Source organism: Mauremys mutica, chromosome 12, assembly GCF_020497125.1.
Source record: "Mauremys mutica isolate MM-2020 ecotype Southern chromosome 12, ASM2049712v1, whole genome shotgun sequence".
Taxonomy (NCBI): domain Eukaryota; kingdom Metazoa; phylum Chordata; order Testudines; family Geoemydidae; genus Mauremys; species Mauremys mutica.
In genome coordinates this window covers 77,405,435-77,549,613 of record NC_059083.1, presented here as the reverse complement: position 1 = coordinate 77,549,613, position 144,179 = coordinate 77,405,435, and the positions used below count along the sequence as shown (strand labels likewise).

Below are 144,179 nucleotides of genomic sequence, written 5' to 3'. Positions count from 1 at the left end.
GTATTACGTTCTCTTTCTCCTTTTTCCTCTATAGATTATTCGCTTCTAGCAAGCGCTGAAAAGTTTATTGTTTTCTGGTTAGATACTGTGTATATTTAAAACTGGTCCATGGAATATTTGAATGTAAGGACAGGTTATCAATTATATATGTTTTCTGTCTATTTAATATATCTTGTTTTCTATTTATCTGCCGAGCAGCAGATAGGAATGGAAATAGGAAGAGAAAGAGATCAACAGAGGAATTTGTTTTCCCATTGGTTCATAGATGTTAAATCCAGAAAGGATCATTATAGTCATCAGCTCCGGCCTCCTGCTTAGCACTGGCCATAGAACTTCACTCCTTAGTCCCAACATCAAGCTCAAGGCATCTCTTTCAGAAAGACATCTAATCTTAATTTAAAGATTTCAGGTAATGGAGAATCCGCCACATCCCTTGGTAGGTTTTTTTCTTTGTACAATGACTAGCGTGATGGGGTCCTAGTCTATGACTTGAGCCCCTACATGCGATGATAAGAGAAATAATAAATAACAACAACAGCTGGAATTAATTATATTACATTTATATCCTGATAATATAAGCTTCACAGACCATGACCTAATGCATATATTAGATCTGGCTGAAAAATGTGTCCCTTCAAAAAAATGTTAAAATTAGAAAACTTTTTACCAGCTGTATATGAATGATACAATCCTGTTCCCGTTAAGGACACTGGGAGTTTTCCACCGACTTCCATGGGAGCAGGATTGGCCTCACTGTAAGGAATACCTCTGGAATTTAGGATTTGCTATACCAGGTCAAAACATTGATCCATCCAGATAGGGTGACCAGATATCAAGGGTGAAAAATCGGGACAGGGGGTGGGGAGTAATAGGTGCCTATATAAGGAAAAGCCCCAAATATCAGGACTGTCCCTATAAAATTGGAACATCTGGTCACCCTACATCCAGATGGGTATTCTGCGTCTATCAGTAGCCAATACCATATGGTTATCTAATGGACCTAGCCATTTGTGCAATGCTGTACGTTCTTCTGCTGAACAGCTCAGGGCATGAAGCCTGAGATTTGATTACCCTTATCTTAACAATATAACATAAGACCATAAGAATGGCCATACTGGGTTAGACCAATGATCCATGCATTTTACCATGCATCATTGCACAGTTTTAGGATCTACCCTGGTCCCTATTATGTTTCATCAAAATGCTCATCCATCTTGTATATCCCTTTCCTTAGTATACTACCTACTGCACGAGGACAAATACACTGCAAGCAATAATTCTGCTGCTCTGCTAAGATTTCTCAGCAGGGTGGTATAGTTAAAATTCTAGCTCCTTGATGTTTATTAATCACAAGCATTTCTGGCCTCTTCTGGAACTGATTTCAGTCATGATACATTCCCTTGAAGAATCGGAAATGTACGTACTGACATTTCCAACCTTATGAAATACAACCCTTGGGGCCGTGGGGAGGTTGGGGAAGACAAATGAGAACAATATGGGACTTTTTCATTCCCTCGGAGAAGTTAAGGGACAGGCAAATCTATTGCACATTTGCGAACTTGAAGCCACTAGGCTGGGCTATCTAATAGACTATGACGTTGGGGTTCTCTGTGCTGGTACACAAAGGCTATGGTTGATTTTTCAGTTCAGTGGTAGTCAAAGCAACATACCCCATGGTTTTATGGACAGGCTGCTTATGGATGTGCCTTTTGGAGGCAGGAAGCAAGTTCAGCAAAATGCCCTAGGATACTTTATACCTTCCTTTGTTATCCTTGGGCTGTGCCTTTTAAAGTAAGCCAAGCATTATCTTATCTAAGTAAGAGCATTACCATGGGGTAACGTGCAACATGTTTGAGTTGTATGCCCCTTCACTAGCTGCAAAGCACACATGACAAGGAATTCAAGATTAAACACCTGTTTTATTTGTATAGCCTTCTATCTATCTATCCATCCATCCATGCCCATTTTAAACAAAACCAAAGTGTAGTAATTGTAGTGACTTGACTGAGCCAATGCAGTGCCCAGTAAAGCTGTATGGAGTCTGCATGTGGAAATTGTGGCTGATCTCTGGTACAGAGTGCCATCATTTATGTGCAACTTTGATGTATCATTCTGTAAATCCAGTCCAACCAAAATATGAGTCTTTGTCTATGTTCAGTTAGGTTTGTGTTCAGAGGCTCTTGCTGGTACTCCATGGGTTCTTCCTTGTTCAGTAGCTCGCAATGTTCTATATGATATATAGAAGCGGCCAAAGGCCACCAGTTCAGGAAAGTACCATCACTGAAGTGCAGCCATCTCGGGGGGTGAAGCATAGCCACTATTTAACAGCACACTGCAACATTTCACTGTCATTTAGGAAGTGAAGAAGGACAATGGGTCCACTTGAAACTGCAATAGGAAGCTAAATGTAATAATTACCTCTTTCCCATAAAGCATGCAAGACTCCTCTGCAATATTTATTCTCTCTCGGGTTAAATTCTCTTCTGTGGCTCCCTATGCTCACTCACTAACTCCTTCAGTGAACCTGTACACTGTAATCTAGTAGTCAGGCAAATTACGTATGAGAGCATCCCTGTGAAATCTCTCCCCCTTTCTTTTGTTTGGCAATCTGCCCTGCTTCCCCCCTGCACCTCTTGAGAGTGTGTGTTGTATTGTGCAGATTCCTACTCAGTCTGAGGGAGCACTTGAGAGATATATTTATTCAAATCAAAATTGGTCACCAATGGTAGCAAAAGCACAATGTAAGTTAAGGGTGTAAATAGCTTGTGTGACCTGGATCCTCCATATCATTGCGGGGGGAGAGTTATACATGTCCTGACTGTTCAGGCCTCATGGCTATATTTTCTCCAATATCAAAAAGCCCTGTGTTATCATGTTCTTGCCTCAAGGAGCTTACAATCTAAATATAAGACAAGAGACAACAGATGGATACACACGAGCAACAATATTGATCAGCATGATAGCCGTGGTCTTATCACACCTGCAGCCAAACCATTGTTGAGTGTTTTGTAGGCATTATGGCAAAAGAGGATTTTAAGAAGGGATTTGAAGATGGCTAATGAGTTAGTTTTGCAGATGTTTATGGGGAGTTTCCCCAGCTGTCAGGATCAGCATGGGCGAAAGCACAAAGGTGGGCAACAGAAGCTGACATCATTGGCCAATAGACAGGAATCAATCATTCGATACTGAATGAGAGATGATAGGTAGACTGGGGATAGGTTATTCATAGATTCTAGGGCTGGAAGGGACCTCAAGAGGTCATCGAGTCCAGTCCCCTGCCCTCATGGCAGGACCAAATACTGTCTAGACCATCCCTGATAGACATTTATCTAACCTACTCTTAAATATCTCCAGAGATGGAGATTCCACGACCTGCCTAGGCAGTTTATTCCAGTGTTTAACCACCCTGACAGTTAGGAACTTTTTCCTAATGTCCAACCTAAACCTCCCTTGCTGCAGTTTAAGCCCATTGCTTCTTGTTCTATCCTTAGAGGCTAAGGTGAACAAGTTTTCTCCCTCTTTCTTATGACACCCTTTTAGATACCTGAAAACTGTGATCATGTCCCCTCTCAGTCTTCTCTTTTCCAAACTAAACAAACACATTTCTTTCAGCCTTCCTTCCTAGGTCATGTTCTCTAGACTGTTAATCATTCTTGTTGCTCTTCTCTGGACCCTCTCCAATTTCTCCACATCTTTCTTGAAATGCGGTGCCCAGAACTGGACATAATACTCCAGCTGAGGCCTGACCAGCGCAGAGTAGAGCGGAAGAATGACTTCTTGCATCTTGTTCACAACACACCTGTTAATGCATCCCAGAATCACGTTTGTTTTTTTCGCAACGGCATCATACTGTTGACTCATATTTAGCTTTAGTTCAGGAAGGCCTTGAAAGTGAAAGGCCTTGAAAGCAGCTTATGTTTGATAAGCCGGGGAAGATAATATCCAGCTCATATCCAGATATTCCTAAAAGGCTCAGGATAAGGGAGAGTTTTAAGAATCTTCAGCTTCCCAGTCAAGAGTCTATTTAATAGTGTCCCTCCCACTTTTCTTAGTGGCAGTAGAAGTCTTGGATAAGAAGCCTGTGACTGAGGGGTTACAAAGGTTACAGTAGATGGGTGCATCTGAGAGACCAGTCTGTGACAATTCGCTTCCTCCGTTGCAAATAACCTTTAACTAAAATGAAAACAGTAGATCTAATTGATAGTGACCCAAGAGACCAATTCCTGTTCCCAGATGGTAGAAGCTGCCAAAGAAGTGACTGCTGCACTGGATGGGAGGTTTTAAAATGGGGTCTAACTGGTGCTACCTGTCTCCCCTGGACCTCTTTGAGCCCAGAACTGTGCAGGGGTTCACCTCACCCCACACCCAGCCTAGAGACACTAAAATCCAGGCGGTCACTCCCTTCCCCCCACCATGCGGCCTTGGGGAAAAACTGCAGAGGAGCCAGCCAGAGACTCCAGCCGGTAGGAGCAGAAGTGCCAAAGCAGGGACCTTCAAACCTTTAGAGAACTTGCCACAGTTTTGACTGAACTTTCTCTGCCCAGCACTGGTGGGCTGGTTACTCCAACACCTTTCTTCCCACTCCTTCAAAGGCTCGTCCCTTCAGCTTTACCCCATGCCTGCCCTTCAGACCCTCTTTTCCCTTGACCTGTTCCCCCTACTTCCCAGCCCTTCCTAAGGCCACCAAACCCTCCCACCCCACCAGAAATGTGGAACTAATATGATGTTTACATTGTTCATTCTGCCTGCGATCAACCCTTTGCCCCACCTGTATCCATCTGGTCTATTGAGATTGTAAACTCCTCGGGGTAGGGACCAACCACTGTCCTGTGCCTAGCACAATGGGACCCCTAGGCATTATAGTAATAAACATGATCGTTAATATTAATAATAATAATATATGACACACTCTCTCTCTGATTATAATGAGGCAAAGAACTCTCTCTCTCTCTCTCTCTCTCTCACACTCACACACACACACACACACACACACACACACTTCTTTCCCGCTTGCATGAAATGGAAATAGAACACTGCAGACAGATTCCCCCAAAGGCCCCAAGGCATTTCAGCTGGTTCTTCTCTTCCTTGTAATCTAATACTCGCCAAGCCCGTTCCTCAGACCTGCACCTTGAGAATTTCAGACTTTAAGGAGCTCTTGTTAATAAAAGCGTGCAATGCAGCTGCTTTAAAGCCAGCAGGGCTTCAGGCCTGGGCTCTTAAAGTAGCCCGTTGCTAAAAGAAAGTCACTCGATTTGTCTGCAAAAGCTGTTTGTTCTGGTGGTGTTCTTTTTAACCAGATGTGCCAGGAAAACTCACAACTTTCTTTTTTTTCATTATTTCCCTTTTGTCACGTGCAGCCCTTCCCACCCAAATTTCTCCGGGGCCCGCCCCCACTCCGCTCCAGTCACCACATAATGAAAATGTTTCTCTTCTATTAATGTTGTTACTCCGGCAAAATAAACGATTGCTTCTCAGCGTGTCATATCAAAGCCAGAAGTGGAGTGACTCAGTCATGCAGGGTTTTATTTAAACCACTTGTCCTGTGGTTAGAGTAGATTAAAGGCAGATCAGGTTACCCTCGGAGCAGTGCTGCGACAGCGAGAGTGAGAGATGTTGGCCCTTGTTTGATAAACCACATGCAGCTCGCGTGACTCTGGCTTCCACAAGGCCTTTTCTGCCTTCTGTAAAGACCTCTCTGTGCTGGGGACACCTGCACACAGCCAGTCTCAGGTTTACTGACCCAGTGACCTGCCAAGAGGCCTTTCGGAGTGTTCTGACATTTTCATATGGTGACCCAAAATTAGATCCCTCCCAAAGGGCAGGGGTTGGCTCCACTGGAGCCCATGGGAACTGAGAGAGGTCGGGGGGAGGGAGGTTGATGGAAAAACATTATGTATCATTTCATGTCTCCTTTCTATGCCAGAGAGATACAGGCTGCAGTTTTTAAATGTTTGCAGACTGCAGAGCTCATAGTTAATCCATTCAGACCTCACAGGTGGGGGGTGGAATGGGGGAGAGTCATAAATTGTAGCAAGTTAAAGGGATGTGAGAAGTGTGTGTGGAGATATGGAACCTTATAAAAGAAGGTATGAAGTAGATGTAATGAGCTGAATATTCTCCACTGAGCCACTCACCTGGATAATGTGACAATACAGCTTTCAGGCATGTTATTATTAATGAATATGATCGTTGCAGTAGAATCAGTATTGGATCAGGACCTGATTATGCCAGGCACTGTACATTCAAATTAAAAAAGGACATTCCTTGTCCCAAAGGGCCTTTAGAGAGCGGTGCCATCACATGCGAATTGCTGTAAGTGAGGAAGCCCAGAACTGAAAATATGCTGCATAGAACGGGGCAGGACCTTCTGTGGCAGTGTCTACATTTTGCAGACAATTCAAAAACAATGCCTTTGTAGCTTGAGGAGTTCTGTCTTCGGGGAGGGAGGACGAAGGGGGAAATCTGGACTAAATTAATCCAACATCCTCTAAATCAGTGTTTCTCACCATTTTTGATACCAGGGACTGGCTTTCTGCCTTCCTGAACTACGTCAGGGAGATCTCAAGGACTGGCACTGGCCCACGGACCCGTCCTTAAGAAACACTGCTCTAAATCACCCTATTTGGTCACATTTTGAATTCAGGTTTCATATATATAAATGATTCACAAAGGGTCAATGAATGATTAATAGCTGCTATATGCCTGTTACAACGTGGTTGAGAGGGTGATAAGCCAATCAGCATGAAGGTGTTAAAAGCAACCTATTGACTCACGGGACTGTGTAACAATTGATTAACCGTGTGCTAAAACAGCTATCACTCATTTATTCTCCATTGAAGTGAAATTGCACATCTTGTGCCGAACCTCTGTAACCCCATTGCAGTCCCTATGCACCCCCATTTCCAGTCTTCTCCCTTTGCCTCTCACTCCCTCTTTCCACTGTGGAGCTCCTTTTCTGATAACACCTATGCTGGGAGCTGCCTCCCACTTCCCACATGCAAAGCACTCATTCCCTCCTTCAAACCCACCTCTCTGCCGAAGCTGCCTGGTACTACCTCTTCCCCAGCAATGCCTGCACACCTCCTCCTGCTTGAGCTGATCTCTTGCATCATGTGTGTCTGCTTTCCAGGGCAGAACCCTTCCTTTTTATTGTCAGCAAAGCGCTGTATGAACGTACAGGACCATAAAAATGATAATCAATTGAAAAGGTAACCTCTGCAGTCCAATGTGTTCTCGGCCCCAGCTTTCCTAATCTCAACACACTAGAAGTGAAACATATCTCACAGGTAAAAGCGCTTATCAGGAGTAACTCTTGCAGGCAGTGAAGGTAAAAACGGATGTGAAAGGAGAATCCAGCCCTTAAATTCTTCCTCGCACACGCAGTAATTCTGAACGCCTCTTTTTCTTAAAGTAAATGACCACTGTAGCATGTCAGCTTTTGTAGTGCATTAACTGAAGAATGAACTTAAATTCTGACTTCTACACCCAGAACAAACTGGACCCTAATGTAACCCCACTAGTCACCAGACACAGAATGGAGTAAGCCTTTTGGAGTGACTAGAATGGACAGAGATGCTGAAGTCTGGGGAGATAGCCACAAAGGCTGCTTTGAGACTCAGATCAGATTCTGGTAGAGTCCATTTAACTTTCACTTGGCAGGATCTCTACTGTCTAGCTTGTTTTCACCATTAGGCGAGGGATTTTATTATTGTTTGTGTTGTGCAGTCCCTAGGAGACCTAGTCACAGACAAGTACTCCGTCACTCTAGGTGGTGTTAAAACAGAGACCGAAAGCACTGTCTCTGATTGGAAGACCTTACAGTCTAAGAAAGGCTTAGGAATTCTCAAGGCACTGGCAAAATATTAGCAGTTCTTGAATAATAATGTAACTAGACTTTTTTTAAAAATCTGTAACATATGGGTATCTGAATGTCCAAGATGTTAGGGGGATGACCAAGAAGACAGGGGGTTGGTAATGGAATATAAGGAAACAGGATACCAGAAATAAGGTATCAGAGGTTGGTAAAGAAGATGATACCGTTGGTAAACGGTTGATAATAGGCTCCTTTTTTATCACCTCTTCAAACCAAGCCAGGGTCAGTGCTTGTAATGATTAGTTAGTGCCCATTTCTGATGGCTACTTAGTGGCCTGTGTGAAATGAGTTTGGTGCTCTGAGCCCCATTCTCAGTGGGCAAACGTCCATATGATCATTCCCCCACCCAGCTGCCACTAAATTGACACACCTCTTGATAAACCACAGCATGATGGCCCAAATCTGCATGAGGCTTGAAAACAGAACTGAAGGATGCCTCTAGATCAGAATGTATTGGCTGGGAAGACTATACTGTACTTGTCCTGTGAATAGATATAACACTTCAATTTCCAAAGACATCAGTCCAGCAATTTGCACAAACACTAAATTTCAAAAAAAAAATCTGTTGAGTTCTTTGTTTAATTGCCTGGTCTTTGCAAATCAACCCCTTAAATTCAGGACTAATAGATAATGCGGTTGCAGTCTGGTATGAATTCTACTAATGTCAAATCAACTCATTACTCTAATCCTCTGAGAAACAAAGTTTGGCAGTCCTCTTCAGATTTTTATTATGGATTACAACTCTTGTGATCAGTTAATCCAAGAAATTACTCAATTCTTCCAGTTTACTGAGACTAAATATGATTGCTCTTGAAAAAATGCAAACTTGTACGTATTAATCTCTTCATCCTAGAGGTATAATGGTTTTTACTAATTTTCTACAAAAATATTGCTATGTGTGGGCCCTATAAATCTGTCTCACTCTGTTACCAGTTACTAATCCCAGCTGCTCTGAACTTTACAAAAGTTGCCTAACCAAAACCCCAGCTGCCATATGTTGTAATTTCCTCTTTGGGGGCATCTGCTATTACTGTCTCTGCAAACATTTTGCCAGCTTTCCTGAGGATTTTTTTTCTCTCTTCCCCCCCCCCTTTTAATTCTATCCCCGAAAACACTTTTGTTAGTTACTGTGTTTTGCACCTGACCTGCTAGCCTAATAATGTAGTCATACATAACCATGATCAGAACTCGGGGAAAGTGCTGGGACAAGAGAATTACATTTTGCCGGCTCTGTGGATTTTATCAAGCAAGTTTCCGGTTGTTTCTTGGGTGTCTGCCTTTTTATTTGTCTATATTGGTGTTGAATTATGGGGGAGGGAGGAGAGAAGCAGATCAAGACAGAATATAGGTCATAGCTTAAAACTTACCTTTCTGTTCCACCCACTAGTCTTAATGGCCTTATGCTCACATGTGTGGTTCTATTTACTTCAAAGAGATTACTTGCAGGGAAGGTGTTTAGGATTTGGCCTGTAAACTGATGACAAACACTGACATTCCTCTGGATGACCTCTAAGGCCAACATTTCAAAGGTTTTGCTTAAGTTGCACCCACCAAATATGCACGTAGAGGCACAAAGAGCTCCTCTCTTGTAAGACTGGTAGACCCATGCCAAAATATATAAAACAACAAGTGGAAGGCCATAAAATCTCTGCTCTCAAGAACAAGGTCTTTGAGATGGAAATGAAGTGAAACTTATACCATGAGTAATGTGTTCCAAGAAACAATGTGAAGTGGTTTCATGTGTCCTCCCCACCCCCTGCACAATTGTATTGATGTTATGGAGCTCTCTATTGCACCACATCGATGCATTAGGAATCAAGGAGAAGAGCTTTACATATGCTTGAAAAAATAGACCATGTGGCCTTATTACCACTCCAGATTTGCACCGCAATGGAAAATTGTTTTCATGGAACCATCTAGTTTCGAACAAGAAGGAAACAATGTCCCTTGGGGTTCTGCCCCTCAGCCTGCAAACAGCATTGAAGCCCTGTGTTCCATTTTAAGATGGTTTCCCGGTGGCCAGCTTCCATTGCACTTGACCCTCCAGCGCTTAAGTCAGAAAAGATTCTGTCGACCTTTAGAATGGTGTGCATGGTGTCTAATCATCTGTCACCTGCCTTGTTAGAATTATACACAGCTCAGCAGTTCTGGTTTATGGGACATTTTGCAAACATCTCCGGTGGTGCCCATCAGAGTGAAGACACCCCTATTGCTCCAGATTCACATCTGAAAGAACCTCAAAAGCTTAGAGGGCTGGATTGGATCCATTTAGCCACACTTCATATATAGGGCACAGTGCGGAATTGCACCATCTTTGGGGAGCTTGAGACGGACAGTCTCTCCCCAGAATACCTGGCAACAAGGAGAAGGCAGTGCAGCAAAACTTTCAAGAGTGCAGCTGGTTCCTTTCCTTGCACCCAGACAGCTCTGCAAGAAGATGAATGAGATCATGGGCTTGCTTTCCTTCCCATAATAGTGTTCGACAACTACATTAATTTGACTGAAAAATTATGAAACTCTAACACAACAGAAACTAGAGCATGCTGTTCATCACAACCTGCAGTGCATGTGATTCAGTCCACAGCCCCACCTTCCAAGAAGGAGAGTACCCGTTGGCCATTGCAGCCACATCCCTCACTCCCGTATAATAATCTCACACTCTCCACTTTCTTTGGGGTGACGTGCTTCAGGGGCTTATGGAGGGATGAGAAACAATCGCATTGGCTGGTGGACCTGTGGATACAGTTATGGAAGAGTGGGCAAGGTTTGGCATGTAGGCAGGAGCAACAGCCTCCTGATTAACCATCAACAGCTTCTCCGATCCAAGTGTGTTTTTATGTTCAGATGCAGTGCTGCTCAGCCTAGAATCCACCACACGCCAGAGATGAGTCATCCCTGATCTCCAAACATCGGAGTGAGACGCGTGCCCCTGGAGATGTGACACAAACAGTGGCACTCCCACAGCGCTGTGACTCTCTCTCCAGGCGTCCTCAGACACACGCACCTCACCAAATTGGCTAGGATTGCACATAGTTCACGTTAACTTGCATGTATACATAGCCCTGTCTATTTTCACAGGGGTGCCGTGGGGGCAGCAAGCTACGGTACTCTGAAGAAAATATGACACTAATCTCAACTCATTGTTTTCTCATTTTACTCTGGGTTTTGTTTCATTCTTAGGGGAGAAGTCCAATTTTCAAGTTTCTGACTAATACATAGAGTGGGAGATTGTATTTGGCAAATATTGCTCATGTCTCCCCTGGTGTTTTGAACACAGCTAAAATTATCTGAGTTGGGGGGAGGTGGTTGTTCTGTGTTGTTGTTTATTTAAACGGCTTAATTTTCAGTGGAGATCCTGTCTCATCGCTTTGCATGTGGTGGGATGGGTGTCTTCTTGGCAGATACACCGAGGACTGAACTGGTGACATCCAGAGTTAAAAGCATGAGATGGTACGTTTTGAGTAACAGCTCTGTAGTTGGAAGTTTTAACAGACTCATGACCTCTGTGGATTGGTACAGAGGGGGACCTGTAACACACACTCACCAATGGGCTACACTGGCACCATCAGTGCTGTCCGCACAGCCCCTTGGCAGAGTGAAATATGAGCATTCCACTGCCAGGGGCTGAGCATCATCCCTTCTCACTGAAGCTGGTGGTAGCATAGAAGCTGATGGTGCACGCTCAGAGGCTGACTTCCTACCATATCCTCAACAGAGCCCAGAGATTCTGAGCTAGTGTCCTAACCCAACATTTGTTGTATTACTGTTTCTGAGTTACTGAAACTCCACCATCAGCATCCAGGCAAACAATCCTGAACTTGGTCATTCCTAGGATTTCCCATTGTATCATAGATGGAGTTTGTTTGATTCCCCAGCAGTAATTACCTTAAATCTTAATGTAGGGCTTTAGAACTTGAGCCTGGAAGAGCCCTGCATTCCTATGTAAGGTCTTAGCCTCCTCCATTATTTTACATCCCCATACTGTTAATACTATGAGTGAAAGATGTTCAGGTTTCAGGAAGGACTTAGTTTTGTGTGACACCAGGTGTAGAACGAGGCAGCTACCTCCCAAATTCTAGAGCTCTCACACGGAAGTCTGGCTTCTCACCGTCTTTAATGCCGACCTCTTTCCCCCCCAAACTCTAACTGCCTATCAGGCACCACTCCACAAGGACAGTGACCAGCATAGCAGTGAATCTACTGGCCTAATTAAATCACCACCCCTCCTTGACTGCTCCCTCGCACCCCGTTTGTTTGATCCCCCACAGCAATAATGCCTACACCCCTTGAGATTCTACTCGCTGTCCTGCCTGCAAATGGACACAGAGGAACTGTTCCGTGTCCCCAGTGTATAGAGCTCTCTGCACTTTGGAGAAGGAAGCCGGATTAGGCTTTTATTTACAGACGTCTGACTTTTTCCCCTCTGCCTTGGTTTTATTTCATTGACTAATACACAGGGGCTATTGTTGTTTCTCCGTCTCCTGAATTAAGGCCTACGGGTCTGATTTCTATTGCTTCTGACATTGTTATTTAGGGCTTAGTCTGTAATTACCAGTGGATGCAATGGGAGCGGTTAGTAATCACCACGTCCCACATGACTGGCCATTCTGAATAAGCCTAGGCTTAGGACCACTGGTAGCAGTGCTCATGAAGTAATGCAACATACTGTCAGAGTCACAGCACGGCCGTTTTTCAAACATATTTTCTGGAAAACGAGCATGACATTTGAAAAGGAAATCTGCAAAGAGGGACCCTTTCTGAGTCCAGGGGACTCAGCCCCTCCCAGAATTGGACCCATAGGAAGCAATATTCCTGTAAGGATCCTTGCAATCCTTCTGTTTTAATGAGCTATTTGACTACATTATGCACAAGTAGCCGATGCAATATACTGAATCCCTGCCTATAAATTACCTGCGGTGCTGAAGTGAGGTTGCAACCAATATGTCTTCTGGAAAACGCAATGTCTTATATTAGTCTCTTTGCATGTATCCGAATACCAGCATAGAGCAATAAATAAAAATTGGAAGGGCGTTTTATACCTCTCTGGTTTATGCTGGACTTTATTTCATATTAAAAATAAGTATACAAAATACATGATGGCAGTGACAGATTTACTTAATTACACATAAATGCTCTGATTAATGAAAACAGGTAGTCACATGCTTAACTATATAAGCACCTGCAGAAGTAGTGTTGAAGTCAAAGCAAAGCACACGTTTAAGTGCTGTCCTGCATAGCGATGGACTTAGTACATGCTTTCCTGAATTGGGGCACACAAGCTGAGCCTTCTGATAGCATGAACAGTCAGCTATGAACTCCTGCAGTGAAATCCTAGTCCCATTGAAGTCAATGGCAAATTCCCATTGATTTCCATGGCACCAGGATTTCACCCCTAGATTGTCAGGAATAGAAGATCACACTATCTATCTATGTATCGCTGTCTTTAGAAACATTTCCCTATAATCCTGAAGGAAGGCCTCAGATTTAACCCATGAATTTGGTGTCACAAAATACTGATGATCTCTACATGGGTAGTATACTAGAAAACAGAAGTACAATTGTTGTATGGAATTACTAGAATTGTATCAATGTACCAAAAAAGAACTCTGAGTTGGATTAATTTCTAAAATATTCTGACTAATAACATCAACAATGGCAATAATAAATTATTTTGCAGTGACAGAATATTTTTCTCTCAATATAAGCTAAGCACATTATGAACTATATATATATATATATTAGATTTAAATAACAAGCCCATACAAAAAAGTTCTTGGGTGCCTTAACAATTAGATTCACACTCACAAATGATAACCACCCAGCAGCAAAAAATGTTTATCTTCATATCGTGAATTAACTCAGCAAGCCAATAAATCAAAGCTGTAAAATAGCCCCCTTAATTCCAACCCAGGAAAATACTCTCAAACTTCCCCTAAAACCTTGTAAAATTAGTGATAAGTATACCTGCAGCAGCAGCAATTTTCAGACTATTGGGGAGCTCATTAGAGATGGCTGAATAGATTGTCCACAAAGAAATGATAACATTCGTCCTGTTTATGGTCCATGATGTATCACTATTTAAACTTTTTCTCATCTACCTGGCCATGATGCTAACATGACACATCCTGCCTTTGCTTGGGATTGCTTGTTCTGACTAGGGATTTCGCTGAGCACCATTGGGTTCCTGTGTACACAGAAAAAAGGATTCTCCTCCTGCGGAATGTGGAGGCAACGGGAATGTGCCCAAAACCGAATAAAAAACTAGTCCAATGAAATATCAGAACTCATGATAAATCACTGCTTAACACTGCCACATCTACCAGACCAATCTGGTTGGTTGGTTGGTCTGTTTTCAAAAAAGCATGATCCAAAGATCACTGGGAAAGTCTCACAACAAAAGAGTCCCTTTCTTTGCGCACCTGGAGAGAGGTAAGAAAGAAAAGTGTGCTGTTTAGAGACTTTATCAACAGACCTTTTCATCTGTCACCGAGCTTACCATTAACTTGATAATATATGATTATTATCTATTATTAGTGTCCTGGTCTGAAATGACTGAGTATGTTGACCTATGGGACACAACTCAATGTACATCTATTTAGGCTGGCTGCTACAAGACTGGGCTATAGCGGGAAATCAGATTTGTGGGCAAGATTGGTGATCTGCATGTGGTGTAATTATGTTTATTTTTGTAATATATGGCAGGGGCTTCTAGTGTCCTGGATGGGCGCCTTTGTCTTATATTCATATAAATCTCAATCAGCAAATATATTTCTGCTCCAAGGTCTGTACACACACACACGTATGCACACACACCCAGCAGCAGGAAGCATCATCTCAGCTCTGCCTCTGATGAGCACCTAAGATGTTGCTCTTAGACTTTTCGCACCACTGTTATTCAACAATCACGAGCAACGTTTACTTGTGCTGATGCATCCCCCTCACTTCTCACCATCCATTTACATAACCACGTGTCGCCGCAGGAGACTTTGCTGGAGCGTAACTTAAGCCAACATCGAGGGTAGTATTTCAAAGGATACAGCCACTTGGCCAAGTCACTTGATGAACCTGTAGGGACTCACTGAGACAATCTTCACCTTCAGAAGTCTGAGGAGTTCACATCTGTTTGGGAGTAAAATTAATGACACTTAAGGCCTTTATTTTCTTGGGAAGAGGAGTTGCTTTGGTTTTGTAACTCAGCACTCCATGCCGTTTTGCACTATTCTTTTCAGTCTGTGCTGGCAGCATGTTTCTTGGAGATTTCTCTGTTTTATTACAGATTTATTGCTCCGTCTTTCCCGCTGACAGAAAACAGGATGCCTTGTGCTCAGGAAATGCTTACACGGTTATGGGCTAAAGGAGAAAACAAACATAGTAAAGGGGCTTGCTCTGCTTGACCTTCCCTTTGTTGCTTCCTGGAGTGTGCAGTCAGCATGGGTCACCTAAGGCTCGTGAACCTTTGACATCTCCGTCACCCACTGCTGCCTAGTGATCCCTGAGCTCCCATCCACTGGGGATGACCTGCAAGAGCAACTGGAAATCAGACATCCCAGCCACATGACAATGACAGACATGAGGATAATGAGACATTTGGAAGATCACCTAGACCTTGGATGTGTTCTCATAGAGCCTCAGGGTTGGAAGGGACCTCAGGAGATCAGCTAGTCCAACTCGCTGCTCAAAGCAGGACCAATCCCCAGACAGATTTTTGCCCCAGATCTCTAAATGGCCCCCTTGAGGGTTGAACTCACACCCCAGAGTTTAGCAGGCCAATGCTCAAACCACTGAGCTATCCCTCTCCCCTGCTGTCTTCCCTGTAACCCTGGATGCCTCTGTGCTGTGCAACTTTGGTTAGACCCTGACACCACTAGCCTGCCCACAAGCATAGGATCTCACTCCGGTTTCCACCAGCATAGTTACTCTACGCAGGGTCACACCAACAGCCCTAGTCTCCCCAAATCTGTCCTCCCCAAGTTCTTAACTACTAGAGACTCTCAGACTTTTCCCCTCTGGTTCATCATCCCTGAAGGCATGAAACTATCCCCCAGACACCAGATTACTTTGGTGCACAGACTCCGCAGTTTGCACAACCAGACCTGCTTGGGAGCCAGAACATCATCAGGAGCAGGGAAGACTGGTAGGTGCTGTGAGACCCCTGCCCAGCCAGGAAATGCAGTGGGCCAGAATGCTGCTGAGAGCAGGCAAACTAGGCACAGCCGTAAGATGACATCTGTCTGATCTCCCCTGGAATGAGAGAGACTCCAGGTAGTAAAAGTGCTGATAAATTCATGCTCCCTGGTAAAGGGTAGGAAAAGCCCAGCGCGGTGTGACACAACTGCTGGAGGAAGTGTAGGTGTCAAGATTCAAGCTCTGAGTCATTTCAGAGATAATTAAACATACTGAGCCATTGAAGAACAAAGTAGCCAGTAGCACTGCAGAAAAGCAGGGGCAGTCATGGCCAGAACTCTAGCATCAGGGAGTGGGGGCAAACACCCTAATGCAAGAACAGGGCGGTTAAACCCCAGATATAAGCAGTTAAATCAACTGATTGTGCAAATTGTTATTGTGTAATAAGACTATATCGGGTAAAGGTTTCTCATGAAAGCTTGTAATGATCTGAACTTGATGGTCATTATGAGATACATACACAGACCATGGTTATGAATGTACGTCTGTATATAGAGAGAGAGACAACCGTAACTGTGGTGCAATAGGGTGGTGAAGTAATCAGGCAGGGCAGGTGTTTTCACAAAATCAGGTTTTTACAAAAAGCCAGCTTCAAATACCCACCCCTTTGGTGGCGACTAACCAGAGAGGAAAACTGTGAGTACCTGTTAATTTAGAACTCAGGAAGGGTGGATCTGGGGGGACTCGGGACTGGAAGACTGTTGGTGTCACCCTGCATGGAGTAACTAGACTGCTGGAAACCAAGGTGAAACCTTGTGCTTGTGGGCAGGTTCCTGGCGTCAGGGGTCTGAAACAGAGCCGCACTGCATAAAGGCACCCACGGTTACAGGGCAGGCAGTGATATAACCCCTTACCAGTCTGGGGGAACCACAAAACATCCCAGTTACCACTGCAGCAACATTGGTTTGGAGTAAAAAGGGGAAGGTTTGTTCCTGACTGTAATGAGAAAGAGAGAAACAAGATGGGTGAGGTAATATCTTTCATTGGACCATCTTCCATAGGTAACATATTTTTAATTTATAATTTACTCACTAAGATGGAGACACGGGGGGGGAGTGCGTGTGTGTGTGTGCGTGTGTGTGTGTGTGTGTTCTTTTTACAATGGGTGAGTGAATGTAATGCTCTTTAAAATATGTCTGGAGCCAGGCACAGTGAAGGCATCGAGGATGGGGTAAAACTCCTACTGACTTCAATGCAAGCAGAGTCAGGCCAATGCGAAACGCTTTTGAAAATCCCATCTATAACAGAGAGATCCTCAGCTGGTGTAAATTGGCATAGCTTCCTGGAAGCCAACAGAGCTATGCCATCTTATACTAGCTGAGGATCTTGCTTATAAAAGCATAATAATTTGAATCCTGCTAATGATGACATCTAGTGGCCATGAGTTCCACAAGTTAATAATTCCTAGTTTCTTTTAAGAGCAGACAACCAGTTCAAGTTTATGTGCTGGATTTATGTCAGCTCAGCAATGAAAACTGGAAACTAGTTAGATACACAAAGTGAAATCCTGGCCCCATTGAAACCAATGGCAAAGTTTGCCCTGACTTCAATAAGGCTGGAATTTTGCCAATGGAGGGGTGGAGAAGGGGGTGCAGGACACAAATATTTTTCCTGCTTAGGGGGCGAGAGGCTGCAGAGGACCAGAAGGAGCAAAAGAGAATTAAGGAGAAATTAATGCAGGAATTAATACAAGGATGGAGTTAGGCAGAGTTTTAAAGGTGAAAATGAGGATCTTGTACTTATCACAGTGAATTTCAAAAGGCTCAAGTGATACAATAGAAAAATGCCCCAAATAACATGAGCTTGAGTGTAACTGTAATAATATCAGTTCACTTGGAAGGCATACAAAGCTGAATAATAATTCATACAAAACAATAAAAAAATAACGCTGGATGATATTTTGCATCATGAAAACCACATACTGGAATCGCTACAGTATATTTGTTCTTTCATCTGTTTTATCCTCCATAGTCTTGAATTCAGCAAACAAAAATGTGGGCTCCTTGGAAATGTTTCCCAGCTGTAAAGATTTGTGGAGGGCATGTCCTGACATGCATTGGATTATAACCGAACCTGAGTTAGCTGGCGCCACCTAGCTCAGAAATCGCTGATAAAACGAGAGAGCTCTGTAGTCCATATTTTGTTAGCAGACAGTAAGGCCACATTATGTTCTCAGTTACAAGCATGAAAATGTATTTAAGGCAATGGAGTTACACGGGCAGTTAAGTCAGGGGAGAATTTGACAACTAATGTTTCAGCAATGATGGAAGTTAAGAAAAGTAAATCCTGCTGCAAAATAGGTTTAAATGATTTTTGGGCAAAAAACGGTAATAGATCTTACACGTTTAGGGGGATTCAAAAGAATTTTACCCTCTTTACTCACTGTTTACGCAGATGATAAGGGACAATAGCACATAGGCGCGCACATACCAACCAGGTCTCTTGCCACGGAAGGCCAGCTACTTTGAGGGTGGTGTTCAGCAGCTGTCTAATGCTGCACAGCAAAAGTACATAACACTTTCAGACAGCGAGTGAAGGCAAATGCTGTATCCAATTGAAATGAGGTTTGTAATTTTTGGTAGGCAGAATGTCATTGCCAAAACTGGAATGCAGCCAGGATACTGGGGCTAAAAGTTTGATTCTTTCTAATAGTCTCGGGAAATGTCAATAGACGGCACCTTCAGCAGAAGAAGAACCCCCTTAACTCTGTTGTGGACCATTGGTTTGGTGTTAACTTGCAGGATGAGCACCACCTACTACCCCTTCTCTAGCGATGGCTCCAACTACTTCTGAAGAAGAGCTTTGTGAACGCTCAAAAGCTCGTCTCTCTCACCAACAGCAGCTGGTCCAATAAAAGATATTATCTCACCCACCATGTCTCTCTAGCATTTTTTATTATTATTTAATAGGAAGCATCCTTGACGGCTTAATAGCTATGCGTCCCCTGAGGTTATTGTTACAATATTTCTCGGATTCTATGAATCAGCACTTTATTGCCAAAGCAACATTATCTGAAATAGGATTCCAAACAACAACAGCAGTAGCCGCAAACAGAAGCTTGTGGACAGTGAACTTGCGTCATGGCCAATGGCCAAAGCTCCAGCATCAGACTCACACAGTAGCAGAGCTCTGTTCCATTCTCAAAGGAGTGGGTTGCATAGTGCAGCAGAATCAAAGCTAACAAATCTCACATTTCACATTGTTCCCTTCCATGATCAAAACTTCCATTCCCGTTGCACTGAATGGAGAAGCTGAACTCACTGGGAGAAGAGCACATATCGGCAGAAAGATTTCAGACATGCTAGTCAGTTTCCTGAAACGCCTTATGGTGGCCATGTGAGGGGTGGAAACTGGTTTCACACCAGCCTTTGCTGACAGTAAAACATAATGAAAAACATTTATGTGCAACAATGTAGACCACACGCTAATTAGCTTTTTATGTAACCGCACCGTAGTTCATAAGATTTCAATTTAGCCTAGCTAATCACAGCATCAATTGCGCTCATTTAGAGCCATGACTTTCTGCAAATTCACACTGCAAAGGAATACTGTGGCCTATTCTCTGTCATTTCAAACTCTTGGTGGAAAAATAGTCAGGGGAATCTGGACATCTGTGACCCATACAAGAAGGATCACATCAGGCACTTTAGAAAACCAATTACATTGAAGTCTAGCAATATACTGAAGACATCAGGCAACCTGAGCACCTTAAAAGTGGCATCAGCAGCTAGGGAGATTGAAGAAGTCTCCTTAGTCCTCTTTAAGAAGAAAAGGCTTCCTCAAAACTGTGGGATCTTTGGGCTTTACAAAGTTAGGTAAGGTGTGTAGTGGAGATGGGCAACCAGCCAGCACAGCAGCACAAGAAGGGGGAATTTTGGCCCAAGGATACCAAGACAAATCTCTGCTTTAACCAAAAAGGCCATAGGTTATATAGGGTGGGATTTTCAAAAGTGATCTACTGTGGGTTTGTCTACACAAACAATTAGACAACAGCGAGCGGGGCTGCGAATCTGCCCTACACAAGCCTGCCATGGTCTAACTCTCTGTGTACATCCTGCTGACGCAGATGAACAGCTCGTTAGAGCGTTTGGAGCTAGTCAATCAAAGCACCCTAACAAACTGTTCAGGCGCATCAGCTGGGTGCACATGGACAGTTAGTCCTCAGCAGGCTAGTGCAGGGTAGATTCCCATCCCAACTTGCCACTAACTGTTCGTGTAGATAAGCCTTTTGTCTAAAGTTGCTCCCGCTGAAGTCAATAAGAGTTTTAACGTTGACTTCAGTGAGAGCACAGCCAGGGCCAACACTGAGTGCTCTCGAAAAATCCCACCCTTACATTTGATAGTGAACGTTGGGTTTGGGGTTTTTTTAAGCTCTCATCTCAAAAAGCCCCATGCAATAAAAACGATTTTGCACAAGAAACACCTCGGATATTCCCTGTATTTATAACACCTCTCTTCAGAGACCCTCAAATTACTGCAGCTCTGACACTGAGTCCCAGGCTCTACTCACTAGACTGGGCTCCCCCCTCTTTCACCAAACAGCTCAAATCACTGCAGAAGTAACATAGAGCCCCACCCCCCTGGTGCTATGTTCAGTTTCCATGGATATAAAAGGAAGAAGCAGCAACGACAATGGCAAAGCTCTGGTTAATTTCCCCTTGTTGACTGGTGGCTTCACAGTAGTCTGCTTTCGGCTGCATCATATCAGTCTACGGCCTCTCCTCTTCCTCCCATCTGCTGCCAAGAAGCAGGTTTTGTTCAGCAACTGAACAACAGCAGCATCTACTGTATCCAGTAAAGAATGGTTTCGAAAGCCTGAAACATCAGGAGCTGAATGCCCCTCACACACACACCCCAAGTCCAATCCAGGATGTTCAGGCATAAAAATATAACCAACCAACTGATATAGATATATATAGATATCTATATAGATATCTATATAGATATATATAGATATCTATATCAGTGCAGAAGGGGCTGGTTTCGATCATGTTACTTACACTGTGGCTGTGCTGAAATCTTGGAAAATTATGAGCATCACTAAGAAAGTGGGTCCAAAGTAATTAAAGTATAAAAATAAATGTTCACACTATAGACCGCGAAGCTGGGATTTTACCATGTTTTCGTTTGGTTGTTGTTTTCTAGTTTGTAGGTTAAACAGGAAGTTTGCTGCTGCAGGATATGCCAGTTCTTCTGGTCATGGTAATAACTTTAACACTTCGCTTTCCTTTTCTCACACAATACACTTAATGTTTCCATTCTGGGATCTGGCTTCAGCTGCAGATTTCCGGCACCAAGTAAAAGCATGCCTTGGTTTAACCCTTCGATAGGTATGTTCCACATACCCATCAGTGAAATCTCTTTCGTATCTCATTTAGGAAGGGGTTCCAAGGTCTAGCATAGGAAACTTTGAAAAATACAGCTAGGATCCTATCAATATCCAAACAGCATCAAACTCAGGGGTATAAATCTCCTCCCCTCAAAAGAGGAGAAGATCTGTGTTGACCTCTGTCTCTGAATAAACAAAGAGCTGGTGGGATTCAGCCCAACAAATGTGAAAGTTCAAAAGGTTAAGGAAGCACTTGGCTTTCACCATAAACAAACTGGGAAATGAATCTGGGAACACATCTTTTCATAACAATTGGGCATTAATAACACCCATGGGGCAGCTGTCTTCAGGTTACATCACCCATGCCCCTGGCAGATTGGGAAACACAACCAATCAGAGTGTAGGGAATTGCATAACTGTCAATAACCACAAATGTACCCACCAATAACTATGTAGCCTCCATTCACTTTTATTGGCTTTTTGAGGCCTGTACAGATGGACTCATTTTCCTATCAGAGATGATAGATATGCAGCCATCCTTGCTCTACAGCTGGGAAGATCTGCAAAATAATACTGATAAAAAAAGACATTTTCTGTGGTTGTAAAGAAGAGGGAAATGGAGCCATACTCAAGACTCTGTTACAATCCCGTGCCCACTTAGCGGGTGAGAACTCAGGATCTTCTGTTTCATAAACACACAGAAGTTTCTTCCACTCCAGATAAAAACAAATCTCCATGAGAGTATGGCCACAAAAAAGGTCCTCACCTTGAACAAGTCTGGACGGTGGTATCTCTGGACAGGTTTGCATCAATCTTTCTGTTACGGGCTTTATTTTACCCTGAGGTGTTTTCAGATTTGTGCAACGGAAAGAATTTTCAATAACTGACTGCAGAATACTGCTGTCCCTCAGCGCATGGACAATAAGCTTTTGATGCTAGGTTTCAGGAGTCTCAAAGCCTTGAGTCTTCTCCTACTCTAATTTTGTTTCAATTAAGTTTCTTGGTGGGGGAGGGGGGACAAACAGGGGAACTTGCAACAATAGCTCAAAAACAAACTCTGGAAAGAGCGACGCACTCGCTGAGCCAGTGAGGATGTTGTTTATGTATTAGATCCTGTTTTCTTCCTTAAGCAAACAGCTTCTTTTACCAGGTGCTTCTGCCTTGGTTATCACCCCTCCTTTGAGAAAGCAGCTTCCTGCGGCCTCTGTGTGAAAACGGAACTATTAGATAGGAGGCAGGAATGAAGCATGCCTGTCAAAGTTTATCTCCCACCTGGGTCATAATGAGAGTCACTGTTGTCTGCTGAGGTCATTACTGAGTCTATGTGGCTTAGATCACATAGGCAGAGACATGTTCCTACCGTTGAAGCAGCATTCTGAGGAGAATAAACACTGATTTTGAAGGGAACCCTGGACAAATGATTAGGGGTGTCTGAAATCACAGTTAGAATAAACTTTGCCTCACTTTGGTTGGGATGAGTTCACAGTGCAAGACTTGATTTAGACAACATAAAAACTAAAGTTCCTCCTAGCCAGAATCTTCTGTGCCTCAGAGGTTTCTACAAGTTCAGAACTGGTGGTTTCATTGGACTCCCCATCTGTGCAAGCTAACCACAGCCTGTACTTCACACTGGAAGTTTCTAATCCAGCACGAGCTGCTTTCCCTAGGAACTACTGCTAGAAAACCCACATACAGATCGTTAACTGCATCCCTGAGCATAATGCAAATTTCAGAGTAGTCAGTAACCATTTGTGAATTCTAGGGTCTCACTCAGATGCAGACGAGACCTCAGCTGACATTGCATTGATTGCCAACCCATTTTTTCATGTGAAATGATGGTGACCCTAGCCTGAATTAATGACAGTGGGTTAAGGTCTAGTAATTGTGTCACTGATTCATGTTGCCTCTCTGTCTGGTATGTCCAGCCGATGGCTTCATCTACTGGGACATTTTGAAAACATCTGTTCATTAGAATGGACGTGTTATGGAGTCTGCTACAGGAACTTATGGATACTTCAAAACAGTCAAAAAAAACGGACTCTAAGGATTCTTCTGTGAGATTGTACTGCTTTCTATCTTCAGTGCTACCTGCCTACTGAGGTCTGGTTTGGAGGAAAGCAATGCAGCAGAAAGACAAAGCTCTTTAGTGTATGATGTTGCAAATCTACAAACCCCTGAAAATGGGGGTCCCACCCATTTTCCTCCTGGAAATTAAATTTACTTTAATCTCCTGGGCATAAATGTTGGGGGGAAAGCGAAGGACCACTCGGGATGGAGAAGCCTGCTAAATTCCTGCTGTTACCTTAAGGTCCTTCCACTGCTGCTGAGGAGCAGCAAAAGTGGCTCACAGAACCTTTGAAACTGTTCACCTTGCCTTTGCCTTGTTCTACCTGCTGCCTTCTCTTCTCCTGCAGCAGCCCTGGGGCAGCTGATCACAGAGGCAGTTCTGGTGGGAAGGCGGTCACACACTCTAGGAAGTAATAGACGTGAGCCGCATCCTCGTTTGCCACCAACCAGTGCAAATGAGGAAAAGACGGGAGAGCGACAGAGACTTGAGCACAGAGGGAAATCGAAGGTCAGAGTCAGCAGGGACTGGAGAGGAGTAAAGAGAGGAGCCACCCATGAGTGGAGAGGCAGGAGACTCAGGTCAGTGTGGTTTAGGCTGGACACTGTGGATGGCTAGGAATAGGTGACGAGGGGGAGTTGTTAGCTGTGGAGAGGACCTGGGATGGGGTGAATTCCCATCACCTGCTGGAGAAGGAAAAAGTACCAGTTAGTGACGTGTTCCACACCTCTGGGGTGACTCATGAATTGCCCCCTGGCCACCAGGGGCGGAGGTAGGTGATGAGTTATTAGTCACCTGGGCCTTATAAGCAGAGTGAGGGAGCTTAGGCAGGCATCTCCTCCAGGAAGGAAGCCACAGGAGCAGGAGAGAGGGAAGAGCCCTGAGGCAGGGCCTAGAGGGAGCAGGGAGATCCCTAAGGGAAGCTTCCAGAGTCCCCAGAGAGAGGAGGCACTGGGAGAAAACCCACTACACAAGAAACAACAGAGGAGGAGTCTTGCAGGAGCAGGTTAGGTCCTGTGGAGAGGGGGAAGCCCTGAACTAGGGGCAGTAACAGCACTTCAGTGGGGCCTGAGATGGGTAAAAGAGTTACTGGTTTAGAGATTTACTTGACTTTTACTTGACTTTTTGCTATCCTGGACGGGTTTTGAACTTTGTGACTTAGCTGGAGGACCAAGCCTCGGACGACCTGCAGGGGGCGCTGGAGCCAAGTGTACTATTGACATTATGCACTGATGTAAGGGGGTGCTCTAAGGGTGAATGCACCCCATCACAGGGACCAACTCTGACTTTGTGCTTAGAAGCCAATCCACATATTGCCACCTCTCTGCTCAAGTTCCCTCCCCTACCCCAAGGTAAATATTCCCCACTATGCTCCCCAACAGACACAGCGTTTTCCCACACACCTTCTACCTCTCCCATCTTAGAGAAAGAAAAAGGAACTGCCTAGGAAGCATCTCCTGGACAGCAGCCCCCTGCGGCTGAGGCGGATGGGAGCAGGAACATCTGCCAAACCGAACTATCTGCTAACGTGAGAATGTCAAACAACATTAGGAACCTCATTTAAACAAATAAATAAATAAGCTGACATCCTCTGGGTACAGGTTCATGATCATAAAAACAGAGCACGTGACTCAGAGGCGGAAAATACATCGTGTATTTTAGCATCTCTCATTTCCTCCTAGACCGTCGCAAGAATTTCCTCCAAAGACCTTTGCTTCCTCCTGACATTCTAGAGCTGCCCAGAGATCCATGTTACATTGTCCTCTTGATCCAGTGGGCCCTGATAATGAGTGATGCAGGAAGAACTGGCTGGAGGGTTACACCTCCTTGGGATGATTATTGGTTTCTTTGAAGTGCCGTGTGAAGCATAGAAACAAAGGAATAGAAGGTGTAAGGGGTAAGTGTCTTCCACTGCCTGTAATTTTTCCCTTATGCACTCCCACAACCATCCTGGGGAATTGTTCAGATGAGATATGACCCATGGATCTTGAGATGTAATCCCTATTCGTTTCCAGAGATGAGGGCAAACCACTCTTCCCCCCAAAATGACCTCCCAAAGTGCCATGAGAGACAGACTGCACCCAAAGCTCGACAGTCAGATTAATCCAGTGCATGTGAGCCAGAATCACTCTAGTTACGTACATAGGACCTGCTCCAGAGCCCATCGAATGCAATCTGACTCTTTTCATTGACTTCAGTGGACTCTGGAGTAGGCCTATAGGGCCTGGTAAAGGAATTGAGATAAAACCAGAATCAACCTGGGTTTTTACCTAAGCCTCAAGGTGAACTCATTAAAATAAAATATTAAAGAACAAACATTGTGTCTCAACCCGGTGGTGTTAGCTTGAAGCATATCCACATTCAGGCTATTGCTGTGCTGTTTTCAATTCATCCAGCACCTTAAAGTCTCAGGAAAGTGCCTATTTTGGCACAATATGCAGCCAAATTCCCAAAGCCGAGAGGTTCAGATGACAATAATGACATGAGCTCCTCAGCTGAAAGGTGTTATGCAAGTGCAAAGCTCTTTGTGAACATTAATTAAGCCTGAGAACCCCCATTTGAGTAATTAACTCATTTTGAAGATGGGTAAATTGAGGCATAGACGAGGCAACTGACTTCTTCACGGTCACTCCATGAGGCAGGGATAGAGCTGGTAACAGAACCCAGGAATCCTGATCAAAGTTTTCAGTTATGGGGTGTCCAAAGCAAGTCACCTAAAAGCTCAGCATCTCAAGGGTAGAAATTTTGGGCCTTGCCTCACAGTCTCTCCCTGTAACCATTAGCACCTGAACTCCGGGGATACTTATCTAACTCAAAGTGTTTCTGACTTTTGAGAGACCGTTAGCACCAATCTGAACATTCTCTTCTGGACCCTCAGCATTTGCTACGCCACGGTCGTGTTTATTTCATTGTGTTCGGTTGTAAATGAGTTTGAAAAACTGACCTTCAAGTCTAAAATTGCAATAGACAGAATCTGATTGAAACCCCACAGTAATATCGCTGGGGGGAGAGGGAGAGGCATAAAGTCACCTTGGGAAGAGAATGCCTCCAATTTTTTTCTTTTTTCTTGGTCTCTCAGAGGTGTCAAAGGAAGCAATCTGACGTCCAAGGGCCGGAAAATAACAGCTTTTTGGCTGATGTTTATGTAAAGCAAGGTCACTTAGAAAGATATCAGTGACTTAAAAATACATTAAATTTAAAGGCTGCCTTTAAATAATATCCTGTATCCACTGGGCACAAGCAGGAAGACACTGGAATGGCCTGCACACTCCCCCTCCTTTTGTTCATGCTCCTGGTGGTAGATCACTGAAATCTTCGGCATTCAAATGATTGCCTGAACTTCAGAAAAGTTAGGCTAGGCTGTTGCCATCATGCCAGCTTAGGAGGTGCAATGCCATCCTTCCCCAGCCAAGGTGGCCTGCTACTGTGCCATGTTACGTGATGAGGTTTAACAGAGCTTTGTAAAGTGTCTGCATGAAAGACATTACAGAAATGCACTGTGTATTAATTATTATTATTATTATTGCTTGAGCCAGTAAGTAGCTTCTCACTCTGCCATGGACCAAATTTGAGTGCACATGCATTTGAAAACAATGCCCACCAGGTCATTCCAATGCCAGCCGCTGTAACCAGTCTCCAATAGCTTCCTGTCTAGCAGAAATTCCCCCACCTTCTCTTCAGGACCTGTCATCCTCATTTCTGATCATATCCCTTTCTGTTCGCTAGGCCAGAGGTTCTGAGCTGGGAGTGCAGGGACCTCTGCCAGTCTGTGGTGCACTTGTTGATATGTGAAAAGCTGTCTGGTCACATGGTGCAGGTTCTCCTGGTTCCTGCTGCTAAAATACATTAAAAGGCAGCTAAGAATATAAATACTTTCCTAATATTACTTTGCTGTGTGAGCAAGTGCTGCAGTTGCCCCAAGGATGTCAGGGAAGAGCACATGAAAGGAGAAGTGGTCAGCAGTGTGGCTTAGTGGGTAGTTCATTGCACTAGCACTCAGGAGACATGGGTTTGATTCCTGGCTCTGTCACCAGTTGGGGGTGAGGGATAGCTCAGTGGTTTGGGCATTAGCCTCCTAAACCCAGGATTGTGAGTTCAGTCCTTGAGGGGGCCATTTAGGGATCTGGAGACTAAATCTGTCTGGGAATTGATGCTGCTTTGAGCAGGGGGTTGGATTAGATGATCTCCTGAGGTCCCTTCCAACCTTGGTATTCTGTGATTCTACCTATCATGAAAAGGCATGATCAGAAATGGAGCAGGAGGTGGCCTACCTGACATCCCAAGAGATGTGAACCATGCTATGAAAATACCTGAGCATCTATGCTGCATTCCAGACCTTATTTCCCTCAATTACTAGACTTTGGGTATGGCTACACTTGCAACTTTGAAGTGCTGCCGCGGGAGCGCTTTGAAGTGCGAGTGTGGTCGTGGCGCCAGCGCTGGGAGAGAGCTCTCCCAGCGCTTCAGGTACTCCACCTCCCCGTGGGGATTAGCTTACAGCGCTGGGAGCCGCGGTCCCGGCACTGTCTACACTGGCGCTTTGCAGCGCTGTAACTTGCTGCGCTCGGGGGGTGTTTTTTCACACCCCTGAGCGAGAAAGTTGCAGCGCTGTAAAGCGCCAGTGTAGCCAAGGCCTAAATCTCTCTTCCTACCTCCCTACAGTGGGCGCTGAGTCCTTTAACCCTCATCTTCAGAAACAAACTCCCTTTGAACAGGTTTTGATGCAGGAGTTACTGGGTAAGGTTTCACTGACCTGTGTTATGTAAAGGGTCAGATCAGATGATCAAAATGGTCTTAAAATCTTTGAATCTATGCCTAACACATTCCTTGGCTCGCTACTCAGACTCCATCTCCCTTTGCTGGTAACATCGGGCATAGTTCTCCTTTAACACATACTGGTTTTACACTGATCTAACTCCTGTGGTTTCTGTTCTTTTACAAGAGATTCTACAAGCCCCCACCAAGATTAGGGCCCTGCTGGCCGAGGTGCTGCACACATATACACAGTATGAAAATCTGTGGCCCAAGCTTCCCCTAATTTACCCAACTGCAAGAAAAGAAGGAGAGCCAGAAGCTGCCATTTCTAACACATCATCCAGCCAGACGTTGTGTCAATCTCAGTATTCACTATATGAAGTGGCCCAACACATTGTAATGTTGTTGGGAGTTGTAATGTTTAGGGTGACATGTATTGAGTGCTATGTGCCAGATTCTGCGCTCATATACATAGTTTTACACCTTAGTAATCCACTGACCAGAGTGGAGGTAGTCAGGGCGAGTGAGATCAGAAGCAGATGGCAAGAATTTTGACATTTCAGACAATCCTGAAATGGAAAAAGTTGATGTTTGCACATAGAGTTCTCCAGTTGGGCTTGCACTGGTCTTAACGTATTATCTTTCCAGCACATTTGCCTTCTTTGGAAACATCTCAAAGGGTTCAGGCTGTAATTGCTCTGCATTGGCTAACTGGCTAACACTTGAACAGAATGATTGATAGTAGCAGAGAAAGGGAGTAGTAATAAAGCTTGGAAAGGTCAGGATAACACACCATATGTTTCTACATTTTTTTTCTGCTGCTATTGATACATCCAGGGTTTTTTTTATCTGTTGAGAAATTGACTTGCAACATAGCTAGAGACTGCAGAAACAGAGGTTGGTTGGTTTTTTCTCCACCAGGAATCAATCACTGTGCATAAGGAGCAGGAAAGCAACATAGGCAAGGCCCCTTCATTCAAAGTATAACACTTAAAATGGTGTGCATGCAATTTAGCCGATAGAAAGTCGAGAGGAAGTGGTTCCTGCCAAAACACAGTAGTAAAACTTTCCATGGGCCAAAGTACCAGACAGCACTAAATTAAAGACAAGGGGAACAAGTCTTGTAAAGTCAACAGGCGTGCAGACGAGTAACTGAAGGCAGAATCTGGGCCGTGCTTGGATATGGAACTGCAAGCCCAGTTTCTATCCAGCCCAGGTCGGTAGTGTATTGGGCCGGTTGCCCCACTCCAGGAAAAGGAAGGGTTAAAGCAGGCCAGAGGGAGCCTGCACAGAACCCTTCAGTTAGAAGAGGGCTCACTAAGTGAGCCAACTGGGAGGTGGCTTGTTGCAGCAGCCAATCAGGGCCAGCAGGGGCCATATATAAAGGACTGTTCAATAGAGCAGAGTGGTCTCTCCCTGGCTTGCTAGGGAGAAGGACTGGCTGCCTAGGAGCACCATGGCTGGACTATAGACTGCCAGTTCCACCAAGAGGCGGGGAGACAGCAGAGCAGGGCGCCACTGGAAGGCTGTACCTGGAAGCGGAGGTCACGGTCCGGGGAGCAACACGGGTCTCAGAGTGGTGGAGACAGCAAAGAGGGAGTAACTGCGAGCGAGACACCACCAGAGGAGGGCGCCCTACAGAAGGACTTGAGCTAATTCCAGAACGGCCAGCAGGGGGTGCCAGGGTGGTGAGTCTAGCACCGCTACGGTAGCAAGTGACCAAAAGTCATCCCCATGTGAAGTTTGTTTGGTGGTCAGTGTGACCCATTCCACTGACTAGTGGGCAGGTGTCCACACCATCAAAACAGCTATTGTAATTTGAACTTATTAACTTCTTTATTGGCCATCTCAGAAGATGCCACCATTTCAGTGAGTTATGTGTCATCGTCCTCCCACCTGTGCTAGAGTTGAGGTGCATTGAAAGGATTAGCCTGTATTGCACTTGTTTTGTAGCTAGGAGGTAGATGTATCATCCAGTTGTTAGGGATCTAGCCAGGGACTTAGGAACTTCAGGTTCAAGTCTTTGCTCCTGTGTGGCCTTGGGCAGGTCACTTCAGTCTCTCTGGGTATGTCTACACTGCAGCTGGGAGGTGTGGTTCCCAGTGCAGGTAGATGGACTTCTGTCAGCTCAGCTCGAACTAGCGTGTTGAAAATAGTCTACATGTTGTGGCACAGACAACACCATGGGCTCGGGACACAAATTCAGACCCCTGCTAACTTGAGCAGAGCTAGCGCGAGTCTGTCTACCCACACTGGGAATCACCCCTCGCAGGTGCTGTGTAGACAAACCCTCTCTACCTCAGGTGCCCCTCTGTAAAATATGATGAGAGCTCTTCCCTGCCTCAGAGGGATGATCTGAGAATAAATAACAAATGGTGAGGTGCTTAGAAACCATGGTAACGGGGGCCGAACAGGTAATTGCACCTTGCAGGACTCTCAGGATGGCCCTCTTTGACCAGAATAATTTTGAAAAGAAGAAACTTTTCCTAAAACTATTATTTTTGTAAAAAAATTAATTAATTAATTAATTTTAAAAAGGCATGTCAATATCTGACAAGTGAAAAATTCCACCAGGGCTGAATGCGACATACACCATCCAGTGCCCGCTCACAACAGGAAGGTCTTGCAACTCCGTGGCTGCGACTGCGTGGTAATGATGGCAGGTTGGCACGTGGCTTTACCTGGAGAGCCAGGCTGAAGCGAAGTGCTGAAAGCCCTTCCTGTCCCAGGGCACTGTAGCTCTGACTTTTCTATAGCCCATAAGTGAGCTCTGTTCTTTGGTGAGTTAATGTTACATACAGATTTCTCTCTCTCGTTCCCCTTCAGCATAGTGAATCTTTTCTTCTCTAAATGTTGGCGGGTGTGTTATAAAAATAAATAAATAACGGCTGAAAAATTGTAGACAGACAATCCGTTTATACATGACATCCTTTCCCGAGAAACTTTACGGCAGTGGGAAGAATTGACACCCAAGCAGAAAGAGAGATTGAGAGGAAGAGTACTTGTATCTAATAAGCTTAAAGGATCAAAAGCTAGAGTGATGTAAAATGTCACTTCTTCACATTCAAGCCTTAGCCTTTCATGTCAGCAGGAAGGAAGGACGATGCTGTGAACTTTCTTAGCTTTATAGAAGTCAGACCTTATTTCCAGCTCCCAGATCAAGAGGTGGTGAGGAGAAAAAACCACAACAACACTGGGAGATAAAAGCTAAAAATATCTTTCTATTTTTTGGGTGTAGCAAGCTAGACATCGATGCCAGAAGATAGCAACAAGGCAAGGATGTGCGTAGAGGCCAATCTGCGTCATCCTGAACAGGTGTCCCCAGCACCGTTTATTGACAATAGGGCGAGTGAGACCTGGAAGCAGGTGCTCAAAGAAACCCGGGCGGAACAGAAAGAGAAGTATAAACAAGACGGGGTCTCGGTCAAACTTTTTTTCACAACATGCTGCATGTGAGCTCACAAGTATGTGAGAGGGTTAAACATTCCCTCTCCAGGTGCCAAATAGCACAGGGGCCTTGACAACTTCTTTTTATGCTTTGGCAGCTTCAAAATAGACACGGGGCATATGTTGTGAGTCAGCTTTGCTTTTAGTTCTAGGGGATTTTGTGGGTAGGGGAGTGATTTCCCAGCGTGGTTCAAATTGAGAGTGTCTTTCAATTGTAGCGGAAGGGGAGGGGCAAATCACTTCAAAAGTGTCTATTTCTGATCCAGGCAGGCCCGTGCTTAGGGCCATTCTGGGGCTTGTTTTGTACAAAATGTGTCAGAAATCATATAAAAATGGAATAGATCCTTAACACGGCGTAGCCTGTAAGCACTTACGGGCAGCGATTGCAAACTACTAGGTGTTTTGCCGGTGCCTAGCCCAATGGGGCCCCACTCTTAGCCGGCCCTTAGGCCCTACTGCAATCAACATGATTAATAATAATAAAAATCACATTGCAGCCTTCATCCCTCAGAAGTATTTTCCCCTTGCTCTGCCTGGAGAGGCATTCCCAAGAGGGATTTATTGTGCAACAATGTGAAGCAGTTGCAAAAAAAGAAAGGCTAATATCATTCTGGGGTGTATTAACTGGAATGTCATATGTAAAACATGGGAGGTGATTCTCCCACTCTGATAGGCTCTGGTGAAGCCACAGCTGGAGTCCTGTGTCCAGTTGTGGGAGCCACACATTAGACAAGATGGGGACAAATCGGAGAGAGTCCAAACGAAAGCAACAAAAATGGTCAAAGGTTGAGAAAAACCTGACTCAGGAGGAAAGGTTAATTAAAAAAAAAGGCATGTCTAATCTCGCCAAAAGAAGACTGATAATAGTCTTTAAATGTGTTAAGGGTTGTTTTAAAGAGGACAGTCGTCAATTGTTCTCTATATCCATTGAAGGTGGGACAAGAATTAATGGTTTAATCTGCAGCAGAGAGATTTAGGTTAGATATTAGAGAAAACTTTCTAACATTAAGGGTAAGTAAGCTCTGGAGTAGGCTTCCAAGGGAAGTTGTGGAATCCCCATCATTGGAGGTTTTAAAGAACAGGTTGGAACAGGTCAGGGATGGTCTAGAATTACCTGGTCCAGCCTCAGTGCTGATGGCTGGACCTGATGACTTCTCTAGGTGCTTTCCAGCCCTATATTTCCATGGTTCTATAAGTCAATGCATCTTCTGACAACTTTCCTGGAAAGAGGAAGTCCTCCAGGGAATGTCTCTTTAGACAAACCATCTTTTTGTTCTGTTTGTGTACAGACCCTAGCACAGTCCTTGGGCATGACTAGGGCTCCTAAGTGCTACAGTAATAAAAATAATAAATAATAATAAGATGCTTCTGGGGAAAATGCTTCTGCAGATTGCCCCCATCCCCGTCTCCTTAGCTCCCAAAGCAAGGCTTGTACAACTGTAAGCAGAGCCAAAGCAGCTTGCAGATGAACTAAAACTATTGCTCCACACTAAATGAATCCAGCAGGATCCCATAGAAAACTACAAGCAGCTGCTCTCTCAGTTCCTCTGGCTCATAGGCAGCTCCTGAACCATGAAAAATGTATGGAGCACAGTTTCATTTAAAGGATAAATACTGACTCCTTGGAAAGTGGGAGAGAATTGCAGTTGTGGGTAGAGTATTAGGGGTAGGATTGTGCTCGATGACATGGATACTGCATACTTGGAGCAGAAAGAGACACTGCGAGGGCATAGAAAGGAGAAGCTGTCTTAGTGGGAACTATACAAGCATCCAAGCGGGTGGTGACTAATGAAAGCGTCACTGTCCATTCCAGGAGATGCTAAAAGTTCATCTCGTCTGCAGGGTGGGGTGACAGGGCGGGACATCTGTGTGGGGGTGACCCTGACTGAGGCAAGTCACTCACTTCATCTGGCACTTCTGTAATTACTCTGTTCACCAAACTCAAGACTCCCTGATAGGCAAGACTGTATGAAAATTGGGGACTGAAGAAGCCTATGCCATTCAATTGTCCTTGTAGCAGCCTGAGCCACTTACATGAGCTGCTTATGAAATACAGATCCCTGCACACACCCCTTCATCCTGAGGGATCTCAAAGTGCTTTGCAACGTATTGACGGACAGGGCCATTGTAATTCAGCTGCTTCTCTGGTGAAGGATGCAACCAGTCAGTGCATATCCCACTGGACCACCATGTGGGAGCAAATCTAGCTAAGGCACTAGTGCAAACCCCCTATTCTTACCAAAAATGCCATGGGATCTTTAACACCCCCACAGTGCAGGCTAGTTTTTTCAGCTATTTCACAAAAGACACACACTGAGTACTGCATGGTGCTCAGACCTTTTGCATCAGAAAGATTTATGGACTTAAGGCTGCATCAACCTACTAGGATTTATATCTGTAGTTAAAGGGATCGGTTTTTCCACTATAAAGCTACCTCTTTCCAGCTATATGCCAGGCACAACAGAGGTATTGCTTTTTGCACAGTATGTGTGGGGCATTCATCCAGGATTTCTCCTGTTTCTGTCTTATTCTCATCCTTCACTTCAGGGTGATCCAGGCCGTCAGCTGAGAGAGGTCGGATCCAGTAGCCACATTGTTACAGTTGTATGTTTCAATTCTGACAGTGCACTTTTCTAAATTCCCTGTGGTCTCTCACATCAAATTCAGTGGGACACGTTTCCATGTGGGCGTGCGTGCGTGTGTGTGTTTGTACTATCTCACTATGGAATATTTACCTTCATGTATAATTTGCTACCAGTTCCCTTCAAATAATAACATAGGTCGAAGAGGACACTGTCCAAGGCCAATGAGAGCCCTAAATTAAGACTTACCAGCTGTGATTGGTATGAGAGATATTGTGGGGAAGGTATTTCTAGGCTGCAGGTAATTGGCAGACATATTTCATCATGTATAGCTGGAGCTGAGTGAATAATACAAAACATTTTCCGTAGTTATTCATTCAGACCTTTAACCGAACTCGCTACCTCCGTGTTCATGCTCCTTTTGTGTTCGGTTTTGGCAGCACATCTTTTCTAGAGAAAAAAAAAAGACTTTTAATTTCATGACAACAAACATTTTTGATGGGTGCTTGCACATTCATCCATTCAGGAAACAGAAGAAAAAAATACCATGGAACTTATCTGACCAATCACTCTTAAGATCCCCTGCCTGACATTTTGAATAGTTGCAATCAGTCGATAGAGTTAAAACAATGTATTTGTCAAACAATCCAGAAAATTCAAAGAAAGTGTGATCTGCTCCTGAATAATCTGCAGATAGAAAAGGGGCTAGCAGGCCAGCTCATTAATGGTGTGAATCTGTATCGCTCCACAGAAGTCAAAGTAGCTGTAACAGCTTACATGAGCTGAGCATTTGACTTTAAGGCCCTTGTGAGTCATTTGGTTAGTTCTGCTTATATGGGTGATATATTCTCTCTGATTCTATGAGGGACAAACACATGTTTGTATGTGTATGCAAACCACCATGGTTTAAAAAAATCATCTACACACTAGCTCTGAAGCCCGTTGAAATCATCCTAGTGGAGTAAAAGCTTGCGGGATTGGGCCCTAACTTTATAAACTGATTCCTGTTAAGATTTGAAAAGAGCAACTTCCAAGCTTAACGCAGTTTCCACTGTGAGAACAGGATGGAGCCCTCATTAGATCTGCTGCCTGGAACCATGGAGGACCTGCTTGGACTCCCAGCTGCAGACAATGCACAGAATGCAAGTAATGCCCAAGCATTGGACAGGAGACTCTGCTGTCTGAGCAAGCGTAGCGTGTGACTGCCAGGTGGCAGGAACAGCAGCTCCCTGTAGTTTAACAGACGGCTTTCTACTGTCAATTGATCTGTGTAACATGCCAGGGTGCAATCCAGACCGGGGAGGGGCTGTGTCACCCCTGCCCTGTAACCTTGGGTGCTGTACAACACCTTGCTGGTAATAACTCCCTCTGGGCTGCTCACAAGCAGCCTTCTGGCATGCAACTCACACCCCGAGTGTCCGTGTGTAACTGCAGCCTGCCAGCCACACTTGTGTTACACTCTGGCTCTCACCAGCCTTGGCTGTACTGCAGGGTGACCCCAAAACACCCCCAGTCTCAGATTTTCTCCCAGAAATGTATGTCCTGCACTGCCCAGCCCGCTCCTGGACATTAACTCTGTTATTCCTTAAAGGAAACAAAACACACTAGCTCACCACTTTAAATGGAGTTACCCAGACACTTTAACTTAAACACACTGGATTGGATACAAAAATAAAACAAGTTTATTAACTACAAAGAGATTGATTTTTAAGTGAGTCCTAGCAATGAGGCATACGGGTCAGAAATGGTTACAAGAAAAATAAAGAGAAACCGCTTTCCAATGCCTACTTTAACAAACTATATTAGATTTAAAGCAAAGTTTCTCACCACATGCTTCCAACAGAATTGCTGACCAAACTCTTCAGATCAGGACCCCTCCCCCAAAGTCCAGCAGCTGCTTCTTTTGTCTTCTCAGGTGCAAAGAGTAAGATGGGTAGGGAGAGACAGGAGGGGTGGGGTGTCTTGCAGGGGTTGCTCTTCCTTTTTATAGTTTCAGTCCCTGTTTGAAAAGTATTTCCAGCTAAGAACCCAGAGACACGGGTTCTGATGGAGGAAGGAGACCTCATGCTGTTCCTTTGCTAAGATACTGATCTCTTTGTCCCTGCCCCGCTTTCTTGCCAAAGGTGATAGGTGATGGCCCATCAGCTTTGTTGACACCTGGCTGGGGCATCAGTTTACCCTTTTTAATTTGAGTAACTGATTTAGACACTCCCTGGATTTATCTGGGAAACACACTTCAGACATGATTTTCCTTTATGTTCGTAACTTTACACATAATGTTGCCCCATGCATTCTACCATGATATTACTGATCAACGAGTTATGAGTTTTCAAATGACACCTCACCTGGCATGCCTTGTACAAAGATTATTGCAACAGTGTGTACGGTGTGAATACAGGGGTGCATTCCATCACAATCTGGCAACTATTATACTGCCTGTCACATCCTTTTTAAACCAGCCGCAAACATTTCCCCAGAGCGAGCAATCTGAGTGAAGGCTTTCACGCTATTATTCCTCCTGGAATTCTCCTTTTCCATGTTTTTAGCTTTAATCCTTCTGCTGGGGATACTGGGTTGCAAAAGCCCAAACTATTTCTTGCTGTGGAGCACCTTACTTTTTTTTTATCCTTCTTGAAGATCATTCCAAGCCGGGGAGATCAGTATTGGTTACAAACCTTTTCAGACAGTGTTTTAAGTTATGTCGTTTTTAATAACTCACAGCTAAGAAGCTGACTAGATCAGTTTTGTTTTGCTGGCATGAACTCTGCCGATTCGCCACCTACAAGGGCTTACATGTTTGCTTAGAGCTGATTGCCTGTGTTTTCTGAAAGAATTCCTTCATGCCAGCTTGAATTATTCTGGACAATGGAAAATCTACTCAGCATATTCCATTGTATTCCATTCAAGTTGCCTGGCAGGAGCTAGACAGAAACAGAGATGTTTTAAATCTCCACCTATAGCATATATATACATAGACACTACAGACCCCGGAAAATATGCTTTAAAGATTGTAGCAGCGTCTAGAGTCCCCGGGCAACCTTGGTGCCCCATTGTGCTAGGTGCTGTGTGAACACACAGTAAAAGACAGCCCTTACTCTAAAGAGATTATCGTCTAATTAGACACGACAGTCCTGGAGATCATCATGAGCCCATTTTACAGATGGGGTGACTTGCCAAAGTTCACTGGGAGCTCACGGCAAAGCAGGAAATTGAACCCAGCTCTGTTGAGTCACAGGCCAGTGCTTGAGCCACAGGACTACTGTCACCGAGTGTGGGGAAGTCAGGGCCCTGCACTCCCCACTTCCTGCAATTCACCGTGACTCTCAGCCAGCCAGTAAAACAGAGGTTTATTAGACGACAGGAACACAGTCCAAAACAGAGCTTGTAGGTACAGGCAACAGGACCCCCTCAGTCAGGTCCATCTTAGGGGGCGGGGAGCTTAGACTCCAGCACTGGGGCTCCATTTCCCCAGCCAGTTCCAAACTGAAACTCTCCAGCCCCTCCTCTGGCCTTGGTCTCTTTCCCAGACCAGGAAGTCACCTGATCTCTTTGTTCTCCAACACCTTCAGTTGGCACCTTTGCAGGGGAGGGGCCCAGGCCATCAGTTGCCAGGAGACAGGGTGTCGGCCATTCTCTGTGCAGACAGCATCACACTGGCCCTCTCGGGCTCTGCAACAATCACACCCCCTTATCCCACCACCTAGATACTTGAGAAAGGCATAGAGGAAGCTGAGGCACCCACACAGTATTCAGAGAAAACATTAAGAACATTCCCACTTCGTCACACCATCCTTCCTGTCGTGATGATTTGGGTGCTATTTGGAAGTTTCTATGAAATCTAGAAATCTGGAGAAAATTAAAATGTCTGATTATGGTAAGAACAAAAATGGGGATGTTCTGAGCTACAGATTTAGACCTGTGTAGAGCTCAGAGGTTGTTCCTTTAAAACAACATCAACCCCCAACAGCACATAAGGGCATCTGGTTAAACGGACATCCCCTGGCTATAGGAAGTCTCTCCCCGAAGAGACAATGGCTAGTGAAGCAATGTCTCCAGGAACAAGCAGTCATTGGAGCTGGGACTGTCATGTTGCACGAAGGAGAACGTGCTCCTCTCTTGTGCAGCACATACAAACGTTCCCATCATTGACTCTGGCATTCTCTGAAACCTGGGATGCACTCCTGTGCTACCAGCCCTGACATTCCTTGCTCTAGGCAGGACTGTTAAAAGGGGAGGTAATAATGTGGGGGTAATGACATTTCCTCCCTCTCAGGAGTGTTGCGATGCTTGCAAGGCACCTTTCCAATAAGGCCAAGATTTTCAAAAGTGACTGGTGATTTGGGGTACCTCACTTCCTGCCCTCATGGAAATGGCTATCGAATTTAATTTGCACGAATCCTGTACGCCTCTATACAAATGTCATAGGTTTCTATAGGAATGACTCTAAAATACCTATGGAATCTATTAAAGGATGAGATCCTCTCTATGTTTTGTTTTGTTTTTTTAATATCCCTCTGGAATGCTATGGCTGGGATATAATTCTCGATTTGGATTGTAAATTCTTTGGGATAGAGACTGTCTTTTATTTTTTATTACATGTCTGTGCAGTGCCAAGTAAACTGAGGCCCTGATGCCAGACTGGGGCCTCCGGACACTACTGTGATGGTAAATTATTAATGATTATTAAATTCCATAGGAGCATTAAACAATTCTATAAAACAATTATGATTTTTTCTTTTGTTTCAGACACGGCACTTTTTGCTGGCGGAAAGAAAGCGCACTGAACTTTCAGTCATCTGTACCGATATTCAGCGAGGTATTAACGCACAGCATTTCCCAAATAGTTTTGCCTCAAGGGCTCTTTAGAGTATATTTGGGAGCATTGTGCCGCATTGCTACCTAAGCCTCCATTATTCAAGCCTTTAATCTGAATGATTCTAAATCTCAGGTTAAAGGGAAAATATTCTAGAGGAGCCAAGAAGCCAGAATGATTTTAATCTTGGGTGCTTATCTCATCCTTGGTTAGAAAATTGAATGCTTCCTGCTGGGACAGGGGGAACCTAGAAATCAGGTGTCATAAAAGCTCTTCCATAAATAGTCTAACAAATCTTTGTAAATACTCCTAGGAAAGCCTGGGTTTCATGAAACTTGGGGCAGGCGCGGTATAGACTGGACTCGAATGCTGTAAGGTTAGTTGTCTTAGCATTAGCACCAGCAAGTCTATTGTTGCGTAAAACTGAACGTGTGCCATTGAATTATGAAACCTGCACTTCAGAAAGCCTCTCGGAGGCAGATGCCTTTAAGGTTAGATGTCCCCATAGAGCTTAGTTAGTTGAAGGAGGCCTATTTAGTCACCACAGCTTTGCCTGGGGTTGCTAAAGACAGGTTTGAGTTTGGCGCAAAGGAGTTTCTCACCGAATGAGCTTGTCCCTGATTTTTATCTCCCTTCCACCTTCCAGAATTGGGTAGAAAGGCCCAGTGGGTGCAGCTGGAGGTCAGGTGATTAGAAGGGCATTCACAGAGTTGTAGCTGCAGGGAGATGGATTCACAAGTCCCTGTTGCGTTTCTTCCTTACAACCGGGCTAGTTAGCAAAGACAAGCAGACAGCAGATTACTGAGCATTATGTTCCTTAGCCTGTCTTGAGGAGGTGAGGAAGCCATCAGTGCTCCACTGAAGAGACTCCACTGCCCGTCCAAACTGTCTTTGTCCTCTCCCTAGTTTCCTTTTATCTCCTCGTGTTTCCGGAGGAGAGGGGAAGGGTGGTTTTGAATGATGAGGAGGTACTAATTTGGTGTAACTCTAATCAGCCTCTTGATTAGCCTCTTGATCCACTGAGCACCCAACCTACCCTTTTTCCAAGTGTTGGGAGGCTCATGTTGCTTTACGTCCTAAGGGGCTTTGATGGGACATGTCTATGCCTATAAAGTTCTCTTTAAAAGAATCCTTTTGTCTAGTTACCTTGCAGCACATGCTGCGGACATATGTCTATGCTGCCCCCATGTGGGCACTTGAAAATCATGACTTTTTGGCACCATTCCTTCTGTTCTATTCCTTTAGCCTGGTTTTCAGTAGCACTTTGCAAAGGTCAGTTGACAACCTTTCTGGAAGCAAAACTCTGAGCTACTGCCACCAGCGCCCATGTGCAGGCCAACAGTCCCCAGGCGGAATGCATTTTGTAACATCAAACTATCGGTAGTTTCACGCGTTAGGTCAGAGCATTCCTGTTTGAGCCGAAATTCAGAGAAGGGGAAAAAATGTAAAATCCTCACCCATGAAAAACAACAGGATTTTCATCCTCTTGCAGACTGGGATCGGTTGCAGTGATGAGGCATGGACCTGTGAACTCTGGAGACCCGTGAAGAATTGGGATTTTGGGAGAGCCATGGATTTTGGGGGACCCAACTTGTCCCTCTGTCTAGCCGCATGGCTAGTTGGTGGCTAGGTTGCCATTTGTTTCCATGGATGCACAATAGGTCTTCCTCTGAAGTGGGAGAAAGAGGAGTTGAAACAAGATGCTAGATGTCTTTAGCACTGTTCTGGGATTTCCATTGGAAACATTGGGCAAAATCTTGGAAGCCATTGGGAGTTTTGCCATTATTTCATCCTTTGCAGGGGCCAGGATTTCACTCTTTGTGAGCTTCTTAGAGGAACATGCTATCTGCAGCCAGGGAGCCCAAACTTCATCACCCCACAGATCCCCTAATACATATTGTTTATCCATAGGCAGTGCCACAACCCTGGGGACAGGATAGAGTGTGCCACATCGCTACTCCATCTTTCTCCTGAGCTCCCCGTCCATGTTCATGTTCCCCTCCACACTGTGTAGTGGAGGAAAACAATAGGTTCCTTGGCTGCATGCTTTAAAAAACTCACACTTGGTTGACTGAAGATAAGATCCTTCCCTAGTGGATGTAATGTTAGATTTAGTGTAGTCGTTGGATTGCCCTTTACTGGACTACAAAAAGGGCACTGAAGGTTTGGAAAAGGGACAGAAAAGAGTAGACCCGAGATGAGAAAGGGCTGAAGGTTTATAATTATATGGAAATTTAAACAAAGGGACAAGGGGCTATAGCTACAAGGGTTATATGCAAGGCTGAAGAATTACAACAATATAGGAGGTGTGGCATGAAATGGGCTTTCAAAGGCAGCAATAGACCCTGCTACTCTGAGTATATTTTGAAAAAGAGTTAGCGCACAAGAAAACAACAACCTAAGGCATGGCTATTAGAAAGGTGGATGAGCCTAGATGGACCATATTGCCATCCAGTGCTGGAATTTCACTGTTAGAACTGTTGGGATCTTCCCTTTCTGAGGTGAAATTCTGTCCCTATTGAAGTCAGTGGGAGCTTTACCCTTATGGTGAGCATGTTTGAATGGGTTTTTTGATCCCTATGACCATCCGAGTGTGCAGCTCCCACTGACATCAATGGGAGTTCAGCACATGGCAGAGGATAGAGCCCTATGTGAATCCCTTGAAAAATAATTCATCGTCTCTGCCACCATAGTGTAAATGCACCAGAGTTTTTATAAAGGGTGGGGGGAACGCAGAAGAACCCAACCTCATATCCTTTACTTTGTAGCCCCTGTGTTGAGGTAATGAGAATACTCTTAGTATGGAACTCCAGGACTGTATGGGCCTGGGGCAAAAACTCATTCCCTGGAACATGAGTGTGACTGAAAGGCAAGGGGCTTTGTCAACTTATGATTCACAAGCTACAGACAAACATGTTTCTGTATCTACATTACTACTAACACTCTAGAGGATTCTGAGAAAAATGTTACTAAATTAAGCATTTCAATTGTATACAGTGGATGTAACGCTGTGGGCTTCTTGTTCCCTACAGATGTTCAAGGGGTAGACTACCACGGGCTACTGATTCCATACAGATGTTTCATAAATGCAGTGTGATGAGCTTTTGCTTGCATTGAGATGTCCTGTTTGTGCAATGATGCATGATGGTTTTCGTTCCAAACAACTGATCAGTATGTTTAACAATATGGGCTTTTGCCTCTCAACTGCATATGGCTCCTCCTAGGACATGATCCGCTTACCAAAAGATGAAGAGGAAAACCAGTAACAATGTAGCGAAGGGCTTTGCTATGGGTTGCAGGTACACTGCTTCTCAGGACCAAGCCCTTTGTTCTTTGTTTTAACACCAGGTGCTGTAATTTCAGCGAGACTATTCATGTGCTTAAAGTTAGGTGTGTACATACGTACTTTGCTGAATCTGGGCCTGTATGCCCCAGCTGCTGGGACAACATTGGAAAAAAGTAATGTGATCCCCTTGTACTAACCTCATTAAGGGAGAAGACGTCTGTTCCATGGTGTTTTTCCGTAGCAAGAATAGACACAATTCACATAGCCAAAAAATGACTCTATTACACTTCCGGCTATTTATTTGCTTTGCAATAATGCAAAATTGGAAAATGGGGGTCCAAAGGTTATCTGGAGCTGTCCATTCAGCACCGGAACATCACCTCTGACAGAGCCATAAAAGGATGTATGGGAAAATGTGACTTGACTGAGTAAACGTAGGCTAACAGCCGGGCCATCAGGAAGTTCAGAATTTCCATGATCCACGTAGCTTCCATGATCCAATAACTAAAAGCCATTGCCTTTCATCAACTGGTGACAGTAGCCATCACCAATAGTGGCTATGTTTAAACTGGGCCATATTTGACCTGGTGTCATGCAATACAAAGGCTTCTTATGCTGTTGCCAATCTATGGAGACAATGAGTGACTCATGTCCCACTTTTTCCCATTAGCTAATCAGATAGTGGAGGGGCAAGATGTCCCATTCACTCAAATCTTCTTCCTGCAGCTTGCGTGTGCTTTAAGGGAAAGCAATACCCGTTATTCCCAGGGCAGCATTCTGGGAGCTCCTACAGTGAAAGGAATTCTGAACTGTAATTGCTTTTCGCACTGGACTCACTCACTGGTTCTATAATAAAAGATGCCTTTTTTCTCCCCAGCCAGGATAGCTGTTGCCACCAGGAGGCCCAGGAATGTCCATTATACTTAAAGGCTTTGACTGGGCCACTGAGGGTGCGTCTACACTGCAACTGGCAGCGTCTCTCTCAACGTGGGCAGACATACGTGATAGCTCTGCTTGAGCTAGCAGGCTACAAATAGCTAATGGCAGGTCAGCGGCTCAGGCTAGCCACCCGAGTCCAAACCTGCCCAATACCCTGGGGCCGAGCTCAAGTGGTGAGCCCATTCCGCAACGTTACAGAGCCTGATCTAGCCACCACAGCACACGCCTTCCTTGCCTTGGATGGAGCTTTCTGTTGAAGTCTATGGAGAGTCCAGACAGACAGACTACATGAGGGCAATATCCACTGAAAACGCCTGTGTATATAATTTGTCCATTTTCTCTCTTGCTTTTTCTAGAATCTAAAAGAAAGGGGGAAACAAAATGAAAGGCATCACAAAACCACAGCCTCCCCTCCCACTGAGAAAATAAATATGGATGTTACAGGCTCATGTGTCCTATATGTCTCCAAATTTTTCCATCTGCTTCTGAAATTTCCATTAGGAGCTGCCAAAAAGTCTTACAGAATTGTTAACACAATGGTAAATTTAGATTCTTTGGATGGAGAGACTTTTCCCCACCAGCTTAAATGTTTGGTATCAATTTAGTCTGTCCTTGATAAGACAAAGGTATTGACACTCTGTGTGTCATCACAAGTAACAGCACACAAAATTGGGATTAAATGTGGACCATACCCAGTCATATTGCTCTCTCCAGTGCCCCTGCGCAGGCGTCACTTTTCCTTGTGATGGTAAATATTTTTCTTCGTAGCCACCCATCCTGCAACCTTCAGTCTTTGCTCTGCTTCTCTTCTCATTAGCTCTCTCACACCTTGGCAATCACAGTGGAGACTGGGTACGGACATGGAGCTGATGCAGTGCATTATAATTCTGTTCTCTTTTTATCCATCCAAGAGGTGCAGTACAGTCAAGTGAGAACTTCTCCACTCTCAAATCAATGTCCTCCATCTATGAGCCAGTAGGACTATGTCTAGGGGCGAGAGGGTAATTAATTCTCCATGCCACTTCTTCCTGGGCCTTTCTGCTGCGACTGCCCAAAATATGGTTTGAATTTCTGCTAGCTGCAGTGGTGACTTTTTTGTAGGCTAAGCGTATCAATTACCTATCTGATAACAGCTTTAAGCCACTTTCAATCCAGGTTTTATTTGAACCTGCAGTCTAAAGATGAATGGCTTCAAATCTAGATGTCTTTTCCTCTGCACAGCATCTATGTAAACTAGGGGTGGGAAAACTATGGCCCGTGGGCCACATCCGGCCCATGGGATCATCCTGCCCGGCCCTCTAGCTCTTGGTCTGGGAGGCTCACCCCGGCCCCTCCCCTGCTGTCCCCTCTCCCCCTGCAGCCTCAGCTTGCTGGCTCCATTGCTGGCGCAATGCTCTGGGCGGTGGGGCTGTGAGCTCCTGGGGCAGCGCAGCTGCAGAGCCTGGCCTGACCCGGTGCTTCATGCTGCGTGGTGGCGGCGGCGGCAGCTGTAGCACCGCCAGCCACCGGTGCTCCAGGCAGCGCAGTAAGGGGTCAGGGAGCAGGGGGGGTTGGATAGAGGGCAGGGAGTTCGGGGGGGTGGTCAGGGGGCAGGGGTGTGGATGGTGGTTGGGGGGGAAACGGAGTTGAATAGGGGCAGGGGCAGTCAGGGAACAGGGAGAAGGGGTGGTTGGATGGGGCAAGGATCCCAGGGGGGCCGTCAGAAATGAGAGGAGGGGTTGGATAGGGGATCGGGGGTCTGAGGGCAGTCAGGGGACAGGGAGCAGGCGGGGGTGGATGGGGCAGGAGTCCCAGAGGGGCCATCAGGGAACAAGGGGGGTTGGATGAGGCAGGAGTCCGGGGGAGGGTCAGATAGGAGGTGGGGGCTGGGCCACAACCCTCTCCCCTAACCGGCCCTCCATACAATTTATGAAACCCGATGCAGCCCTCAGGCCAAAAAGTTTGCCCGCCCCTGATGTACCTCTGAGCCAGGGACTTTCATTATATGTGTACAGCTCCTAGTACAATAGTTTCCCAATATCTGATTGGGGCCTTTTAGGCACTCCTGCAATACACATAATAAAGATACTAAGAGCTGTTTTGCACCTTGCCTCTTAACACAGAAACCTCAATTCTCAGTTATAACCCAGGCTCCTTTCATTGCTGAACAATGCTAAAATGTGACTCTTATGCCATTATTAAGGGTCTTCTGTTTGTAAAGGAAAGAAAGAATAGAACAGTGACAGGGTCTCCCAGGTCACCTCTGAATTGACACCCCTGAAAATCTGTTTGTGTCAGGCTACCAAAGAGATTTAGTCCTCCAGAGGCCTAGAAGGGCCAGGAAGTGACACTGACCAATAGAGAGCCAGCAGGCCATTTAAGAAGGCTTGCCTGTGGCCTCTGGAGACAGTGCTGGGTGAGGTTCAGGGTGGAGAGGTACTCCTTGTTACTAGCCCAGAACTATAGGGCCAGATGAGGACTTTTGCTTAAACAGTGCCATTAAGCAGTTACTGTTTGGGGTTTTTAGTTAGTTTAAAGGCGCAGACAGAGAGCTTTTGAGTTTAGGCATTGTCAGCCATTTAGAGACTGACACCAAGCACATCGCATGGGCTATTTAGCCCCAGGTGGGGTGTTGCAGGAAATAATTTGACTTCTTTCAGTGGAGAAAGAACCCATGATAGTTGCTGAAAGAACTTTTAACTCTATTGAGATGCTTCTTTATCTTATCTCCAAAAGTATGCATCTTGACAATATACACACCTGCTAGGGAATGCAGAGAGAGTTTAGTTTTTTAAATGAATGTATAAATGAAAATAAATATTATATACTCATATATTACACATTCACTGCTTGATGGCATTATGCATGGCTATGAATGAGGAATGTGGGGCTATAAAGGGCATTCCTATCATAGGGGCTCCATGAAAAATGTACAGAGAGGGGAAAGAGCTAAGGAAATCAGTGGTGTTGTGGAATATAGATAGAGGCATGCAGCACAGTAGGAGAAAGATCTGCAGTAGAAGTGTAGCGTGCTAAGTGCGCAGGAGCTCCAGTTTGCAGAAGGAAGTGGACAGGTGTCAATCAGGAATAATTTAGGCAGGTTTTTTTTGTTCGTTTAACACACAAGCGCTAACAAGACAGACGAGTTAGAGAATTGTGTTATTCATATAACACCTATTCAGCAAAATTCTGACTCATACAAGATTGCTACGGATTACATAAGTCAAATTCAGTGGAAATTAGGAACATGACTATATTTATATTTGAAATGACACACTCAGTAAGAAATAGAGGGCCAGCAGCAGCCCTGGTGCAACTCCTTTGATTCAGATGTAGTCACATTGGGAATCTATTTAGTGGAGGATGCTTAAACCAAAATATAGGCATACTTGTAGTCTGGGGGTACATTGCTGCTAGTTGAAGTTTACATAGAGTTGTTGAGTTGGTGTCACAGTTCAGGGCAACTGCATCTGTATTTCCCCTCTATGGTCCAGCAAGGGCACCCACTCTCAGGCTTGCAGTACCCCAGCTGTCATCTCTCTGGGGTGGAACCACGTCTCTCTCTCCCTCCTGACGAGGGTATTTTCAGGCGGCACAGCTCCCTGCCTACACTGTGAATTTGGTCCGGGGCAATTACAGGAAATTGCCATCTCTGTCAGTATTGCTTTTTACACACTCTCTGCTTTGTTAACTAACAGTGACGTCATTTGCATTGTCAGGGATCAACTTCTATTAGAATAATTGAGCTGCAGCATGGTGAGGGCTCTGTAGAACTATTTTAAAGCAATCACTCCATGTGCTCACACAACAATTGTCTTCACTGGTTTTATTTTAAGTGGAGGCTCTTTCCAATCGATGCACTTACTAGAGATTAAAAATACTGAGCTATTGAAAACGCTGGAGAACAATATTTGTTTTCTTAGCCCGTAGTTAAGGAACTGCTGAGTCAAGGGTGGCTCAACGTTTAAAACAATCCATTATTTGCATCTAGCTAAATGCAGTATGTGGCTTAAATAAGCCAGCCCAATGTTATGTGGTCTAGTTAATGCTTAGCTGTAATGTCAGTGGCATAAGCCCACTGCCGAAGCTGAGGGCACTCCCCTGGAAATGCTGCCTACCCATCAATCTATGCTACCTCTCTTTTTGCCCCTTCATTTTTAGGGAGAAGACTGGCTCTGTCAATCTGCCTCTTCTAGCTATCATTTGACTCCAACATTAAACATATTCTACTAATGCCAATTAGCAAAACCTAGAAATCGGCACCTCATACAGCTCCTCTTGCTCCTACTCTTTGTGAGGTTTGATGTAATCCTTAGCAATTATAAAGTTTTCCCTCTTTCAAGCACCTCAAACATATTAACTAAATTGACCCTCAGACTTAACTCTGGTTAATGCTCTAGTTTCGTTTTTAAGTCCTGGGGAGGGCTACTGTGGTGGCTGTGTTCTTGATGGGAACAGACTGTCACTCCAGGATCAGCATGACACACATGTGGCACAGGAATATTGTAGATAAGAATTAAAGATGCATCATCTCATCATATTTGTTCCAAGATGGTCCCCAATGTGCCCCTTAGCAGCATACAGTTATGTGCAACGTTTTCTCCCCAAAGAGATGACAGCTTTGGGTTGCTGTCCACATATAACTGCACATTTCATGAAGGCCAGCCATTGTGAAATGACTGAGAGGATGTAGAAGTCTCCCAGCAGGTGCCTTTAGAACTGGAAGCTTGGAACTTATGAGAGCTGCTCAAATGAGAACACCCCCCTTTTGGTCACCTTTTGAAATATTCCCTGCACTGATGCTCAAAATGCTTCCAAGTCTGATGTGTTATTCTTCCAGGCCAACATTCTCCTGTCTGATCCCCACAGAGAAGGTTGAGTAGATGACTTGATGTTCTCACAGGAGAACACAAATTACCATTAGCTGTAGCCCTCCTCAGAAAAGTCACACAGATCATAAGAGACTATACTGTTAAGGAGACACTATCTTGCAGGCTGTGGACCTTACCCTGCAAATGTTTACTCCAACAATCAATGCATTTCTCATGTGAGTGAGATCTACTCATGCAAATGTTGGCAGTTTCAGGCCCAAAAGGTATAATCTCCATAAATGGGTGTAGCAAGCTGTGATTTTAGATGCTTTTTAGGAAGAAAGGGTTCCACATAGGAAGATTGACTAATGAATGCTCTTTGCTATTCCATCAATTGAATACTCTACTATTATGAAGAATTTTAGAAATTGTCCTTTGTCCAGCAGACAGCTGAAGAGAGTTAGGTGCCATCGTGAGGCACAAAAGTGCTTCACCTGGTCAAAACTAATCAGTTATTAAATAGTAGAGTTGGTTGAAATTTTTCAAATTTCAAAATTCGGGGGAAAAACAGGGAAAAGTTTTGATGAATTTTTTTCAGCGTTTTTTGACCAATACTATATTTTGAATTTTTTTATAAAGGGGAGAATTATTTTATATGGAAAAATCTCCCCCTTTGTTTCAACCAGCTCTAGTCAATATATTTACAAATGCTTTATATAATACCTCTATTTCAGAAACATGTTCACACATGAACATGGGACAAGTATGCATAGTTAAATAGGATAAGCACAGACGTCACACATATTTTAAGCAGTGTTGTATGAAATTGCTAATTTTTCATAAAATTTCATTTAAAATATTAGTAAATTTCATACTGGCCCATGCTATAACCAATTTTGGTGTGTGTGTGTGTTTTACAATTATTTTGTGAAATGTCAGATTTCTCATCAAAAGATGCAAAAATTATTCTTCCTATATTGATCTTTGACTGAAGAAAATTTTAAATTTGTGAAGGTGGAGGTTTTCACAAAAAATTATGACTGTTTCACTCAGAAGTGTTCCCATTTTCAAACAACCAGGAAATTTCATAGGTAGTGGGTAGGTTTTTTTGGTTTTTTTTGGGGGGGGGAGGTGTGCCAAAATCTGACCATGTTCCCAAATTCAAAATAAAATGCAAAACTTTCCAATTTCATGGTTACAAATGTTAATTTGGAATATTTCCTGGTACCTTCAATGTGAGATTTGGCCAAAGTTGTATATTATTTTAGAAGTATATCTTTGCGTTTTGTTTGAACTCACAAGGATTTTGTAGGAGGTTAGTTTAACAAAAATAGCAATTCGTTTTTAAAAATAAAACCTACTTAGGTATTTTTCACAGATTTTAATATACTTTAGATTATTTATATAGCACCAAACCACAGCTCTGCATTGCACTGTACAAACACGCAGGAGAACCAAGTCCGTGATCTGAGGAATTTTCAATCTAGCACCATTTTTCACATCACTGTTGTTTATATTAATCTTGCAGATTCCAAAAATTAAATCTGCATTAGCTTATTTCTTCCATAGCAACAACACGCTGTTATTGTAGTTTTTCATGCAGCACCATTAATGTTGTTTGTTATTAAAGAGCATTATTGAAACAATTTGTTAAAGTTATAAACAAAATGCTACATTAATAGAACCATCCTAAAATATTATCAGTGGGGAAGTAGTAAGTGCAATGTTAAGCCAACAACTCTGGGAAGTTTTTTGAAAGTAAAAATCATGTATTTACCTGGAGTAGCATTGTGGGTGTTAAAAAGAGCTTGCAAAAGTAAAACAAGGCAATCGTTAATGACACGTCACTGTTGCACAAAACTTGGGCCTTATGAGAATAATCCTGTTTGCAGAACATATTCTGCTTGTGTGTTCAAATTGACAGTGTTGTCTTTATATACTCACTAATGCAGTCTAGCCTCCAGCTATCTTCCCTTCTACTTGCTAGCACCAGGCAACATGCACTAGGAAACCTTCAGTGCACACCAGCAGGGTCTAAACAGGCCAGTTAGCATGCAGCACATTGATGGGCATTAGAAATCCCACCCTTCTAATGCGTCTTGCTGCACAGTGTAGACAAGGCCACAGTGTCCAAATACACTGGTTGCGGATATCCCATTGTGCACTCTGGGGACTGGATGGCCCATGAGGAGATAGTACGATACAGAGCTTCTAGGCCACTAATTCTGAGTCACCTTTGCTCTGTGTTGAGCTTGATGATATTATGACAACGTGAAAGAGGTTTTGGCAGACTATGTTAGAAGTAGCAGCTTAGAGGTGACTCCTCCAGGTCGGTCAGGCTGGGATACATTGGCAAAGGAGCGTGGTGGAAGCCTGCCTTTCAGTTTTCTATGCTGTATGTTACCCAAGAATAATAACACTAAGACCTAGCTCTGATACGGCACACTTCATCAGCAGAGCTCAAAGCACTTTACAAAGGAGGTTGATGTCATTATCCCCACCTTACAGATGGAGAAAGTGATAAGTAGTATCCCTTGGGTTGTCAGTACACCCCCTTTGTGTGGCACTAATTTCATTGTCCAATAGTTATATATTTTTATTAGGCTTATTTCTTCTAGGCAGACCCTCACTGTTCTCTGCAATACGTGGAAACCTTAGAAATCCATGTATGATGATACCTACGTAATTTACACATCACATGTTTCTCCTAAGCACTCATTTGGCTCTCCCCTGGGAAAAGGCCAGTGTTTGACGGGTGAAATAGCAGGGGATAGGAAATCATTTTCATCGCCGATCCCCTGGTGATCTCAGGTGGCTATTTTATTGTTTGTCTTTGGAGATTTATTTCCATCCAAGCTGACTGGATGATGTGTGCTTTCTGAGACCACGCAGTTCACATGGCAGTGGATCCACTTACCGGAAGATGAAAGCCAAAATAATCAAATGCACAATTTCAAAATACACTGCGTGTTCTTGTTGGCTGTGCCTAAGTTTTTCCCTGCAGAGAAGTTGTCGACAATGACTTGATAGCAGTCCAGTAACATTCCCTGGTCTCTAATAATAAGTTGCGCTCTAGTAGAGCTTTTCATCTGAGACTCAAAGAGCATTTTGCAACTGTTCATTACCGAAGTTTCACAAAGGAAGAGAGAAGGATTTGTATCCCCGTTTTACAGATGGGCACACTGAGGCAGAGAGAGCTAAAATGACCTGACTAGGCTTCCAGAGTGAGTCAGTGGCAGCAGAGCTGTGACTAGAACCTGAGCATCCTGCTCAGATTATGATATCATACTTATCATTACTACACATACACATACCACATCTTATCTCTTGCAGGGTAACATGGGTGGAAGAGATGAGTTTGGAAAGGGAAGTGAGGACATCTTAAAAGGCAAGAGTCAGGTAATGTTCATGTAAAGACGGAATCTGGGCAGGCTGAACAAATGTATATATGACAAAGAGAATACAATCTGAGAGGTAGAATAAGTAAGGAAAAATGAGGGAGAAAGAACTAAAATGAGGATGGAAGGGGAAAAAATAAGATGATAATGGCTGTGCCAAAAAAAACAAAAAAAAAAACAGACAGGCTAAACCTGTGAGTTTTATTTTCATGCCTGATTTCAACTGAGGTTATAAAATTAAAGGTCAGGACAATAAAAGATCAACCCTTTAGATGTGCCTGTGAGCATGTTTAAAGGGTGTGGCTTTAAATATAAAATGCCAGTCACAAGCCTTACCCTTGTGTTTCTAAATTGCTCATCTCTCTGGAACTAAAGTGTAAAGAGAGAGAAAATACCAGAATCAACATTAGGGTCCACACCTCCCCACGAGCCAAGAAGGGAAGACAATAAAGTTGAGTTTGGTATGTGAAAAGTCCAGATTGGATGGCGCTGGGTCAAAGCACTCATGATCTTGAGCCGATGAAAAGCCCTGACTCGCTCTGAATTTGCAGACTTTCTTGGACAGCCATCACTCGAAAATGGGCTGAGCTTTTGGAAGGGCAGACTGTACTTGAGCTTCCATAGGCAGAGATACAGCATGTCTGCCTGATGGCAACGTTTTCAGCCAGTTTAAAAAAAGCCAAACCCTGCAGAGACATAGATGTACTAGTAAACACTCCCCCCGGCTTAACCACACTCAACAGAGGCCAAGCAGGCGGTTGTCCCTAAGCAGGTAGGTCCATTAAGAGGAGTTTAGGGACCTAATTTTAGCCTATAGTAATACTGTGGCTATTCTTCTCACCCAGGGCCTCTGGCTTGTTAATACTGATCACCTGTCTGATATTGCAAACCCAAGTCTCTAACATCACACACTCATGACCAGGAGAAACATAGCCCAGCTAGATGGCCTAGTAGTTCAATTTATAAAACAGCCAAATGGAAGCCAAAAGACTTGGGTTTAATCCTTCCAGTTAAGTCATCTAGATTCCTTCTCACCACAAGCCATCTGATCTTAATCAAGGAATCTTGGCTTTCATCTCATAACCTTAGCTGAGAATCAGAATGATGAAGTCTGAAGTAATCTGTATACGAAATGCTTTAGTAATGATTCCTTCAAGAGGGATTTTTTTTCTGAGTTCACGATAACACTTTGATGTGTATAGCACTTGATAACACTTTGATGTATTTAAACAATCAGCAAGCTCTCTTGAAACTGCTTCCTGTTAATAATTTGTTAACACGTGGTAATTTTATAAGGCTTATTTTGTTTTGATTTTTGAAAAAAAGTTGCAAGTATCAGAAGCATATTAAAAGTAATAATTTGTGTTTAAAACAACCTGTAGCCATGCATGATCTTTTATGAAAGAAATTAGAGTCCGTCTAGTCTCCTAACACTCGTGGGAATTTTGCATGCATATCAAACCAAAACCAGATCTCTGTAGTTCGTGAAATGAACAAATACAATCTATAGAGACTGCAACGTGTTCCTATGAAACATAGCACTTAGAGCTGCATAACTTAGAATGAGAGCAACGAATATCAAAAATTAGCAAGCATGAATTTAACCCAAAAGTGTGGAGAATTTGTTTTAAAAAAATAACAGTTTCAGCTTTATTACTGAAAATGTTAGAGGTAATTGTAGGGAGCAGAAACAACTGGAGCCAAATTTGAGAGGATCTTTTTTTGGCAATGTAGGGAGTAACATGCAAATGAATCAATATAAATTAGTTCACAAATTCAAGTTGTCATTGCTAAATTTTCCAAAGGACACTGCAGGATTGTTGGAAGAAGCAAAGTTAGCCTGCAGCACATCCTGTGGCAGGGTGCAGTGAAACAGGAATTGTTGGATGTTTGATTTGGAATGTTTGCATTTTGAAGGAAAATATTACTCTCATCCCATGATTAGTAAACCTAAATGGGAAAAGAAAAGAAAAACTGCTAAGAGGGATTAGAAGCTCCTGGAGCTGGGGCTAACTGTGGTATGATTTTGCTTGAGAAGTCGTTGGAGGGAAGAATACATGAGGACTCCAAGAAAGAAGTGTGGTCCTGTTACCCCATATTATAAATCCATAGAACCAGATCCTCATCTTATGTAAACGGCCAGGGCTCCATTCATGGAGGAAATATAGTTAAAATTATATAGAGAGTTAAAAAGATGAATGCAATCCCCATTTAAATATGGAAAATACATGGTGCCATGCAGTGGTAAGATGGAACTGGAGAGGCGTCGGTCCCCCCCCCACCCCTTATGCCCTCGGTTCGGAGCATGAGGAGACCTGAGCATGCGTGGACCAACGGACATTATTTGCCAGATATCTCTGAACTCAGGTGCATGGTGTGGGTGCATAGCCACTTGTGGAATACACATAAGGGCCAGCATTCAAAGATGAATGGAAGTTACGAATTCCTGCTATGAATTCTGCAACAGCGGGGGACCTCTTTGTGATATGGGCAATGGAAAATACCATTCATCAAAGAGTGGTGTCCTTTGGAATATTGGAATTTGAAGAAGTTTTCTAGTTTTGTGAGACAGTACTTGGTAATCTAGTGAAAAAAACATTCCCAGTAAATCTCTCCATTCATTTTAATAACTTCTACTCGTTGCCAATGTGTTTGTTTCTTGACTCCTTTGCAACGGAGAGGCCTTTTATTACTGTTATGACATCACCTCATTCAGGCCTCATCAGTCTCCAAACAGCCTGTGACAGCTTGACCCACCTCACAATAGGAAGGACATTTTGGATCCTGAAAGTTCTCGGCAACAGATCACGAGGGTGTGGAGCAAAGTAATTTAAATGACTCTTGGTGACCCTGTGTAATACACACACGCCAGCTAGAAGTCCCACTCTCCAGCCTTTTCTAGAGGGAGTGCATTGCAGACACTGGGGGCTTGGTTACACTTGCGAGTTACAGCACAATAAAGGAGACCCAGGCACCCTAGCTCACTCCCCATCCACACTGGCAAGGCACGTAGAGCGCTCTGTCTCCGCGGCTACAGCGCTGCTGGTACTCCACCTCGGTGAGAGGAATAATGTTTGCTGCGCCTTGGCTACAACGCATGGGTGTCAGAGTGGACGAGGTGTTGCATTACTGTGCTCTGATCTGCCTCCGGAAATGTCCCATAATCCCCTTAAGTCAAGTGACCACTCTTGTCAATGTTTTGAACTCCTGTAGGAATGCGGAAATGCCCTTTCAAAGCTCCGTTTCTGACAGCCAGCATGCAAGCCATTACTGTGGAATGCTGTGTGTGAAAGAGAGAAGCGGCGGTGCGGGGGTCTGCTGCTGTCTGAACTTACAAGACAGAATGCTGATGTGCTCTCAGCCTCCCAAAAACCCACTCTCTCTCCCACCCACATACACACAACACACTCCCTGTCACATTCCACCCCCCACCCCATTTGAAAAGCATGTTGCAGTTACTTGCATGCTGGGATAGCTGCCCATAATGCACCACTCCCAGTGCTGCTGCAAGTGCCACAAATGTGGCCACGCTAGTGCGCAAGCAGCTGTCAGTGTGGACAGACTGCAGCGCTTTCCCTACTGCGCTCTCCGAAGGCTGGTTTAACTCACAACACTCTACATCTGCAAGTGTAGCCATGCCCTGTGATAACTACAACTACTAATAGTAAATATAAGTGTAGTAGCACCTACAAGCTCCAGTCATGAACCAATGCCCCACAGTGCTAGGTGCAGTATAGACACTTAACAAAAAGAGTCCCTGTCCCAAATAACTTACAAAATCCCATGCCTCTAGGAAGCAGCTGTTTACTAGGAAATTCAATGGTGCTATGCAGCTGCGTTGGGAGTGGGATTTACAAAGCACTAAGTATTGGCCTAATTCTGTTCCCGCTTAACTTTGTGGCCATTGATGTTCACGGGAGGAGAGTTAATGCAGCACCTAGCACTTTAAACCCCCCCGTCCCTAGCAATCTAACCAGTGTTTGGCCATTCTACTTATGTGCAGTGGGAGGGAGTTGATTTCAGCCCATACTCAGGAAAGCAGGACTGTTGCCTGGGCACATAATTTAAGTCGGGCACATGTTTAAATGCTGTTCTCTTGAGCAAGGATGGATTTCAGCACGTGCTTCAGTGATTTCCTGAGTCCCAGCTTTTGCTAGTAGGTATTTTAGCTTTTGCCATCCTTTATTTTATTTAAAACTGCAGTCTTAGCTGTTATAGTGTAGGGAGTTGTTGTGCATACAATTCCCCCCTCCCGATGAAATACTCTATTATATAGATGATGAGACAGAGAGAACGACTGCCACTTTGCCAACTAAAATAATTATCTTAAAAAAACCCAGTGTGACTTGTATTATTGTCCCTTGTCTATATTCCAATGCTATCCTGAAGGTGGATATGTATCTAGTCTTTCAAAGAGTTAGCAGCTAGTCTGTACTCTTACTCTTTGCTATTTATTTATTTTCCATCTTGGAGCTTTTAAAATTGATAGGAAGCACACAGCAAGAACTGATGTATTGTAACTGATGACAAAGAGGCTCTGTAAACTTGCTTTTGGCACCTCGGGCGTGTTCTAGCTACATCTTATAAAGTATTGGGGCACTTCAGTGATAAAAATGGGTTTATGTTAGAAACTGATTACATGAGATAAAGCTCAAATAAAAAGAAATGCACTGATGTGTAAATGATCTTATTATACTTAGTACAGCTAGAGTTGATCAAATCTTAGAATAAATGTCTCCCTTTAAATAGATATACATATACACACACCGAACACAACAGATATAGAAACAGCAGCTGTTGTGCTTAGGAGTCCCACAAACAACTGTATATATCTTACATCTCCTTTCCCAGACATCTATAGTGGGATCTGGATATCATAACATTCTTGTTGCAATCTGAAAATGTTCATTCCTTGCCCATTGCATCTTTTTCCATGCTATGAATGTTGATTCCTTTCCTGTCTACAGGTTGGTAAATGAACCTGGCTATTTTTGTTGAGTTCTTTCTTTAAAGCATCAGCAGCAGAGCTCTGGAGTCAGTGCTTGTTAGTTAACGGTGACTGCAGAGTCAGCTGCTGGCGTTTGTATATCATTTTCTGTGAGTGTAACATGAATAGAAAGGGTTCTTTTATTTTCACACGGACGGGTGCTATTGCATGTTTCTTTAGGATCCAACCCTGCACTCCTTATTCAAGCAAAATGCTGCTTGACATATTCTAAGAAAATAGAAATGAAAATTGGCTTTGACAAAAATTTGGGATTTACAGTTTAAAATCAGAAACACAAAAAATAATAATTAACACTTAACAAAATCTGCCTAGTTTGAGCCAGCGCTATCACAAGAGCTCAGTAATACTAGATTGGTAATATGCCCATTGCATTTCCATTACTGCAAATGCCACTGTTAAATAGACCTTTAGGATGCCTATTTTTGTTTTCATTTTGAAGCCTTGTGGCCCAGATCCTCAAAAGAATGTAGGGAATGTCTACAGTGCCCTGTAAACCCAGGTCTGTGGCACCTGGATTTGTGGACTCGCTGTTTCCAAGCCTGTGCCTGAGCATCCACACTGAATTGGAAACCTGGGTTTACAAGTGCTGGACCTGGATGTCTCAGTCATAAAAACAGCCACACTGGGTCAGAGCAAAGGTCCATCTAGCCCAGTATCCTGTCTTCCAACAGTGGCCAATGCCAGGTGCCCCAGAGGGAATGAACAGGTTATCATCAAGTGATCCATCCCGTCGCCCATTCCCAGCTTGTGGCAAAGAGAGGCTAGGGACACCATCCCTGCCCATCCTGGCTAATAGCCATTGATGGACCTGTTCTCCCTGAATTTATGTAGTTCTTTTTTGAACCCTGTTATAGTCTTGGCCGTCACAACATCAGCTGTGTTAACACATCCATACAGCACTACACAGACCATCTGACTCATGTATGAGGCTTGACCTGTGTCCACACTGCAAAATGACAGGGGTTGGACCCAACTCTCAGTGGGATTTGGGCCTTGACCCATCCTCTGCAGCGGAATCCTAGGACCCGGGTCCTGAGTGCTTGTTGAGTTGAGTCAGACTGATTTGTTTGTGGACAGAAGCATGGCTTGGGTTCCAACCTGAATCAGAGAAGTCTGGGCTTGATGCATAATATAGACATACCCCAAGGCCCTTAACTCCCAGTGAAATCAAGCTCACTCAGGTTACAATGTCATGTAGTTTAGGCACCAAATTTAGGGGGGTTTCGTTTGTTAGGCAAACAGAAGCTCAGAGAAGTGAAGTGACTTGCTCAAGGTCACCCTGAGAATCACTGGTGGAGCCATGAATGGAACCCAAGTGTGAAATTCTGACCCCCAGTGAAGGGAATGACAACACTCCCATTAATGTCAAAGAGGCCGGTTTTTTTACTACAGGTCTCCTGACTGCTAATCCAGTGCCCCCGTCTGCTAACCCCAAAGCCTCTCACTTAAACATTGCAACGGTGGGGTAGCGTGCGAGAGTCGGAAAGTGGGGCTGACTGCAAACAACCTTGAATCGGAAGGGAATCTGAGTTGTCCCTTTCCTTTCTGAACTTCACTCAGCTTGAACAGTGAAAACAAACAGCAGAATCAGTGAAAACATATATTAGAGCTTTAACATTCTTCTGGGGGATTTAATAATCGATAATACATTATTAGGAGTAAATTGTAATATGATTTTTGACTCAAGTGGATCCTTTCACAATCTGACAAAAGCAATACTGAAAATGTCCAGAGTAGCTACTGTAAGTATCCCCTACAGATATTTCCCCCGATTAATACATAGAGACAGCACCTTTTAAAAATTTCCTTTATTCTTTTGTACATTTTCTGAACTCGACTGACATACCATTGTTAGAAAGAAGCCCAGCTTTTTGAATATTTAATCCCATACCACCAGTTCACATGTGGTTATGAAAAGTCTCAGCAAAGAGGTTCTTGTTGTTTTTGTTTTTTCCTTCCAAGCAGTTGTCTGAATCATTTGATGGTTGAACACGACATTGAGCTGTACACACACACCGTGCCAAGTTTAACAAACACATGTCTGGAAAATGGTTACAGTGGTTGAAGTTTCAAAAAGGTATTATTCCCCTCTTCTCTCAGCAGCAGTGTTAAACCTATGAATATCCTGAGAAATAAGACCAGAGTGTAGTAGAGTTCCTCTCCTGTTAGCAGTTTTTTTCAAGTAAAAATATATTCTCCCATTTTAATTTATTGAAGTGTTGGGGATAGGGATGGCGGGGGTGGAGGGGAGGGAGGACAGACAGTAGTGATTTAAAGAACAACTGTTCCAATGTTTCACCCATGTCCTCAATCCAACAGAACGCTGATCCATAAATTGTTTAATAAAAAACCCCAACAATATTAAATTAAAGCACACATACAGTCACACAGCTGGTTCTAATGTCAGCTTCTGACTGTTGATCATCTTTCTAATTCTAGAAACCCCACAGTTTGGGATGAAACAAACATGCACGCGCTAGGAGGACTTTTACTTTAAAATACTCTTAATGCAGAAGTTTGGAGGAATCTTTATAACGGTGAATTCGCATTAACAGGCATATGGCCCAAATCTGGCAGCATTTTTTTTTTGCAAACCATATCCCTAACACTTGTTCACAGTAACTGGCTGTGGCAGATCACACACCGAAGAGAAATACAATACGGCATGAAGATGTACAGATTGCCTGGAAAACACTTGAACGCTTGCAATATCTCAGCCTAATCCAACTCCCACAAAAGACAACAGGAATTGGAGCGGGGCCTACATTATGGTTTGGGTTGTTTTGTTTTTCAGTAGGGAAGAGCTACCTAACCAATGCAAGGAAGTGAAAATTAAGCTTTCTAGCCAAATTGCCCGGCCTCTCAATATATTTCTATGTCCTTTTCAACCATTTTCATCTATCTTGACATAAGAGCTTTGGATCAGCCACGGATTTTATATATTCATCATATAGCCTATGTTACCAGCTCATGTATTCTTATAAGGGCATCTAAGGTTAGGAGCTGGTAAGCAGCAGTGGGAAAACACACCGCAGGGGAAACAGGCAGGCAAAGACTCAGTAAATAAAACAAACAAAGAGCAATGAAAAGATGGATGAAAATGCAGTTTGATGTACTTTCAACGATAAATAAATATTTTACATTTTTTAAAATCTCTCGTACTGTTTTAAAATCTCCTAAATTGCAGATATAATGTCCCCCGCACCTCCCCACACACACTCTCTCTTCTGGCTTAGTACAGCTATTGTATTCACTTTAAGACAGGTTACTTGTACATTTTGAAGCAGAAAGACACAAAGTTTATTACCTGACTTGATAACTCCATTTTCTCCCAAACGGTATTGGAAAAGCAGAAATTAAACCGGGGCCAGACGTTTGCTTAAAGTTCACTTCAGATGCATGAAAACGTTTATACCCACGTCCTTCTGAGATCCTTACTTCTAAGGAGTTCCATATTCTGCAACCCACTTCCCAGCATTTGTTCACAGAAAAACCAACGCAAGAAATTAAAAGAGAGACGCAGAGACTTCTCTTGGCAGAAAGGCCAGTGAGGTTTTCATACCAGCAAAGGAGAAAGGCACCTTTACAAATGGCAGGAGGGAAATATAAAGAACAAGATTTGCACCGACTTCACAGGGAATTTTGTTGAAGAGCAGGAATGAGCACTCAATTAGTTACTCTACCGTTCCATCATCCAAAGACTGCACACCAGTTCTGTCCTCTATATAACACATGAGGAATGCAAGCGGGTGCATGTTTCACCCTACCAGGCCACAGGGCTTACTGATTTAATAGCTGCTGATTGCAGTGGGTCTACTCTTGGCATGGCTTGCAGAATCAAGCCCTAAGAAGTCACCCACTATCTCTCAATTCAGAATAGGATTAACTACCAGAGCCTAATTCTGGCAGCCGATCCTTGCCATGGAATATCCCAAGGACACGGTGCAAGGTGTTTGGTGGCTATATCCTGCCTTTGGAATGTGTGCGCTATGTCTGCTGACATCAATGAAGATGTATCACGCAGGCAGAATTTGGCCCTCCGAGTCCCTGGGTGGCCTATGACCTCATAACACAATAATCATAACGTTTGATTGACATCGAGTGACTGTCTCATTGGCCAAGAGTTAAAAAGAAAGATTGAAATGCTCCGTGCAAATTTGACATGTAAAGGCATGGAGCAACCAAGTCAAGCAAAGACTTAGACAACCAAACATCTTTAATCCATGGCAAATCAGTGATTTTATTTTTCAGGTGGAGAATTACAGGCATTTAAAAAAAATTAAAAAGGTCTTTCCTTGCAATTGCCAGTGGCCCTTTTGGTGAATCACACTGTGATGATACTCACAGAATTTACTGATTCCATGAGCCTTAAACTCAGACACTCTGTTTCTGAAGTCACTGTTACACCCAAATTGGAACTCTCTCTCATCTAGTGTTACTATTGTTTTTATTTTGGCTGCAAGATCTATTTAGAAACTTCCAGGACCTTCCATTAAAAGGTGTAAACAAAAAGATTCTTATTCCCACATCTAATTGCAGGGCAGAACAAGTTAAATTTCAAATTGTAACAAATATAATTTATAATACTAATTAGCCAGCAATAGATATTTGCCATTTCAACAGTCAGAGGCTAACAAAGAAAGACATAGGTAAGCATTTTGGGGCAGGGACGATGGCTTTCTTTAGTACATTTTGGGTGCTACCACAAACGAATAAATAATAACAAGAGAGAGTAGTTTCCACCCGACTTCTATCTGATTCTAGAAATTTCATCACAAAACTTCCCACAACCCCAGGAAAGAGCAGATTGTAATGCCAGAAAATTTGAAATTTCATTTGTTTCGATGCAAAAAAAAAAATCAATCTTGGCCAATTTTTTTAAACCACTTGATTTCAAAGTTTCAGTCACTTCTAGATTTTTTTTCCCCCTTGGCAAGGGTTCATGTTTATTCCTAATGTGCAAGAAACAAAATTTAGCACCTTTTTTTCAAAGTTAATTTAATTTCACCAAAGGGAAGCGAAATGCAAAGTTTCAAGATTTTCAAGATGTTGCTGTGAATATTTCAGCCAACCTTGATCAGTAAAATGGCAGTTGTCACTGAAAACACCATTCACATGATTCACAGCTTCAGAGATAATGAAAGGGTGACATAGCTTTGAAAATTCATTTGCTATGTAAGATATATCTACAACAATTAGAGCCAAATTCTACTGCCATTGACATTAATGTCCTCTGATAGAATTAGGGTCTAAATCTGGAGTGAGTGCTCTGTGTTGGATGAAAAGTTCTGCATTTACACCAGAGTACATGAAAGCAGAATTAGAAACTGATTGAATAGCTGAGATTCTGACTGCTGTTTATTTCAAAGTTTACCCCATGAGCAGCAGGTAACCTTTTAACTCTCCTGCTGCCCTCTGCCAGCTCATAGTAGATCCTTAATATACCTTTCACATCTAGTACTTCCTATCTTTTCACAGTATTCTTCTGAAACAAAATACATGACTGGACTGAGAAGGACTAAAAACTTTAAGAGACTGTTTCTGCAAATTCAGGGATGGCTGAATGTTCTTCTAGTTGAAAAAAAAATACCACTCTTAACTGAGGAAAGAAACGTAATGTTCCCATCCTTTGGTATTTACAGTACTTCAAAATCCACCTGACAGTGTAACAGAAAAATGTGTAAGTGAAAGGCTGGACTGGCTAAGTTAGGGAAAATGCATTCTACCAGCACAAAAACCAAACAACAGTCCAGTGCCCAGATCTTCAGCTGACCTCAGTCATTGTAGCTTCACTGAAATCAACAGAGCAATGGTGATGTATATCAGCCGAGGTTCTGAGCCTTAGAATTTCAGAACAGCGGGCAGATGGGTTGTCGTCTGTTTCAAACCCTCTTCCCTTCAGTTAGGACTAATTCCTCCCCCTCTTTCCTCACAAATAAATCTGTACGTACAACAATCTGAATCTGTAGCAGCTTATCCTTCATTAATACTCTGTGCGATACAAGGGACGGGCCAAGTGTTAGTTATATGGCACATCTGTACTTCAAAAGTGCAGTCAATGCTCCTGTTCCTCTCTCGGTCATCAGAAGAAGCGAAGCACCCGACAGAAACTTGGGCTTTTCCTCATGGTTTCTGTATGAAGAGATCATCTCTATTTCCAGTGGGATGGCACAAGCCATTTCATCCTGAGGCTGTAGGGCCTAGTTGCTCATAGATCACTAGGCCAGAAGGGACCACTGTGATCATTTAGTCTGACCACCTGCATAGGACAAGTCAAAGAACTTCCCAACCTAATTCTAAGATGGCTGCTCTCACCACCACATTGTGGCCACAAGATGTACTCTGGTCCTTATCTCATGTTGTCTTCTGGCACAAATTGGTGTGTGTCATTTCCGCGTACATGCGAGCAGAGAATACACCTGGACAGTCATATCACAGAATCTAGCACTGAGATTGAACTATATCAGGGGCCACCCAGTTTCAAAAGGATTGAATGCCCAAATCACACTTATATTAAAGCGCCTTTACACTGTTCTGGCACAGTGAAGGCACCTTAGTGTAAATGAGACTCAAGGCCACTATCACCTTCTAAAAGTGAACAATTAGGGAGGAGATATAATCAGAACTGGCCTGAATCCTTCCTATGGTGCTCACCAAAAAGACATTTTTCAAAAAAACTTGGTTCACTTTTTCCCCCCTTCTATTTAAAAATTGCACAATTCTGTCCTTACTGGGTTTGGCTGGGGCCAGAAGTGGAAGTAACATATCAAAATATAATCAGAGAAGCTATAAGAAGGTTTTTCTGCTCCAGCCAAACCCACGATGTATTGGAAATCTTCAAATGACGTCTGATCTTGTGAGATTTCCATCACTACTTCCAGAGGACTTAAGAAGCTTCTGAGCTTCTGCCTGCTTATCCTCATGGAACCACTCAACCCCTGGAGTTTTGCCACATTGTTTTAGGGAACCCGTAAATCCTTCTGGGACGTAAACACAGTCCACATTGCAGTGTGGCTGTGGATGAGACAGATTCAGATCTCCGTTCTGTTGGTGTAAATCCAGACTCGCTCCATTTCTAGAAAGGATTTTATTGAGCTACATTCTGATAGCAATAAGCCAAGCCGGGGCATGCATTAGTGGGCCACAGGCATACCTCTCGGCTATTAGTAGACTCCCATCGGAGGTGTGCACCCATGGATGATTTAAGCTTTGCAGAACTTCCCTTTACGCTCGTCTTTGTACTGCTGCCAAAGTCATGACCCAGAAACACACTGACAAACGTGGCTAGGGAGCAGATATGCACAGGGACGTGGATTAGCTGGTACGGATAAATTAGCTGGCAGAGTTTTCCCTCTGGATTTTATTTGGGGTTCTGCTGCTCTCTGCTCTCAGGCCTGCACCGGGACTGTCTTGGGGCGATGAGAGGGGGGTACAGTAGGAATCGGTATTTGCAACATCAAAATGTTTTTGTATCAAAGGGAGGACTTGTGTAGTTGGGCCACGTGCCCCGGACCCGGGAAAGGAGTTATCTTCCCTCCCGGGCTGCTTAGTGGCTGAAGCAGCCTATGGTACATGGGATGAACCCCACGGGCATACTCAGGGAGCTCTTATGCTCTGTTTTCCACCAGGAGCAGAAGGGAAATAGGAGGTTCAGCACTGTGGCCAGTTCCTTGGTACTTCCTCTGCCTGCTGGCATGCAGGAACTGTGCTCCTCCCCACACATCCTCCACTGTCGATTACATTCCATTTATGCAGCACAGAAGGCAGAGGTCCAAGGGAAATCTACTAAAGAACCATCCTTTGCTGAACATCTTCGCTGCTGCTCACATGTCGCAACACCACTTTGTCTCTCCTCGACGATGTTCAAGGAAAGCATCAACGTCAGCATTTGAGATGGGCAAAGGGAAGGCATCAGGACCACAACTGAGCTCTCGCTCCTCAGACTGCCAGTGCTGAAGGTCATTCTGCCGCTTGGCTTTCCGGGAAGGTTTCTTTCGGTACCACTACTGGAAACATTTTTTTACTAGAGAGGGTTTGTGCGACCAGGCATTGCACAGCAGCCGTCTGCCCATAGTTCCAATACAACGGTGTCCTGGCCATGTCCACAATAAAAACTCAGTCAACAACTGGCAAAGGCAACAGTTTTGGGAATCAAAAGAACCTCACTGGGAAAGGGGCAGACATTCTCCTAAGTGAAATCAACTGGCTTTATTGCGTGGCATTGCAGGGGTTGGTAAGTGCTCTTTCAACTAGAGAAACACATCTGTCTACTGGGGCGACCTCAACGGCAGCCGTTTCTTCCCCTCGTGGTGTGGGGGAGCCAGTCCGACTGCATCCGTTCTTCCGCAGAGCGCTGGCCTGCCGGAACTCCTCAAATTCCCTATTATCCACCTGCTCCACTAAAAGCTGAGCTGAAATATTAACTGGGAGATCTAATCTTTTTTTCACAAGAAACAATCTGGATTTCTTAGCAGAGCAAAAGGCCAACTGTGCAGACAAAGCTCTGTAACCGCTCCTTTGCTGCTAGTTAACAGCTTTCAAGGAAACAATCAAGTAGGGGAGGAAGGTACGGACTATAAAACATGTGGACATCAGGTCAGTTATGTCTCTTTTATATGCACTTCTCACCCCAGCCCTCCCACTATATAAATATATATGCACAACAGGGAGACAAGATTCCTTAGACATAAACAGCCATAACACGGCAATAAAGATTAATGAGTGGAACTTGCTACTTTACGTGACTCCAGGGGAGATTTCCACCCATTAATCTTTATTATTGTAGAACAGCTGTTTATACAAAGGGGGCCAGAGTCTCAACTGGAGTAAATCAGCGTCACTCCAGCTAAATCAAGGGAGTGACGCCAATTTATGCCAGCTGAGAATCTATAGCCCAGTCTCCTTCCCATTTTTAGGGACAGGAGATTTTACTCCATTAATAGCAGTAAATATTCTGCAATATTCCCCCCATGCAGACCAGTGTTTGTCTTGAGCCCGCTCCCAGTAACAAAACTGAATATAACTCACTGCCTGGTAACTGGAAGATGTCAATAAATTGGAGGAAATTCAATGAAAAGCAAAAATATGTAAGAGGCTGGAAGGGGGTGATTTTTTGGCAGGTTTAGGGGCACGCTAACCTAGGAGGGATGTGATGATCTCCATCTGCAAGCACCAAGGATGGTTCACAGGAGATGGACATCAATGAGATGGAAGAGGGGCCAAGGAGCATTTTGACGTGTTTTTTGCAGCAGGGACAAGAAGTGGTTCTGCTTGAGACTTTTACAACTACACTGGACCAAACACTAGTGAATGGGCTGCAAGGATCCATGCTGCATTGGTAGGGGAATGGATAAGATGGCCTAGCAGGTCTTTCCCATTGATAATTTCTATGAAAGGTTTGAGGCAGACTCTTCTACTGAAGCAAACAGCAAGAAATACTGGCCATGTTTCATAGAATATCAGGGTTGGAAGGTCATCTAGTCCAACCCCCTACTCAAAGCAGGACTAATCCCCAGACAGATTTTTACCCCAGTTCCCTAAATGGCCCTCTCAAGGATTGAACTCACAACTGTGGGTTTAGCAGGCCAATGTTCAAACCACTGAGCTATCCCTCCCCTCTTGTGTGTGTAAATGCCTTTGTGCTCCCTCTGCACTACATCCCTCCCGCTCCACCCACTGCCTCTTTCTGCTGGAATCTATAGTGTAGACACAATCCTCATTTCACACCACATATCATCTGGTGCTGAAGGGAACAAGGGTGGTGTTGGCATGACGCCTTTGTATTCGCACAAGGGCCTCCTTGGCTTGCTCCTGCGGCAAAGAGCCCTGGGCCATATTCTGGCTGCCCCTCGGTGGCTGTGCGAGGTGGGCAGGGAAAGGGGTGCAGGGAGCTCCTTCGTTATCAGTGCCCACATGCAGAAGGCTGCCAGCTAGCTGAGCCAGGGCTTCTTGAGCAAAAGGTGTAGGGCAGCAGCACTGTACACCCCACAGAGAGCACGACTCGGAGGACTGGCATGGCTACACCCCACTCTCTCACCTGCCGACGTGCCACGGGGCACGTGGGGGAGCGCATGCTTCCCTAGTTAAAGTGCCACTTCTGAGCAATGCCCTCTCTAGCGCCCCCTGCCTCCACACCATGTGGGCAGGCTGCATCCAGACACTGCCACTCCACCACCACAAACCCAGCCCCGGTGGGCGTGAGTTAGGAACGACTCCAACAGCCAGCAAACGCGGTAAAAGGAAGGACAAACACCATGCGGATCTCTGTGTAAAGTCTCGTGTGCTGCCTAGGAAAATCTTCTCCAGAACCAATGGCGATTTGTCCTCAGCTCCAACAAAATCCTACCATACAAACAACAGCAATCAACGCACCCCAGCCCCAGCCGAGTGTGTGTGATGGAGTGAGGGACCTCTTGTGATATCCAGAAATAGAGTCTTGGGAAGCTGCTGACAGAAACCTAGGGGGGGGAGGGATAGCTCGGTGGTTTGAGCATTGGCCTGCTAAACCCAGGGTTGTGAGTTCAATCCTTGAGAGGACCACTGAGGGATCTGGGGCAAAATCAGTGAAGGCAGGGGGCTGGACTTGATGACCTTTCAAGGTCCCTTCCAGTTCTAGGAGATTGGTATATCTCCAGTTATTACCTTCACTGCATGAGCCACACAATTAACCCTCAACACACTCATCTTGGCAGGTGGAGTTATCTCTATTTTTACAGATGGGGAAACCACAGCAGAGATTACACACCTGCCCACTACCACAGTGTTAGTAAAAGAGCCACCACAATGGTAATCTAAGCACTTAAGGAATCCTGGCTCCCAGACTTGTGCTCACACCACTAGGTCATGCTTCCTCCAAGGCTACCTGTGGTACAGTACTTATAGCAGGTGTCAAATGATCCCCAGATGTTACAAGTTTTGTTTTGATAGTTGCCCAAGATGGATGTGGAGATACAGAGCAAATCAGATTTCTCCACTGACCCGCACCTAGCACGGTCATTTATACTGGGCAAAATGGGTGCGTAATGCTGCTCAACCAGAATTTCCCAGTCACACCACCCGTAGCAATTTACACTTACTCTGCAATGATTCAAGTGAATCACCTACCCAAGGTGAAAGGCAGCAGAGACTCAGGCTTTTGAACATTAGATAGAGGAATGGGGTGACTGTTTCTTTTCAATATTCCTTCTTTCTTGTTTTAATGTCATTAAACTAAGAAGAGTTTGGATGAACCAAACATCACAAGAGTAAAAAGCATAAAAGAAAACACTCGACCTGTAGTGTTGAGCCATGCACGATTCAGTTTATAGGGTTGCTAACTGCATACAACACTGACATTAGTTTTCTGTTGGAAAATGCTGAGGATATTAGTATCTGCTGTTAATACTGATCTTTGACGGTATCACATAAATTCAACCCGTCAGTTACCATGGCACTGGAATAAAGGTGCTTGAGGTCAAGGGAATGTGGTATCCAAATGAGACTTATATCCAAGAGAAACGAGGCAAAACCGATCTTTAACGAAAGCATCAGATCCATATGCAGGAAAACAAAGGCTGGTTTTAAATGTCATGTTTTTCAAGTGAGAACTGACGCTGGAACCAGCTCTATAAGCTGGCTGGCTGGACTTTCGCTGCAGCTGAAGACAATCAATCAAAACAGCTTGGAGTCTATGCGAAAGTGAGAGAGAGAAAAGACACGCACACAAAGCTGAAAACCAGGGTGCAGATTATGAGCCCCCTGTGGCCTTTAAAACGACACTGAAATGTAAACGAACCCTGTGTTTCATCTGCAACAAAACATCTCCTTGGAAGTTCCCCCTGGAATCATGCGAGAGGGAGATTATACTTACAAAAGGGTGCTTGGGCTGGAAAGCAAGGAACCTCTTCACACAAAGGGTATTGAGATACTGTACTCACGGGGCACGTCTGCAGCTCGAGCAGACAGACCCAAGCTAGCTCTAATTTAGCTAGCATAGCTCCTAGAACAGGGAAACCGAGGCAGCATGACTTTCAGAGCAGGCTGTGCAAACCTGCCTGGAACCCTGGTTAATTATTCATTGAGCTAGCCCAATCTGCAGCTCACACTGCTGCAGCTTCACATCTCCGGGACCCAAGCGCAAATGGCAGCCCCGCCCTGCGATTATAGCACAGACATACCCAAAGTCTTTGCAACCAATTTAATTCTTCAGGACACTGCGCCCCCCCGGGGAACTATCCCGCAATCCAGCTTCTGAACCCTCCAGAGCCTCCTCAAACGACGGACGTAGCAAGTACGTGGCGCAGAATGACGGGATCCTGATGAACGAGACGGTAGAACTCCCATAAACAGAGCAGTGCTGTCTCCAATGACTAATGACCCCCCCCCGGACAGATGCAATGCAAGTTACCATCCTCCCTCTCTGACCTTGCAAAGGAACACGGCAGCCTTGGGGAGTGGGATCACTTCACAAAGGGACGCTTTGGGCTCGTCCACCGAGTTACGCCCATTTACACATCTGGTGGAGAGGGTGAAACGAGGCAGAACTTGGCCCTGAGTCTTGTGCCGCAGCGAGATTACTCTTCGTGCAGTTCCTTTCTGGGCCTGAATGGATTTCGAGGGATTTCAGCTAGGGCTGCTGTGGGTTTTCATATGACTTTCCCTCTCCCAACCCTAGCTCTGCCTGAATGGATCTTCCTTCCCCTAATACGGGCGAGAAAGGGAAACGAATGCAGGGGAGGCCTATGACTGGGTCACAGCGGGAGCTTTCTGTTTCCCATGATGCAATAGAAAAGGCTGCCTTCGGCACATAAGCTGGGGGAGAGGAGCTCTCCTGACTGGCATAGCACCAATTTTCCCGGCTGTTCCGGAGCAACATGGGATTCAGCTTCCAAATCGGCAAATCTGGAGCTTCTGTCTGTGACCCTCCCAGCAGAGAGGCATAGCGCTGCGATGGGAGGCTTTTAAAAGACAGAGCGGGGAGACATCTCACACACACACGCATTCTGCCTAGCTGGGAGGGTGAGAGGGAAGAGATCAAGGGAGACAAGGCACAGAGACCGGACTGCAGTGAAAGAGCCAAGCCAGGAAAGCTGCTCAGGCCATGTTCTGCTCAGTGACACCAGTGTGAATCCGGAGTCAGTGGAGTCACGGAGAGCAGAACTAGGATCCATCTGCTCACCCTACAGAGCACCTGTTACCGGGTTAACACGAGAGTGCTGTCTTCCCCTCCCATCCTGACATCTCCGATGCTCTTCCCCCTTGGCTAGCCGTTTTCTTTGCGGACCACGTCCGACGGCAACAAGCTTCTGGTATCGGTGTAGCTGTGGTTTCCTTGCGGGTTTTCCCAGACTGAAACCCTGCTAGGGGCACCTGTAGCGTGTGCTATAGCCCAACATGCACAGCTGCATCCATCATCCTGACCAGCCCTGGATGAGGATCAAACCGCACTCCAGCAGGAGTTCCTGCGGAGCTCGCTAGCGTTTCAAATGACTGTGGGTAAATTCAGGGGATTTCTGTCTATGTAGTGCTAGGAACTTTGGAAACCCACCCTGGGACGTAATCCTCTGTCTTTGCTTCCCCCTCTTTGCAGATATCCAGCCATCCATAATGTTCCTTTCTGTTCAGGGAGGACAGGAAAACTCCCTTCTAAGGCCAAAACCACCACAAAACCTGAACTCTAAAGTCAGCACAAGGTTCTCTATGGAACACTCCCAAATTCATAGCCAAGCGAGGGATCAGCAAATGCCTCTTCACATTGCCACGCACTTTAAAACAAATCTTTCCTCCCTGCATTAGTTCCAGTCACTACGCTTCTGCCTCAGGACATCGCTGTCTTTCAGACACTTGTATAAATAGCTGGAACCCGAGGATTTAGCAACGCAGTGCGCTGGGAATGCACCACAAACTCCATGAGAACCATGTGAGATCCTATCAATCCCCTCAGCATGTTTTCCGAGGTAGCCCCGGCATTTGACCCAAGATCCTTGTTAAAAATTCTTTAACAATGCACATTAAATAGTTTTCCACAACATACAGGCTTCTTTTTTTTTCTTTCCTTTTCTCCTTTTAACCCTTTTCACAGCAAAGCCCTATAAATATTGCTTGCCGTGGCCTCATTTTCATCATTATCATCACACGTTCATTCTCATATAAAACAGAAATCTATTCAATCAAGCACTTAACATAAATATTAAAATAATGGAAGGGACAAAATATAAATCTACATACAACTTCATGACTACCATAGCACCTATTACCATGACAAAAGCAATTTGACAGAAACAAGGGAAGGAGGTTGAGGAGAAAGTTGGGGCGGGAGGAATCTTGACTGTCATTAAATATTTCAATCACCCTTGTTAAAAATTATTTCATTTGTTTGAAGGGTGCCAACCTTATTAAAATTCATTTCACTAACCAGTTCTCTCTATGTCACTATGGATACCAAAGAACCCTTTAAAACATTGGAGAGGCGGGGATTTTAATTTTTTTTTAAAAAGGCGACTTTCTATTGGTGCTTTCGTGACCAAGACCCGCCGCACACCTCTTCCCCTAAACCCACCAGTCCACAGAAGGGCAAATCATGTACAAGTCCATTTCTCAGTCTCCCAGGATGTGTTTTACAAAAGAAGCCACGTCTGTTTCTTTGGATTCGTGCTGGGTGAAGAAAGGGTGTTGCTGGGAAAGAAAAGAAAAGAGAACGTATTAAAATGTACTATTCAAATCAAAACACCGAGCTGATACCCTCAATGTCAGCCTGGCAAAATTCTACTCTTGGGGAAAAGTCTTCCTAGTTAAACAACATTGCTTCCCCTACTAGCACCACAATGGTGTCATTCAGGTGGGTAAGTAGATATCATGCCTGGGCTGGAAAATGCAGTTTTCTCTGGCTCTCTAGCTCCTGTCTACTGACCCTCAGTCCTGGCAGAGATTAGCAGTATTGGAATGGAGAGAGAGAGAGAGAGAGAGAGAGAGAGAGAGTGTGTGTAAAATAGAACGGATCCCCCTCTTGCACCAGATGAAAAAACTAATAATTATAACACTTTGTCAGCACCTTTCATCTAAGAATTACAAAGTGACCATCAGGGCACGTGAACCCCATGTGGGTAGGAATAGATGGAAACGTCCTGACAAGCCGACAACAAAGGGAACAAAATGGTGCAATGTGTGAACAACATGGCACAATAGAAGATCACAGGAGATACAGGTTTAGAAGGATGCTTTGGGCCCAAGGAAAAACAAGGAAGGTCAGAAAAATGCTGGGCCCATTAGCCTTGAATTTGTCTCTTTCAAATAACGGACTATATTATACATCAACGGCACTGGATCACTGAACGGTTTGAAAAAGAAAAAGAAAGAAAGAAAGAAAGAAAGAAAGAAAGATGTTATCCCTTATTTTAGCAGACCCAGACATCTCTCAGTTGAATTCACACTCCCATTGTCAGGGAAGATATTCATGCGTTCGCTAGGGGTATGCATTCGAAGAGCATGCTCCCGCTGAATTCACAGAAACGGGACTAACAGCATGAGTACAGTTCCACAAATGTGTAAATGTTCGCAGGGAAAAGCCTATCAGGCAGACTGCGTCTGCAGTGAATATTTACCAAGCTTCCAATTTTATTTATTTATTCTTTTCCCTCTGCTCAGTTCTGGGTCTTATTCCTTCCCATCGGCAACTGTTAAGTCTCCCAGCAGGAGAAGGCTACTTCATTCTTAACCACTCAGCAAAGAGGAAAGCCACGCTGGCTGGAAAATGATAAACAGCTATCTGTTTAAACACTTAATTGTAACTAACATATTAAGGCATCCTGCCGGAGGCTCTGTCTACAATTCTGTCAATGGAAAAATATGTGCAAAAAGCAAAACACGAAACAAAACAATCCCAAACCCTACTTTGACCAGAAACTAATGTTTGCTACTGAGGGCTGCATCTCAGTGGGTGAGATCAATTCACTGAAGCCAGAAATCACCAAGGCTTTGGGCAACGCAGCAGCACCATCACTGCAATTTGCCAGAAGCTGGATGAGGCTTATCTAACGACCAGTTATTATTTATTTGCACTGAACGGAGAGCCTATGCGCCCAGTCAGGGCCCAGGACCACACTGTGCATAGAATCCAAAAGACAATCCTTGCACCAAAGAGCTTATAGTCCAAACACAAATGTGCATAAAATCAAGCAGACTGCCATTGCATGGGGGTGCTGGATTCAATGCTCGATTCTGACAAAGTCTGGCTTGGGCCAATCTCTCTGTGTCTCAACTCCTTGGATGTAATGTGGAGATCATATAACTCCCCAACCTCACAGGGGTGTTGGGAAGATAAACTGGGGTGCTCAGACACTACTCTGATGGAAACCAAGTAAGTACCCCTCACAGACAGGTCAATATGGGTGCATGACCCAGGTTCCAGCTGGCAATCTCCACCTTAAGATAGAAGGTGTGACCCATGGAGACCAAAAATCCCGGCATGCAATACTCCACCATGACTTGTGTTGGTTCACCCTGCACAGACCTAAAAACACAGATGTCCATTGCCTACTCTTGCCTGTACGCCACAGCAATATTGAGAATGAGAGGGACTGCACACCAGGGTCCCATAGACTACACTGCAGGTATCTCTAACGTACATCCAGGTTGGTTTACTATTGGTTCATCAGAACATAAGAATGGCCACACTGGGTCAGACCAAAGGTCCATCTAGCCCAGTATCCTGTCTGCCGACAGCGGCCAATGCCAGGTGCCCCAGAGGGAACAAACAGAACATGACAATCATCAAGTGATCCAGCCCCTGTTGTCCAGTCCCAGCATTTGGCAGTCCAGTGGGAAACAGCCAGATTTTTAAAGACTATGGACAGAGGTCCACGTGCATAATGGCCACACACTTGTGTCACTCTTTGTGCCAGTAATTTGCACATGAAATTGCTGCAGTGAAGCCAGGTGAGTTCACATACATGTGGCTAGTTAGGCACCCAGTTGTGCGCCCGTCCAAATGCAGGGGCACAGCAGGGACTATAGCTAATAAATCTGGCTCAAGGTGCGATGTATTAGACTTGCTAGTGCAAGGAGCAATAAAATCTCTGACACCTCAGCAGATCTGAGAGACCAGGGCTGCAATGAGGCTTCATATTTCTAAGTTTTCATCCATTTTAGAATGTTTTCCTGGACATTTTGCTGTGTTATAATACCCACCTTCCACTCTTCCCTCTATCTCCTGTTCCCCTCCTCCCCTCCCCTCTCCCGCCTTCATAATGAATGAGCAAAGGCTATTTTGGCAGGCAGTGACTTTTTCACAAGCCCTGTTTGCTCATTTAATCACTGCAGGCTACATGCTGTCCTGCATTACACCCATTCCAGTGGGTGTCAGTTTCGGAGCAAGTAGCCACGATTCCCTGTGCTCAGTGACCTGCGCTGAACTTTCCAGTCCCCGGCACGTGTTACCAAGTTTTTGCTGAATATTCCTTGCTGTTGCATGCAGGTAGTGACACCCCCACATCTGTGTGTAGTGGGAGTTATATGGAACCGCAATAGGCAAAGCCAGCACGGGAGAGATATGCCACTGCACAGATCCCTCAGTCCCCCTACACAAAACAGCAGGGCATGGCAATCACTGCTTGAGTTCGGGGGGAGGAGATCTGGCCCTTACCCATCTCCCCAGTGCTTATCTGAGCTACTGGCACTGGATGCTAGGCTGAGGATTTGGAAGAATCTACTTTTCAGATCATTTCCTTCACCCTTACTCTGCAAAAATAAAAGCTTCTTACAGCACCCTGACAGAAATGCCAGGATCATACCCACTCACTCTGTGTAAACAATCCTCCAAAACTCCTGCTGGGCAATCTTAGCTGCTAATTGCAATCCAAGAACCCCGCACCCCACCCCCAAATCTGAATTTGTCTGGCATTTAAAGACTTTGTCAAAATCCTTCAAAACGTCTCGCTGATGATATGGGAACAATTCAACTGGAGTTGGCTACATTGACGCTTCCTGGCACAGGGGTCCCTGCTATTCCCTTCAGCTTCTGATGCACGCGACAGCGAGCTGTTGGGTGGGGAAGTCCCTCCCCACACTCGCTTGAGACTCAGCCTGGGTGTGGTTTTGCTTTTTGTTTCTCTGCGCTTGCTGCAGAAATGCCCTGCCAAGCCATGGGGGAAACAGCAGATGTGTCAAAATGTGCAGCTCGCCTCTTGGAGAGAAAAAGGCTCTTTGCTTGGCTGGCTTTACAACACGAACGTTCGGCTCATAAAAGGGAGGGGCAAAGAGCACGGAGCGCAGCCTGACTACATGACAATGTCTAAAGTGTACCCAGCTCCGCCAAAGAACCGTAATCCTGACCTGCAACACCTGCTGTAACCCCAGGCCCCTGCCCGACTCTGCCAGTCCAACCCTGCCACACCCATACTCCAGTTCAGGGCTTCGTTGCAGCTCTCCGGATGCCCCTCCACCCAGCCCTGCAACACCCTCTACTCCAGTTCAGGTTCCAAGTACCGTCCTGTCATTGCGTCTCAATCCAGATCCGAAAGCACTGCTGCTAATCTAGTTTGTATTTGTTTTATTTGACTTTGCTGTCTTGCATCTGTCAGTAAAGTCCCTTTGTCAATACGCTTACAACCTAAATCAGACAATGGATGGACAATGCACGTGAGGATGCCGTGGGAGCTGTGATTGTTTAGGCTTGGCACCTGCATTATAAGATTTGTTTGCTAATGCAGATCAAAATTATTTTTTAGTCTACTGCATTGACCGAGTGGAGACAGGAGAGGATGGTTGGAAGAGGGAAGAAGTGAGCTGTCTTAGGGTGGATTTGAAAGAGGAGAGTGATGTAGCTTGATGCACTAGAGGCTACTCCGAGCATAGGGAGCAGCATGTAAAAAGGTTCAGAGACATAACTGTAAGGAGGAGGAGGAACATTTGAGAGAGGCGTAGATTTTAAGCAGAGAACAGGGCTCACGCAGGCATGAGACAGGAGATAAGAGCCCGGAGATCGTTTCTGCTGATCAGCGATAGTCACTTGACTCAAACTGTGCCATTATATGAGCAGGGGCTAGGGAGAGATGCACCAAGTGACCTAGTCACTTTTCACAAGTGCCCCGTGAACAATTCTTGCAACAGTTCCCATGATGGTTTTGGTCACATGCTGATCCCTGCAGGATCTCAACCTCAGCCACTGGCTGGAAGAGAACGGTGCCCAAAGCTAATGGCCCGAAGCCACCTCCACGTGACCTAGGATGTATTTGAGAGCCTGCAAGCCGCGGGAGGGGGATTCCTTTCATTGTTTCATGCTCCATTTCACCTGGGGAAGCAGGTTTGAAAATAGAATTAAGCACAGACCCTCAGTATCTGTTTTCCCGCTGCTCAAGTCAGAGAACACAGAGTCACATTTTCCATGAGAAACCTCAATTCCACAGGAAAGCAAAGAGCAGTCTTGTTCTAAAAAGACAAATCCATTCCAGTACCGCAACTCGTAATGCCATAAGAGAACAGGAGAGAAAAAAAACACCCCCAAACCACAGGACCTCACAACATTAACGTCTGCCGTAAAATACCACAGTGTTGAGATATGTTGGAAAGGTGATCCAAGAGCCTAATTCAATAGACATGAGCGCAGCTGCCAATGGGCTTTATGCTGCAACAGAAAAATCTACTCCGGTGAACCTTTTTGATAAAAGGCCATTTGGCAAAGGTCTGAGATTTGCTCTCTCTCTACATATCTATTTATTCAATCATAAAAAATAAAAACATTTGGTCCTCCCTTTGTCTGAAAGTCGGTGTGCAAGCAAAGCTGCATGTAAAGTCGATCTCTATATAAAGAGCCCAGCAAAAATGCCCCAGGAATTACTCCCTGCTTACGATTAATTTTTAAAAGGCGCCTGACCTTCCAGCACAGCTAACACCTATCGAGAGTTAGGAACCTCAGAGCTCTCTTACAGCGGGTATCGCAAAGACCCGTAAAGTGAGCCGGAGGAAGTGATGGGTGAGGATACTTTCATTTCTGAATAACTTCCTTCCCGCGTCCCAGCAAATGGAAGAGGTGCTGGAAATGGCAGGGAGGGAGTGGGACATGCACCTGGGGATGGACAAAGCACTCGGCTAAAATAGAAACCAAGCAGAATGTCTAGGGGAGAGAGAGATGTTAACTTCACAAGCAGCTATTCAGCTCTGTTATTTCTCGTGTTTTCATCGGGTCTCAGAAATTCCAGATTCTAACCAGAAATAGGAGCAGAAGTAGCTCCAGAAGATCAGGAGAGAGGTTCTGACCAAACTCCAGTCTGGAGGTCCAGGACACCTCACTGCAAAGCCTGTTCTTGCCAAATCAGTTCCTACAGCTCTGGCTGAGTTTAGAGCAGTGTCCTAACCGCTGGGAGTTCATCTGCAGCTAAGCACACTTGACCTCTGAGCCTCTTTCAGCACTGCACACCAATTACCTTGCATTGCCCTCCCGTCATTCATCTTTTCCCACAGTTGCTTCCCCCAGCCCTGCCCAAAGCAAATATATTCTAAGCAGCAGAAGAAATTCAGTAAGTGAATTATTGTTTTGGTCACATGCTGATCCCGGCCAATAACATCTGGAAATCATTCAGTTCAAAGGCCTCCTCTCCAAGTTGCCATGGCAATGAATCTCTGCTGCACGTTCTGCTCCTGCTGCCCAAGTGGAACAGCAATGAAAACTCTGCTCAGGATGGGCGTAGAAAGACATCATGCAGATCCTAGCGGAGAGTTTTGCCTTTTGCCAACCCATCCTCAGCCATCCTAGTAGTACTCCCCATAAACTCTTGGTCCATTACGCCTTTAGGGAAACATATTGCTCTTAGTTATACACGTACATTTTCCTTTGATCTGAATGGGAAATGCACCTAAGTAATAAAGAACCGAATTTGGTACTAAGGCCAAGATTTCCTAGAACAAGTAGTGATTTGGGAGTGCCTCACATTTTGGGTGCTCAACTCCAGACACACGAAAGGGGCCTGGATCCCTGGAAAATGCTGAGCATCTGCTCTCTGACGATCAGGCCCCTTCAAGGTTTTTTCAAAAGTTGGGCATCCAGAATCACTAGTCACTTTTGAAAACCTAAGCTTTAAGCTCTGGTTATCATGCACCTTTAGCCTTGCCACACTCACCATAAGCTCTGGGTACGTTGGCCGTTCTTTGGAATTCTTCTTCAAGCTTTAAGAAAGAAAAGGAAAGAAAAAGAGAATTATACCTTGTATGTAATTTAAGCAAAGCCATAAAAATACACCACTCAAATACCCAAAGATTTAAGTCCTGCATCCATATTCTTGATCAACAGCCCTCAGATGTCAGGACCTTCCAGTGACTGGAATATGAACACTCTATATTTCCTAGCAGTTAGCGTGTTTTGTGTCACTGTCACCCTGGCCTTTACAGGACTCTGAACAGCTGACGCCATTTTCTGAAGACCATGTTCCACTGCACATCTCTGAAGCATTGAGATCCTTCCTCTGATTCATTCAGTCTCATCAGGAACCAAATAATGAGCTGGCCTACAGCTCTTTGAAGTCAGAGTCTTTCTATTGACTGCAAATGGGCTTTGGATCAGACCTCCCAGGCAGTCTTATTTTCCCCATTTATGTTCTCACTTCACAACTCCAGGTTTATTCAAAACTCCGTCTAGAAAAAGACATGCTACAAATTTAGGGCCGTGCTCTGTTCGCAGTCCCACCGACATCCTGGGAGAAATCTGGCAGCCTGTGCCTTCTAGCGATCACATCTCACCCATCAGATCCCTTGCATTTTAAAACTTTCATGATGACATCCGTCTGCAGCCATGGGCCTCTCTGAATTATCCCCCTCTGCTACTTCCTTTTCGATGATCTATTCGTTATTTGTGGCTCCGTTTGCCAAGCTTCATTCCCCAAGTGGCCAGCCCCAGAGCCCCGAGAACTTGCAGACTCAGTACGCTCAGTTCATGACCCAACGACAGCCCAGTGGCCTGTACCCTCACTGTGCCACTATGCTTGGTTTCTCAGTCCCTCGGCCAGCAGCAGCTCAGCTCCAGGGCAAGAACTGCATGGCGGTAGGGGAAATTACTGCACTTTGTGTTTCAATAAAATCCCCTCGAGCTAGATATGGACTCTGATGGTCAACATACATACAGATAACGGTGACAAGCTGCACCACTCACTTGTGGTCCATGGAGCCACTGACTAATGCCAGGGCCATCAACTGCAAAAACAAACAGTTGCCCCAGCTCTAGTGGTGGCAACAGGACGATTATCTCCTGGAAGGCCAATCATGAAGAGAGAGTGACACACACACCGTCATGATAATAATTAGTCTATCTACAGCACTGTTCATATGAGCTCATTGCAGCAGGCATTCTCCAATTAACCTTCCCATAACCCCTGAAAGGTACGTTAAGTACCAGACGCAGAGCAGTGAAGAGATTTACCCAAAGTCAAACTGCAAGTCAGTGGCAGAAAAGGAACCCAGGAGCTCTGACTCCTACAGGTACATCCCTAGAAAGTATACACGCTAGCCAACACATTGCTCATCTGGTGAGCTCTGAAGGGACCCTCTGAATATATTCAGGGCTAAAATCAGGGCTTGCAGAAGTTCACAACTCCTCAGTGCTCCAGCAAGGGAGTGGAGAACTGAATGGCTTGGAAACCCAGGCCTGGCTATTATTTATCTCAGTTATGGCACGGGGACAGTTACACGGAACATCCTTTAGTCTCCTCCACTACAGCAGATGGCTCGGGAGGCTGGTGGCCGAGAGGTTATTTTTGTTTCCCTCCAGCAGAAAATAGCTTCTAATCACAGGACGTAATCGCTACTCACTTCCTGATGGTGTATTTATGGGAAGAAGCTTGGAGTGATTTTAAAAGATCTTGACACGTCCATGGGGAAAGGTGTCACACTGAGCAAAACAAAAGTGTGATCCTCAGCTATGAAAAGCCACTCCACTGTGGGATTTGCCGGGCCCAAGGGAAGTGATGGATGCCCGCTGAGTTGATATTTCCTGTCTCTTGCTGCACATGGTTAGCTCATGTTTACTGTAACCGTGGTGCACTGTATGATGCATGTCAAAACGGCTAATTGTGTCCAGTGGCTGGGAAGAGATGCATCATATCCTTCAAGCCTAGAGATGAGGTACCTTCAAGCTGAGATACAAAGGTGAACTTCAAAGCTTGGGTGTGTTTTCATCCAGGATTTGGTCTGTGCTCTTGTTAACTTAGACTTCATGGAAAAGACTCGTTTTTGGATTACCAATCTCACGGCATACAGTGGCAGGTTATCACTGAAGGAATTTAATGTTAATCTTTAATAAGCCTTTCAAAACCTACTACTGATCATCACTGACCATAGAGTTCACAGCAATATGGAATCTCTGGTTCTGCCAAATTCTCTTTTCAGTTCCCTGAGCTGCTTTAACACCTCCTATATTTCTTGTTTAAGATCAGTGTCCTAACACCCCCAGATTTGATCCTGGCCAGAAATTAAGGGTCCAAATCTTCTTCCATTGAGTTCAGTGATGTTGAAACAGGCCAAAGACACTAAGAGCCTGGTTTTCAGAGGTGCTGAGCATCAGCAGCTCCCACAGAAGTCAAGTGAGATTGTGGATGCTAAATCAGGCCCTCTGAGATGCACACGTAGTCGCTTGCAAGTCCTAAACGATAAGATATTATCATTATAACCAAACAATCTGGATTTCCTGTTCTTAAACCTGCTGGTGAAGTCCATGTGACCTGCAACAAGAAACGGGGCTTGCAAAAGCAAATAGCTCAGCATTCTTTGGAAAACAACAAGCTGTCCAGCTCGCAATAACAAAGCAGCAAGCAGGCGAGATGGAGGAAAGGAAGTTTGTCTAGAAAGGAGAATGTCAGTGTTTAGCTTCCAAAAGGGGTAGGTGTCACTGCCCCCTACTGGGTGTGTGTGTGTGTGGGTGGGTGAGTGTGGGGGCAGAGGTGAGGAAAACGGGATTGATTCTGCATAGTAAGAGGAGGAAATAAATTCCAGGAAACTTGAACATGTGGCCGGTGTAAACAGGGCCCCAAAGCAGAATCCAAAGTGCTGTTTCTTAAGGTCTACTGGGCTGGTTTGATAAACCCCTTCCTGGGGCACCAGCAGAGGAGATCAGGAACAGTCTCACATTTCTGCATTTGTCAGCCTGTAGCACTTCCCTGGCGACCATGCAAACAGCCATCCACCTGCCAACTTGGCAAGGAGCATGTGGCATTGCAGTGTCTGGAAAAAAGAAAGGGGGGGGCTCCATTGTAGTTTCCAGGGAGGGTGAAGGGAGGAGCATTCAAATGCTATGGGGCTGTTGCCAGAAGCTACTAAACAGTGCACCACAGGACAAGGACAAATGCCAGTCTATTTTAGGGGGCAGGAAGGATCCGGTCTTTTATGCAGCCTTCTGAACCTGCTGACAGTGCTAGTCTTCCTGAGTCTGTAACACAGATCCTGGACCTCTCTCCGTGCTCACCTCCTGGCCCACCCTGCCCCACTGAAATCAACGCAGATGCCCTGCTGTAAGCCAGAGCAGAGCCTGCCCCCTGCACTGATCGAAAGGACGATGTGACCGATCTCTGAGTAAACTCTGAACTTCCACTGTCCTCAGCTAGACTCTCTGTGGCACAGCTTCCCAGGGGCTCCGGGGGAGGGGTGTGGGGGGGTCATTCAGGGTCAGCGCTACATTTCCTAAAAGCCACAGGAAACAGCCATTCTCAGGCCCAAACACGTTCCGCCCTGGATGCCTTACGGAAGGTTCACTCAGGCTCACGTGTCCGTGAACAGGAAAACAGTGCGAGCTGCTGATGTGCAGGGCCTGGGGTACGTGCATTTCTGAATCTTCTCTTGCAGGGAGCCACCTGTTGTGGAAAGAGCGGAGCCAATTCCAGGGCCCGGGTCACGGCTCCCCGTCGACAGCGGCACCGGGAGTGACTTGGCTTGTTTAATTATTCAGTGGCTTGAAAAACTCTCTTCCTCCATCTCCTCTCTGGGGAAACATCCCCCAGGTCAGCACAACTGCTTCAGAGGGGTTCCAGTTTGGGACCCAGACTTAGCTAGTGTCCCCTTTAAAGATGAAATGATTTGCCATAGTTTTCTCTCGCATTTCTCCCTTATGTCTATAGACAGTGCGTGTTATATGAATACCAGAGTCTTAGGCTAAAAAGCCTGGCTCGCTAGCTGGGGCTGTGACTTGTAAAGAGACATTCTGGAGGTGCCCAGTTCAATCCCTCGTGCTGGCCAAGATGGGAGCCATCACACACACTCAGTGGGGAGTTTATACCAGCACGCTCGGCTTAAGATTGGCTCTGATAGCACAATATCCTTCCACACCCGACCAGTGACAGACAATTCTGGTTCCAGGCCTGGGGCAGGAGGCTTCCGTTTTACTTTGTTCTAGGTGACAGAGCCAGCATTAGAGCCTCTTTACTGAACGCAAGGAAAATATGTCAGAGCTACAGACTCCATGCAGACAGGGCTCGGCCTTGGACTGAGCTTCCTGCAAGTGTGGGGGGTGCCTGGCCAGAGCCCAGGAGGGACCCGCTTACCACTGTGAGGTAAAATCAACAAACTCTGCTGAGAACTTGTCCGCCGGAAGCTGCGGCGACGGCTCCTCCACCACCTGTTTGAGCTGCTGGAACGGCGTCCCCCAGGAGTCATACGGAAACCGCAGGATCGCCAGCTCGATCTGGGGGGAGAGAGAGGGGCAGGCGTCGGCACGTCAGCAGGGAAGGCTTCCCCCCTGCAGCTTCTTGGCTTTAAAGCCCCATGAAGAGCTCGAGTGACACCTGCAGTAATGAAGGGTGGGACTGGGGTGGGGTTCGATCACTGGCTCTGTCGATTTCCAAAGTGTGCACACAGTGCACATTCCTTCCCTCAGCACTGCTCTCTGGGGGGGCTGGGGACGGGAGAGATCAGGATGTACCCCATTACTTAGGCTTAATTCCTCCCCTGCCAGAACAGAACATAGGAGCGGGTTCTTGCTTTGCAAGGGACACTAGTGGGACCGGTATTAAAATACAGTCAAGGGGGAACACTGATTTTCCTTTTCCCATAACAGATACATCAGTGAATGACTTTTTTCCCCCTCTCTTCATCTCATGCTTCCAGGACTCAATCCCCACTGCCCTACCCCTATGCCAGGGATCGGCAACCTTTGGCACACGGCTTGCCAGGGAAAGCCCCTGGCGGGTCAGGCCAGTTTGTTTACCTGCCCCGTCCGCGGGTTCGGCCGATCGCGGCTCTCACTGGCCGCAGTTCGCCGCTCCAGGCAGATGGGAGCTGCGGGAAGGGCGCGGGCCGAGGGAGGTGCTGGCCACCGCTTCCCACCGCCCCCATTGGCCTGGAGCGGCGAACTGTGGCCACTGGGAGCTGCAGTCGGACGAACCTGCAGACATGGCAGGTAAACAAACCGGCCTGGCCTGGCCTGCCAGGGTGCTTACTCTGGCGAGCTGCGTGCCAAAGGTTGCCGATCCCTGCCCTATGCTGTCATTCACACCCATGCAAAGCGAGTGTGTATCACCACCACCAGGAAGAAGGGAGTGGTGGATTCTGACTCACGGTGTCTGTACTGCATTCACGCTGTCAGCTCATAGCTTAACTATTCTTTGTCTTCTTTGTACCACGGTGCTAGGTATTGTACATACTGATCAGAAAGTTCAGTTCTGTGCTACAAAGATCTTACAATCTAAGTACAATGATAATTTCCTAATTTTCTCTTCATATGTAATATTCAGTGTGAAAGACCCACTCAAACTACAGGGGAAACTGACGATGTAGCAAATAAGTTAAATGCAAATAGTGAACAAATCTCAGATAAAACCTTTTCCCTCTCTTATCTCTCTCCATTACCCTACTCTCAGGTGTTAACTTGTCACAGCAGCGGTCAAAGACTGATTTTTAAGTTGGCAATGTCCCTTTAACTCCAGTTTTCCTGGCTCTCAGGACAGAACTTCCAATTCTGAGTTTAAAAACAGATTTTGCTAGTTAATCAGCACCGAGTTTATTTTTATCTTTGAAATCAAAGACGATCCGAAACGACAGAATCTCTGAGTAGGGATGGACGCTGCGTGATCAGCATTTCAGGCCCTTTGCTAGCGTTGGCTTGTACTGCCATCAGCTGGCCAGCTGAAGTTACAGTAGAGTTGCTTTTCAGTTTTAAGCAGTACAGTCGAACCCTAAAGCAATTTACTTTAGGAACGCTGGGCTCAGTTGTGTCTTTAAGGCACCAACCAGGAGAGTCCCAGGACTCTCTGTGCCTCAGGGGAAGTGCAGGGTGCAGCAGAAGGGGCCAGTTCTGCTGGTTTGTGCTGAGCTAGGCAGGGCGATGGCCCCCCCCAGGGGAGTGCAGTGCCAACACAAGAACTAGACTGTGCACGCCCTGAGCTCACAAGTTATCCAAGGACAGGGCTGCAGCAACCTAGGGTCACATCCTACACTCACTGCCCCACCGGCAGCGCATGGGTGGAATTATCCTGCTAGGTCAGTGAGTTCCCCCCAGTTCACATCGCTCCAGCCAGCTATTCTTGGGGAAAGCCAACACACAGGGCACATCTATGCCACAGCTGGAGGTGGACATACTAGCTCTGATCAAGCCTGTGTGCTAAAAATAGCTGCAACAGCGCATGCGGTGGCATGGCCTAATCGAGTACATTCCTAGGACTTTGGAGGGGATTGTATTGGACAGCCAGCCCAAGCCGCTGTCTATCCCACTCCCTAGCTAAGGTGCTCATTACCTTCATGGCTGAGCACCTCACAATCATTACTGTATTATTCCTTACAGCACCCCTGGGAGGTACAGCAGTGCTATTAACTTCATTGTACAGATGGGAAACGGAGGCACGGGGGCTAAGGGTAAATTTTTCAAAAATCTCTACATGACTTCAGCTCCTAAGTCCCATTTTTGGAAGTGATTTAGGAGCTTCACTCTCACGGCCTAAAACATTTCAGCACTTCTGAAAATGTCCCCTCGTGACTTACCTCAGGTCACACAGAGCAGGAGGATTGAACTTGTGTCTCTCAAGCTCACACCCTAATCACCAGGCCCTCCTGCCTCTCTAGAGAGGATGATGAAGGCACACAGTGCGACTGCAGGGATCCAAAAGACAGGAATTGGCTGAGGGAGGTTCCACAGACAGTTCTTGCCCTTTAAAATTCCGCCCACCCTGCCCGGAAGGCGTGTCAGTGGTTTTTCACTGGATTCAATGGAATTCACCTTGCAGTTCAGGAGATAATTAGAGACGGGCTGCCCTTGCTCTAGAGCAGGGTTTCTAAACCCGTGGGTCAGGACCCAAAACTGGGTCACTAGAACGTTTCAAAGGGTCGCAAGGCAGCTCCTGCGGCTCCTGTCCCATGTCGCTGGCTGGGCTCGCCTCCCCGCTCCAGACACTGCAGCCTCCGGGGTCCCTGCACCAGTCGGGTTGGGCCCTTCCATCATGATGATGGGACTCTGGGTAGGCCAGAGCTGAGTGAGTGGAACTGCAACCGCACAAGCCAGGGCACAATTCCACTCATGCAGATTTGATAAGTGAGGGGGACCGAGGCCAAACCTGAGTAGTGTAGCAACCACTGGAGCAGAGAGCCAGGCCCAGCCATCCCCACAGCACAGGAGCCACCACGATGGGGTAAGTGCCGGGCAGGACCCAACCCCTATGGAGGGCAGGATCCGACCTAAACCACCCCAGGGCCTCCACCCCCAGACTATTTACTGGGTCGTGACAGGCCACAAACATTTACCAATGGGTCCTGAGCCCAAAAAGGGTGAGAACCACTGGTCTAGAGAAGGGTCACTTTTGAAAACCATTTGGCACCGGAAAAGAAAGTGAAATTACATGGAGGTAATTTCTCTTACCTGATCCTTCCCCTCACCACATCTACCCAAAAATTAAGGAAGAAAATACTGGGGGTGGGGGGGCAGCCTTAGATGTTGATCTTTGGGCTGAGAACTACCACATTCATGGCAGGAGTGAAAGCCACTGGGTTTTTATTTGAGGGTCCCAGTGGGTCTTTTCCTCCATGTGGATGACTTGCATGGCCCAAGGATGCACCAGGCATGAACAAGTCGATGTTCTTTTCTTTACTGGCGGCCAACCCCCTTCCTCCTATTTTTTTTCCTGCACAGTGAAAGACAACCCTCCTGTTAACCTGGACGGGAGAATCTCAGGCGCTCAGTGTGAGAATACAACACTGTCCCTTTAAAGGATAAAAGCATTCTGGGTTGACTGCTGTAGCTATAAGGCCTGAGGTCTCTAAGTACATCACTTGGATGTGGGCAGCTGAGTTGCAGGGGTGTTCAGAGGGGACACTGAAGGAGATCTTTGGATGTTAGAGAAATCGGGGTCCTTTCCTGCTTACTGGTTCGCTTGGTACACATTGTCTTGGGCGTTCAGAGGAGTCCACTCTTGGTTTCTGTTCAATGACGTGCGAGTTGGACTCAGGAGTCTGCCTGTGTGCTGGGTCTGCTATGACTGACTGTTTTGCAGCAGTGTTTGTTGCTGTAGTTTCTAGGTGCTGACTGCCCAGTATGATTAGTGACAATCACTAGGATCTCAGATCACCTGGCTTAGTGAATTAGCACTAGGCTCCTTCTCCTTTAAACTGCAAGATGTTATGGGCTCCTGGTGCAGGGAGAGGTGAATATCCCCCGGCTCTGGAACTGTGTCAGGGATCTGAGGGAGAGGTCCAAAAGGAAACAGAACCAGAGAGCACTTCCAGCCCTGCTGAGTGTTCCCTTAAACCCCAATCACTTTCACAGATGCCCTTTCAGGGCTCCATACTCTACCATGGTGATTCCCAGACTCCAGATATCCGATTTGACGCTGTATCCCTTCTGGTTTAGCTCGGGGTTGATTCTTTCAGGCTGGAAAGAGAGACGAGGACAGTTTGAAATAGACATACAGGCTCAATCCCTACATCGCTCCGCCCCTCTCCATCCCCTTGGAGTGCCTGCTAACACTGATGTGAGCTCCCCAAACTGAGCAACTATCCCCTATGCTTCAGCAAATGTCCCCAGAGCAAGTCTGCCCCATCACCAGGGTGGAACACCTTCCAGCAGGCAGTCCCCGCTGCAGCACTAACCATGCTGAATGCACAGGACCAACCCCCAACCCCCAGGGGAGTCTTTGAGAGGAAACCCATTTCTTTATTCAAACTCCACTCCCCTATTACCTCTTGGCTGCATCCAGCCTAGGGTCTCTGTTAGTCTCCCCGCAGGGACAGGCAACAAGACTGGGGACCGGAAGTGGATGGCATTTGCATTCTGAGGTCTAGATAGTAGACGCTGAATTCCTGTTTCCCCAGTTCCCAATTCGAAACATGGTCTGGCCCGGATTTATCCAGGAGACTGGAGGCCACAATTCACTAGTGCCTAAAGCCTCATGTAGGTATTTGCCCCTCGGCAAAGTAAAATGCTCCACCAGGGGTTGTGGGCAAAGGATTCCCCCGCCCCCCGCCCGGGTAGGGTTTTACACCCACTCTCACACAGGCATAGAAAAGTGCAAGGCAGGGGAGATCCATCCTGACTTAGAAGCTATAAACAAAGCTGCTGCTACACAGACAGATCAAACATGGGGGGAACCATGGGCCAAAAGGCGGCACTGGCAGCACCCGCGAATAGTGTAGCATCGTGAACCCTCTCCCCCCGGGCAATGGCGCTGAAAGGGTTAATGCAAACCATCTCTTTAAAGAGCCAAAAGAGGCTGTGTGAATTGGCTGCTAAGTGAATCCGAAACAGCAGCTGTCCCGGGGCCCCCAGAATACCAAACCTCATGGGCCCTAAGGTACCTGACTCTTCTAAATTGACCCCTCCGTGGTGCCCACGGGTGCCTCTTGCTGACTTTTCAAGGAGGAGCCTGGATGTTGCTAAAAGTGTTAATGTCCCCACTTTGCAAACTGGGAAATTAAAGCAAAGTGAGGTTACCGGGGCTTCCTTACAATCACACAGTGAGTCAGTATCAGCTGGGAACAGACCCCAAGAGTCCTGATTCCCAGCCTTGAGCTTTAGCGGTGAGAGCCTCGTCTTTATGTTTACAAATAGAACCATAGAATACAAGGGTTGAAAGGGACCTCAGGAGGGATCTAGTCCAACCCCCTGCTCAAAGCAGGACCAATCCCCAACTAAATACCATCCCTGACCGATTTTTGCCCCAGATCCCTGGGTGGCCCCCTCAAGGATTAAACTTACAATCCTGGGTTTAGCAGGCCAATGCACAAACCACTGAGCTATCCCTAGACACTGAATAACTACAGAGGCATGTTTCACTAAGCAAGCCATTGAGACACATGCTGGAAGTTGCTCTGTTTTAAGATCACCTATTGCCACATTCCTCTCCACAGTAAGGCAGTCAATCTCCCACACATCTTCTCAACTTACAGCCATGTAGGGCTTGCATCCTGCATCCATGGTTTTAGCAACAGAGTCAACGAGGTAACCGCTAATTCCAAAATCGCACATTTTCACCTGCCCCAGTGTATTGATCAACACATTAGAGGGCTTTACATCTGCAAGAAGGAACACACACCATCGTCACTCTCACAACTGGGCCTTGCCCCATCATTTTAAAGCATCCCTGGGAGCGAACAGGGCGGGTTAGCTTCCTACCACCAGCGGGCACCAAAACAATATCGACTGCGTCCATCCACGGGGCACGTCATCCGCGGGGCTTTTTAGCCACTGCAGGAAGATTGGAAGCCGTTGCAAATGCAGAGCCCCTCCCACGTCTTACAAGCATTGCTCCCGGGGAAACTAACAGATTTCCCTGTTATTGTTACTTTGGGTAGGGCGCAGCATCATGATGTCACAGACAAGAGCGATATCACCGAGCAGCATCCTAAAGCCACCCCTGGAGCACACCATCGGCAGCACAGATACCAAAAATCTCCCCAGTGAAAATCCATCACGGAATGGGGGTGGTGAGGATGCGTTAACGGAAGATGCTTTCACAGCAGCAGGAAGGAAAACCCCAGAGATAAGATAAGAAAGGGACAGGAGCCAGGGAAGAAGGGTGGGACTCTGGAAAGACTGGAGGCGAGAGAAGAGGTGGGAGAAGGAGGGAAGGGAGCTGGGGAAAGGAGATACAGAGGCCAAAGTTTTCAAGAGTGGCATCTAGTTTTGGTGTCCAACTTGAATCACCTTGGGCCAGAATCAGAGATGCACCCAGGGGTGCTGGAACAATTTGTGTAGCAGAAGCGCTGAGAGGAATTGAACCAAACTGTAAAATCTATGATGGAAACCACTTCAAGCCAGCACCCATGGGTGCACCTGCAGCTCCTACGGACTTCAGCTGGAGTTGGGAGCACCCAGCCTTCCTGGAAATGAGGCCCAAGGTGTCAGAAATTCTATTGTTCTATCATACTTATCTAGCCTCCAGCACCATAGTATGTGAGCACTCCACACTCATGAATGTGTGAGGCCGGCCAGTGCTATTAACCCCATTATTCAGATAGTGTCTCTGTGCCTCAGTTTCCTAGGAGATTTGCCCAAGGTCACACAAAGGAGCCTTTGGCAGAGCAGGGATTTGAACCCAGGTTGTTTATATCCTTGGGTAGTGCCCTCCCCTAACCATGGGCTCATCCCTCACGCTGGGGGCACCCACCCTTACTTCTGAACCATTTGCTCTAAATACACATATTATAGACGAATACAAAGCTGTAAGGGCATCTGAGGGTTGCTAATGGTGCCACCATCCCCTTGAGCCTGCTAATCAGAACCTGGAGGTTCATGGTATTTAGCATCTTGTCTCTAATCAGGGCTTTGCAATGAAAGCCTCTGGCATCTGAGCTCTTCCCACCTCATTTATTATGTCGGAACAAGGACATTTCAATTGAAATCAATCACACAAACAAAAATCCAGAAGCGAAATGGCATTTCCCACCCACCATAAAATATCCAGAAGGCAGGAGCTCAACCTCAAGCGCACACATTACGTACAAGACACAATCCCCCGTTATGTCTGAACGCCTGTCATTTCAAACAGCTCTATCCCCAGCAGCCACGCTGCAGATATGGGCTTTTTTTTTTTTCGTGACAACAAATGGAAAACAATCCTTTACATAAACGCGCCAACTGGTAAAACAGCAAGTTAGCCAGTTTCCTGTCATGTAGGTTCTCGGCATCCGCCTGAATGCAGGTTGTTGCTTTAAAGGGGACATTGTCAGTTTAAACCCCAAATTTAGGTTCTGCTAAAAACAAAACAAACAAACAAACCCTCCCAAATCACACCCCTTCAGCTTTTGCAACTCAAATCCTGCTGTGCTGCATGAGCGCATTAGAGTCTGATCCTGAAACTGATCTGACACTAAAATGGAGTGCAAAAAACCCAAAACAAATGGGGAAATGAATTATTGCTATTGTAAGCAGCTGTAGCACCTGAGAGCCCCAGTTAGGAACCAAACCCCACTGTGCAAGGTGCTGTACAAACACACAACAAACATTTTTTCAGCTTTAATAATTTTGGATTCCGAACACTGGTCAGGAAATTTGGGGGGCTTGAAACACACCCTGTAAGAGATTTACCCTGCCAGTGTCTCTCATATTGCCAAACACTGCAGGTTTGATCACAGATCTGGAGGTCAAATGTGGATGCCAGAAAGGAAAATATGGTAGGCCCCAATTTTTATTTTTTAGTACCTATGTCAGGCTTATGAAAGCTTAAGTCATCTATAAATGAATGTTCATGCCTCTCCCACAGGCCAAGCTGTTGATCTGGCCTGCATGAGAGGGTGAACAATCTGAGACTTCCTACCTGCCTTCGTGTAAATGCCACCAAACGGCGGTTCTGCCCCATTCTGCACCAGGAGAGGAGTTTGCAGATGCAGAACCTGATCCCAAGCCCATCCCAGCCAATGGGAGTCTTTCCGTGGACTTCAAAGAGCTCTGAGTCAGGTCCATAATTAGCTATGTGTGCCCTTCCCAGAATGCAATGGGGAAGCAGAAGCAGAGGAGGAATCCAGTGAAGCAAGCAGGCAAATGATCCATTTCTTCTGCTAGCCAAGTGAAGGTGGAGGCTGTTTTCTGTGTCCAGCTTCAGGGGAGACGTGTTGGCAAGTCATATGCAGTTTTAAGAGCAGCTCAACAACCCATCACTCATCCTGAGCAGGCTTTGGGTTATCCTGGGTTGCTGGACCTCAGGATTTCCCCTGCCGCCCCAACCTCAATTATTTGGGTTATCTTTAGTGCACCAGGCCAGGCTCTGAGTATAAGCCTTGCTGGACTCAGAGCACAGCACAGGAGTCAGTGAGAAACAAGCAGTGCCAGAGGCTGCGCGGGTCACACTTACCTCTGTGAATTACGGAGAGCTTACTATGTAGATGTTCTAGTGCTTTTACAATCTGAAACACAACAAATCTACAGTGAACCACAGCTGGCAGCAGCATGACGTGGCTGATCAAACCTTGCTAGCTCGCCTCTCCTGCCTCGACAGCGACTGCCCCACGCTCGCCCCCATCGGCCCCGCTTGGGGGGACAATCTTGGTTTGTCAATTTGGCAGCACACAGCTCTGTGTGCTAGGGAGGCAGCATGCTCGGCGGCAGGTGTGGGCTAGCGACTCCTAGTGGACAGCTGAGAATGCAGCTCACTCAGGCGAGCCACCTTCAGCTTTTCTTGCTACACAGATCTTTAACGAAGGAATTCCTGGGGGCTGCTGCCCTCCTCCAGCCCTGGATCTACTCTTCATGGCAATGGTTGTGAGGTATGTGACATGCAAAATGTGTTCACCTCCCTGATTTCCACTTGACTCTCTCGCTAGCTTTCCTCCCTCCCTGGCAGGCTGGTCTCCTCCCCGCAACCACCAGCTAACCTCCCTCTGATCCATGCCGCTCTAAGGGAAAGTGCATGCTCAGAGATCTCCTGGGAATGACATTGATGCAAAGGAAAAGCAGCTGCTGTGCCCTCTCCACATCAATCGTTTTTTCTGCTTCCTAACTGAAAAGCAGATCGGCAGATTTGAGAGTATTTATGGCTCAGAGATGCAGACACGTAATCGTGGACCAAATACTGGAAGCCAAATAAGAATTCGCATGTGGGCTGGGTTGTGGGCCAAGTTCATCCCAGGGCTCAGATGGCAGAGACGCTAGATCCTCACAGAAACATCACCCCCGCCTGTACTCACAGAGACGGCTATTTTCCCTAGGATGTCTTCAGGAATCGTCAGGCCTTTGTCAATGACATGTTTGTAGAATTTGTCCAATGAGGTATCCATCAGCTCCATGCAAATCCACACGTCTCCCTGGGGGGACAGAGAAAGCAAACGTCTGCCCAGTCTCTCCTACAGCACTCGCCCTTGGCTTGCTTTTGCTGGCTTTTTTAACGTCTCGTAGAAGATTGCACTGGGCTTTCCATTCTCCTCCAAGCACACAATGCGTCTGATTTATATATGGTGCTGCAAGGGTTTAAAAATCAAATACTGGGTACAATTTTCCAAAGCACCTAAAAGACTTAGGAGCCTAAGCCACACTGAAAGTCAATGGGATTTAAGCTCCTAAGTGCCTAAGGCCCCAAGATTTTCACAAGTGACTAGAGATTCTGGATGGGATTTCTCAAAGGGGGCAGATTTCCAGAGGATGGGTGCTCAGCACTTTCTAACAATCAGGCCCCTCTAAGGTGTCCCAGGTTCAGCACCCAGAAGCTGAGATACCCAAAATCACTAGTCACTTTGGCCTAAATCACTTCTGAAAATAGGGCTGAGGTGCTTTTGAAAAATCCCCCGGTGGTGATTTTCTTCTCTAGTTCCCTGGCTCAGTTCAAGTCTAGATCAGTATTTACCATGGGAGAGATGTTTCGGAGAACCGTGTGTTAGGGGTGTCTGGGTAAGATTTACTGGCTGTGATAAATGGGAGGTCGGATGAGAGAACCAAATGGTCTTTCTGGCTTTAAACTCTATGCACCTCAATGTGCCATGAGCTGATGTTCTCAGCACACAACTGTCCGGGTCTAAACAAACGCCATCGAAAATAGTAGCGCCATAGAGACAGCTTTAGCCACCTCACCCAGGATCCATGGGGGTTTTGTCTCCTCTGATCAAGGAAGCCTTTGTGAATCAGACTGTAAGTTCCTCAAGGGAGGGATCAGGTCTTTATACCTATCTGCATAGCAGAGTGCACACCGATGGTGGTGTATTAAAACAGACATCCCAGGCAGGGACACAGCCTAAGTGTCTAGATGGCTGGGAGAAAAGCCTCACAATATAGTCTAATCTTCTATCTTCTGTTATTTTTTTTTTTTAACAGATGGCCCATCACATCACAAGCCAAGTAAGTGTAAGTGCCAAGTAGGGGAAAGACATAGGCAGGAATCCAGAATGCTGTACCTCTCGAAAGAGCGCACCATAGAAAGTGACTGTGAAGTGGCAGTCTACCGTCCTCATGGAGATGTCCAAGTCCATCAGTAACCTCTTCTGCTCCTGGCTATTCACTGTGGCTCGGATCCGCTGGAAGAGAGAGCGTTTTAGCACTGGCTGAGAGTCTCCCAGCTGCATGCCGTGTTTCACTCACATACGTGCGCTCACAGCAGCTACATGAGGGGAAAACTCCACACAACACAACACACTAAAGTCCCGGCATTTACTCCGGATTCGAAATCATTTCCCCATTTCCTGGCTCTTTTTACAGCTGAGAGGCACTGTGGTCATATGGAGAGCAGGGAACTGGGAGGCCAAATTCTAGGCTGGAGTAAACTGCCACCACTCCAGAGCTGCAGGAATTTACGCCAGCAGAGAATTTGGTCCAGGGCTCAGATCAGAGTGTATTGCGATTACTGCCTCAGTCAGAGGGACTACAACAAAGATCTATCTGCCCCCCCAAAATGTCATGTTAAATCGGAGCTGGAGCGGTGCACACAGACACTCCTTGCATCTTTTTGTTCTGTTCGCAGTAAGAGACATTCATCTCCTTCTAAAGCTCTAATGCAGAAGGGAGGCAGAGGCCAAAGGAACAGTCCTTACACTTAATAGGGAGGTACAGCCTGTGGAGAATCCATCTCTTCGTATGCTGCGGTGCTTCTTCATCCACCCACAAGTCTTCTGGGATCTCCACGGTCTGCACATGCCTATTAAAAGTGGGTGCTCTTAACTATATGTGACCCTTAGGCTCCTGTTAAGTGGCCTGCAGTGCAAAACATGGATCCTCCTGACTTAATGGGACAAATTCACACCTGCTGTAGTTGGTTTTCCAACTAAGCCGGAGTGTGTATCTCCACTAAGAAAAGAAGTGTACTTTCAAAACACGAGAGCTAAGGCATTTTAAAGTCCTAGGTGTGCAGATGAATAACTTGCCCTGTCTACACTAGGATTTTTAAACACGTCAGCTGTCACATTTGAAAAACACACCTTTTTTCCCAGTGTAGATCTGGGCTTGAATTAGGCTTAATGGCCTGTCCGTCTCAGCACCTGAGTTGTTCCATATGGAAAGAGTAAGTCCCTTGTCAGACTGAGCCTACTCGAGTGAAGGTAAGAGTGGAAGCGTATGTTGAGGACAGCCTGAAGGGCCAGCACATACAGAAAACACCTTAGGAGTCTCACTCTACCTTCACCGCCATGATCTGTGCGCTAGGCATGTGCCGCATCTTCTCCACCACCCCGTACGCACCTCGGCCCAGTTCAGAGATCGGCTCCAGGTCATCGGCCTTCACTTCAAAGTTCTGTGGAAGGAAAAGAGCCACAGTGAAAAAGGCCAAAGGCAACAGAACAGGTGCAACAGTTTTCCTCACCGAAGCAGCATGGTCAGTGCGATAACGGAAGTCAGGAACTCCTAAGATTTAGGCCTTGCTTGAACACCAGTTCCCACTGGTGGGGCGGCCCCGGAAGAGGTATATCACTACAGTGGTGCAGCACTTACCTGTGTGACTACCAGCACCTCACATGGAGCTGAAAGAGCTTTAAGAACGGACTTTCCAACCTTTTCAGTTATATTTCCTAAATCTTAGGCAAGGAAAATCAAGCCAGTTCCCATTTCATTTAGTCAGTTTCACTTTCAGGTTCTCGGTGCTGCAACCGTCGTTGAAAACGCTGCCGAAAACTGCTGAAACAACTCTTCCCACGGGAATGTCTTTAAAAAAATAACCCAAGGAAGTATTTCCAAATGGTCTTAGGGTTTGAAAAGCTTGTGTCTACAAACCTGTATTGGGGCCAGATCGGAGCTGAGAGTGCCACTTTAAACCTTGGTAGATTTATTTCGTCTAGCGTTACAGATTGCTTTCTCTTGGCTTTGCCTAAAGGACGACTTTGTTTCGAGCTCTGCGGTCTACCCTGCCCCTTCTTCTTTTCGACGCAATATTGTGCACGGGCTGTATTTTTGCTTCTTATTATTTTTGGATTTTGCAATATGTCTTTGCTACTCCATCCGGCTGAACGCCCCACCGCAGAAGTCAATCATCCTGCTGAAAGCGACTGGTTATAATGAACTGATTCACAGCACATAATCCCACACCGCTTTCTGCCTGAGCAGCAGAAAAACTGCCGCCTGAAAAGTGCTGTCTGGAGAGGATTCCGAGAGCTTGGGCGCACACACTGCGTTACTGTACAGCTTGGACGCGGGCTGTTTGGTCACAATTATATTTACTGTAAAAATAGCCCTCACTAGCTTTTTTTGTGTTAACATGGATCCAGGCATCTTTTTCTGTCCAACACTGTGCCCGCTGTTTAATGCAAACTCTTCTGAAACAAGCACTTCGCCTCTTTTTCGGGTAGCGTTCTTAAATTTAGCAGCAACGTTAAAGAGAAAGGAACAAGTAGCCTACTCTAGGGAACACAACACAGCCTGTGGAAGCAGAGCATGATGAAATCATGTCCTAAAGGAACCTTGCAGGACAAATGCATTCTGGGAGAGAGACAGCTAACTTCTACCAGGGTACTGAACGCTAGCCAATCCATGGAAAGCCATATTAAAAAAAAAAGCTTGAGCTCTGTATTGTATGAGGGCATGCCTCTTTGCACCTTCCAGCACAGTCTTGCTGCCTCCATGCAGAGATCCTTTTGGAATTCTCTCCCTCTTTCTTGGGATTGTGGGTGTGAACTGCTTTTCTTGGAACAAGGGATCACTTTAGCAGCAGGTATTTCTTCGACTTGATGCTGGGCCATTGAGCTGCAGATCCCTCACCCCCGTTCCATCTCCCAGCCCCAGCGCTATGCCAGGGAAAATAAACATTCAAACTTAAAAAGAAAAGAAAGACAAACGCCCAATGACAGATATCGTAAAATGCTAATGAACTAATACATCACCTAATAAATTCACTGGCTGATGTTCAGTGGCAAGAGATAGTCCTAACCGATTTACTGCCTGGATTTATTAATGCTTCTGGGACATTCACACTAATAAAAATAGCTGTTGCGTGTTCTTGTTTTCCTGGAAAAATTTACAATGTCAAATGAAAATGGACTCTATGCCTGCTTTCCTCAGAATCTGATTTTGGGACAGGCTGACCTGTGCTGCTCAGAATCTTGGATGTATAAATTCATGGTAGCAGCACAGATGAAGTAAAGCCTCCAATGTAAGAAAGGAGTCAAAGACTTTAGGAGGCAGGTTAAGTCAGCAGTAGATCAGACTGATTCTGATCTGCTGCTGGTAGAGGTACACCCACCCAGCGTACTTTTAATGCAATATTTCAGCCATCCCATGTTCTGACAGCAAAAAAAAAAAGATTTTGGATCCTCCTCACGGCCAGGGTTGACAATCCATGGTATAGCCCTGCAAGCTGTCGGGGATGACTGTGTTGGCTTTGATTATATTTCAGGAGGGGAGAGTGGGCTCTCTCCCCACTCATCCATTAGTTCTCCCAGTCAAGTGTCTTCAGAGTGAAAGCCAGAAGAGGTGTTCCTCACTGAAATGCCAAGGCTGAGCGCTTGGGGAAGCTGTTTAATAGCGTCTGGGAAGAGGGAAGGAACTAGGCTTTGAAGTTAACAGTCCAGCAACAAACAGTGGAAGTTCACACCTCAGCTGGAGCTAGGGACATTGTTCCTGGGGAATGAGTCAGTATCCAAGGGAAGGCAGGAAAAACGGGAAAGAAAACAAGCCCTATTTTCTGCTCCAGCTGGGGCTAGGAGAAAACGGCCATTTGCAAGGTGATCAGGTCAAGTTGTGACCCAGCTCAGTTTTGAGGTCTTCATGGTGCGTGCACACGTACATACCCGATCACTGCTCCCCTATGTCCCACCTTGTGGGTCAATGGTATCTAGGGCTGTTTTGAGGCGATTACACTTTACAGAGGAGCAATCAGCTTCTGGCCACTGAAGAAGCAAGAGCCCATTTGGTTCTCACTGGTTTGATGCAGGGAGGGCTGCCTTGACGATGAGAGTAGGTAAGAGAAATGGGAGCATCCTCGGAATCCAATGCCAATATGGAGGAACCCCTCCCGCCCCCAAACGAAAGGCTAATGAACAGGCCAGTCACACTTAATAGGCACATGGAGATTCCTAGCAGCGAATCTAGTTCTTTGCCAGCATTCTAAGCAGAGTCCCTCCAGGAGGTCTGCATAATGCCCTCACTCAGTATCCCACATCAGGACCAGCAGGCGATCCTAGCCAATTAGTGTCATTGACTCCAGTCACAAGGAGATTGTCAGGGAATTCTCTGGAGTCTTTGGGATCACCAGAGTTAAGATCATGCATTACTGCTAGCGGCTGGAGCTCTAGAAAACTCATCCAGCGCCCTTCTGGGAAACTCTCAGCCTGCATCCAATTCAAGAGAATTTTAAAACCCTGCCTCAACTCCACGTCCGTCTCTGGATGAGCTGGGCAGCACCCTGTGTGCTAAGTCCAGCAGCTGAGGATACAAGTGTTAACTCTGCAACTGAAGGAGGGCTTTGCTTTCGTAGCAAGGACGCCAAACAATGGTGCAAGGCCAGGCAGGTGGGTGTGATTAAACCAGGGCAGATACTCCAGTTATTAGAAGTGGTCACCACAGCTCACACAGACCATTTAAAAAGTAAACTTCTAAGGCTGCATCCTCTTTGCTTGTATTGATCCTGGTGGTGGGAGAATGAAGTAGAAGTAAACTACTAACATTACCCAGGGTTTAGCAATCAGCACCTTGCCCCTGACTACGTTACTATTAATCCCGTTAAGCGTGTGGTGTCGGGGGCAAGGGTTAAAGGGTGTTGCAAAGGGAAATGAGGCCACGCTCATTAAGCTGGGTAATTCGCTGGAAGACCAAATGGAAGTCACCTCTGAGGCCTTCTCCACCGAAGGATCTGCTCCTATGGATGGCCTCTTGCTCGGCCATTCCCCTGGGCTGGCTTTGCAGAGCTGCTTTGCTCACAGGAGGAGCCAGACAGCCTCATATGTGAGCTCTGAGCCTGGCTGCTTTTTAAACAGATGTGCTGACACAAAAGACCCCTCACACACTCCTTGATCTCACTTTCGGATTAGGCGAATAAAGACCGAGGCAGGTTCGATGAGCTGCGGCTAATGCCTCTCTAAATGATACGTAAACGTTTCAGCTGAGAGGCTGACACTGGCCACGGGGCGTAGGCTGGGTTCTGATTGGTGAGAATCTGGTAGAACAGCACTGGGTCAAGAAGACTCACTAGCTAGTTTAGCTCTATCTGCACTGGGACCAAGCGCCTGCTGGCTACAACCTGGCTAAAGCAGCCAAGCTATGAGCATGATATCACACTTCTCATCCCTGTGCATCCATGGGGCAGGGCTGCTTCATCAAAACCTACCAGGCGGGGCGGGGAGGGGAATACTCTTAGATAAGAACTAAAACCAGCTGAGAGGCTGCAGTGCTAAAGGGGACACCAATCGTACAGGTGCCTGGGGGTGCTTGGCTTATGGACTCCTGCTTCAGAAACTCTAGACGCATGCTGATACCCACTGTAACTGCACACCCTGGTTTGTATAATAACAACAACTATAATGATTTGCGTTGTGAATTTGTGATAATGCCTAGGAGCCCAAGTCATGAATCAGGACCCCATTGTGCAAGGCGCTGTACAAAACACAGAACAAAGAGACTGTCCCTGACACAAAGTCTTTACAATTTTACTCTTGTTTTGCCAAACACGTACCTGTAAGGAAACCATTATGAACCTACCTCCATCTTCTAAACCAGAGTGATATATAATGAAAGTTTAGATTCTTTAGAAAATTTTACAGCCCCCAGAAAACATGTATCCCCCTTCACACACACGCATATAATCCCTGGTGCTACACTTTCAATACACTGAATGGTCTGAGCTATTTTCTGTCACACACGTAGAAACAAGTATATAACATGCATTTCTACCTATTTCTCCAATTAACAATTTTACTGGAGATATGGCACTAGAGAGTATGTAATCCATGAACGTTCAGTCTGAATGGATAAACAATACTTTCTGGATATTGCTTTTAAAATGTGTAATGATCCCATTCCTATGCACTGAACATAAACTTTTAATATAGTGGCACAGTGAAGATAAGATAATAAAGGTCTTATGCGCCAGAACAGTCTCTCTTTTTTTGGAGGGGGAGGGGAATTAGCTGCTAAAGCACAAAAGATTCTAGGAAATGGAGAAACACGCGGCTTAGGGAGCACTGACAGAAAACATCAGTGGTTTTATGCTTTAAAATGGCCAGGAAGCCCTGCCCTAAACCTGATTTCTGATTTCTTCTTCACGTTCGGATCGCAGCATCCCTCCCACACAAGAGCCAGGAATTATTTTTCTAAACATGCTCCCGTAACTTAGTTCCTGACCCTGTGTACGCAAACACATATGAACTCTTTGGTTGCCATAGCTTGTAACTGTACCTTCTCGCCAATAGAGATGCAGGCTTTGGAGTCTAAATCTCTAGGGGGCCTGTGGAAGAGAAAGAAAAAAATAGTAGGCAGAAAGCATCAGTCACAGAGATGTTACACAGATAATATTCCAAAGAGACAAAGCCTTTCCGAGCCCCTAGTGCAGGGGCTATTGCCCTGTGGATATGGGACTCTTAGTAATGGCAGGTCTGGGTATAAGTTCCCCTCAAACTGACGGGACAGCAGCCCCATGCAGCGAATGCGGCAGTGTCACCCTGAGTAGCCGAGCTGGTTTCCTAGCCTTTCAGTGCTATTAGATGTTGCCAGGGTTCCCAAAGTCACCCCAAAAGGCGCCAGGAGGGAAGCTGCTGGAGTTGGAATTTCAAAGAGAGACTCCCTTTGAGAGGCTGGGACTGGAACCAATTCCTGGGAAACCCAAGAGAGGCAGAGAGCAGCAAATCCGCCTTCGCCAGTTTACAGGACAGACTGAACAGGCAGAGAGGAAAAACGCAAGCCCAGTTTCACTTCTGTCTCGGAAGCAGCATTTGGCCCCGAATGCACCTGGGGCTAAAAGAGGTTGGGGACCCTATGCTTTGGTTCAGGCCTGTCTCCATTTAGAAAGGGAAAATAGTTTTCAATAGGACATGGCTGATTTTTATTGGTACGTTGTTTTCTTCCTCCCCTCCCCCTGATGAAGGAACATCCCCAGCAGAGCTTTTAAACAAAAACCAGAAGAAAGCGTCAAACCCTAATGCACCGAACTGTGAAATACCCCTGGCCTCGGAGTTGGTGATCACTGTGGGTACGTCTAACCTGCAAAAAACACCCACCGGCAGTGAGTGTCAGAAGCTGGGTCAACTGACTCAGGGTCACGGGGCTAAAAATAGCAGTGTAGACGCTGCTGCTCGGGCTGGAGCCTGGGATCTGAGACCAACCCCCTGTCTGGCTTCAGAGACCAGGATCCAGCCCATGTGGGAACCGTCTACACCGTGAATTTTAGCCCCGTGCAGCAAGTCCCATGAGCCTGAGTCAGCTGCCCCGGGCTCTGAGACTTGCTGCAACAAGGGGTTTTTTTTGGAGTGTAGACGTACTCTGTGTCCTAAAGCTTAAGGATTGATAGCCCATCTAACTGCTTATTACCTGACTCCAGGAAAAAAGGTTACATCTTGTTACCCCCTTGACATCTTTATTTAGCGTTCACATCCAACGCTGTACAAAGCAGCAGTCCACTAATGCCAAGACCCCATGCACGTCAATTAGCACGGTCCCACTCCCCCTAAAATGATCATTACGCAAAGCAACATCACCCAGCAGTCCTGCTAAGGGAAACCTGCTCCATCTCTGATTCTACAAGGCAGCGAGAATACAAATAAAGGCATCTAGAACGGGAATCCCAGCTCTGATTCCTCCACAGTCTCTGCAGTCACAGCTACCCCATCCAATTTACAGAGACCCTGAAGCTGCCTTCGTTTATCTTACACTAACCCTTTCCAGGAATAGTTACGACAAGGTGGGGGCGGTTCTCCTTCTCAGAAAATGCTCCTCCTCCAAAGGAATCAGGTATAGCTGACCAGAGAGAGATTTCTCAGATTTCTCCTTTCTGATGCTGCCTAATGGATTTAATGTATTAAAACCACTGCTAGCACACTAGGCTTCCTGCTTGTACACAAGCTTGGGGAACCCATGTAGAATTGCCCTGGAAAATCAAGGCCTTCATGCCATCTCTTTACATTGTGGCCTCCGTGACCTGCTAATTGGCTGCATAGGCTAATTGGCTGCATTGTGGCCTCCTGGGGATACCGGGCTGCTCCTTTGATCAGGCAGTTGAATTAAGCTCTTAATAAAAAGCCAGTTGGTTTTTTTGTTTTTTTTAACTAATTTGTTTCTGGAATCTCACCAATGTCAAATTCCCATACGAGGGCACATAGTCACAGTATCTGATGTCTAAGGAGTTGACTGGGGATTTGGCTACACGAGAAAAGCTTTGCCACTATAGCTATACCAGTCTAGATGTACACTAGCCAACCTCTTCTAGTGCACACACAGCTTATACACCTCAACCTCGATGTAATGCCACCAGATATAACACGAATTCGGATATAACGCGGTAAAGCAGCGCTCCGGGGGGGCGGGGCTGCGCACTCCGGTGGATCAAAGCAAGTTCAATATAACGCGGTTTCACCTATAACGCGGTGAGATTTTTTGGCTCCCGAGGACAGCGTTGTATCGAGGTAGAGGTGTACCAGTAAAAGAGTACTTTTGCTGGGCTATCTTTTACCCGTTCCCCAAACAAAATAAACTATCCCACACACATATTTCTAAGCAACATTACTATACCAGCAAATGTATCAAATATAAGCCATCCAGGGAAGAGCTCCAGGGATATTATAGTAGCAACTGTTCCAAGCAAGTAGAAAATACAGGGTCTCTTAAGAGAAACTTAAACCTAAATTACTCTCCCAATGACCACGAGAGCATCAGCCTCAATTTTCATATTCCTGGGGGAGACGTGACATCCCTTCAGCTCAGGGCGACCAGAAAGCAGGGGGTGCGGGGGTTATAGGAGCCTGTATAAGAAAAAGACCCCAAAATCGGGACTGTCCCAATAAAATCGAGACATCTGGTCACCCTACTTCGACTGTTAGCCACTTTATAGCCCAGAGCTCTCTCCCCCATGCAGCCAGCAGTTTCCCAAACATTTGTGTCTCTGACTTGTCAAAAAGCAAGGGGCTCCCCCTTCAGGGGATCAGCAGAATGGGCATGAGGAAGGGGCTGATGGATGGGATCAGATCACCTAGTGTGTTTCCGTTTATGCCTATCAGCTGAGCAGACCTGCCAATGCAAACAGATACCCAAGTCATACAGGATGGCAGGTGCTGCTGCTTTAATAATCAATGTTAACCTTCAAAGAGGCTGATAAAGCCAAGCAACCCTGAGCTGCAGAGCTTGCCCTGTGCAGCAAATGGCACCCTATTAATACCGGGCTCTCTCTTCTGAGTGTGTTATTTGGGGGGTTATTTTCAAAGCTTGTTCTTAACTATCTCAGGGAAGTTCTCTGACTCATGTTACGCAGCAGGACACAATGGTCCCTTCTGAATCTATTTACTCATTCACGCAAAAGAAGTGACACCATCAGCTAAAATAAGACCCCCTTTGGTGCTTTTGACTGAGACACGCGACAAAGCAGTACATGAAAGAGCAAATTAAATGGGGGGGAGCTATAATCCCTATGTTTTTTGAGACTTACGTAGAGCTTGTCTGTGGTTGTTCAAACGCTTCTTTAGGAATTTTCAGCCCAGGGTTTCTTTTCTTGCCTGTGAAACAAGAAAGAGGCAGAAGTAAAGACAGTTTGCTATTGGGGGGGGGGGGGGAGGTGTTAACCTCTGTGGTTATAATTGTAAAACAGGGCTTGTCTACCATGGTTGACCTTATTTAACAGAAACACCAGCTCAGTCTGGTGGTGCAGATTCAGGGCACAGAGTTGAAAATAGAAAGTTCCTTTGTTCGGCAAGCTGTGATCAGGCCTGCAGTTCGAGCTCCCACACTGGCACAGAATGCAGGCAACAGCTCAGGCAACGGAAAAGGCATCTCACCTTTTTAAGCCTTATCTACACTGGCTCCCATGTCTCCTGAACTGATTCAATTCAGACTGAAACCAATTCCAATATACTGGGTATAAATACCTATTTACCCTGTGCAAGCAGGGATAGAATCTTTTTAAACAGAGTTTGACAACATAGGGCCAGATTCTGATCTTATAGGCCCAGATCCTTGAAATCAATGGGACTTAGGCGCCTAAATACCTTTGAGGGTCTGGGCCATTTACACTAGTGTCAACCAGGATTAAGCACTGAAGTCAATGTAGCTATGTAAAATCAGCACAAATGAGAGTAGAATTAGGCTCCAAATATACAACAGTATTTGTTCACATTGGCCAGCTAAACCTTCCTTAAAGTGAGTTAACATGAACAGGATTAAAACCAAGTTCTAAAGCAATTTAAACAATCCTAGGGCCCAAGAGTAATTGGGTTCCAAACCAGAGGGTGACAGAGTCGGATGGACTAGGGAAATATAAGAACCTTTTTATTGCTAAACATATAGTCACATTTCAGAGCGAGGTTCTGAATCCAGCGACAAAATAACCTGAGAACATAAGTCATGTCACCAAACCCCCAGGATAAACATACAGCTGCAGTTTGGGTGTGTTATAAAATACTTGGACCCAAAAAAGCACAGCCACCTAATTTAGACTTTTTTAACCTAACAATTTACATCAATTACTGTCTTTCTTCAAACCTCTGTTTCTCTCCCTGTTTGCGACACTCTCCTTCAACCTTTTACATATAAGTGTTTCGGTTTATTTTCCTATGACGCATTCTGCCATCATGCTCCGACACGCAGGCCTATAAATACCTGTGAATTCCAGGGCTGCAGGGGCCACTGGGTTAAGATGCATGCTCACAGAACGGAAAATGACCCTTTTAAAGCAACTAGTCAACTTTTTAACTGTAGATCTTTTTCGTCTCAGCTCTAAAACACAAAATCAAGCCTGCTCAGTTTGCCACAGGCCATTCCAGCATGTAGCAGATGGTTGCAATGCAGCTTCATGGATAAAACATTTATTTGGAAACTACTGCACATATCTTTCTTTATATTATTAATTCTGATTATTTATTATAAACAATACTACAAACTTGCATTTGAAAAAGACATGTTCTCTGCTCCACAGAGCTTCCAGTCTAAATATGAAAAGGCAAACAGAAGATAAGACCCAGCAGAATAGCGTAAGAGAGAGAGATTATTGAGAATAATGATTAATAGTTTTCAAACGTTTCCCAAGAGACATCAGTTGGTCTATAAGGAAGATGGAAAATGGTAAAAACAAATGCAGAAGCTTCTGTAATTAGATTAGCAGAGTACCCCTAGCCATTACATCTCTGGTCTTCTTACTATTCTTAGTAGTATTATAATAGCAGCTAGAGGGTCCATCTAAGATTGGGGCCGTGCTAGGTACATATTGTTGCCACGACAGCCTGTGTGGTTTGCCAAAATCCAGGCTCTTGCAGGGTTGTTTCCATTAGGCTGATGAATCAATAATAGGAGTCAGGTATACTCTTGGTGTAATCTTGTTTATTTACAAAAAATATATATACAGTCCTGTTTCCTTGAACACAGTAGATACAAACAGCAATCAGCAGTTTCCTTCCTCAGAAATCTCCAAGCCTGCCACTCCAGCAAGCTCAGTGCCCAAAAAGCCCTGTCTCTCTGCTTTCTCTTAGGTCATCCTCACAATTCCTCTCACTGGCTTTTTGACACAGCCTGCAACCTCTATCCTAGCTCCTGAGCATGTAATCAGGGAAACCCCATGAGTCCTGCCATGTGACTTCATGCCTGGGGCTTGGAACACCCATTGACTTTGATGGGTCTGTGAATGCCTATGGTCTCCATTTAGATTGGAAGCTCTTTGGGGCAGGGATTCCCTCTTAAAATTGTTGTTGTGAAAGGTGCTAATGGTGGGGGAAGGGGAAGCTTGGTTCCAAAGACAGAGTGTAAGAATCCCAGCTTCCCAGCCCCGTATTACAGATAGGGAACTGAAACGAGAAGATTTGCCCCAGGTGATAGGAGTCTATGGGACAGTAAGGAATTGGACCCAGCATTCCACAGTCACATCTCAGCCTCTTAACCACAAGCAGGGCCCTACCAAATTCATGGCCATGAAAAACGCATCACGGACCATGAAATCTGATCTCTCCCTATGAAATCTGGTCTTGTGTGTGCTTTACCCAATACTATACAGATTTCACAGGGGAGACCAGCGTTTCTCAAATTGGGAGTCCTGCCCAAAAGGGAGTTGCAGGAGGGTCATAAGGTTATTTTAGGGGGGTTGCGGTATTGCCACTCTCGCTTCTGCACTCGGCGGCCGGAGGGTGGCGACTGCTGGCCGGGCGCCCGGCTCTGAAGGCAGCACCTTGCCAGCAGCAGCGCAGAAGTAAGGGTGGCAATACCATACCATGGCACCCTTACTTCTGTGCTGCTACTGCCGCTCTCCAGCTGCCCAGCTCTGTCAGGACCTCTATAATTACACCACCATGAAATTTCAGATTTAAATAGCTGAAATAATGAAATTTACTAGTTTTTAAATCCGATGACCATGAAATTGACCGTGAATTTGGTAGGATCCTAACCATAAAACCATCTGCCCTCTTCTGGTTTGCTTCTTCGTCTTCATCTTGATCGTCTACCCCAGGGTTTCTCAACCGTTTTGATACCAGGGACCGGCTTGCTGCCTTCCTGAACTGCATCAAGGAGATCTCAGGGACTGGCACCAGTTCACAGACAGGCCATAGAGAAACACTCTATCCTATCCTCTGCTGCTGCAAAAACACTCACAAATGGTCTACTTAAAAGTGAAAACAAGCACAGATTCTTACCCATTTTTGGTTTGTTTCCTGCATTAATTTACTTGCAGAATCACACAAGTTGAACCAATATCTCAGCACAGTAGATGTCAAGCAGTTCTGAGAGGATGGAAATTAACCCAATGGAAATTAGCCTAATTTGAGCATGAACCATAACAGACTGTACAGAATTTAACCTTATCTTGGTTCACAAGTGGTGTCAAAGGAAGAACAAAGTAGCAAAATACCAAACCCAAATAAATATGAAAAGCCTTTCCGCCTTCTGCTGAAATATATTCTGCATGTTTTGAGTTTATTTTCTTTGTCTTTCTTAAGAGAATACAACATTTTGAAACTCTGCCATTTTTTGAAGCACAATCTGTTCCCTTAACAAAGCTGCCAAGATGTGGACCTAGTTTAACGTTAAAGCGTCAACAATGATCAAAAGAAAATATGGATCTCACGGTGGCATTGGGAGAGGTGGAACTGCAGGGTGGAATTAAACCAGCAGCAATTCACCCTCATAGCACCAAATTCCCCGCAGTATTAGTATGTGAAACAAAACAACAACAAATACATCACGCACCACATTTCACCTCATGGGTATTTAATGAAAGTCCCTGGCTGTAATCCGGCAATTTTATGCCTCTCAGCTGAATCAGACAGTTTCTTCGCTCCTTTTGTTACAACATGCAAAGTGCTTGATCTCTGGAGCATTCTGGAGCGCTGTGCCCGCAACAGGGTGTCTAGAGTGCAGCATGAGCAATCTGCCTTCCAGCCTTTGGAAACACTCACTTGAATCAGATGACGTTTCATTCTGACGCACCCAGGAGTCATTATTTTTATATGGATACGAAGTGTCATGTTTGATCTATCGCAGTAGCTACCACCAAACAAGACGGTACAGCAATGCAGGGAGAGACTGGATAGCACAGAGATTACTAACAAGGAGCCTGATCCGATGCCCAGGAAAGTCAGTGGAAAACCATCCACTGATTTTTTTTATTAACTGTATTATAGAAGCATCTAAGGCCATCAGCCAAGATTGACTTGAGCACTGTACAGACACATAGCAAGAGACAGTCCCTGTCCAACGAGCTTGTAATCTAAATATACCAAGGGTGGGAAGGAAAACTGAAGGATGAAGAGATTTGCCCGAAATCCAACAGCAGATGAGTGGTACTGGGAATATAAACTAGGTTTCCTGGGGCCCAGTCTACAAGACCATGTTGTTTTCGTTATGTTGAAGGGGTTTTAGATCAGACCCAGGATAAAAGGCCTTTAGGTCACGGGTTTGAATCTAGCCCAGGTTATCAATCAGCCACCAATCGTTGTTTCCACCAACTGTGTGGGAGGAGTTGGGTGGCTCTCAGCCCAGTCCCTCCTGGACAGAACCCACCTTACATTAGCTGGCATCTTTTTATCAGTCTCAAGAGAGCGGTTACGAAGTGCGTGAGTCAGGGAAACGGACTGACTAACCCCCTGAGGCGCTTTCTTCAGCGAGCAGGAAGAGGTACCTTGCCCACACCCACACCCACACACACACACACACCCACACCCAGTGATAAAAACCACAATGTCCTTTTCCCAGCACTAAATGCACTTTAGATGAAAAGAAGTAAAAGACGCAAAGCTACAGAGTTAGTGGCCGGTGTCCGTTCCGCTTGAGTGCAATTCACTAACGCTGTGCTTGCGATCACCTCTCTCTGTTAGCTGATCACAGCAAGGATGAGACTCCTGCTTACAGACAGCTAAAAGAGCAACTCGACAGGAAAGATGTATTCTACTGTACTTACAGTCTGAAGGGAAGAGAAATATGTACAGGAGATAAAGACCTGGGGCTATCTGGCTTTCAGGCAATTTTAAAAACATGAAGTTTGATGCAGCCTGGTACACACCAAAAGAAAAAGAATTGTTCTGCAGCATACTCCTATGAACTAATATTATTTACATACAGTAGTAACTAGAATCAGGGACTGGAGTGCATTGTGGGAGCACTGTACAAAGATGGAGTGCAGACGTGGTCCCTGCCCCAAACTGCTTGCATCCTTGGTTAAGGGCAAGAGTATTGTCAACTCCAAGCAGCCAAAAGGCATAAAATTGGCTTTAAAATAATCAGATTTCAAACAAATAAATCAATAAATAAGAAAGGGCGTGTGTCCTTTTCTTTCCCTTCTGGTTTCTGAGCATTCAGGCTGCACTTAGGTCACATTTTTCTCTGCAATCATGAGAGCTAGAATCTTATTTCATTTTTACAAATGACTACTGAGATTCTGACATGATCACCTAACCCCAGGAGCCTGGGCTTTAAGAACAGCATTGGTGATAAGAGAATGAAACAGGCTGGTTCTGAAGTACCAAGAAAGGAACCAGGATGGCCTGCTTTTCTTAAGGGCTGCAGGGAGGGGGAGACAGGACACGGGCACCAGCCAGTTTTGTTGGATTATCAGAGCCAGCTGAGGAAGGGTGGGGGTCAGGTGACTGCTATAAAGGGTTGAGAGAGCCCAGTTGGAAGAGAGCTACAAGCATGAAGTTGGCTGCTGTTGGTCATCCTGGAGTGGTAAGGAATGAGAGGCTTTTGGGTCTCGGCAATTGCTTTGCTCAGAATAAGAGGGTTGTTTGGGTGTTGAGTTTTGTACTGCAGACTGGCTTGTGTCTTGAAGGAAGGGCCTGAACAGAATATTTTTCAGGGTTTTGTGTTAGCCCTGCCAAGGCTGGGAAGCCAATGGGATAAAGAGAACTGAGGCTTTTACTTAACAATGTACTTCAGGACATGCTTAACTTATCTTCATCCTATAATGCACTTCAGCTAGTGCTTAAGTACTTTGAAGTGGGTGGAGCCTGGAGGCAGAGAAATCACTGCCTTAAAAATGTGGTGTTTTACCAGAGAGATCCAGGTATGTGGACAGTAATAGGCCAAGATGCCGCAAAGTTGTTGGAGCTATGAGTGTATAACCCACTAGTGCTTCTTCTTTGGGCTTTTGTCTTTCTTTTAAATCAGGGGCATTGAGTAAACCACAAACTGGGGGGTGGGAATGAAGTAAGGGTTAAAACCAAAATTATCAGTATTTTTCCTCTAGGATTTAAAAAACTAAATAGATTGAACGCTTCCCTTTGAAAATCTTAAGCATCTTTCCCGGGGGAAAGAAAAATACAACCTCGTTCATTCAATAGTCTTGGTGATCTGGTTCCAGAGTCCAGCAATTTGCAGTAGGCTCACTGGTGGAGATGACTGCTGCTTGCCCTTTCAAGCGGTGGGGTTTGTTTGTTTTTTAATATTTACCTATCTTTACTGTTTCACAGAAAAATAAAGGAAACCTAACAGAGAATAATATAGTTGTGTAGAATGGAAAGACAGAGGAGTTTGTTACCCACAGACACTGGGACAGAAAATAAACAGTTGCTCCGAAAGAGAAATCCTGTACGCCAGCCTCCAGGCATTTCATTGTGACCAAAAGCTCTTTTTGATCTAATCCAAAGTAAATGTTTTTTTGCTCCAAAATGCTCCTGTTTCTTTCAGAGGATATTAGCCAGTTCTGTCTCTGCCACAATTTATTATTAAAGCCAAATTCAATAGGCATGTGACAATGTTCTGCTATTTAGCATAAGGGTCACTGGTAAAACCTCACAGGAAGAGGAAGGTCTGTTTTCACTCCTCCCTCTCTATTAGGATTGGAGGGAGGGTTATCTAATAACTAGGAGCAAAGAGACCTGCTGGTTTCTATATCTGGCTCTGCTTCTGATTTTATTCCAAGTACTCAGGGACAAATTCTTTTCCCGTGATCAATAGTACCTTCCTGTGCAAAGAGTTCTGCTGACATCAGGCCAATGGCAAACTTCAGATAGAAGAATAAATACTTGGCACTGGTCTGGGGTCTTCAACCCAAGGCTCTGAAAGCACTTCACCAGCATTGCTTATGTAGGGCTCCTAGGAGGCAGGGATGCATTATTGTCCTTCTCTCACAGAAGGCGAACCGGTATGGAAGAGGGAGTATCCCATCTCCGTGTGAGCTGGGGGAGTGGCAGAGCTAAGAACAGACCCAAGAAGACCTTCGTTATTAATTGTATTACAATAGAGTAGAGGCTCCTGAACGTCTTACTGTGCCCTCCCTTCTCCATGGGAGTAACAAAGCAGCCTCCCCACAAACTCCCACCCATCAGGGGCAGAAAGTGACTCACTAGAGCGGGGGGAGGGGTAGCTTAGTGGTTTGAGCATTGGCCTGCAAAACCCAGGGCTGTGAGTTCAATCCTTGAGGGGGCCACTTAGGGATCTGGGGCAAAAATCAGTACTTGGTCCTGCTAGTGAAGGCAGGTGCTGGACTCAGTGACATTTCAAGGTCCCTTCCAGTTCTAGGAGATAAAATTTTTTCTTTTTTTTTAAGAGAGTGAGTAAGATGCCCAGGGGCAGCAGCAGGCTCCTGCAAGCTCTAGAGGGTTTAACATATGCAGGGCTGTGGCTGACCTGGCGTCTGCGCCAGTGCAGGGCAGCACCCAGGAGCACGCATCGGAAATCCCCAGTGGCCAGGCTGCTGCTGGGATGGGGCTGGGCAGCGGGGGACTCCCTGCTGCTACCCTGCTTTGACCTGGCCAGCCACAACCCTACACCCTACCGGGTGCCCCGATAAGCTCATCACACCCCACTGTTGGAAAACCAATGCAGCACAGCCAGGAGGCCCCAGCTGAGATCTGGGCCCCTTTGCGTTGAGTGCTGTATAAACCCCCAGTCAGAGGCTGTCCCTGCCGCAAAGAGCTTACAGCCTAAACAGGCAGGACAGACAGAGAGCAAGAAGGGAAACAGAGGTGCAGCGACTTGCCCATGGTCTCAGAGCAAGACAGTGGCAAAGCCAGGAACAGAACCAGGTCTCCTTCCTCCCAACCCTATGCCCTGCAGGATTGATCCTGCACCAATCAAGTCCATGGGAGTGTTTCCACTGACTTAAAAGGGAGCAGGATCTAGCTGTGGCAGGGAAGAGAGCTGCATAGACACAGATTAATCTAACGACAACAGACCCAACTGGGTGTCTGAACAGCTTGGAGGCGGAAGCAGGAGGTGGATTGCTAATTTTGAGTTAAGCAACTGAATGGGGCATGTCTTCACGTAATGAAAATCATTCATTCCCTTCGGTATTTGAATTGAGTGTGCTGTACGTCGCCTGTTTCACTGGACCCATTTCAGAAAACCACGTAGTAAAGGCTTCCTGGGGAGGAGGCGAGTGAGTTTGCTGGGTCGGCTCCCACCATAGACATACCCCCCAAAAACCCAGCAAGCTGGCAGCTAATCTAGACACCTGGTGCCTGAGTGCACACCCAGAGAGGCTTTTAATAACCAGCTCACATGTCTCCAGTACCTCTTCAACCCTGAATACTTTGCAAACAAGCCTGACCCAGCATCACCTACAGGAGCTGAGCAGATCGCAGTGCAATGCCCTGTTTAATTCTATCTGACAGCATCAGAGCAACCGTGTCCAGCCAAGGCTGCAAACCATGCACTTTCAGAGGCCTGTTCCCGCAGTCCTTACACAGGCAAAGCTCCCATTAACAAAAGCAGCTTTATCGAGGCCAAAACCTAGACTCCCACCTCTCTTTAGATCGTGGCTGTATATGTGGCCCGCGCTGAACTGGTGAGCAGGCAGAAATCCTGCTCTCCCGGCACTTCCCAGATTAGGAGACTTGCATATTTTGGTAGCACTGCCCATTATGCTGAGCAGGAGAGCAGTGGCACAGCGGCAAAGAACCATCGCTCCCTAGCTGTGCTCTCGGGTCACCTAACACAGAAGCATATGTTGCATTATTAATATCCTGGTTGTCCTTTCAGAATGGTCCAGGAAGCAATGAGTATCACTTTTAATTAAGGAAAATGATGATTACAGATCATCTGGCAGGTTAACCTGCAATCATTTGTTTGCATCAGTGGTAAACACACACAAGGTAACAGACAACAGCTTCTTTATGCACATACAAGAATTCAGCTGTTATTTGGCAGGTGCTGTACTTGTCTGTTCTGTACATCCACATACATTTAACTCAAGCAGCTGCGCATCAGTCACTTGTCAACTATCAGGATGAAAAGCATTTAATTCATCCCGTGTCTCTCTCCCCCAGGAATTCCCCCCAACTGAGGACATTCCATCCAAGTCTAAGAGGAGTGGGAAGGCATATTATGTTGCCTGAATTCAAACTTTTACCACCCTTAGACTAAACAGTCACTGAGTAAAGACCCTTTCTGCTTCCCAGCCAAGTCTTTGGATTTAAAGATTTAAACTAAGCAAAGTACATATTAAATGCACCTTCTCAGAGAGGAATGTCACTGCCTGGGCTCCTGATGGCTTGGCTCCTCCATGTGAATTTTCACAAGCTGGCTGCATTTCGGCTGAAATGCAAGCTATGCCCCCAATCAAAAAGAACAGAGATGGAGGCAAACTACTGACTTCTGGTCACTTCACTAGCACAGATCTAGTTTCCAGGCTGTGATTTCCCCCTGCCGTTTGTTCAGGTCTTTCTGGCGTGGCTACAGGGCAGCATCATACCGCCAGTGCCTTCTCTCCCGCCTCTGCCCTGCCTTCTCATGCATCAGCATTTCCTTCTTCTCCAGCTCTCCTTCACTCAGACTTTGGCTGGGTGATAATCTCTGGCCTGTCTTACACAGAAGGCCAGACTAGGTGGTTCCTTCTGGCTTTAAAATTTCAGCTGCTGTAAATTTGTAGCTCCGATTACTTCAAGTGAACAACCACCATTTAGACAAGTTGATGATCAGGGCCTTGTAGATCTAGGAGAACCATTTTTCAAGCACCACTGACCTCTAAGCCCTTGAGGGCTAGAACTATTGTGATTTTGTGTTTTCAATAGCACCCGACAAACAGCAGCTACACGGTGTGCGTTTCAGTGGTATAGCTGTAGCGGCACAGCTGTGTCACTAAAACGTACATAGTGTAGCCACAGCCTCCGTAAGATACAGGCGAAGCAGTCAGAATGCAAGAACTTTCTAAGCACAATTAAAGCTTCAGCCAAAAGCCAAGGGACGAGCCAAAGAGAGCTAGATTTTATTTGCATCACTGAAATATAGCTAAGAAGCTCTCTCCTTAGTCATGTCAATAAATACAAGCTGCCAAGTGTTAGTACCTGGCTGTCTCTGTATTAGACTTGGAATGAAAAACACTCCAGTTGGCTAATGGTGAGCCAGAAAGCTCATTACTGAACCCCAGGTTGGGATAAAGACAGGAGGGCTCCATAACAGCATTAGAAGTCTTTTGCAACCTTGAAGTGAACAAACTGACATGGGCTCAATCACCTAAGAGCTTAAGTGCATACTGGCACCTCTGCCAGAACGGGTAACTTCCTAACTTCACCTAGGAGTGAGCGGACCCTGTTTGACTCATGCAGATGAACTACTGTGCAGCTAGGAAAGGTCTGTCCCCTAAACCTGGTCTACAGAGTCTCTTACGTTGCTATGGCTATGGCTGGAGGAGGGGCAAGGTTAACTGACAGTTATACCAGTACTACCCCTAGTGTGGATGCAGCTATGCTGTTATAAAGCCATCTTACACTGGTATAGCTTATTCCCTTTCCTGTGCAGGAATAAACTACCAGTAGAAGCGTTTTATACCAGTATAGCTGCACCCATGGGAGGGAAGCTGTACTGCAGCAATCAGCAACCTTTGGCACACGGCCCGCTGTCCCCGGTTTGTTTACCTGCCGCGTCCGCGGGTTCGGCCAACAAACCGGGGACGGCAGGCCGTGTGCCAAAAGTTGCCAATCCCTGCTGTACTGCATCAATTATACCCATGTAGTTAGAGACAACTTTTGTGATTAGACACGTCCCCAGGGCCTGCAGAGTATCTTCATGATTGTACAGACACTCCTTGACTTACACAATCGTTCCATTCCGGAAAGCTTTGCATAACCTGACTTTTATGTAAGTCGGAAACGTATATTGTGCAAGCATAAAAAACTGACATTTTCTGCTCTAAATCAATTTTCTTTCACTTACGAACTGGTCCTGCACTCTTGCTATCACTTGGTTGCTTTCAAGGCATGATTTGGATGAAATAATAGGGTGAAATAACAGAAATACAGTATCACTGAAATAAGATCAGACTGAGAGGCTGTGAGTGCACAAAGCCTTCCCTTGTAGGAGATGCTACTGCTGTATTCCTCCGCACACTGCACTACAGTACTGTACTCTGCGTTTGCGTATGCTATGCAATGTTTTTCCGCAACTCAAAAATTTTATGTATATATGCCTTATGGAACTTTTTGTGTAAGATCGAATTTGCATATGTCAGGTCTTGCGTAATCCAGGGAGCATCTTTATAGTGCAAAAGACAACCCACCTCCTTGGGGGTAACAGCAAGTGACACAGCCCTTCACTGCCTGGAGGATTTTACAAGGGAAAAAGCCCAAGATGGATCAGAGGGAGGTGCTCAGATAATAGTGATGAACCTACACAGAATAGACTGTGGGATTCACAGGATTTCCTGCTGCTGCTTTTTATTAATGTCTCTCCTCACTGTCGGCAATAACACCTTGGAAGCTGCAAACTGAAATCGGTTTCCCTAACAACTCACTCATCGTTGCAGGGCTGCTCAGAGGAGTAGGGAACATTGCACTTAGTGTTATTGCAGGGCTACTCGCAAATGCTGGGCTTCCTCGTACTAGTTTCCTTTGTTATCACAGGGTTGCTGGCCTGCGCACATTGGCTTATCGGAGGGCAGCTGGCATGTGCTTGCCTGCACAAGCTGGTTCTATTGTAGGGTTGCTCTTGCATGCTGGACTGCATGCACTGGCTTAGAATTGTAGCTTTGCTCTTGAGTGCTGGGTTACATACACCAGCTTATCGTCTCTTATTTTCCTTACAGGAAACAGCATTAAAACACTTGAGTGGCGGGAAGCAGGGGAGGGGAGAGTGCTTTAAGAATGTCATAGACTTTGCCAATATATAAGAAATCAAAGGGGTGGTGACATGCCAGGCCTTGGTGCTCAGAAATGTCTAGGGAACAGCTGCATTTGCTCTATTTCTAGTCCTCATCTGGTGTGTGTTCGTGTAGCTCAAGTGACTACAATGGAGCTCCACAGACTTTACCAGAGATGCTTTACACCAGCTCAGGATCTGTCCCTTATGCATCCCTCTCTAACATCAGGCTGTGAAATCCTGGCCATGCTGAATTCAATGAGGCCAGGGTCTCACTCTCAAATACTTAGTGAGAAAAAAGTGGCATCAGATCCAGCGTTCAGAAGATTTTTATTTTCCACTTGGCCTTAAGTCCCGATAGAGGGCTCTCTACATGGGGACCTTCACACCAGGGAAAACAGCAAAGCAGTGGTACATCATGTGGATGAACTAAGGACATGTCCACGTTACAAATTAAGTCGACCTAATTTACGTCGGCATACATCTGCTGTAGTAATTACTTCACTTATGCATGTCTACACCTTGCTGCTTCAGCCAGCGGTGCACATCCTCGCTAGGAGCGCTTGTGTCGATTGTACTGTCAATGTGGGGCATTGTGGGCCGACTCCTGAAAGCCAATAACTGTTGAGATAAGCAACGTAGTGTCTACACTGAGTTGACCTGACTACATTGACCTTGACTCAACTCCACTTCCACAAGCAGTGTAGAGTCGGCATAGCAAGGCAGTTACGCCGGCAGGAGTGAAATTTAAGTGTAGACGCTTACGTAGTTAGTTGACGCAAGGCCACTTACGTTGACCTAACTTTAGTATAGACCCAGGCCTATGTTTCATTCTGCTGTTACTCGAATTCAGCAAGCTCCTCACCTCGGTAGTCAAGGTAAGGCAGAGTCAATTGGTCTGGGAGTGATTCTTTCAGGGACTGTATGAGAATAGTTCCCAAACTGTTTGGTGACACAGTTAGTAACTACACTGTAACGCCAAAGGTTGAGCAAACGTGTTGCTGCTTACTCCAGTACCTGTCGATCTCACCGTGCTGCAAGCCACCTCTTAGGGGTTTAATTGTCACAATGTTCTACCCCTTCCCTGACTCAATCCTGCAACCTGTAATAAACTCTGCACAGGAGGAGAGCCCCCAAACTAAAATAACAGGGGTGTTGCAAAAGGAGGATTGAAGTGCACTGGATGAACGGTGGGGACGCTCATGCGGTCTCTGCTCTGATCAAGCCAGTTCCACGTGGACTGCATTCCTCAGAGGGCCTGACTGCTGAGCCTCCTGGCAAGTTAGCTGGCCCACAGTCAAACATACAAACAAGATAAAATGATCAGATCCCCTTAACTTCGAGTTATGTCAAATGAAGTCATTCAATACAAAACATAAGCCAGCTCTAATAAACCAACCAGCAACCCAGTAAATAAAGACAGGATGTAATAAAACAAGCAGACAGGCCAGCTCTATGGGCTACATTGTGGGGATACTCGTATATACAAAGGTCTATGCAGCAGGTCAGCTACTCTGAGACTGCCAGGCGGTGTAGGCCCCCAAATGTCAGGCTATGTCATCCTCCGTGGCAGTGTTTCCCAACCTTGGGACACAGCTTGCGTAGAGAGAGCCCCTGGTGGGCAAGGCCGGTTTGTTTACCTGCAGCTTCCACAGGTCCGGCCGATCGCGGCTCCCACTGGCCGCGGTTCGCTGCTCCAGGCCAATGGGAGCTGCTGAAAGCGGTGGCCAGTTCGTTCCTCGGCCAACAAGTTACATTAACTAATTACCTATCTTGTTTCTAATTATTTCCTGTTCCTTCCAATTTAACATGAGCAGGGTGAGCCTAGAAATCTTGTTCTCATTGCTGTCGTCAGGTCACTGATCCTTACAGGAGTATAAAAAGCTGCAGGAAAGCACAGGCAACCTGAGCCTGATGACCTTTGTCAGTGTAGACAAACTTCATGTGCGTGTGTTGTAAACATTTACATTACTCCCAACATCATTGGACCTACTCTCCTTTAGAGCCATGTAAATCCAGAGTCACACCATTTACTTTGAACGAATGACTCTGGATTTACACTGGTGTAGCTGGGAGGAGAAAAGGGGCCTGAATATGCTATTACAACATTAGTAATGCAGTTACACATTTCTTAATGAAATTCCATCGTTAAGACAGATAATGGATGAATTATCTTTAGAGCAGTGCACTGTATAGGTTTATTGGCAGTGAACTCAGGAAATGCTCCGGTATCTAATACAAAACCCCCCTTCCCTGTACAATGCTGCACAAATAGGGGAATTTTCTGCCTTCTTCAGAAGCATCAAGCACAAAAAACACCCGTAAGCTAATGGCTCTCTTAGCATGCTTAGCAGTGAGTGAAGCACACTGAAATGTCCCTACACCGTGCAAAGACCAGCATGCATTTACCGGTCCTTTCAATAGACTCGAGATGCTGGTAATTCAATTTTTAAGTCAATTTCCTGATTCAGTCAGGTCTCACATTGGTTGTCAAATCTGTCCTTAAACCTATATTCCAGCAGATCCAGGCTCCAGTATCCAAGGTTCCACTCATCTACTCTGAAACAGGACTCTGGATTTCCTTTTTGTCTTCACCCTATACTTCTTATTGTGGGTTCAGCTTTAAAAAACATAACATAAATGCAAAGCGTTCTGCGAGTCTGTCACTCTGCTATGACTGCTCCTTGGAATGTACAGGTAGCTAATAAAAGCTGGAAACATCTGGGTGTTAAACTGAATAGAGATTTAAAGGGGACAGAGGATAGAGGTGAGATTCTGTGCAGCTGTGCCCCGAAGAGGTGCAGCATAGAACTGGCAGCTCAGGACGGGGGGGTGCTAAAGTGGGTTAAGATGCCTTTCTGCGGCCCACAGCATATTTTAGATGCTCTGGGGCCTACATTACGGCAGCCTCCTGGGGCTGGCCCTATGAGGTACAGTGCAGATCTGAATCTTAGTGGCCTAGAATCTTCCCTCCTACTCCAGCCACACACCTGATCCACTCCCTACACCAGAGCTTATGGCTGTCGTCCTGGTGCCTGCACCAGGGGAATCCTACCCCAGCCAGCGTATGCTGCTCAGACCTACTTATTCAACATCAAGGGGCCAGAGCACAGCTGGGGATCTCACCCCAGGTCCCTGCTTGAGCCCTCTCCCTTTCTTTCCAAACTGCGACCACCCCTGTGCATTTGCCATCTGCAAGGCTTGCCAGCACCGCTGATTTTATTGGCTGTTTGTTTGTCTGACTTCATGCCATGACTAACAGTTAGCTGGGTAAAAACTGAGTAAGTAGCTCTGGCTCTAGGAGGTCTGTGTATATTTTTCCCTCCTGTTTCAGTCTGCACAGCTATGTGCCTACTCACTGGATTGTCCTAGGAGCATGCAGGAGAGGATACAGGACAATGACCAGGAAAAGAAACTCTGCCTTCCACATACTGCCCTCTAATTTACCGCAGTCCTGAGGAAATCGGTGCCTTGTTCAGCTCTTCCCCCTTTCCTGGCCCAGAAGACGCTGCCTATCTGAACAGTACCCAGAGGAGCAAGAAGTGCAACAAGAAAATGCCAAAGCAACAGAATTCTAAGCAGATAGCTCAGATCTGGAAAAGTGCTGCGGGGGGTGGGAGAGAGAGAGACGCCTGCTGTTCAGTTGTGCTGGTGCCAGGAATGGGCTGATATTTGCAGCCAAGATGCAGCAGCGCTGTCAGTTTCTGTGGCCAGGGGAAAATCCTGCGACCTTTACTCAGCCTCTCATCAGCAAAAGTCCTTATTTAGCCAGTGACTTGCACAAAGGGGCCCTGACCTTGCTGTGCACCGGTAGATGATACAACATAAAGGTGAAATAATGACAAGAGTTGTGCCTGCATAAAGACTGCAGGATTGGAATCATAGAAGACTAGGGTTGAAAAGAGACCTCAGGAGGTCATCTAGTCCAACCCCCTGCTCAAAGCAGGACCAACCCCAACTAAATCATCCCAGCCAGGGCTTTGTCAAGCCGGGCCTTCAAAACCTCTAAGGATGGAGATTGGACCTTAATAACTTCCATTATGTGCTAGTGTCTTAACTTGTTTTCATAACACTTATCACCTTTTTGCCACCATTTTAATTGTGCAGCTACTCAAGCACCTCAACAGGCTGGGGACATGAATGGCTTTATCACTATCCCGCATCATGCTTGTCTTCCAAAGGAAGCGGTGTGGCCTATCAGAGTACAGGACTGGACCTCAGGAGACCTGGGTTCTAGTCCCAGCTCTGCCAGTGGCCTAATGAGTGACCCTGGGCTAGTCACTTCATCTCCCTACCTTGGTTTCTCTCTCTCTGTAAAATGGGGCTGATGATGCTTATCTAGCATATCAGTGGAGATATTATCTATTACTTTCATTGGATAGGTAGTAATGCAAGTGCTCCAACTGTTCTGTATCGGTTCCTATATCCCACTCAGCACTATAATATCTGAGCACCTTCCAGTAATACATTAAGGAATCTGACTAACATCTGTCCTGTGTTTCTACTCTCCTTGTTGCCCCGGGGGAGAAGTGTGTGCAGTGGAATGGTTTCTTCTGGATATTTATACATACACAATGTACATCTGCATAAAGACACACACACACACACTGCTAGAGGCTTGCTAGGGAAGGCAAGAACTGGGCCTCGCACTTAGAGCGGAAGATGGTGAGATCGGCTCCTGTGGGTGAACTGACGGTACAAATATTGGCTTGGATCCTGCATGTTCATCCCCACAGGCAGACCCTGGCACCTGAATGGAGCCCCACTGATTTCAAAGACTTGCGCGTGGCGCCAGCTGGGGATTTGTGCCACAAACTGCCACTGACTTCAATGGCACTCTGACAACTTCTACCAGCTGAGGATCTGTCAAAGGGATGATGCTCTTTAAACTGAAGTCCCTGCTTTGAAATACATCAAATAAGGAAGATGAGTATGTTCCAGTCCCAGCTCTACCACTGACTCCCTACATGACCTTGGGCAAGTTACTTAACCTCTCGGTGTCCCTCATTTATATATGTGCCTAGCTCAAAGGTGTGCCGTGACCCTGGCATAAGACAAAAATACACCTGCTTTTTCAAACCAGACAGGGACAGCTGTCTGTGCTGAAGGATATGTTGTGCTAAGACGTGCTGGACCGCATGCCAAGGTTTGTGGAAGCTTGTGAAGCTCCTAGTTAGCAGCATTAAAAAAACATGAAATTCAAATTTCTGTGACTTAAATAAACGTGCCACACGTTCTGCCAGCTGATAGAAATACTGTCTGGGAAAAGCAGGAAGATCAGCTTGAGGACTGCGACACTCACGTGTCTTGTTCCTCTTTCCAAACATTTTCCTTTCCTTACATGGTTATTTTTACTCATTAGTTTAACAGGCATTTTTTTCAGCGCTCAGCCTTTCATCCCAGCCTCGCTGTACAGGTGCAATAAGGTGTCTGTGCAAGCAACTTGGGCTTTTCTCTTTATGCAGAAACAAAACTGGCTTCAAATCTATTGCTTATATCCACAAGTCCCCCTCACATCTAGCTAATGTTCAGTATAATAGATCTAGCTTATGATCTATTATAGTGTAAGAGCCAAGTTCATCCCTGCAGTTACTTTGTTGCCTAGACTGAAATTACGCCAGAGATCAATTAGGGCCTAACAGGGTCATTTTCACTTGTAAGCTTTTCCCCAAAAGCAAAATAACCTGCTTTTCACAACTAGCTCTTAACCCACTTGGCTCTTCACAGCTTGTTCAGAGCCAGACTGGTGCCGCTGGCTGGCAGAACCTTGTCCCTGTTGGACACATCCAGATGAGCGAGGGGAAGCTAACGTGGCATGGAGTTTGGAAGTGCAATAGCAAACACCCTTTAGCTGCCGCCTCAGGTCTCTGCAGCAAGGACTGAGGTGCTCCAAGAGCTAAAATGATGTAATTGACTGCCCCGAATGGCATTCCCTAAGACAAAGTCGCTCAAGACATGCATCTGCTGCCCCCACGCTGACATTAGTACACACAGACCAGGGTGAGGAGAGAGGTGACAAAGGGTGAGAAGAGAGATTTCTTCCTTCAAAATCATTAGTGCCATTGCAGGCAGAGAGATTTCCAGAAGACTCTCAGGCGTGCAAATGGAGGCTACAGATTACTCCTTTCTTTTTTTCCTGAGCTAATAGCTCTTCCAATGATCTGCTGGGTGTAACTCTGTGCAAGTCACTTCATCTATCCCTGCCTCAGTTTCCCCTCTGTCACTTTGCCTGGTCTGAACAGTGAGCTCTTCACAGCAGGGACTCTCTCACTATGTTTGTATAGCACTCAGCCCTGATCTCAACTGGGCCCTCCAGGTGCTGCTGTAAAACAAATAGACTAGTTATAAGCAAGATGGGGTGATGGCTTATTCCATTAGCTTGTCCGTGTCTGGACATAATCAGTCAAGTCCAACCAAGACAAGTTTCGTTGTCTCCATCTGCGTTCACAAACTCACCACCAGAATGATGTGCATGACCACCCGCCTCTACTCATGAGGGGTCCAGCACTGAAGAAGATTGAGATGAACTGGCAGAGCATGGGCAGCAGGGGATTCAGTTGGCAGAGACCCTGCCCCTCCAAGTAAGTGATCCGAATCACTCACAGGCATGGCACCTACTTCACCATATGTATCACCAAAAAAAAATAAATCTATATTTCAAGAAGTTTGAGGCATCTGGTCACGTAACAGTTTTGCAAGCCCCCACAGCCTCTCATCATCCCACTTATCTCTGGAAGTAACAGCACTAATAAAAATCCAGTGACCTGAGTGGCGGGGGGGGCAGAGTATCACTGCTGAGTCCCCAGTGAAACATCAATCACATTTGTATTGTCATTCTGCCAAGGACCACTGGCTGCTCAAGCAAAGGCAATCCAGATTGTTAGAATACTGCCTGTTACGTTCCTGACACGTCTGCAGGTTATAAGAGGCTTTTTAGCACTGGGGGGGAAGGAGGGAGGAATCTAGGCCATCGATGTTCATCAGGTTTAGCTGATGGCATGAATATTTCAATCCTAGCACCTTCTATTTCTCTGTTCAAAACTACAGTATTTCCATAAAACTATTTTCAAATCACCACCTCTGTCCCGCTTTTCTCTGCTTACAACCTCAGTCCTTCAGGAGTTATTCAAAGTCTTCGTTTTCAAAATGAAGTCTGCCTTTAGGCCCTGATTCAGAAAAGCATTCCCCTATTCAGCAAGGCACTTAATCACACACTGCACTCTACGGATATATTCAAGGGCTGCAGTGAACAGGGGTGGACCTCTGCAAAGCACTCTAGCAAGTGCTTAATTGCAGCCTTCCTGCCTGGAATGTCTGTGGAGCAGGGGTCGGCAACCTTTCAGAAATGATGTGCCGAGTCTTCATTTATTCACTCTAATTTAAAGGTTTCACGTGTCGGTAATACATTTTTAGAAGGTCTCTTTCTATAAGTCTATAATATATAACTAAACTGTTGTATGTAAAGTAAATATGTTTTTTTAAATGTTTAAGAAGTTTCATTTAAAATTAAATTAAAATGCAGAGCCCCCCGGACCGGTGGCCAGGACCCAGGCAGTGTGAGTGCCACTGAAAATCAGCTTGTGTGCCACTTTTGGCACACATGCCATAGGTTGCCTACCCCTGCTGTGGGGAGAGCGTACAGTCTGCATCTCTTGCTCAGGCTTCAATCCTGAAACGAGTTATTTTACACCCAGGAGAAGCCCCACCAAATTTAATGGGACTCATTGAGCATGTGCAGAAATCTTTGCAGAATCATGGCTTAAAAACCACAATAGAGAAAAGCAGTTTTGAGTTTATCTTCCCTATAATTTTCAATCCACCCAAGTGATGTTAAATTGGTACATCGCACCCCAGTAAAGAAACAGTATCACTGAATAAAATTTCACCAAGTAATTATCACTTGTGGCATCACCACTCTTTCAGTAGGATAAAACATGAGTGGTATTGCACAGCTAATCAGAGCTACAGTTTCATTTGTTACCATGGGCCTTACCTACCCAGCCACAGGCATCTCCTTTTACCAAGAATAGATTTAACTGGTTCCGCATGTTACAGATGTTGTAGTATCAGCAGTTTATACCATGTTTACAACCATCTTTCACTAATGAAATATTACATATAAACCCCAAACATTTACACTTCCTTAGTACTCTTATAACCCATATTTAAAGTTCTATGAGAAAAATTTAAGTCCTAAATGCCATCAAGAGACCATTATTATTTTTTTTATTTTTGTTAGTGGCTATAATTAGAATGTTTGTTTAACTTTTATTTTGGAATAAGAATATTTTTTGTAGTGATACTTGGAAAAAGAAAAGAAAAAGTAACTTCACTTGCAGAGGTTTCACTGTAAGCAGAATCGCAATGTGCAGACTATAGTACATTTTAGCATGGGACTTTAATTTTCTTTCCCTACAGGTTAATATCACCACAGCCTGCCAAAGCCTTAAGTGGTTCTTTAGGGACCCCTCCTACTGTCATTTAGCTGAATTTGGCAGTTAGTCCCTCTTTTCTTTTAGCGACAGTCAGAGTAATTGAACTTTCTTTTCCTGTGTTTCAAACAGCACTTGTGAGTTATAAGGACCTAATTTACTTTGTGACATTTATACTATTTACATTGTGCACTTCACTCCCAGGGGACACCCCTAATCAATTTCACTTTCAGGGTCTTCATATATTAGCATAACACTGCAAGGGAATATTTGTTTTAACAACATTCTGGTTTAGTTTCAAGCAGACATTTCTATTAGTCTTGGGGTCTGTAAAAGCTTTTATTTATTTTTTTTAAAGACTAAATTACCCTGGTGCTGTCCCTTTAAGCATCCCTCCATTGCCTTTGATAAGGCCTGTTTTGGGGTTTTTTGTTTTCTTTTAGTATTAGCATCATTGATCTCAAACTGCTCAGGGTGCACACATTGAGAGCTAACTCTTACGCCCTCTGCTGGCAATGTAGCAGAACAAAATACATGTATAGGTCCTACCTACACAGGTAGGTATCTTAATGTCTCCCTGGCAGGCTGATGAATTTAAATTCAAAACACCTGAAAGCCAGAAGACAATCCTCCTCAGATTTCCAAAACTTGGGTATCAACTACTGAACCCTCTAGCTGACATATTAGAACTTAGAGAAGGAAAAGGAAGATGCTAAAAGAATAATGGCTCTTCCATTTTTGCAATCTTAACATTTTTAGCAAAACCAACAGCTGTTTAAAAACAAGGAACAGAGATTAGCAGCAAGTAAAAGCTCATAGGTATTAGAGGGAAGCCCTTTTTAGGGCAATGAATTTCTCATGCAACAACTGTAGGCCTGATTCTGCAAACACTTAAATATATGCATAGCTTTACACATGCAGGTAGTCCCAGAAAGCATAAGTTTATATGTTTGCAGGACTGGATTCACAGAATAAGATTTCCTGAGCCTTCCAATTGATCCCATATCCACTGATAATTAGAGTGAATCTTGGCCAAAAGAGAAACCCTCTTCAACCAAATTGGAGCAACAGGCGTAAATTTCTAGCTATCATTTTAGACATCTGCTAAGTGGGTTTGTATCTCATGACAAAGTACACAGTGTACAAAACAGAAACATCTGTTTACCCAGAGTGCAGCTTTATCTTCAATTTGGGAAGCAGGCAGGATGAGCGTCCTACAGCATAGCAATAACACACGAGACTATAGTGCGTTTTTTTGTTTTCAATACTGTGCCCACACTCATGTCTGCCTGAGTACCTCAGTTCTATTCTCCTTATGACCCTTCCAGGCCAAGTGAGACCAGGTGCAACAAATGCCCCCTGGGAAAGTTCCAGCCCTTGAATTAGGAATAGGCTTTCTCATTCAGGAGCTTCAAGTGTACCCCCCACATCACAGTATTCCTGCCGCACTCTCTCTGGAGCTCCCTGTGCAAGATTGGTATTTTGAGACCATGGGGGGTATAAATAAAAAAAAAATCACTTAAGTTGCTAGAACCAACAGCATATGCAGACAGTATTTGACAGAAAAACAAGTACGGCCAGGCACGCACATAGCGTTTACACACTGCAGCCCATCCTATGACTGCTAAGTGGAGCAGTTAAGAAAAGATTTATCCCTAACACTGCAAATGCTTAACTTGAAGATCCACTCACATGCTTATTGTTAAACACATAAGAATTTGTAAAATCAGAACCTCAAAGATCAATACCCACCATTATGCCTCTTATAAAGAAAATGATTCCCAGAACCCACAAAATCTGGGTGGTTCCCCCTCCCCCCCATGACTGAGTTATGAGGTTAGTTAAATTTCCCAGGATGCCCTGTGGTTAGAGCTCTGCCAATCAGCTATCAAGTGGTCTCTTTAAAACAAGCTGCTCTGAAAGGAAACCTGCCTTAGAGGAAGAAAAAAAGCTGATAGTGAAGCAAGTGTCTTAACAATGGGCCCAAACTGGTGAGTATCTTCACAAATATGCACACAGCATAAATACTTTTCTAAAGCTGAGAAGAAATAGCCTTGTTTTAAAATGCACATGGGGGTAGCAGGGTTCTCCTAATGCAGAAAGCTCTTCTAGCTCTTGCCTTCTTGGGAAGGGCAGTCTGAATGGGTGTTAGAGAGATCCCATTCTAGCTTACAAAGGATGCAGCCTAATAACAGGACTAAAACTCCATTCACACTATAAGGAAGAAAGGTATGCTGGTATTAGCAGGAGTAAACGCATTTGTATCACAAAGGGTATGTGCCCTGCCTCCGTTCAAAGGGCTGCAGGTTCAGAACAGTTTTTTCTATCTGTCCTGGCTAAAAGATACCAGCTATGTTTTTAGTCTCTGGGTATGGCTACACTTGCGAGTTGCAGCGCTGGTGGAGGCTTTCCAGCGTTGCAGTTAGTAAGTGTCCACACCTGCAGGGCACATCCAGCGCTGCAACTCCCTGGCTGCAGCGCTGGCCGTACACCTGGCTCAGCATGGGGAATAAAGATTGCAGCGCTGGTCATCAAGTGTGGCCACACACCAGCGCTGTTATTGGCCTCCAGGGTATTAGCAGATATCCCAGAATGCTTTTATAAATTACTCTTTGTTTTGTTATGCAGCCTCTCTTTGTTTTGTTGTGAACTCGGAGCTCCGTAGCTCCGTAGATCCTGGAGCTGCTTATCTACAAACACAGCTCCTGTTTGCTGTGATCAATCTGTGAACAATCAAATGAGATAATGAGGCAGGCAGGGAGTGAGTGTTTGCTTGACAGAAACGGGGCAGAGGGGAGAGAGGGAGTCTGTTGGCTGCAGGCTGTTTGCAGTTAAGAGTTAAGGGTAAGGGATCGGGAACATGTTCTGATTTTTCAAGGCAGGAAGGTAACACACAGTGTTGGCTCCAAAAATCCACTCTCCCTCTCTCGCCCGCTCCCTGTCACACTACGCCCCACCCCACCCCCCTCTTTTGAAAAGCACGTTGCTGCCACTTGAACGCTGGGATAGCTGCCCATAATGCATCACTCCCAACAGCGCTGCAAATGTGGCCACACACCAGCGCTGGTAGCTGTGAGTGTGGCCACACACCAGCGCTGGCCCTGCACAGCTGGACGACCAGCGCTGCAACTACCAGCGCTGCAGATTTGTAAGTGTAGCCATACCCTCTGTCTTGTCACAAAAACAAGACAGTGGGATCTGATCTAGCTGTATGTACCCATAACCCCAGGCTTAATCCTACAGACCTCGGTAGTGTCTCTTTCTGTGTCTTCATTCAGCTGAAATGTTATTTGTAAATTGTAAAAGTGTGAGGTCACTTTGTTCCATGTCTTGTGCCTGATAGTCTGTTCTCTAGTGCATTTATCAACCTGGACTCGGCAATAACTCAAGTCGTCAGTAGAAATCGTGTGTGTATGTTTTGGGCATGTTACTAATGTCTGATGTATGGTCCTTCAGAACAGCAAGGAGGTCAGTCTGCTCTGATTCTCCTTACTCCTTCCAGGAAGAAATATCTTAAAGGCCAACTCTGTAACACCTGGGTTAGCTCTATTTCCACAGTTCCAGTGTGTATAACTGCTCATATTAGCTTTCTTTATAGCTGTCTGAGTAAATCAGAGACTCGTGTGTTGAGATTTATCAGGTAGTAATTGATCCCAAATCTTAGCTTCCAAACCCCTGGTGCAGACAGTAACAGGTTAGGTATTAGGGGATTACAAACACTTGGAAAATCTCATGCTGATAAATGGGAGGAAAATGTTCTGAACCACTGGTTTGCATTTAATTTCTTTACAATTAATGTGCTACTCTGTCAACCTTTATGCGTTTTAGATAACAGAGGGAAATATGTGGTGGTGTGGGGGAGGGGGTGGAGTTGTCAGTACAAAGAAAATTCTATATTATCCTGCAAAGGCGGGAAGGAGGGACGAAAGGGAGTGCATAGACCTGTGAAGAATCTGGGGGGCAAACCAAGGTTTGCAGGGGGCAGCTAGCCCCCTTGCCACACAACAAATGACACCCCTGTTGCAGGTATGCTGTGAGGGTCAGTCTTCTGGGCTTTGAAAACATGAATTGGTATGGCTAAGCATTAAGGTCTGTTTGGAATTCTAATTCCAGTGCATGGATCAGTGTGGTGCTAGTCTGAAAAGTGACTCTGCCCTGTGGGGTGTTTAAACTTCTCTCTGTCTTCAACATCGTGTGCTCAATTTTACTATCAAACTGGGGGGGGCGTCCCTCTTCCCAGCTGCCAGCCCTAAAAACTCAGCCTGGGTTGTGTAAGTCTGACTAGGTTTTTTTCCTACATGCGCAGTCCACCAGTAGCAGAGGTTCATGCAGACCAGATCTTGTCCTCACTCGGGACCTGTGGAATCCATCACTTTCAAATTATGCCTCTGGAGGCAGTGGGATTGCTCAGGTGCCACTGACTGAATTTTAGGAAGTGATCTTGATGCTGCAGAAGAAGAACCGGAATCCAAGCTCACGCTAGCTCTTTCCTGCTGCAGGGCTAACAGGACCAAAGAGCAATAAAAACGTGTCACCATAGTCGGTGATTTATGACTTTGCATATAAACACGGGGAGGATTTGTGGAACAGGAGACTTTATTAAAAAAAAAAAAAAAAAACCACCAAACACTCCTTGGAGGAGAACTGTATTTTAAATCTATATTCTAAGATATAGCTGTTGCCAGTAGCTATCTTTACTAATGAAGGTGCGATTGTGGCTGCTCCTCTCAGAATATAAATTCTCTTTTATGATACACTCGCAGGAGATTTCCAGATCTGCGAACTTTAATGGCTTCATTCCAGCTTCCTGCATAACCCTACAATTTAAAACACTGTTTGCTTTCTTACATGGTGTATTTGGGGGTTTTAATCTTTACTCAGCAGGGTTTGTAAAGTCCCTTCTCCCCCCACCCCCCTCTGCGCCAGTTTCAAAGGAGATGGATTACACTAAACCCCTCCCCCTTTAGAGAGGAAGAAGCCTGTAATGTCACCTGGTTATAAAATCAATCTCAGCCCTTCCAAAGCTCAAACTCTGCTTATTTCTCATTGATATTCTTTTTCAGGATGGGAGATCCCACAGCTGTCAGCCAATAAAAAGAACCACCAAGAACAGAGGCTGCATTCAAATGGAAGAACTTTGCCTCGCTCAAAAGAGAAAACCGGTCCTTTACTCCTCTCTAGTTAGCAGCAGCAGCAATTATTTATTATTATTAATAATTAATTAATTAAGATCCCCCAATCATGGTCCAGGACCCTAATATGCTAGGTGTACAAACACAAAACAGAGTCCCAGCCTCACCGCTTACAGTCTAAAAAAAAGCCACAGAAAACTGATCTGAAAGGGGACACTTCAACAAAATCTGTGGAGGGTGATGTTTTTTCTCAGATATTCTCGTTGCCTGGTGCCAAGATCTCACTAACCCCTGGATCTGGGATGGCTCTTACAGTGGTTTTAACCTTCTAAGGCTTGATTTCCCTGCTTAACATGCCTCCTTCCAAGGTAGCTCGGGCTGCGTTGAAGGCATACAAGGAACTGAGCCCACACCCTGACTGTCAGGTGCCTTGAAGCTCATTCTGTTGCTGTTTTAACATTATCTAAAGGCTGATCCTCTTTGGCTGTGAATTCCAGACTGTTCCTTTTGTACAGGATGTGTTGCATGTATCAGTATTGGTCCTATCAGCAACTGGCCTGCTAAACATTAGAGCAGTCAACTGCCACCCTATGGTGGCCATTTGGAATGCAGCTGACCAACTCTGTGGACAACAGAGGAGCCAATTTCTGTCAGGGTGGTTTTTAGGCCTCTATTAATCCTACAGCAGCTTCCTCAAACAATGTATTCGTGGAGCACAGCATTGCTACCCTCATCTGCTAGTGGACTAAAGAAAGGCTTGAGACAATGGACTGATGACTATAGGTGTTGGCAGATGATGCAGACAATGCGCCAGCCCTATGTTGGACAATGGGAACTGGCTGCCCAATGACAATAGCCAGCAGGGCACCAGGCATCAAGGAGGATCGCATGTTAACTCACAATAAGGATTAAATGAAGATGCGAAAGGTGTGTGTTTGCAGGAAAAGATGCCTAGTAAAATGTCGAAGCATTCTTATTTGGGCATGCAGGGCTGTATTATAAGGCATGGGGAACATAGATGCAGGCCACCAGAGATGGCTATCCAGTCCCTTAGGGAAAAGGTAATTTGCCTACACCCTTTTGCTAAAAGCTTCGCTAAGGATCTCGGCCTGAACAGATGTTGAGCAACAGCCTCAGTCGCTTGTCTTCCTGAGGATACAATTAAAACAGCAAGGAGTCGGGTGGCACCTTAAAGATTAACAGATTTATTTGGGAAGACGCTTTCACTCCTCGTTGTTGTGGCTACAGACTAACACAGCTACTCCTCTGATACCTGAGGATACCACTGACTTTCTCTCTTAACCCACTTCCCGCCCTGTCTGTCCCCCCGCTGTTAAGATTTTCTTAATAATTTGAGTCCAGTTCCTGAACTCTGGGTGAGATTTAGATTTATTATTCCCTCGGAGGGGACACAAGAGAACTCGCTCTCTTGTTTGGAGGGCTGGAAAGCATTCATAGGATGGTATGGCCAGCTCTCTTTCGGTGCTTGTGCCACAGAGACTTGTTGATTCTGATTTTCTTGGAATTTGTGGAACATTTAGTAACTCTATTATGCTGTCATCTGCCTTGTGCATTGGGAATTAGGAGATGCTTGCTAGTGTTAAGTCACGTGATCAAATAATCAAGACCCTCTAGAGAGAGAATAAATGAGTGGACCGTTTAGGGAAATGTGACTTAATAATCACTTCTGGACTATTCTGACCTGCTAAAAAATAAAGTCTCTTCCTTTTGTAAGGATGTGACAATTCATATATAAAACCTCCCCCTTTCACAAATCCCTTATGGGCTGGGGAACTGCTCTTTTCTGCAGGGTAACTTTTTTTTAATTCATTTATTTTAATCAAACTTTAGATTTGTCAATAAAGGATCAAAGTCCCCTCCTACAATAACTGGTCTTGATCTTCTAAATCTATTGTTCTCTAGAGAAGCATTTAAGAGGGGCGATTCAGATTGAGGTAACTAATCACAGATTTAATTTATAGTCTGATAAAGAAGTCATTGCTTTAGCATCTGATCAGGCAAATAGTAACTCCTGCATGTACTCCCACTGAGACTATTTGAGAGAGTGAGCGTGTGCATGGAAAGAACTACTTTCAGGGTTGGGTCTTTACTCTCCAAGACACAATTAATTTGATTCTGCACCTCTGACTTTTAAGTGCATCTTCCACCTTCAAATATTGTTTGTAATTAACACAGAGGAGCTAAGCCAATTGTGATGCTCATGATACTCTGAGGTCACACACAACTAATGAATGTTCTGCTTGTGTTTCTTTTACTGTAGTTACATTTTTATACTGAGACGCCACCTGCAAATTGAGTTATAAAATCTAAATGTATGGTGCCTTCATAAACTGTACCTACTTTCAGTAACCGTACAAAGTATGGATTCCTGTAGCCAGTATTTGCTATAGTTTGTTTTATTTTTGGCTCCTTCTCTGCATCTCTTGATTTATTTATTTTTTTTTCCTTTGTTTGCCCCATACAAGCAAGTTAAGAGCTGACAGCACCCTGGGGTTTTAATGGAAGAAACAAATTCCTACATTTCTCATTATGTTCTGATAAATGCCCGCTTTGAGTGTAAATATGTAAACTAAACAGACCAACAAAACAGTGACTGCATGGAAGGGACGTGTGGCTAAGCAATAAATTGTGTCTATTAGCTCTGGTCAGATGAGCTTCTTCCCCGCCCCCAAGTGAAGAAAATGTTTTTCCCTTCGTGACATCTTGCCTACAACTACACAACGTAATCTGATTTTAAAAGCTTGCAATTCCCTCTAGCTGTCCACGTGCCACTTCTCAAGCTCTATTTTCAGACATTCCGCTTCCGAGGCCAGAAGGGACCATTGTGATCAACTAGTCTGACCTCCTGTGGCGCACAGGCCAGAGAACATCCTCAAAAATAATTCCTAGAGCAGGTGTTAAATCAAGATGGGATTTTTGTTTTTAAAAATCCGTGATGGAGAACCCACCCTAACCCGTGCTGCGTTGTCCCAATGGTTAATTACTCTTGCTGTTTAAATTTACACCTTATTTCCAGGCTGAACGTGTCTAGCTTCAACTTCCAGCCATTGGATTGTCTTCTACCTGAAGAGCCCACTATAAATCTTTGTTCCACAGGCAGATACTTATAGACTGTGATCAAGTCACCCCTTAACCGTCTCTTTGTTCAACTAAATAGATTCTAGGAGCTCTATCACTGTAAGGCAGGTTTTCTAATCCTTTAATTGTTCTTGTGGCGCTTCACCTGACCCGTCCCCAATTTATCAGCATCCCTCTTGAACTGTGGACACCAGGACTGCCGTAGCTGGCACACTAGTGCCAAAGACCGAGGTCAAATACCTCGACGACGACTACGACGTGAGACTCTGATGTTGATGCAGCCAAGGATTGCATCAGCCCCTGTGGCCACAGGGTCACACTGGGAGCTCATGTTCAGCTTGATCCCCAAATCTTTTTCACTGCTTCCCAGGATAGCGTCCCCCCTCCTGTAAGTGTGGCCTTGAGGATTTGCTCCTAGATGTTTGTTTACATTTTGCCATACCAAAACACATGTTGTTTGCTTGTATCTGGATGGCTCTGTATCAGTGACCTATCCTCTTAATTATTTCCCACTCTCCCAACTTCTCACCTGTAAGCACTATCTGGCTTTTTTGTTGGTGGTGGTTTGGTTTTTTGCCCTCCACTTCCTACATAAATAGTATAGGGTAAGAATGGATCCCTGTGGAAACCCACAAGAAACAAATCCAGTCAATGACGACTGCCTGTTTTACAATTACATTTTGAGACCTATCAGTAAGCCAGTTTTTAATCCATTTAATGTGTGCCTGCTTAGCTTTATCTTTCTAATTTTTAAATCAAAATCTCATGTGGTACCAAGTCAAATGCCTTACAGAAGTCTAACAGTATTACCTTTATCAACCAAACTCTTCCCCCCACCCCCTCAAAAATAATCAAATTAGTTTGACAGGATGTGTTTTTTCATAAACCCATGTTAATTGGCATTAGTTATGTTCCCTCCTGTAGCGGAGCAGTCATGCCACTCCGGCTAAGAAGGGGTTAAAAGCCAGCCCTGGGGGAGGGCCAGGGCTGAGAGAGAAGGCTAGGTTGATTGGGGCATGGCCCCAGCTGTGGCTGTTTCCCCAATCAGACCACAGCTGGCCCTATAAAAGGGCTGTGAGCCAGGTGCTCTCACACTCTGTAGCTTATGAGAGAGACGCTCCTGGCTGCCTAAGGCCTGGTCTACACTAAAAAGGGGGTTCGAATTAGGGTACGCAAATTCAGCTACGGGAATAGCGTAGCTGAATTCGAAGTACCCTAGTTCGAACTACTCACCCGTCCAGACGCGGCGGGGTCGAACTCCGTGGCTCCCCCGTCGACTCCGCCACCGCCGTTTGCCGTGGCGGAGTACCGGAGTCGACCGCAGCGCGTCCGGAGTTCGAACTATCGCGTCTAGATCAGACGCGATAGTTCAAACTCCGAGAAGTCGAACTCACCGCGTCGACCCGGCCGGTAAGTGTAAACCTACCCTAAGAGCTGGGTAGGGTACCTGAGGTGGGGCAGTGCTGGGGAACACCAGCCTAGAAAAACCCCAGGCTGCAGGCCTTGTTAAGAGCCTACAAAAGGTACTGGGGCTGCAGAGGCAGCTGCCGATGATGAGTGGTTTACAGACTGCAGTCTGTCCCAGGGAGCGGGGGGCTAGATGATGACTGGCAGTAGCCACTGAGGCAAGGGGAGAATAGGGGGTTCGGAGTTCCCCTGGGAGGGGAAACCCAGATTGTGGGTTACTGCAGGGGGCAGAACCCTGATGTAAAAGGGCACCAGGGTCTGGGAGGGACATGGGGGCCAGCGGCAGGTGAGACACCAGCCTACAGAGGGCACTCTGGGGCAGGTGAAGAGCTAATTCCCAGGACCACCAGCAGGATGTGCCACGCTGGTGAGTCGTCGCCCCGCCACACCTCCTTTAATTCTTTAGTATTTGAGTCCCCATTAAGCACCCCATTATCTTGCCCAGGATCAACGACCGACTGTGAGGCCTATAATTAACTGGGTTGTCCTATCTACCTTTTTTAAATATTGGCACAACATTAGTTTTCTTCCAGTCTTTTGGAATTTCCCTCCTGTTCCAAGACTTATTGAAAATCAACATTAATAGTCCAACACCTCTACTAGCGTGGGGTTTTTTTTTTGTGTTTTGTTTTTTTTTGGTAAACTCTTGGATGCAAGTTATCTGGCCTCACTAACTTAAAAATCTCTAACTTAGCAGCTGCTGTTTAATATCCTCCTGAGATACTAGTGGAATGGAAAGCTTTATATGAGATGACTACATCATCTATATTTCTCAAACAAAACAAACATTTCTGTATTATCAATAATTCTACCACTTCCATCTAGTAATGGACCACAAGCCTTGTTAGGATTCTTTGTTCCTAATGTACTTAAACACCTTTTTACTGTCCGTAACTTTGCTGGCCATAGTTCTCCTTGTGTCCCTTTTCTTCCCTTATCAATTTTCTACAATTCCTAGCATCTGATTTATATTCATTACTATCAACTTCTCCTTTATTCTACTTGTTACTACTTTTTTATTTTATAGCTACCTTCACTTCCCCTCTAAGCCAGGTAGCAAACCTAATGAGTGGTGCCCTTTCTTTCCACTTAAGCCTCTTGAAATAAGGAACTCTAACATTAACTTTATGTACGTTTACACATGAAACCTGACTAGACCCCCAAAATGCTGCTTTTCCCCCTGCCTTTGGCTGCATGGCTTTTTGCCTTACATTTATGCAAGCTCAATCCCCTGTTGTGTGTGGATTCCAAACTGATGAAATTGGCACGGTAAGGAGCCTCCATTTCCAGTAAGTAGGTCACTAACTGAACAAGAATGATATGCAAAAACATGAGTGTAACTTGCTGGAATTTTGATCAAGGATGTCCAGCATCTGCTCTGGATGACTCTACGCTAACTGAAGTAGCTGGCAAAGAGGAGAAAAGTTTTTTTAGCAGGTTGGACATATTAAAATAAACACATGCGAATAGGACAGGTGTGATGAAATGTATGAAACTCCAGCCAAGTGCTCTGGATTTTCAGTTTAAAAATTAATTATGCTTTTTAATTTGGCTTAAAAAAAAAAGCACTGGTACACTACAAAAGAAGTGACTGTCTTCTCCCCCACCCCATCCCTGGTCACTATTTAAATCTCCTTTTCATTGATGGAGGATGACTAATCACAAATTTCCCCCTCTCCCCACTTTTTTTATGTCCAAACTAAGGTAGATTTGGAAGGGATGAAAGGCCAGAAGAAAACATCTTTGAAATGCAATATCTAAGAAAATATGAAAATTAGACTTAATCACCTTCATAAGCTCTGTTATTGTACAGCACAGTACTTAAAGCTGTATAAGTCGTGGGTCCTAAACTTGCTTCTAGCATCACTGCGGCCAATAACTCTAATCTCAAAACATTTCCAGACAGGCCTCTAAGCACTTTTACAGGTAATGAAACTTTTTTTTTTTTAATTATAGCTCTGGCCATGCTTAGGAATTAAAGGAATAGACCCTCTATCTCCCCAGCCACTAGACTGATTCAACATATTACATAACTTTTTTGCTCCTGTAAGCCTACTAGGTATTATAAGGGTAGATGGCTAGTCTTTAAAATGCAGATGTTTTACAGATAAATTGACACACAGAAGAATGTGTGATATGAACCCCAGCATCCAGTGACGAGGCCCGTGGAAAACAATAAGGCTGCAATAGCCATTATTAGGCATACTTTCCCTTCCAGGTGGTCTGAATTATTTTTCTCCCTGCTGACAACAGAAATGCTAGAGTCACTTTGACTAGCTGCCTGTAAGAACTGTTCCATGTTTCAGACTCTGCATGCATGCTTATGTGTATATCTCTGCAAAATGGTAGCACAGAATTAGTACAATTCATTCCACGTGAGAGTTAAAATAAACACGTTCTGACATCTCTCTTCTTGTATTTCCGCAATCCAGTGAAGTAAAGGGCTGGAAATGCTAAATCTACAGTAGAGAGACAAGGTGGGTGACTGTGTGTCTCTCTCATAACCTGGGACCGACATGGCTACAACAACAAATCTACAGTACACAGTCAGGTAAGGCATTTGGAAGGAGGGACAGGAGAGCGATGAGAAAACAGGGGTAACAAAAGTTAAATATGGTAATTGCACATCACTGTGTCTGTGCCTTCAATGACATGTGATCAGGACCTCAGCTGTGTCTCCCTTGTGATCATTCAAGGTCCCATGTTACTTTCTAAAAGTGTTCCTCTAGAACTTGACTTTTAAAAGACTACTTTAAAACAATTTCTGTTACTGACAAACCACTCTCGGATAGTATGGTTTTGAAGTTGTTTTTTAAATCCTTTTTTAAAATGGTTCTTATAAGAAAAATACTTATAAGAACTTTTTTTTTTAATTTTTATTAAGGACCTTTTCAGCAAGGAAGAAACTGAATGATTAAAGAAAATATTGGGGGGGAAATGTTCCCCCCTGCCCCCCCAGTCATCACAGATGTTACTTGTAACTATAGTACATACCAAATGTTGATAGAAGTATAATTTTCATGTTGACTGGATCCCTTTAATTCCAATGTCTTTGGGCAGAATTAATATTTACTTCTCTAAATCCCTCCAGCAGGTTTAATTGAATATGATGATCTTCACTCCCTTCTCCTAAATAGCTGAAGATATTTCAAGAGGCTGCTAAATAGTTGTCTTGTTTCACCCCAGAGGTGGCCGCATTTCAGTGGTGCGTGATATGCTTCTTAAAATATACCTCCCCTATATCACGGTTGCTGTGAGGTTTAAAGTCACTTGAGACCCAAAAACAGCACTAGTCTCTACTCTACTCTACCCCTTTTTCCTACTTTATCACTCTTATTGCTCAAATTATTTTAACGTTTCCATTCTGTGTCATACTCATAACCAGCAAGTGGTCTGCAAGGCACTATGCAAAGCTGGTGTCCTGGAAAGTACGTCAGCCATTCCACCCATGCTATTACAGCGTAGTTGGTGACAAGTGGCTCACAGATCGAAGGACAGGATACCTTATACGCTTTAGCATCCAACTGGCATTTTGCAAACCCTGCTCACTCTCGCACTCCTAAAACCAGAGCCAGCTGGCAACAAAACTTCCCATCAAACAGATACAAGAAGTGCAAGGGCACCCTCAGGAGACCTTCTGCCAGAGCCACTCCTTATCACCGGTACAGGATGTGCTCACAGAACCACTTGCATCTCCAAAACATGTGGAACAAACACTCCTGGCACCTCTTCCAGTGGCAACATCTGCAGAAATGACCTGGTAATAAAGGGTGAGCACAGAGTGTGCACCTCTTTCCTGATAGATAGGCTTGGCAGAACATTCTGTAGTTCTATGTAAATATGTATAAAATATGAATATTGATTATTTTTAAGTAGGGCTGTCCATTAATTGCAGTTAATTCATGTGATTAACTTAAAAATTAATTGCAGTTTTAATTGCGCTGTTAAACAATAGGATACCAATTGAAATGTATTAAATATTTTGGATGGTTTTTCTACATTTTCAAATATACTGATTTCTATTACAAGACAGAATACAAAGTGTACACTGCTCACTTTATATTTTTTATTACAAATTTTTCCACTGTAAAAATGAGATAGTATTTTTCAATTCACCTCATACAAGTACTGTAGTGCAATTTACAAATGTGGATTTTTGTACTAAACTCAAAAACAACTGCACTCAAAAACAAAACAATGCAAAACTTTAGAGCCTACAAGTCCACTCAGTCCTACTTCTTATTCAGCCAATTGCTAAGACAAACAAGTATCGGGGGTAGCCATGTTAGACTGTATCCACAAAAACAACAAGGAGTCCGGTGGCACCTTAAACACTAACAGATTTATTTGGGCATAAGCTTTCATGGGTAAACCACTTCAGATGCAAAGACAAACAAGTTTGTTTACATTTATGGGAGATAATGCTGCCCGCTTCTTATTTACATTGTTTCCAGAAAGTGAGAACAGGTGTCTGCATGGGACTTTTGTAGCTTGCCTTGCAAGGTATTTACGTGCAAGATATGCTAAACATTCATATGCCCCTTCATGCTTCGGCCACCATTCAGGAGGACATGGTTTCCATGCTGATGATGCTCGTTTAAAAAAATAAAGCGTTCATTAAATTGGTGACTGAACTCCTTGGAGGAGAACTATGTCTCCAGCTCTGTTTTACCCACATTCTGCCATATATTTCATGTTATAGTAATCTGGGATGATGATGATTCTGCACAAGTTGTTCATTTTAAAAACAATTTTTCATGGTAGCTTTGACAAAATGCAAAGATGGTACCAATGTGAGATTTCTAAAAGTAGCTACAGCCCTGCACCCAAGGTTTAAGAATCCGAAGTCTCTTCCAAAATTTAAGAGGGACGAGATGCGGAGCATGCTCTTTTAAGACTTCTGAAAGCAACACTCTGATGTGTAAACTACAGAATCTGAACCACCATAAAACAAAATCAACCTTCTGCTGGTGGCATCTGACACAGAAGCTGAAAATGAACATGCATCAGTCCGCACTGGTTTGGATTGTTATGAAGCAGAACCTGTCGTCAGCATGGACACGTCCTCTGGAATGGTGGTTGAAGTATGAAGAGACGTATGTATCTTTAGTGCATCTGGCATGTAACTATCTTGTGACACCAGCTACAACAGTGCCATGAGAACGCCTGTTCTCACTTTCGGGTGACATTGTGAACAAGAAGCAGGCAGCATTATCTCCTGCAAATAGGGTGACGATGTCCTGATTTTATAGGGACAGTCCCGAGTTTTGGGTCTTTTTCTTATATAGGCTACTATTACCCCCCCACCCCCTGTCCCGATTTTTCACATTGCTGTATGGTCACCCTACCTACAAATATAAACAAGCTTGTTTGTCTGAGCGATTGGCTGAATAAGAAATAGGACTGATTGGACTTGTAGGCTCTAAAGTTTTACATTGTTTTGTTCTGAATGCAGTTATTTTCTACATTTGTAAGTTCAACTTTCATGATAGAGATTGCAGTACAGTACTTAGGTGAACTAAAAATACTATTTTTTTACAGCGCAAATATTTAATCAGAAATAAATATAAGTTAGCACTGTACAACTTGTATCCTGTTGTAACTGAAATCTATAAATGTAGAAAACATTGAAAAAAAATAAATGGTATTCTATTGTTTAACTGTGCAATTAATCGCAATTTTTTAAATTTCTTGACAGCCCTATTTTTAAGCATTTTCTTCTTTTTTTTTTTTTAATCTATTTATATTTTCCAGTTGGGGGTGGCCAAACAATTTTGGGACCTTCTGATTCAAAAAGTTAAAGCAGAAATTGTCACATTACATGTCAAAACATACCAAATAAATATCCTTAAATCTAACTCTAAAAAGTTCTCAAGCAGCTTTTTCTTTCTTTGCCTATATGTACATTTTGATTATCAATGAGGAAAAAAAATTTCATCGGTTTGTGTGTGCAGTGAAATCAACTTTTATCGACACTTACTTAAAAATCTAATGCTGCCAAGGCTACCAATAGGTAATACAGAGAGTGATGTTGGAAGCTGGTTTATTAAAAAGCGTGGGTATAGTGCCACCAATGGCATCTGCTTAAGTTCGCAAAAGAGAGGGGGAACCCTAAGCTATAACCACTCCCATTTAATCAGCTGTTCAAAATACTGGTCAGTTCTGTGTTTAAGTGATGAATAGCTTAGCAGCAATCTTCACCCTTTAATTTTCAGTTTCACATTCTGTTTTCTCAACCCTGGGAAAGTTCCTCTGATATTTCAGTTCTCACACAAAACTATCTTTTGTTGTGTGAGAGATTCACTTTTTGCATTTAAGAATCGAGAACACATTTACTTTTTATTTTTTTTAACACTGCTCTGCTAGAGGGGCCAATCACATAAAATATATCAGGGGTTCTCAAACTGGGGGTTGGGACCCCTTGGGTCACAAGGTTATTAGATGGGGGTGTTGCGAGCTGTCAGCCTCCACCCCAAACCCTGCTTTGTCTCCTGCATTATAATGGTGTTAAATTAAAAACACTTTAAAATATATTTATGGGGGGGGTCGCACTCAAAGGCTTGCTATGTGAAAGGGGCCACCAGTACAAAAGTTTGAGAACCACTGAAATATACTATACCAGGGGTAGGCAACCTATGGCACGGGTGCTGAGCTGATTTTCAGTGGCACTCACACTGCCCAGGTCTGGGGGGCTTTGCATTTTAATGTAATTTTAAATGAAGCTTCTTAAACATTTTAAAAGCCTTATTTACTTTACATACAACAATACATTAGTTATATATTACAGACTTATAGAAAGAGACCTTCTAAAAATGTTAATATATTACTGGCACGCAAAACCTTAAATTAGAGTGAATAAATGAAGATTCGGCACAGCACTGCTGAAAGGCTGCCAATCCCTGCACTATACTGTTCCATACAACACAGAGAATAAAGGGACCATAATTAACCCTCTTTTGAAAAATGGGGGGGGGAACCCCTACACTTGCCCACCTAGACAAACTCGCTAGCTTCAAATCTCCTGGACTACAGCAAGCATTACTTTATGCTGCTTTTGCAAATTCTCTCCTGGCCAAGTGACTATGTAAGGACAATATGTTAATGCAAGAAGTTCTGAAATAGCACTGTGAAGGAAAAGTGGATATTACATAACTAACCTGAATCTTTACAAGGCTTCGAAGAGGTTAATTTTATACCAGCAGCAACCCATAGGGGTGCTATACACAAAAATGATAAACATGAGTTACTATTTTGTTTTATATCTGTTCAGTTATGATTTGGAGCAAGAAAAAATTAAATGAACAATGGAATATAATTAAAATGTAACATTCAACATGTGCACTTCCTTTGGTCAAAGTCCATAAGTACATATGTCAGTGAGTCACATGTGACTAGCTTCTCACAGCATTGCATTTTAACTTGTCTAAGGTTTTGTTTTTTAAATCATAAATCACTGAAATGAGGAACTGGGATGTAAGTATATTTACTATCTCACACTCTGATCTCAGTATAGTATTGTGATCAGAACTTCTCTAACATAAAAAAACCTGTGTCTACAAGATTTTTTTTAAATATGGATTTAAAAAGTAAACGGCAACTGATAATGTTACAATAAGTATATCTATGCTATAACACATTAATTCAGACTTGTAGCTTCCGACTTTCGTGTGTTTAGCGAGGAATCTATGTAATAAGGGATTTCCTCACTTTCTTTTTCTGTAGTATCCTATTAGTTGTGACAGCCATATATTCCATATCTGGCACTGATTCTAAATCTTCTGTACTGTAATTTCCTGAAACAGATAATCTTCTATACTATTTTGCATACATCAAGGTGGTATTAACTTCTGGGATACAGAAATGATACTACTTTCTGTTCCCTTTTTTTACTGCACTTTCTTTAGGGTGGGAAATAATTCCATACAAAGGAATGTAGTTTTAAGTTCTTGAATAACAAAACTAAGCAAATCATGTCTTCCTAGTGATCTGCTTAATGTTTGAGATGCTAGAATTCTGTATCTTCTTATAAGCTGTCTTCTTAACTTATATTTTACCTTTGGAATTCTAGCACTGGAATTCTGAGCCTTAATGTGTTTATAAGCACATTAATGAAAAGAAACCTGTATAAGACTGTTTTCTCAATTAACAAAGCAACTTTGTTAGAGAGGATGGTCTCTACCCTCAAATCTATTGCCTACATATTTTTTGATGGAATAGGAATATTTTATTTCCAATTATGTACAAATATGGGATCTAAAAAAATTGATCTTTCATTTAAACCAAGGATGAGACTTGCTCTTGTACATACATATCAACTTAGTGACCACTCTTTTCACTGCATTGTCTCCAGTGTGAAGAAAGGCACCAAAACCAAATTAAATATCTTTTGTCAATTTTTCAGAATAAGTTGTTGGAAATGACTTAAGGAGTAGGGATTCCAGAGTTGAATGACAGGAGCTATTCACTATTTTTTATTTTGACAAGCCTGGAAAGGTAACTTCATATCCAATATTAAATGATCTAACATATGTTATGCCTTTATTTCATGCTAACAAATATGACTATTTCAATATAGTTTCTTGAGGTAGGGGAAGGTTGTTGATGACTCAATTCAAAAGTAATGTAAACTTAAAGGCACTTGTATGATGGAGCTGAGAGTGGGACGGATGGAAAAGGGATTCAAGAATGAGCCTATTCACTGAAATAATGTTTTGTGGGTTGGCTACTTGTCCACTCCCATTTTACTGGTACTGAAGGGAACTGACAGGGCTATTGCTGGGAAACGCAAAAAGTTAGGTTAAAACCAGAAATGGGCTTTTTTCCCTTTACTAGGCAAACCTGCTTAGAAGTTTTTTTTTCTACTAGGCATCTGGTCCTGCTTGATCAGTTTTTCCAACTCTGTGGCTGGGGGAATCTTACAAAAAAAAAAAAAACCCCATCCCACCCACCTTCCATCCCTCCATTCCCTACTGCATAGGAGGCAGGATTCCCCCCTATGAGATACAGATCAGCAGGTTGGGGTCTCCTTAGTGACCAGTCCTGTGAGCATCATCCTGTTCTATTTTATATGATCAAACTTCTTTGGCTCCTTCTGTTGGAAACTTTTTTACATTTCTCCACGTGGCTGGAAAAGATGTTTGCAGCCAATCCAAATTAGGAATAAATTATATAACACCTCTGTTACAAAAGCAAAACTAGGGGTGGGGGGAAAATACGAGAGCAACCCCTTGAGTTAAAGGATAAACTTACCTTCTCACCATGTCCTTTCCCACTGCACTTAGTCAAAGTGTATTGATGGACACTAAAGTTGCAGGACAGACTGCCCTAAAGTTCTAGGAACACCTTCCCAAGTGGCCGCTGCTGGCAATGTCTCTAAGCCACCCCCAGAATCTATCTGATGGCTGCAAAATGCAAGAATTCCCATATGAAATCCGAACCAGCCGGCTCAAAGCTGCATCTTGTGTACCCAGGAACCTCGTCGCCGACAAATAGGTGCATCTACGTGCACAGTGACGCCTACTTATTCCATTCAAGACCTGTCTGAGATGTTTATTGCATTCCCCCAGCATTTTTACATTTTAAAAAAAATCGCCTACAACTCCCCCCCGCCCCTTGGCAGTATGAGTATGAGTCCCGAACAACCAAAGGTTTAACAAGAGAGAGCCCTCTCCCCAAGTCCCCAGTGCTTCTAAAAATCAGTACTGCCCCAGTCCCACACAGCCTATTTTAAAGGCGAAATCAAACACAATCCTTCCATTGCAGATTCCCAGCGATCTGATATCACACTCACTGCCTTTGACCAAAACTTACCAAATATTAAATGGGGGTGGGAGGTGTCGGTGGAAAATGATCTCAATACTAGCACCAGAACAATACCGGTACTTTCTCATGGAAACATGGGTATATATTTAATTCCTAGTGACTCCACTCAAGTTTCACCTTCCATCCCTGCAGCGACCTTTTTTAAAAAAAAAAGTTTGGTTTAATGCTGCAGTTGAAATTATCCGCTGTTTGGATGCATTTTGCCTATTTTGCAAATATATACAGTAATGCATGCATCTGCTCTTCAACATTCTTTATCTGTCCTGACTATGCAAAAGGCAAAAAGAGCTCGGTAATCCCAGCACAAGAATGCAAATAACGTCAATGCACAGCTGAACTGCAAGCCCTGCCTTACAGGAACTGTGTGTGTGTGTGTGTCTGCAAAAAAAAGGCACATACTAAACAGGAAATGCAACTGAAAGCTATGGAAAGCCTCAAACTTCAAAATGCAATTGCATCCCGAAAACTGCATTCATGCACTTGAAAATGCATGCATGCCTTTTTGCATATTTTGCGAGGAACAGAAGTCGGATCCTTACCTCTCGGCTGAGACATTTTCCCCTTTGCTTTGATGGGGGAGGGGAGCACAAAAGACTTTGCCTTGCCTCTCTTCTGTAGCTAGTTTTGCAACAAAGATGCAAACTGCAAGCGCTCAATCTTCATGCAACTGGAGTTTTTCTGACTTGCTGCAGCAGATCTCTTTGCAGAGAGGGGCCGTGCAATTGCACACCTTGCAAAACAGATTGCAAAGTAATTTTTTTCCCAATTGCAATGGAAGGGAAGGCTCTGCTGCACCTACATGATGGGCCAGGGCTGGCAGCTAAAAGCTCCAAACTTGGATCTGAGTATCTTAGTGCGCAGACGTCCTTCCTACGAGCACCGCAGTGATCACTGGGTAATGTAGTTTCCCGGAGAAGTCCATGGAACGCTTCCTTAAGGAGGAGACAGTTGCAAAAATTGCACGACACAGCACAGTCGATCTGGATGCATTGCAAAAATAATCGTCTCGTTCACACTGCAGAAATCGGCTTCGCCACAAACGACTGCACGTCCTCATGCTTACAGGGAGTGTCACGGCAGCAGCCGGCAGCAGCCTTTTAGTCAGTTGTGGCTTTGATCAGCTGGGGGAGATGCAGATTACTATCTCCCTAGTTACAATATTCCTTTGGCGATTGTGTGCATTTTTCTGTTTATGGTAGTTAAAAATAGTCCTTCCTTGTTATGCATGTTGCTGCAAAATCCAGCAGCCTGTCTGCTTAGCAACACAGGTTGACTGGAACACAGTTCACCAATGCTTAGGCACTGACTCCCAGTGGAGCAGAGTCCAGTGATATTAAGCCCTATGATAAACCATGTCTCCTTCCTCCAGCAGCCTCCAAGGACAGCCATGTCCCACTGGATCAATGAAACTGTCAGTAGGGGGCAGCTTGCTGAGCTCAAGAGCTGGAGCCTGATTATGGAATTAACTCCCCCAGGAAATAAAAATGTCCATGGAATTTACTGCTTTCAAAACTAAGTGCCGGACTAATTTCTTCGGTTTGGCCTTCCCTCTGTTGGTGTTTGACATGCATACGGCACATTGATTCGCTCCCACCCACAAAAATAAACACATGACAATCTAGTTACGCTGTTTCTCCTGTGTATGGGAAGGAAAAAAGAGAGGATTACTCCAATTTTTAAATACGTAAGAGGTAGGGAGACACTGGTGCGCATATAGAGAGAGAGAGTATATGCTGCAGGTTTTCAATAAAGCCATTTGGAGGCAGTTCAGGGAGACAGTGCTGTAGAAATACTTCATTT

The 144,179-nt window shown here is 45.0% G+C and overlaps 1 protein-coding gene and 1 long non-coding RNA gene across 4 annotated transcripts; one reads left to right on the top strand and one right to left on the bottom strand.

Moving 5' to 3' along the window:
- The first annotated feature begins 37,972 nt into the window (after positions 1-37,972).
- On the top strand, positions 37,973-43,670 carry LOC123346463. The gene is made up of 3 exons (XR_006572992.1): positions 37,973-38,112; positions 38,985-39,054; positions 43,215-43,670. It is a non-coding gene; the product is annotated as an uncharacterized LOC123346463 (long non-coding RNA).
- A 14,593-nt stretch (positions 43,671-58,263) lies between these two features.
- Positions 58,264-143,241, bottom strand: MAP2K6 (mitogen-activated protein kinase kinase 6). 3 transcript variants are annotated; one of them, XM_044982991.1, is made up of 13 exons: positions 142,919-143,241; positions 102,369-102,435; positions 99,134-99,182; positions 93,933-94,046; positions 92,719-92,838; positions 91,522-91,638; positions 90,690-90,741; positions 87,785-87,912; positions 86,195-86,272; positions 81,963-82,102; positions 77,562-77,607; positions 71,009-71,124; positions 58,264-58,597 (listed from the first exon to the last, which is right to left on the bottom strand). In XM_044982991.1, the coding sequence occupies exons 1-12, from the start codon at positions 142,932-142,934 to the stop codon at positions 71,047-71,049; spliced, it is 1,005 nt and encodes a 334-aa protein (XP_044838926.1). In that variant the 5' UTR covers positions 142,935-143,241; the 3' UTR covers positions 58,264-58,597; positions 71,009-71,046. The 3 variants fall into 3 exon arrangements, with proteins under 3 accessions (XP_044838926.1, XP_044838925.1, XP_044838927.1); XM_044982990.1 differs by lacking the exon at positions 142,919-143,241 and adding an exon at positions 135,552-135,579; XM_044982992.1 differs by lacking the exons at positions 71,009-71,124; positions 142,919-143,241 and adding an exon at positions 135,552-135,579.
- Positions 143,242-144,179: the final 938 nt, after the last annotated feature.

Bases quoted from the DNA above. Each gene is read 5' to 3' on its own strand.
- MAP2K6 (XM_044982990.1), bottom strand. From the start codon at position 135,579: ATGAAAATTATACTTCTATCAACATTTG. The intron at 92,839-93,932 runs GTAGAGTGAGAC...TCTCTCTTCCAG, and splicing joins CACAGATCATGGCGGTGAAG to CGGATCCGAGCCACAGTGAA. The intron at 91,639-92,718 runs GTACAGCATTCT...CTGTCCCCCCAG, and splicing joins ATGGTGCGCTCTTTCGAGAG to GGAGACGTGTGGATTTGCAT.